This window comes from Antechinus flavipes, chromosome 4 (assembly GCF_016432865.1).
Source record: "Antechinus flavipes isolate AdamAnt ecotype Samford, QLD, Australia chromosome 4, AdamAnt_v2, whole genome shotgun sequence".
Taxonomy (NCBI): Eukaryota; Metazoa; Chordata; class Mammalia; order Dasyuromorphia; family Dasyuridae; genus Antechinus; species Antechinus flavipes.
Genome location: NC_067401.1, coordinates 139866788 through 139988683, shown reverse-complemented (window position 1 = coordinate 139988683; position 121896 = coordinate 139866788). Strand labels below are relative to the sequence as shown.

At 39.6% G+C, this 121896-nt stretch overlaps 4 protein-coding genes and 1 long non-coding RNA gene across 9 annotated transcripts; 3 read left to right on the top strand and 2 right to left on the bottom strand.

The window, feature by feature from the left end:
- Nucleotides 1–3882: 3882 nt before the first annotated feature.
- Nucleotides 3883–13760, top strand: TMEM101 (transmembrane protein 101). 2 transcript variants are annotated; one of them, XM_051994805.1, is made up of 5 exons: nt 3883–8786; nt 9429–9609; nt 10036–10182; nt 12623–12955; nt 13055–13760. In XM_051994805.1, the coding sequence occupies exons 1-4, from the start codon at nt 8401–8403 to the stop codon at nt 12929–12931; spliced, it is 1023 nt and encodes a 340-aa protein (XP_051850765.1). In that variant the 5' UTR covers nt 3883–8400; the 3' UTR covers nt 12932–12955; nt 13055–13760. The 2 variants fall into 2 exon arrangements, with proteins under 2 accessions (XP_051850765.1, XP_051850764.1); XM_051994804.1 differs by having other exon boundaries at nt 3884–8786; nt 12623–13760.
- On the bottom strand, nt 10776–12788 carry LOC127560331 (uncharacterized). Its single transcript, XR_007953313.1, has 2 exons — nt 12694–12788; nt 10776–11621 (listed from the first exon to the last, which is right to left on the bottom strand). It is a non-coding gene; the product is annotated as an uncharacterized LOC127560331 (long non-coding RNA).
- On the bottom strand, nt 13307–20344 carry NAGS (N-acetylglutamate synthase). The gene is made up of 7 exons (XM_051994810.1): nt 19809–20344; nt 18475–18749; nt 17904–18117; nt 17092–17272; nt 16629–16800; nt 16201–16383; nt 13307–15482 (listed from the first exon to the last, which is right to left on the bottom strand). Exons 1-7 carry the CDS (start codon nt 20286–20288, stop codon nt 15329–15331), a joined length of 1659 nt encoding a protein of 552 aa, XP_051850770.1. The 5' UTR covers nt 20289–20344; the 3' UTR covers nt 13307–15328.
- PYY (peptide YY) lies at nt 20259–61548 on the top strand. 4 transcript variants are annotated; one of them, XM_051994809.1, is made up of 6 exons: nt 20272–20345; nt 55262–55454; nt 59154–59279; nt 60130–60317; nt 60658–60743; nt 61332–61548. In XM_051994809.1, the coding sequence occupies exons 4-6, from the start codon at nt 60130–60132 to the stop codon at nt 61370–61372; spliced, it is 315 nt and encodes a 104-aa protein (XP_051850769.1). In that variant the 5' UTR covers nt 20272–20345; nt 55262–55454; nt 59154–59279; the 3' UTR covers nt 61373–61548. The 4 variants fall into 4 exon arrangements, with proteins under 4 accessions (XP_051850767.1, XP_051850766.1, XP_051850769.1 ...); XM_051994807.1 differs by lacking the exon at nt 61332–61548 and having other exon boundaries at nt 20259–20345; nt 59157–59279; nt 60658–61325; XM_051994806.1 differs by lacking the exon at nt 61332–61548 and having other exon boundaries at nt 20259–20345; nt 60658–61325.
- Nucleotides 61549–69218: 7670 nt separating this feature from the next.
- PPY (pancreatic polypeptide) lies at nt 69219–70758 on the top strand. Its single transcript, XM_051992332.1, has 3 exons — nt 69219–69690; nt 70244–70328; nt 70675–70758. The coding sequence occupies exons 1-2, from the start codon at nt 69515–69517 to the stop codon at nt 70302–70304; spliced, it is 237 nt and encodes a 78-aa protein (XP_051848292.1). The 5' UTR covers nt 69219–69514; the 3' UTR covers nt 70305–70328; nt 70675–70758.
- The last annotated feature ends 51138 nt before the right edge of the window (nt 70759–121896 follow it).

Below are 121896 nucleotides of genomic sequence, written 5' to 3'. Positions count from 1 at the left end.
TGTTTCTGTTTTACATGAGTTCCTTCTTCCCAGAATTCTCTGAAGTTACTTTTTTTTTTAAATCATTGCTTACAGCTCAATCATAGTCTTTAATTAATACAAGTTAATTAATGGTTACAAATTAATAGCAACTCTACTTTTGGCATGAAGTTTGTTTTCCTTTCAGGTATTCCCTCTCTGGTCTCATTCTCTTAACTTCTTCCTCATCCCCAATACTCTTTTATCAGTTTTTCTCCCTGTTAAGAAGGACATATTCTGTACCATACTATGTATGCCTGTTTGTTAATTTCAGATGAGAATTAGGTTCAATTAATGTCACCTCCCCTCACTCTTTCCTCCATGTTTATTCTCAAACTTTCTGAGAAATAGCAAGTTCTAGTCCTTTTTCCTCCTCACATCCTTACTTCTTTCTTTAAAATCCTAAGAACAGAATCAGTCCATTCTGAAGTCCTCTTTTTCTTTTTTAATTCCCTCACTGCCCTTTGAAGACATTAAGATTGTGAAAGAACACTTTTTTTTTTTTTTCCCCATTAGAATGTTAGTTTAGCGCTGTGTTATCATCATATAGGTTTTTCTAATTGCTCAACTAAATTTGACTTTCTTGGTTTCTTTCTAACTCTTGTGTTCATATTTTACTTCTGATTTTTTCATCAGAAAGGCTTGAAAGTTGTAGTTTATTAAATATTTATTTCCTCTTCTCCCTCCAATAGGATTGAATTCAGCCATGATGGGTAAATTATTCTTATTTGTGAATCATTGGCCTTTTCAAATAACTGTATTGTTGAATTTCTGATTTTTAGTAGAAACTGCTCGTTTTTTGTAATCTTGACTGATTATTTGGTACTTGAATTGCTTCTTGCTGGGTGACTGCTGTGGTTTTTATTTGACATGGGAGTACTAGATTTTGGTTATGATCCTCCTGGAGCGGATCCATTTTGTTGTTTCCTTCCAAAGGTGCTAAATGAACTTTTCTATATTTACTTCCCTTCTGATTCTAATAAATCTGGACAGTTTTCATTTATGATTTTTTGAAATGTGTCTAAACAAAATTATTGTTTCCAAAAAGTTCGGTGATTCTAAATTCATCTTCTTGCCCTGATTTTCAGATGAAATTTTTTTTTTTTTGATAATCAGGTAACTCATTTTCCCCCTATTTTTCCAATCCTTTGACTTTGTCCTAGTATTTCTTAATGTTTCATGCAGTCATTGATTTTTTTGGTGCATTCTAATTTTATTATTTGTAATTTTGAAGAGTTTGCCACTTTAATCCACATCATTGATAAAAATATAGCACAGGGCAAAGCAAAATATACTGTTAGAGAAGAAAATAGCCTACAGTTGTGGTTGATTCATTAAAGAACACTTTGGATACAATTTATTAAATCATGAGTCCACATGTGTGTCATGTAGTCTTTGGGAATAAGAGTTGGCAAATTGCTTTGCCGGAATCAATGCAATATATCTCTAGCATTCCTGTTTTACCAGTGTGATAGTAACCCTCTCAGAAAAGCAAATAAGATTAGTTTCACGTGACTTGTTCCTAGTAAATCCATGCTGAATCTTAGTATTTCTCTCATCCATTTTTTTGAAAAGGACATTTACCTCTAATTTTCTGACTCCTTTCTGTCTTGCATGGTGCTTGAAAGATCTTGATTTTGCCTTTCTTATCTGCAATTTCTTTTAATATCCTACAATGCATTTGTCGTCAGGGTCTGTACTAATTAAAAGGGGTAAGGTGCACGTTTACTTTTTTTTCCCCTCCAACTTCAGGCTCTCTCAAACTTATAGCATCATAGTATTTGAAATTAGAAGATATTGGAGATCATCTAGTTCAATCCCCTTATTTCACTGTTGGAGCTCAGAGGAAAAAGATTCAGAAGGTAGGTCACATAGTAATTAAGTAGAGTCAGAATTAGAACCAAATCTTCTGACTCTAGATCCTTTATATAATCAGAGATCTCTGCAGATGCTCACTACTCATTAAGATGTTTTTGGGGATTGCTTTACAGCAAGTGTTAATTGTTTCTCTTTTCCTTCCTTAAAGTTCGTTATGTTGAAATCTAAGGCTTCCACACAGGGCAGGGTTTATGTCACAGTAAACTCTCTTGCTTTGCCTTTTTCTTCATCGGTGATGGATGTGTTGTTTGTTACGAATATTAAGTGAGTTGGCAGCTGTGAGAGATTTTTAACTATTTTCAGAAATCTAAGCTGAATAACCATAGTATAGGAAGATAAAGAAACTTAGAAAAGGGGAGATCTAAAAGAGATATAAGAGAAACAAATGGATTTATCTTCCAGGGCAAGACAGAGAAGCTGCCTGATTATAGCTTAAACATTTGGGCCTTCTCCTTTAACAAGGTACTTTGCTCCCATTCAAGGTATAGCTGGTTCCTGAAAAAACAAGGGGACAGAAACATTATTTTATAACTCTTCTTTCTCTTCCTAATACCTATACAAAGATCTAGGGGTTGTAAGTTGACCTGGTGACTTATGGATGGTGATAGATTTCTTTGGTAGATTTTTGGATGTTCGTAGTCAGATGCTTTCATCTTTAAGAAAAAAAAAAGACTTCCTTGAGCAAAGCAATTGGGCTTCCAACTTTCCTGCTTTCCTCCTCAACATAATCCTGTATTTAGTTTTTATTCATTTCACATAAGAAATTTTATTCAGAGACATTTTATGATGTGCTTTGTGTCTCACAGTTAATAAGTGGTGGAGCAGGGATTTGAATCTAGACTTTCCAGTTCCTAATTCAGTGTTTTTTTTATTGTGCTACAATTGCCTTTCATAGAATATGGCATAATAGAAAGGTACATTACCTTTGTGACTTTGGGCAACTATCACCTCTTAGTGCTTCAATTTCCCTCCTTAAAATCAGGGAGAGAACTAGATAATTTCAATTTCCTTCTGGTTCCCTTCTCAATTATTTTTCCTCCACTACAAAGTAGAAAACATTTTTAGTATGTTGGCTTGTCCACATCTTCTTTCTTTGTTGTCTTTATTGAATTCCCTTCTTTGCTTGTGTAGTAAGTTATATCTGCCAGAAGGTGGGGATCTTGCTAAAGTCCAAATAGGCTGATGATAATAAAAGTTACTATTCAACTTTTCTTTTTGAAGTGATTGAGTGTGGGATGTCAGTAAAGAGATGGAGAAGGTGCTGCTTCTAGAACCTGAAACATGTTGCTGAAATAGATAGAGGTTGTGGCACCAGGAATGATTGAGAGGGAATCTCAGCATTAATAAGGGAGGAAGAATCTTTTTACTTTCTCTTTAAACCAAGTGGAGTTAAGGAGAAAATGCTGGCAGTTTCCCCTTTGAAATCTGACTAGCCTCAGATCATTGAGGCCAGAACAAACATAGGATCATTGGTTCCTCTCTTTTTTCTTTTCAATCTGAGCCCTGTAGAAACCAAGCAAACTAGCAGAATCTTCAGAAGATGGCACAAGGAATTTTGATGAAGAAAGTCAATTCCTGGGTCTCTTTATTGTCCTTGCTGCCATGGTTTCCTTTTTCATGGCAAATTTTTCCTAATTTAGACCACACTGATGCAGTAGATAGAGGACTAGGGCTGGGCTTGAAGACCTGAATTCAAGTTAGGCCTCTTATACTTACTGACTAATGTCATGCTGGGTAATATACTTAACCTCTGTTTGCCTCAGTTTCCTCATTTCTGAAATGAAGATAATAATAACACCTATCACCCAGCATTATTGTGAGAATCAGATGAGATAATATTTGTAAAGTGCTTAGCTCACAGTGCTTGGCACATAACAGGTTCTATGTAAATGCTTGCTATTGTCGTTGTCATCATCATCATCGTCATCATTGTCATTATCACTATTATAATAATTATTGTTATATGGGTAATGGAGTTATGAAGAAGAGAGGTGTGGGTAGGGACCTTAGTTCATTACTGATGATAATCTCTCTCTCTCTCTCTTTTTTTGTTGTTGTTCCCTAGTGTCAGCAGACATTTTGAGGGCCAGGGTGGAGATATGAGATGTTCAGTTTCCTCCAAGTCTCAGGCAATATTGATAACCGTCTGGCCAGTGGGGTCCCGATCCTATTTCCCCTTTCTCAGTGGGGCTTGGAGGCTGGTGTTGCCATGGTGATGAATTTTCTTTTGGTGTGGCAGCACCCTGTATTGGGGTGGCTGTCTTACTGAGGGCTATAGTAACAACCTGTCCTGTTTTCTGCTCTTGCCAAGCTCCTAGGACTGTATTCAACAATTGCCGAGGACATAGCTTCCTTGGCCTTCCCCCTGAAGTCACTCTGATGGGCCCTGGCTCTTGGAAGCTGAGCTACAACAACTTTCAACAACCTGATCAGGAGCTCCTTTCAAGGGCTGTGGAGATTTTGGGCACTGCTCCCCACAGTGATCTATAGCCTCCACCCCCAGAGGCCTCTAGCTTAAGCTTGGATCAGCTCCGGAGCTACAACTGGCACATCTATTTCCCACCTGACTTTTCTGAAGTTCTGGGCTCCTTTGAAAGAGCTGAGTCTTGTATACAATTTCCTTAGAGCCCTGAACACTGAGCATTTGTAGAGATCCTGGAACTTCTTGAGCGGAGCCATTAACCAGTTGGTTATATTAAAGCTTGGCAGTTTTTAGGGGTATGGGCTGAAGTCTTGACCTTGCAATAGGTATTTTTATTTCTTTTCCCTGAACTAGTTGAAATATTCCATTTCAAGAAAGAGGTGGACATCTGCCACAGGCATTTGGCTCCAGTTTGCAAACAATCCCTCTTATACAAATTTGACTTTGTAGAAGAGTGTTTGGAATGCAGGCCTGCCATTGTAAATAGAAAATTTTAGGTAACGAGGGGCTTGGATCTCTGGCAAGATCAGTACTGACGTATTGTGCTGAATACTATAAACACAGAAGGATCTTTAAGGTTTGAGGCCAGAGTTAGTATAAATAGAAAGGTATATCAGAGGCATGACCCTCTTTGCCTTCCTCCAGTTTAGTTTTAGTGGTTGTCAGACAATAAACAGTAAACACCTGCTCTATGCCAGGCATTGTGCTAAGTGCTTGGGACAAAGAAAAGCAAGATAATCTCTGCTCCTCTGCTCGGACTGATGAAACAATATGAAAATTGTAGAAATAGAGATAGCATGAATTCAGGATAATTAGTAGAGAGGAGGGATTAGCATTAAGGGAAAGCAGGAAAGGCTAAGAGTGGTAGAGGGAGAGCATTCTGGGCTGCTTCTCCATTTCTGTTTTAAGAGTACTAAACCTTCAATTCCTCCCATATTCTCCACTTCTGACCCAGTATTATGACTAATATAAGATGCCAAAATCCTTCCCAAGACTGGGTTTCCTCTTTGGGGAATGCAGGAAGTGGGCAGAAGAGATGGCATGCAGCAAATGTGGATAAGGTTTCCAAGAAAACCTGTATTAATATTTCCCACTGCAGCCTTGCAAATCTTAGGACTCATGAGACAAAGTTCCTTGGCCTCCATTAAGACCATAGATCTGTATGCCCTATGATTTGGGGGAAAAGAAGGGGTTTAGTCTGAGCTTGTAGATGATGTTCAAAGAAAAGTGCTTATAAGTTCTATTTTGACTTGCAAGTTGATGACTAACTTCTTCATTGATCCATCTGCAGTTCTATCCTCCAAATCTGAATTGGGTTTGGGTTTCAGGAGAAATAAACTTATTGGAGAATGGTTTCTTTTTGTTGTCCCTTTTCTAGTGTGGGGAGTAGAAGGAATCCTGAGTTTGGAAAGTACTTGTTATTTGTTACCACCTACTCATCGGCGCCACCCTCCCATCTTCCCCGTCTGCCTACATTTCCAGTTGTCTTACATAGTCATACCTCAATGTCTCCATACTCAATGCCTCATATGTCCAAACTATGACCTGGTGATTTAGAATAAAAAATTGATTGCTTATTGTCTATCTGATGCACAAGACATTGCTCTAGAAACTGAGGAAGACAGGAAAAAATGGAATCATTGCCCTTATACATCTTGGGAAGATAAAGTCATTTAAACAGATGCACAGCAGGATATAAGTGCCTTGAGAAAGATAGAGGTACAGCAGGGACAAAGGTACAGGAACAGGAAATCTTGGGGACAAGGTTACATGATGGAAGCATGGGACATACGAGGGAAATAAACATAAGAGTGCTACATGTATGTCATATCAAATTGCTGTCTTGGGGGGGGGATTTGTCTTTACATATAACTGGAAAAAATATTAAAATAAAAAGGATGAGTGGTAAACTGACAATGACCTTGAAGATTTTTAAGCAAGGAAGTAATGTGATGGGGACTTTGCTTAGGAATATCCATAAGATCACACTAGAAGAGATATTGGAGGTTATCTAGTTCAACTTTCTCATTTTATGGATAATGAAACCTCTGAAGCTCAGAAAGGTAAAGTTGCCCTAAGGTCATACAGGCAGTAAAAGGTTTGAGGCTCAGGTGTGGGGATTCCAAATATAGCTCATTTCTGCTGCCTCTAATCTGCCTTGCTACTGTCAAGGATTGACTGGAGGCAAGCAGACTAGAGATGTTATTTAGAATAGTCCAGGTGAGATGCTTTGAACTCAAGGGGTGACAGCAGCAGTGTTGACAAAATTGTAGTGAGTCGAAGCTGGATTGTGAGGCGGCTTTAAGGAGAAGGTGCAGTTAATATATGTTACTCTTTTAAAAAAAAAAAAAAAGGGATTTGAATTGATGACATCTTTTATTTTTACAAGGCCTTTATTTTCCCCTAGATCTCGTTCCTTCCCAGAAAGCAATGTCTTGAAAAAAAAAATTTTTTTTAAGAGAAAAAAATTGAAGCAAATCAGTATACAGAAAAAACATGACATGCAATGTTCCACACTGGTGAACTATCTCCTTCCCACATACCTCAAGAAAGTGGAAGTAATAAACTATTATCGACAGCCAGGTGGTGAAATGATTTGAACACTGGGCCTAGAATCTGGAAAACTTGATTTCAGAATCCTGCCTCAGGTACTTTTTAGCACTGTGATCTTGGGCAAGTCACAACTTCTGCATCAGTTTCCACGTCAGTCAGTTGGGGATAATAGCACCCACTCTGTAGGTTAGGACCAAATGAAAGCATATCTGTAAAACAATACAGTGCCTGGAAAATATTAAATGTGATATAAATTCTTATTTTCCTCCGTTCTCCCTTCAGGCTATCATTGAGATATTTTAATTTAGCAAAATAAAGAGAACATCTGAAAATGGTAGAAGGGAAAAGGCTAGCAGAGTTCTGAGAAGCTGATAGGAAAACTATAAAATAGTATATCACCTTCATTTTCCAATATTTCTCCCCCTTCCAGAGAAAAAGAATAAAAAAAAAATTCAAAACTAACCACATCAGCTGAGGACAACAGTATATCATTTTTTATATTCACAGTACTCCACCTCTACAAAAGGAAGGAATTTTTTAGTCATATCCCTTCAAAATCAAGCTTAGGTCCTTGTAATTGTCAGATTTTTTATTTTATTTTTATACTGTATATATTGTACATAGTTGTGCATGTTGCTTATCTAGTTCTGCTTATTTGCATTATGCTTCTCTAGTCTTCATAGCTATCCTTTTTTATGGAGCAGCAAAATTCCATTACATTCATATGTCATGCTTTGTTTACCTGTTCCTCAATTGATGGACACCTAACTTATTTCCACTTATTTATTATTTGTGCAAAAATTTTTTATGTATATTCAAATCTTTGATTCTTTGATCTCTTTGAGATATGTGCCTAGTAGTGGCATATGGATATATCAAAGGGCATACAGTTTGGTCAATTCTTAACATATTTTAAAGTACTTTACTGAATGATTGGGCTAGATCACAGATGCACTAACAATTTAGGCTTCTTTTTCCACAATTAAGAATTATAAGTGATAAAAGAAAGGATCTGAAGGAGGTGGAAGAATCCTGTCCCAACCTTGGGTATGAACAGGGCCCCAAACAGGGGACCAATCTTTTCAGGGCAAACAGGATTAGTTAAGGGAAGATGAATAAAGCAAATAAATGAATGAAAGCTAGTGTAGCTTACCCACAGGGACTTTACTGTTGCCCAGTAGGAATCAGTGTAGGTGGAAGGGACTTTGGAGGTCGCGTTTATTAGACAAGGACTTAAGAGAATTTGCCCATCTGTCTATATGCTTACTAAATTTTCAAAAGTGCTGGAAGAGAAGGAAATTTGAGCCCAGAATCTTGGTAGTTTGACCTTGAAAGGACCATAAGCGGTCCTCTTCTCCCAAACTCCTAATTTTACAGATGGGGAAACTGTGGCTCAGAGAAATGCGAGACATCCCTCCTTCCAATGTGCAGTGCTGAATATATTTGCATTCTCGAATCTGGATTTAAAATGGTCGAAATAAGCAGTAAACAGCTGCTCAAACCAAACACGCGAAAACTGGCAGCGTGGGATGAACCGGACGCCGAGCTGCGCTTTGTCTCCGCAGACGGATATCCCAGACGCACCTCCCCTCGGCAGCCGGAACCACGTGTTGCCCGGTGTAGGTCGGGACTGGGCTCAGTTTCCGGCCGGAAGAGAGAAGCCGGCGGTCCCGGAAGCCTCCGTTCGCATTCCCCCATCACCCTTTCCCGCCCGCCCCCGCTGCTCGATCCGGAGCGAGACCGAGGTCGAGCCTGGGTGCCGTCTGTCCTTCCCCAAGATGGCGGCAGGTCCGGGCCGGCGGCGGCGGCTGCTGCAGCTACTTATGCAGTTCGGTTCGGTGCTGCTGACGCGGTGTCCATTCTGGGGCTGCTTCTGCCAGCTCATGCTGTACGCCGAGCGGGCCGACGCGCGCCGGTGAGCGAGCCGGCTCGGCCACCGTAGGCGGGCGGAGGGAGAGGGGGCGGTGCAGGGAAGTAGGAGGTGGGGCGAGATGGGAAGGAGCGGGACGGTCCGGGAGGAGGCGGGCGGCCCGCTGACTACTGAGAGGAGACACCTACTAGGGCTATGCAGTGGGGTAGTGCGTGGGACTGCAGCAGGTGTCATAGGGAGTCTGTTGCTTTCTGAACTCGGGAAGAGGCAGTCTTGCCCGGGACTGAGTCCATATTGGGTGTCCCGAGGGGAAACGTGGTAGCAGAGGGCCTTTCAGGATGGGAGCAAGCAGTTCGTGGCGTCCTGTATTTAAAGCAGGAAACCTTTGCATTCCCCTGCGCCCCGACTTCAGCACGATGCTGGCGCACTAAAGCGCTTAATAAATACTTGTGGAGTTGACTTGAAAGGCACTTGGGAGTCATCGTACAGTTTGGGAAACTGATTTGTTGGGGGTGGGAAGGTGGAGGGAGGATGAAGGTAGGGGGCAGAGCAGTGGGGTAGTGACTTGCCCAAGGTCGCACCTGTAGTGCCTGACTCCGAATGAGGGGTGCTGCGGATCTTGGCACAGACATTGCGCCTGCTGGGCATCCTACAGGACCCCATTTTGCTGCTCTGCTTATCCTTCAGGAAGCCGGACATCCCGGTGCCCTACCTGTACTTTGACATGGGGGCCGCTGTGCTCTGTGCCAGCTTCATGTCATTTGGGGTGAAACGCCGTTGGTTTGCGCTGGGAGCTGCCCTCCAGCTGGCCGTCAGCACCTATGCAGCCTATATAGGAGGCTATGTCCACTATGGAGATTGGCTGAAGGTGAGTGCTGCCCTTAGGCTGGGCTTGGGGCAGCCTGCCCCGGCAAGGGAAGGGAGAGGGCAAGAGGCTAGAGCTTCTGTGCTAAAGCCAGGCATGAGAGCCAGTGGTGGTCTTCCACTCATGCTGAGGGGCTAGGGTCAGTCCCTGTGGGGGTGGTGCTGGGGCCCCTGAGAATAGAACTGCACAAATTGGGTAGCTGTCATCAGCACCATTAGTGGTGTCACTGCGAGGGAAGACGGCTTTAGGAGTCATGTTGGAAGAACTGGGGAAATGGGGAGGGGAGGGGAGAAGAGGGCATTAAGAAAGGCTTCCTGGGGAGGACAATTCGTGTTGTAAATAGGAAAAACTGGCCATTTTGGAGCTTTGCTCTGGGAGGCCTCTTTGGATGTGAGCGCTTTCTGATAGGGCCTCCTTTCTCATTTCCAGGTTCGAATGTATTCCAGAACCATTGCCATCATTGGTGGTTTTCTGGTGTTGGCTAGTGGAGCCGGCGAACTCTATCGTCAGAAACCACGAAGCCGATCTTTGCAATCTACGGGCCAAGTGTTCTTGGGCATCTACCTCATCTGTGTGGTAGGTGGGGAGGGCCTGAAGGGTTGGGGTGGGTCGTTTCCTCAGTATCTAGCCTTTAGAGAGAGAATGCCAGGTAGCTGAATAGCAGTGGGATTTCCCCACATCCCAGTGGAGCTTTGCCTGGAGATCTGAACGGTAGCTGGCATATTGTCTTTTTCCAGGAAAGAAAGGGGCATCCTAAATCCATGAATTCTCTCTGCTCAGCAGCTTGGCCTTACAAATAGGCGTGTTTCTGGGTGATTCAGGGAAAGAGCTTACTTGCCGGGCTCCCTTTGTTCCTGGGATCAGACTGGCTCTATTTAGGGGTTTCTCTTATATCAGCGCTGACCCCAGGGGAAGGGTTGGAGGTAACCCTATAAATCCCAGTCCTGCCTGAGAAGCCTGGGTTAAAAGGTTGCTTCTTATCCTCATTCCAGCTTGAGCTCAGGTTGTACTATCAAGAACTTTGATTCAGTTCAAGAGCCCACATATGGATTGACTAAAGTGAGTGGTAATTCCAGCCTGAATCTATGCTCTGGGGCAATTATTGCTCATGGAAAATGAGTCAGCTTCAGAATCCCATCCCTTATACTCAGTAAAGCTGAGCTAGTCAGTTCAGGCACTTTAATAAATATTTATTAAGGACTGATATATGGAGTGTCCTACTCTGAACAAGACAAAAAAAGAAACAAAACCTTTATGTCCTGGACCTTATAGCCCAGGAAGGAGGTAACACAGATAATTGTAAGAATGAAAAAGGCATATAATAAAGCTTTTGAGTAGGTGGATCAAGAAAAGTTTAATTGAAGGGCAGGAGCCCTTGAGCTGAGCCTTGAGAAAGGAGTGAGTTCGAGTAGAGTTGGGAGAGGGCTTTCTAGGCTCTCTGGGTTCAGTATAAAGGGCAGCTTATGTATATTGGGAACAGTAAAAACGAAGGCAAAGGAGTAGTGACGGGAAGGTGTAACATGTATTAGAGCCATCCAGGTATGTTGAAATAGTTGTTGGAGGAGTCCAGACCTGTGATTTCACCAGTATCAGGAATTCTTGGTGTGGAGATTCCATCTACCTATGCAGATCACCAGCTCACTTGTAATTTAGTGAATGTCTGGGACACAGAGATAGCTGGTTGGTATCAAAAGTAAGACGATACCAAGTTTTCCTGCTTCTCTGTTCACTTTGCTGTTTTTCTTGGCTGGAATCAAATTTTATATGACATATAGTTCACATTTTTATAGAATGTATAGTTTGATTAGGTGAGAAGGCACAAATACACAATTAGAAGTGCTTCAGGGACATCTAGTTTCACCAGTGACCGGATTGTTGCTTCCTCTGACCTGCAGGAACTCTTCTGTGGCCTTGCAGAAGGTGGCGAGTCTCTGGCAATATGAATCATCCTATCCTTTACAGAACAAATTTCTTCATACTCAGCTAGGCAGGTCTTTGGCCATCCATCCCCAGTCCTGTAAAAGCCCCCTTTCTGAGATATTTCTGTGATTTTCCAAACTTTTGCTTTTTAAATGTATTTTATTTTTTCCCCAATTACTTTTAAAAATAAGATGGATTGAAGGAGATAGACTCTGAAGGTAAAGGTAGCTGTTAAGTATCTGAATCAATAGCTCAACCATATTAAATGCTTGTTGATTGATAGAAGGATTGTATTCTAAAAGGGTGTTAATAGTGATTCAGCATAAGCACTTGGGAGTAAACCCAGCAGTTAGAAAGTCCCCATTAAGGGTGATTGTTAATAAGGCTGTGTTTTAGAGACATTAAGAAGGATGAAGACTTAGATACTATCTAATCTGGCAATTAGAAGATTGTTACTGACCCTAAGCAAACAGTTTTGGAAAGAGCAGGGAAGAAAGAATCCCACTTGCAAGGAGTTGAGTGGGCTGTGGGGAAGTGAAAGCTTTAAATAAGTATAAACCAGTCTTTTTCCAGGTATGTTGATGAAAAGGAGGAGAGATATGAGTTAGCTATTGAAGGGAGTATCTAAGTGAAGTTTGTTAGAAGAGAGAAGACTTCCCCCAGAAAAGCAGGAGTGTGGTGAGAGGGATTGAGTATGCAGAAAGATTAGCTAGATTCATCAGAGTTTGGGGGAGTGAGGAGGTGAGGAAATAGAATTAAAAGACTTTGGAATGAGGATGGCTAGTACACAAAAAATTGCAGAATGAAGTGGGAGCTGAGGAGTTGATGGCATTGGGGATAAAATACTCTTGTTAGAAGTTTATCAGAGGGAGCAAGAATAGAGGTGAGGGGTGTGAGATGGTAACTGGAGGAGTCAGCACAATCTAAGAAAAAAGACAGCTACTGGAAGGCATGAGCTGGGTGAATCGGTGAATCTCTAAAGGGGTGATCATTTAATTAAACGATTGAATTTAGTTGACAGAGAGGGGAATGTAGTCCAGTTAGGGGGTAATACTGTGTCCCAAGTACCACTGACCTCCCCCTGCCCTCGCCCCAGGCTTACTCCCTGCAGCACAGCAAAGAAGACCGGCTGGCATATCTGAACCACATCCCAGGAGGGGAACTCACACTCCAGCTGCTCTTCATCCTTTATGGTATCCTGGCGTTGGCCTTCCTCTCTGGCTACTATGTGGCCCTGGCTGCTCAGATCCTGGCTGTGCTGCTACCTCTTATCATCCTCCTCATTGATGGAAACATCATCTATTGGCACAACACTCGGCGAGTTGAGTTCTGGAATCAGATGAAGCTCATTGGCGAGAATGTGGGCATCTTTGGGGCTGCAGTGATCCTGGCTACTGATGGCTGAATGACACCCATTAGGGATGATGGGGTGAGAAGGGAAGTTTTTTTGGGGGGGAGGGGTGCAGGGGATTTTCTTCCACAGGCTGTTTATTTATGCTTAAAAAAACCCCAAAAACTTCTTTTGTAGTGATTGGCATGAAAAGGGTCTTTACCCTGTTCTCTTAGGAAATGCACTTTAAGAAGAAGCCCTTGCACCTGGCATGGGATATGGATGCTGAACTTCTCCAGGGCTTCTCTGACTTAGGGAGTATTTATTTCAGGAGAGGAACCTCTGGGAAGATCAGGGGAGGATTGTGGCTTTTGATGGGAATTGGGGTGGGTAGAGGGAGAAGATGAATGGACAGAAGCAGACCAGGACATAAGCAAAGACACAGAGGAAGACAAGGACCAAATGTATATATTTCTTCTTGTACAACTTGTAACTAGTACAGTTAAATTCTTGATGGAAGCATTATAATGGTATGTGTGTGAGAGAAGCAGCATGGACCAGACTCAGAAATAGCCAAAGAGACTCACCCAGACCACTTTAACTAGATCTCTGGATTATTGGAGGACAGAAACATAAGTTTGTTCCCATCAACCCCCTTCACCAATCTGCTTAATATTCCTTCTGGACTGGAACTCATGGTAAGGTGATTCAGAGCATGTCTGTTCTCCAACCCACTGTCCCTACTTTGATTGAAGACTTCTCCAGGCTCTGCCACATCTTTGCTCCATGTTTTGAGGTGGGTGGGCATCCTGGGGACAAGAGTACCTCATTCCCTCTCCTTTTCCTTGCTTCTCAATCAGCACATTTCACATTTTCAGAAATAAACACTCTGTATACACCTATAGATTTGCTTTTCTAGTTTCCCTGCAAGTGCCTTTGATATGAATTGGTTTTTTACTCTAGATGATCTCTTCTCTTTTCTTAGATTTTACCCTCTGTTTTGGAGATTTCACTCTCAAATATCCCAGCTTATAACTTTTGATTCTGCTCCATTTTTATTCTTCAGTTTGGGAATTCTTATGTGACATTTTGTTTTTTCCTGTTACAAATCAAATTGATTCCCCATCACACATTCCTTAGCCTTTTTTAATCATTTATGAAAAAATGTTGATACTTGATTTCTTGTGTAATCAAAGAGGGGCTTATTTCTGTCCAAATGTGCAGGAAAGGAAGGATAACAGGGGTTGGGAATGGACTCATGATCCTTTGCTCCCCACCATCTACTCACTGAAGCATGGGACCTGCTCCTGCTTTGGCCTGACCTGTAGATGCTGGCAAATAGTCCCATTCCACCAAACCCAAAATTGAACCTGTCATCTCACCTGAGCTTTTAAAATCAAAATGTGAATGCACCTGCCTTTTCCTTTCTCTTCCAACTGATATCAGCTGTTGATGTTACCTTGGCAGCTTATTGTGCTTATTGGCTTTACAGCAGAGGAGCCAAGGTCCTTCTCAGAGGCCTGTTTTGCCATCTTTTCACTTTGGATCAGGAAGATTTTATTGGGTGGCCATAGGGAGAGGGATGGAGATCTTGGGCTATAGAGAGAGAGTAGAACTTAGGACAGAGGCTGAGGCTGCTACTGGCCTGATTTGGATGGACAGTGACTATTCCATAGTTTGAAGATCATGGGGAACTAGAGAGGGGATCACTTCTGCTCTTCCTCTCCCCCTCCTTTCCCTCTCTCCCCCTCCCCTCCCCCCATACACACACACTATATCTTCTTTTTCTCCCTGTATTCTTATCAAAGGTGGGAGTGGAATCAGTGAGGAGCAAAGTTTTGATCAGCAGAGTCTGGCTTTGAAAATGCTTTTGCTTTTGTCATTTTTCTCCCTCTTTTGTCTTCTTTGTTCTCAGGACTTTGCTGTCCCTCATTGTTAATTTACCTTCCTTCCCTGCTTCCCAATCTGAAAGGTGAAAAGAGTTAACATTTAAATAAACTCAAGAAAAACCTAAGACCTGAAGAAACTAATCTTAAAGGTGAATTTGAAAAGTTGTGAGAGGTGAGGATAATACCTGGGGATAGGACACTTAAATCAAACATGCAGGTGACCATGTATTTCACCCACATATCAGTTGGCCTTTGGTAGGAACCCTGACAGGATTGAGATTCCCAGGGAAGATGAAGAAATAGATACTGGTTGCTTTAGAACAGTTGGCAGACTTCCAGACAGCAGGTACCAGGTACCCCTACTCCATTCAGCTGAGCTAGTCTTTCTGTTTGTGCTACTTCACTGGCTCCCTCCCCTTCCCAGAGTCCAAGGGCCTCAAGGCCTTCCCATCTCCCTTTCCATGCAAGTTTCTCAGCTAGCAAGCCCAGGCCTGCCTCCGAACTTCCCTGGGACACTGCCTCAGCATGATTCTTGGCTGTGCACTCAGTTGGGCTGGGGGTACCAAAGTATTGATGGTTCTTATCAGCTGCCTGGGTCAGAGGAGGGTTTGCAGAAGGAGTCAGGCAGTCCTTTGGCATGGTTAACAAGCTCATAGGAGTCCCGGATGTCAGACAGGCCAAACCAGAAGAAGATCCACTGTTTGTTGGAGAAGCTGCCATCACAGTTCTTAAAGTACCTGAGGTGGGAAAGGAGCAGTGGATGGGCCTATCAGTGCATGGAACCGCCGCCCTCTTCCAGTCCCGGCACTCCCAATTGCTCTAGCTTGGGGAAGGATTCCTGTACAGTTTGAGAAGTTTATGCTGCCCTCTTTCTGGCTAGTGCTATGCTTTGTTATGTTTCCTAGAGTTAACAAGCTTGAATAGAGCTGTTGCTTGGTGAATAGGAAGAGAATGGATATAGCAGCCAGGCCTAAGGTAGGAGTAGGTCCTCACAGGTAGATAAGTCTATTTTTGCATTGTTCCTCACTGTCAGACAAAGAAAGGCAATGGGTAGCTGCTATGATCTCTGGAGAACCCCTGAATCTTGGGGGAATCTCATTTCGTGCACAGAAATGACATTAGGGTTCTTGGAGGTGATAAAGGAAGTCCAGACCACAGAATCAAGGTGATAGATTTGCCACTTCTCTGGCTATAGCATTTGCTGCTTGAATGTTGGACTTGGAGGGAATGTTCTGGGCACAATAGCCCAGGCTTTACTCACATCACATATGATAGAATTATAGGTGTATTGGGCCCAGAGGTAAAAATCTTTGATTTTAATTCCTGATCAGTTACTAACTTGATTTGTTACTATGAGCTTAAGTTTTTGGGATTCTCATTGATCAAATAATGGATCTGGACCAAATGATTATCTAGTGTTTTTCATTTAAGAATTAAAATACACACAATGCCTACCAGGGGTTGATGGGATTGGTGACACGGGATCTCCAGAAAAGTCGATGCAGATCCTGTCGCATGCACTCCCATAGCATCTGGCCTGAGCCCTGGCCTTGCCGGCTAGAGTTCACCACAAACTTGTCCAGGTATGGGGTGCCTCCCAGCACAGGTTCAGTAGTCAGGATGGCTGCAGCATTGTATCTGGAACCAATGTGAGTGAGACAAGGTCAGGGTTTCTAATTTTTGTCATCCCCAACCTCATCATCAGCTCCTAGGCTTGTCAGCATTTCCTAGAGGTTCCTTTACTCTTTACAACAGTTGGGAAAATTTGTCCTCTCTTTCCCATCTCATTCTCTCTTGCCTCAGCCCCTCTTTGACACCTCCAAGAGTGACAGATGCACCTTTGGTATAGGCATTGCTCCTGGACCAGCATTGCCTTGGCTCACCCTTCAGAATAGTAAATGGAGAACAGCCGTGGTCGAAGAGAGGCCAAATAGTCGTCCCGAAGCTTCTTGCCAAAACTTGCATTTACAAGGTCTACCAGTCGCTTCTGATCCAGCTTCTCTAGGCTATCTACTCGAAGCATCCGCTCAGCATTCTTAAAGAGGGTCCCTGACCCTAGAATAGGGAAATAACAGGGTAACTAAACTGCCCACTCCCCACTATCACACCTGTCCTGCCATGGAAAGTTATGTGGGATTCCATTATTTCTCTCTTCCCTCTTCCAATAATCCCAGAACTGTCCCCTTCCCTAGACTTATCTACTCCTTAGTGACCAAAGGGATATTGCTATAAGCCTGCCTGGTGTGTTGCTATACGTCTTGGTTGCCAATATCACATGCCCACTAGACCCTTGCAAGTGTTACTCATACCCAAATTTGGTTCTCTCTTCCCAGTGACCAGGCTTACCCTTGTTGCTGAAGAGTTCTGTAAGCAAGGTATTGGCAGATGTTATAACAGCTGAGGCGTCATGGGATAGTCGGCCCAGCACATCTACAATGAGCCGAATTTGCTGCTTCTCCTTGCTGCTCACCCACTGGGCATTTGTCACTAGGTCCAGGTCAGCTGGCAGCTTTACATTACTCACAACCTAAGGGCAAGGGGGAGAATGATTATCACCAACCCTTTGCTTTGAGCCGAAACCTTTCTCAGGAATTTCCCATACTGATTCTGCCATTGATTGTCTTGCCATCTTATTGATTCCCTTTTCCATGGTAAACCCCCAAATTCAAGGGTGGTCACATGAAATGGCACAATGGAGAGAGGAAAGCCAGAACCATACACAGATTAATATAAGAGTCTTATCCAACTTGAGAGAGACTTGGAGTCTTTGTGGTTTTGGACAAACCATTTCCCTTCATCAGACATGATGATGCTGATTTTGCATGTTACCTTTGTTAAATGGAAGGGTTGGATGGGGATGGATTAAGGGATGTTAAAGGAAATGACTAGCATAAGAACAAAAAGCAATGATTAAACTTAAAAAAAAAAAATCAGAGGCTGGTCTGATTTTAACAGGGTCCCTACATATCAAATTGACCCCTCCTAGAGGGAACAAGTGCAAGGTGAAAGGAGGCAAACAAAAGGGATACACAAAGGACAATCAAATTTATGTGTTCACTTGGGTAAGACTGAGACAGGCATCAAAACTCAAGTTCTTGAGGTTGAAGTGGGATGAAGAGACAGGAGAATGCAGGAGTGGCAAGATGAATATGACCTACCTTCTGATTGGCATCTCGGAGACCCCCGGAGGTATTGAGAAAGATGATCTTGGTGGGCAGCAGAGCCTTGGCCAGAGCAGCAGTGACCTCCAAGGAACTGAGTAGCACAGAGCGTCGGGCACCTGTCTCGCCAATAGGACACAGGATGGGAATGCTATCCGACTCCAGGCACCATTTTAGCAGGTCTGTCTCCACAGAGACAATACCACCATAGCTGCAGGTAAAAGTTGTTGTAGGGGCTCAGCTGTCTGGGGTTCTATAATTCAGGGAGCAGGAGGCATAGATGGGTAAAACACCAACTTACTCTGGTGTGTGGGGAGGTGGCAGGTTTGGAAGTAGATGGGTTTAGGAAGGGAGGGTACAATTAACCTGGTATAGGCTTGTAAAGAAGAGCTAGGAAATAGTACTGTTACGGTTAGGGGATAGATTTGCGTCATCCATGGTACTCGAGAGTGGGTGCTACATACAGCCACAGACTTAATTAGTACAGGGTGGTAGTTAGTAGGTAGTAGGTAATGTGAAGCTTGGGTGTATCTCAGGCGCTGTGAATGTGGAAATAAAAAGTACTTACGTGGCATGGGGGGCAGGTTCAGCAGCACTCAGCACAGACCCTCCTCCAAAAAAGGGCACAGCTGTGGCTGCATTGTGTCGGAGAGAATCCACAAGGACCTTGCAGCTCTGAGCCATTTGGCCTTTGGCCTCCCAGAAGGAAAGGCAGCCAGAAGGTGCAGTGGGTGCTGGGAGTCCAAGAACCACAAGGGGCTTCATATCCATCCGTTGCAAGAAGGCCAGGGCAAAGGCTAGACTTAGGACTGCCTCTTTGCACTTGAACACAGCTTCATCCACCTTCAGAGGAGGAGGTGATGAGAGCATTGGGTACAGCCCAGTCATCCTGGGCCACATCACACCTGTTACTAAGTGTCCATCTTATATGACCCAATGTTTTTACTATTCTTGACATGAACCTTTCACTGTGTAATGTCAGTGTCCTCCATACCCTCCAAGGACCTCATACCTCCATATGGTCCATGTCTCCCATATTCTACCACCATCTGCCAAGGTGTCCAATATCCACTGCATCCTGCCCATTTGTCCTGGATCCAATCCTCAGTTTCTCCCTTCAGCTCTAACTATTCCCCATTCCCTTGTATAAGCCATGGTGGGGCCTTCAGTATGGCCCTAAAACAGCTGGAGGTTCTAGCATCTCTCAGGATCCTTTCCTTTTCTTCCTCCCAAACATAGGCCTGGCCTTCAGGGTCTCTGATTAGTGTGCACTTCATTCCTAAACTGTGGCTCCGCCCTTCCTTCTCCCCACCTCACCATCTAATCCTCTCATGCCTGCCACATTCCCCTCCCCCTGTTTAGAGGTGGCCTTGGACCCCAGGGCTTACATAGGGCAGAGTAGGTGGAGCACTGCTTGTTGGGGGTGGGCCAGAAACAGGCAGGCCTTGGTTTTGTCCTGTTTTTCCTTCCTCAAGTGCCAGTGCTTCTGAATCCAGCCTTTCTTTCCAGCTCCTCTACTCCACTCATCTCTGTTTCTCACATGGTGTCCTGTAGCATTTACTTGTTGCCCAGTTTCCACTTTCCTAGCTTAGTTCCACTCTTACTCTAATCTGGGAAGCATCCCACCCATTTACCCTAATAGGATGGGCCTGTCAGCAGCAGGGATAGTCCCTTTTCAACCTTGCCCTCAACCTGCCCATCTGCAGGACCAAAGTTGATTGCAGGAAGGCCCCATTTCTGTCACCAGGTGGCCTGTTAGGGGCCTTCCTCCAAAATAAGGAGTCCCATTAGTTTTAGCCCTGTCAGTCCCAACTAGTGATAATGGCAGGCTTCTGGTCGAGGTATAAATAAGCCCGAAATCGAGATATGTCAGTGTCGATTTCTTCCCAGGACGCCCCTCACCTCGATGATGGCAAAAGGTTTGTCCGTCGAGTTATAGGTGGTCTGGAACTGGGTAAGCCAGTGCCTCGCCTCCCCGGGGCTGGCCCCACATTCGGTCAGGAACGCCTGGATGTCCCGCTGGACCAGCGAGCGGCTGGAAGGTGGCGCGGGGGCCATGACGGGTGGCGGTGCTGCCGGAGCGACGGCTGGACCCGGGAGCGTGGAGGCTGCGGGTGGTCCCACTCCCGGAGGAGGTCCCTTGTCAACGGCCGCCTCTTCGGAACCTCGTTCGGCCTCCTCTCGCGGCAACTGGGTCCGGACTCGGGCAGTACTAAGGCGGCGACCAGGGCTGATACCCCCAGATCCCCGGCGCCTGGCACTACTGCTGAATCTACGGGCAACTCCCAGGGCCCAGAGCCGCGGACTTGACCCTGTCCCTATTCTTACTCCTGCGGCCGCTGCCTTTCCAGCCAGGGTCCGAGTCACCGGAGCTGTAGCCATGGCAACCCCTCCAGCCCCCCAGCCTGCTACAGTATGGACCTGGCGCCCAGCTCGGAGGTGACTCTTAACCTTCAGGGGGCGGGTCCAGGCCCGGGGTAATTGCAGGGCGGAGCTCCCTGCGGAGTTAGGGTGAGGGAGAGGGCGGAACTGCTCCAAGACCGATGGGGCGAGGTCAGGAGGCGGGGCCCGGAGAGGAGCCATCCAGGTGTTCCATCCCTCCCAGTCTCCAGTTTACAGACAACCAAGCAAGTCCTAAATCATGCGGTCCATGAGATAAGGCGGTGGGAGCAAGGCTACCTTTGATCCGCTGCCAGGGTCGGTTCCAGGAACAGAACAGGAGGGAAGACTTGGCCCAAAAAGCCTGGTGGCAGGGGTGGGACTGAGAAAGGAGAATGACGGTGGGTGGGAGGGGAGCTGGGGGTCTAGGGACTGAGGGAGAATTGCAGAATTAGGGTAGAGATTAAGAGGATATTGGATATAAAAGTTCCCAGACCCTCTTCATTGGCTTCCTCTAGACCAGCGAGAGGGGATAAGTGGAGGGGACAGAGAGCTGGGATAAGGATTGGGACAAGAGTCAAGAATAGGGAGGGGAAGAAGGGACAGGTTTGAGGAAGCAGGGTTTGGGGAGGAGTGAACTGGAGAATTGGGGTGGCGGGGTTCGAAGGTTAATCACTCTAAAGTTTCCTTCCATCTACTCTCCCCTGGAAGTCAGGATTGCCTGGTTATGGAATAACCACCTGGTCCCACAGTTCCTACTCTCAAAGACTGAGTGGGCCAGTGGGATAATGACATAGGTCATTTCCTTCATTCTCCTGCTTTTCCCCATGTAAACATAGGCTCTAGTTTGTTTTCTATCGTTCGCTGTCCTCAGCTGGAGTTTAGAGATGTGGAGATAAAGGGGGAAGAGCAATGTGGCACTTCTAACTAACTGGATTGATTTTTTCTGTTTCCTGCTTGGGAATTCAGAGAGGGAAGCAAGTCGATGAACCAATAACATCAAGGATTTAGCTTCCCTCCCTATTAGTGACCTGCCCCCTATTCTACTGATCCTCTCGTCTAACCTTGCCTTTCCCCTTCTCCCTCTTTACTGGCCCATCTGGGCTAAGCTCTTCTTTGGATCAACTTGCTCCTGACATGGAGACCAGCAGTATTTACAAGTTCCCCCATCCTTAACCCTGATTGCGCTCAGGGACTCTTTCCTCCTTGTTTTAGAGGCAGACCTTCTCCTACCTGACGGACATCACCCAGCCAGCCTGAAAATCTTGTTTTACTCCATCTGAGTTTTGACATTAGACATTCCCCTGGGTCCCCTTTCTACCCCCTTTTCTCTCCCTGAAATAGGATCATCTTTAGGCAGCCATTCTTGAATCCCCAATCCTCCATCCTCCCTCATCCTTCTAACCCTTAATGTGGATTGGCCATCCCTCATGCCTGAAATGCTTTCCCTCTTCATCTCTACCTCTTGGGTACCCTGTCAATCCTTCCAGTCCCAGCTAAAATCCTTCCCGCAACATAAAGCCTTTCTCAATCCTTCTTAATTCTAGGACCTTCTCTTTTATTATTTTCTATTCGTGCTGCATATGATGTTTGCCCATTAGATAGTGGGCCCCTTTGAGGGCATTGTTTTTTGCCTTTTTTGTGTTCTCAGGGCCTGGCACAGAGATGCTTAATAAATTTATTATTTGTCGACTGACTGATGTCAATGAATCAGCAAGCATTTATGAAATGTCTACTATGTGCCAGGCACTGTGCTAAGTCTTGGGCATACAAATCTAAGAACTGAAACAATTTCTACTTTTAAGTAGTTAAAAATTTTAACAACAATACACAAGTATTTATCTGTAGGCAGCTAGGTGGTGCACTGGGATAATATCAGGATGCTGGGCTTGATATCAGGAAGATATCTTCCTGAGTTCAAATGTTTAGACACTAGCTGTGTGACCCTGACCAGGTCATTAGCCCCCATTTGCCTCAATTCCCTTATCTGTAAATGAGCTGAAGAAGGACATGGCAAATCCCTCCAGTATCTATGCCAAGAAAATCCCAAATGTGGTCATGAGGAGTCGGAAACTGAAAAATAACTGAACACACACACAATTATCCACTTATAGCTATATATAAATGTACACTCATTTATATACATATATACACAAGATAAATATAAAAGCAAGCTAGATACGACCACTAGTCAATAGTGGTAATATGTAAGTCCCGAATTCAAATATAGCCTCAGACATTTACTAGTTTTGAGACTCTTGGACAAATCACTTAACCTGTTTGCCTCAGTTTCCTAAATTACAAAATAGAGAGAATAATAGCACTTTATCTCTTGTAAGGTGTTCAGCACAATGTCTGGCAGATATTACATACCATGTAATTGTTAACTATTATTTTTAAATAATGTTTTATTTCTCCCCTCCCCCCCAATCACTCTTATTCAAATAAATGCATATAAGTAGAAGGTTGCTAAATAGGGAAGGCAGGCACTATCATATGGGATCTGGAAAAGCTTTATGTAGAAGGTGGTGCTTGAGCTGCCTCTTTTAAAAAATGTTTCCAATTACAATTTACATATGTAAAGATAATTTTTAGCATTTTTTGGGTAAAATTTTGAGTTCCAAATTCTTTCCCTTTTCTTCTCTCCTCTCTAAGACTGTTAAGTAACTGATAATAGAATATATATGTAATCATATAAAACATATTTCTGCATAAATCATGTTATGAAAGAAGAAACAGTTTGCAAAAGGAAAAAAAAAATGCACAAAAACCCGAAGTGAAAACAGTGTGCTTTGATCTGTATTCAGACTCCATTCTTTCTCTTTTTGTGGATAGCATTTTCTATCTTGAGTCTTTTGGAATTGTTTTGGATCATTGTATTGCTAAGAAGAGATACGTCAATCATAGTTGATCTACACAACGTTGCTATTATTGTGTACAATGTTCTCCTGTTTCTGCTCACTTCAATTTGTATTAGTTTGTACAAGTCTTGGGTTTTTTTGAAATCTTATCTGTAGAACTTCCTCTTAAAGGGAGAGATGTATAATGATGTTGGAAAAATAGATTGGGGTCAGGTTGTGAAGGACTTCAGGTAAACAAAGTAAACAAAGGTAAACAAAGGAATTTATAGTTAATCTGGGAGACAATAGGGAACCTCTGGGATTTATTGAGTAGGGGGAGTGACATAAACAAATCTGTGCTTGAGGAGAATCATTTTTGCAGTTGGGTAGAAAAAGTATTAGTGTAATGAAAGATGAATCAGGAAGACTAATTAAGAGGACAATGCTATATAGTCTAAGTGCGAGGTAATTATAGTTTGAATTTAAGAAGCTGTGTGAGTAAAGAAAAGGGGTTAGCTGTGAGAGTTGTTGCAGAGAGAGAAAGGAAGGAAGGGAACAAGCTTTTGTTAAGTATCTAATGTGCTAAGCACTGTGTTGAGTGCTTTATAAATAATATCCCATTTGATCCTCACAACAAGCCTGAGAAGTAGATTCTATTTTACATTTGAACCAATGGAGATAGACAGAAGTTAAATGACTTGCTCAAAATCACACAGCTGGGAAGTATCTGAGGCCATATTTGATCTTCCTGACCCAATGTAAGAAATCTAGGATTAGGGGATAGCTAGATGGCACAGTGGATAGAACACCAGCCCTAGGGTCAGGAGGACCTGAGTTCAACTCTGATCTTAGCCACCACTAGTTGTGTGTGACCCTGGCAAATCACTTATCCCCAATTGCCTCTCCAAAAAAAAAAAGTCTAGGATTAGACAGCCGTGTCAAAAACGAATACTCCCGGATACTGTGGAACTGAATTAAAGATAATTAAAGATAAATATTTTCCCAAGATAATTGGGAAATATTTAACACAATAAATAAAAATACAATAAAAGTAGCCAAGATGACAGAGCCCTGAGATCTCCCAAATCCCTTTAAATAATTACTCTAAACATATTTTAGAATATCAAAAAGATATGAGAAGCAATTTTCCAGACAAAAATATGATAAAAAAATTGCATTTTAATATTAAGTTACTATGTAGCTGATGGGGATTCTTAAGTATGGATTAGTAGCTCCGTTTCTATTTGAATTTGACATCACTAGGATTAGGAACCTGCAAGACTATAAGAATAGTGGTCCCTTCAATAGAAATAGGAAAATTTGCAAATGGGGGAACTAATAAATTCTGTTTTGGATATATTGTACTTGATATATCTTTGGGATATCTAGATTGAAATGTCCTATAGGCCGTGATTCCAGACTGAAGCTCTGAGGAGTATATGGGACAGGTTATATAGAACTGTTTGTTATTTGCTCTAGACAATATCAAATACCTGGGAGTATGCCTTTCAAAACAAATCCAGGAACTATATGAATGAAATTAATTAATCAAAATTTTTAAATTAAAAAATCAGATTTAAATAATTGGAGAAATATTGTTTATGGATAGACAGAGCCAATATAATAAAAATGACAATTTTACCTTAGGTAATATATATATCCTATGCCATCCCGATTAAATTACAAAATTTTTTTTAACTGAGTTAAAAAAAATAACAAAATTCATCTGAAAGAAGAAAAGATCAGGAATATCAAAGGAACTAATGAAAAAAAGCAAAGGAAAAAGATTTATCCATACCAGATCTTAAACTCTATAATAAGGTAGTAATTATCAAAACTGTGTGGTGCTAGTTAAGAAAGAGAAAAGTAGATTACTTTTCTACTACTGAACATATTAAATATACAATTTATGGCAGAAAATATAATAATCTTGACAAGTGTAAAAACAAATTTTTTAGTATAACAATTATTTAGTAAAAATTTTTGAGAAAGCTAGAAATCAGTCTGTTAGAAATTGGGCACAGACAATATCTTTTTTTCCTGGTTAAGTGACTTGTCCAGGGTTACACAGCTAGAAAATGTTAAATGTCTGAGACCAGATTTGAATTCAGGTCCTCCTGACTTCAGGGCTGGTGCTCTATCCACTGCACCATCTAGCTGTCCCCATGAACAATATCTTACACCATTTCTCAATTTAAAATCAAAATAAATATATGGCTTGGATATAAAGAGACATATAAGAAAATCTGAAGCACATGGAACATATTATCTACCAAACTTTTGGATAGGTAAACAATTTATGAATAAACTAGATAGAGGTGTAAAATGGATAATTTCAATTTACATTAAAAGTTTTTGTACAAATAAAACAAATCTAGCCAAGAACAGAAGGAAAGCAGAAAACTCAAAACAAATTTTATAGCTAAAATTTTCTTACATAAAGGTTTCATATCTCAAATATATAAAGAACCTTGTCAAATTTATTAGAATTTGAGTCATCCCCCAATTGATAAACGGTCAAAGTATATAAAGTCATTTGTATTCTGATGATAAACCCTCATAAGTCACTGAAGAGGGTTACAGATAAAGATTTGGGAGATAACTTCATACCTTTCAGATTGGCTACAATGACAGGAAAAGATAATGATAAATATTGGAAGGGAGGTGGGAAAACTGAGACATTAATATATTGCTGGTGGAGTTGTGAACTGATCTAACCATTCTGGAGAACAATTTGAAACTATGCCCAAAGGCCTATCAAACTGTGCATACCCCTTGATCCAGCAATGTTTCCACTGGGTCTGTACCCCAAAGAGATCATAAAAAAGGGAAAAGAACCCACATGTGCAAAAATGTTTGTGGTAGCCCTTTTTTGTAGTGGCAAGAAACTGGAAACTGAGTGGATGCCCATTACTTGGGCAATGGCTTAAATAAATTATAGAACATGGATATTACAGAATATTATTCTTCTATATAAGAAACAATCAGCAGATTGATTTCAAAAATCCTGGAAAGACTTCCATGAACTGATGCTAAGCGAAGTAAGCAGAACCAAGAGAATAGGATTATGTGATGATCAACTGTGATGGATTTGGCTCTTTTCAAAAATGAGGTGATTCAAAGCAATTCCAATAGACTTGTGATAAAAAGAACTCCACATCCAGAGAGATGACTATGGAGACTGAATGTGTATCACAACATATTTTCACCTTTGTTGTTGTTGTTTATTTGCTTGTTTTTTTCTTTCTAATTTTCCCCCTTTTGATCTGATTTTTCTTATGTAGCATGATAAATATGGAAATATGTTTAGAAGAATTCTACATGTTTAACCTATGGTGGATTACTTGCTATTTAGGGGAAGGGGAAGGGAGGGAGAAAAATTTGGAACACAAGATTTTGCAGGGTAAATGATTTATTTTATTTTATTTTTTTTGATAATTATAACTTTTTATTGACAGAACCCATGCCTGGGTAATTTTTTTTACAACATTATCCCTTGTACTCACTTCTGTTCTGACTTTTCCCCTCCTTCCCTCCATCCCCTCCCCCAGATGGCAAGCAGTTAAATATATCACAGTATATCCTAAATACAATGTATGTATGCAGAACTGAACAGTTCTCTTGGTGCACAGCAAGAATTGGATCCAGAAGGTAAAAATAACCCAGGAAGAAAAACAAAAATGCAAATAGTTTACATTCATTTCAGGGTAAATGTTTAAAACTATTTTTGCCAAAAAACAAAAAAACAAAAAAACCCAAAACAACAAACTACCTTTGCATGTATTGTGAAAAATAAAAAAGCTATTTTTATTTTTAAAAAAGACTCAAGGGATATTCATAGTTAGGGAGTGGGGTAAGGAGCAAATGATTGATCATAGATGTAAAATGCTTGCAAACTCCAAAGCATAATATAATAGCTATTATTATACAGCAAAAGAAATTGAGGAGAAGTGGTTGGAAAAGTAGGAAGAGAATCAGAAGAGAATAATGTCACAAAAACCCAGAGAGGAGAGAGTGTTCAGAAGAGATCAGGCAATATGGTCAAGAATGAAGCAGAAAAGGCAAGAAGGATGACTGTCAGGACTGGAAATTAAGTGAGCAATGATAATTTTGGAGTGATCAGTTTCAGATCAGTGATGAGGGAAGAAGCCAGAATACCAGGGGTTAAGAAGTGATAGAGCAGGAGACAAAATGAAGTCACACATTTATACATGTATTTTTTTTTTTATCAAAGCTTTTTATTTTTCAAAATATATGCATGGACAATTCTTCAACATTAGCCCTTGCAAAACCCTGTGTTCCAATTTTTCCCCCTTTCCTCATGCCCTCCCCTAGATGGCAAGTAGTCCAATATTTGTTAAACATAGTAGAAATATATGCTAAATCCAATATATGTATACATATTTATACAATTATCATATCAAAGAAGGAAAAAAGAGAAGCAAAATAAAATGCAAGCAAACAATCGAGAGAGTGAGAATGCTATGTTGTGGTCCACATTCATTTCCCACAGTCCTCTCTCTGGGTGTAGATGGCTCTTTATCACTGAACAATTGGAACTGGCTTGAATCATATCATTGTTGAAAAGAGCCATGTCTATCAGAATTGATCATTGTATAATCTTGTTATTGCCATTATATATATCTAGAAAAAGATGTATAATGGCCAAAGTTTGCCTGAGAAAGGGAGGGTTGGTTCTTTTTGAACGGTATGGGAGAAACTTGGGTATGTTTGAAGGTAAAAAGGAAGGGACAAGCCCACACCTCTACGGATCTAGACAATGTGTCATTGTCTTTGTAACTGTGTCTGTCCTGAGTGGGAAGCCAGTGTTACCTTTCAGCACCCCTAGGTCAGGGATTGTTTTCACACAACCAGGGTTCAGTAATTGTGCCTTCATCATATCATATTACAGATTCTCTTGAGATCAGGGTTTGTTTCCCTATTGTCAAAATGAAGGGAGAGGTTATTTTTCCCTACCTGAATAAAAGTTCCTTGGGACTGGGGGCTGTCCTTTCCCTCTCAGAGGCTAGAATTTACTGAAGGCAGGAAATAGCTTTGTTTAAGGGACTGACTATTGAACTGGAGTCTCCAAGATGGCAAGAACTGTCTCTCCCATCAGATTGGAAATTCACCAGAACAGAGACTTATCTCACCTCTCAGAATAAGAGCTTCTTGAGGGTAGATGTTACATCTCCATTAAAGCTAGACTGGAAACCACAAGGAGGTTTGATATTTGCTAATCACTTTCCTCACAACTACTTTGTAATGTAGGCAGTATAAGTATTATTACACAGATGATGAAATAGATCTTAGGTCAAGTGACTTGTTTACAATTACATGGCTAAGAGATGTCGAAATGGGCACTTGAGCCTATGTGAATCTTGCTCCAAGATCAGTGGCCTTCTCACTTTTCTTCTTTTTCTTCCTTTAATAAGCTTTTTTTTTTCTTGGTTTAATTGAATACCTTCTTTTGGATCTGTGCACAGTGACTATAGAAGAATTCTGTAGGGAAGAAAATAATCATTAAGGGGCCAACGAAGGACTTCTGGTAATAGCCTTTTTTTCTTATGCTTAACCCCAACGAGGACATGTTGCCTCTATAGCTCCATCTTCCAGAAATGACCCTAAAGCTTCCCTGGTATATTGATCCCTTTCATGACCCTCGTGGGATGGACCACTTGGTATCCCCAGGCATAGTGCCCAAACCTCAGCAGAGAGAGGTTGTGCCTTTGGGCAGCCAATAGGAGGCAGGGATGGTCCCAGAATCAATGATTAACTTGGGAAACTTTCTAACCTCATACACCTAATGCATATTTCCCCCTCACATTCTTTTTTTTTTTTCTTCCCTGTAGAGGGAGAGGAAGATCTGGTTGGCCTTGGGGGGAGGGGTCCTTCTTACTCAATTGGAGAGTAGATAAAGGGGCAATGTTTCTAGTTGCCAAAGAAAACGTGAGTGGGGTCGGTGAACTTTAGTGAGACTTTAACTCCAAAGGCCTGAAAGATTGCTCCCTATGGTTGCATAGTTAGTTTCTCTCTCTGTGTTTTTCTATTTCTGTCTCTGTCTCTCTATCTCTGTCTTTCTCTCTGTTTCTGTCTGTCTGTCTCTCCAGTAAAGCCAGAGAGAAGCTGAGACATGCAGTAGAAGTGCATTAAATATCAGAACTCTGCAGCAAGGGAGAGACAATATGGAACAATGAAAAGAATGTTAGATTGAGAGTCAGAGCATCTGGGTTTAAATCTTGAGTTGGTCACTTCCTACTTGTGTCTCAGTTTCTTATCTGTAAAGGAGTTGAACTAAATGGCTCTCTAAAGTCCCAGCTCTCAATCAATGATCCTTTGACAAAGGAAAAGTGTATCAGAAAGGTTTCTACCAGTGCAAAGGTCAAAGAAGATGAGTACAGAGAAAAAAGTCATTGACTTTGGGAATGATCAGCTCTCTGGTGAATCTAGCAGTGTAGTTTCAGTCCAGGATTGGATATAGGAGCCATTTGACTGGAAGTAGAGGAGAAAGAGCAATGGAAGGGAACAGAAGTGGAAAAAGTGGATTTGGAGGAATTTGTTGTGCAATATAAAGACGAAGACAGGTTGATGATCAAGCCTTACAAAGGGCCAGGAATGATGCTAGGCCAGGCTTTGGGGATACAAAGACAATAAACAGTACCTATTCTTAAGGACCTTTTTTTTTTTTAAAGAAAAACTTTTCGTTATTGAGATGTTTGTTTTCTGTTACCAATGGACTTCTCAGTGCTAGTTCCAATGAATAGTACAGATTCTCTAGCTGAAGGAAGTGTTATTACCCAAAATGACCACATGGTGACAGTGCTAGCCCAGTGTTGGCCAAGCCAGCTTGCCTCTCCAACCGCAGGTTAAGGGAAACATTCATTATTACTTTATTATATTTTTCCAGCATTTGATCCCCAAGATGGGCCTGCAAATTCTGATCTTGTAAATAATTAATAAAATGATCCAAGATTGTTTTATGGAGCCTAGTGCTTCATTTTCTGGTCCCTTTAGTTCTTAGGATTTGCCCAATATTTCCTTATCCCAAATAGGTCTTCACCTTCCCCAGAGCATTTGTACCTTCCTTACCTCATTTCCCATCTTCGTTGCCTAGTCACTGTGATGAGTGAAATCTGAACTAACTGAAGAAACAAAGATTTGAGCTTCTAAGCACATTGATTTGTTAAGCAATACATGCTAATTGCATAACAAATTGGGTCCAGGATTTCTTCATTTTGGCATTGGACTCTGAATACAGATTTTTTTTTTTTTAATGCATTAAAAGAAATCAGTTTACAGAGTATAAACCAGGATATGAGATTAGGTAATCTGCTTTCTAATTGGAGTAAAGATTAGTAATTTCTAAGTTGGGAGGATGATGAGTTAGCTGGGAAGAGATGTTCTCCTCCCCCCTAAATGTATTCAATCAAAGGAACAAAGGAACAGTAACTGATTGACCAGTATGGGGTGAGTTTCCAGACAAGATACATAGTTGCTTAAGATGTGTAACAGTTATAAAGCTCCTAGCATCAATCTTTGGATCTGACTGAATTTCTGGTTAATATAACCCTGGTCCTTAGTTAAGGGTCCCAGAACAACAGATAGAGGTGGTCCAGTTTCCCAGTCATGTAGGGCTGAGTTCAAACAGTGCAATAAAGTTTTGTCATAGTTCCCACAATTAAGAAAAGTTTTCTCATGACAGAAATTGGGCCAGATCTATAGTTGAATAGAAAGAGAACTGAGCTAAATTCGGAATTGAGTTACAAAATGGAATTTCTGTGACTTAATCAGTTACCACAATTCCCACATATCTTCCATTTTCTCACATCTAGTACCAAGATCTGTCCTTCAACCTAACTCCATAGGTGATAGAATTAGAGGGATTCTGAGAATGGGAACACAGTTTTTTATTTTTTATTTTTTTCTTAAAGATTTTTATTTTCAAAACATATGCATGGGTAATTTTTCAACATTGACTCTTGCATAGCCTTGTGTTCCAAATTTTCCTCTCCTTCCCCGTCCCTCCTCCCCAAGATGGCAAGGAATCTAATATGTGTTATACACATTAAAATATATGTCAAATCCAATCTATATAAACATTTATACAATTGTCTTGCTGCATAAGAAAAAGGAAAATGAGTAAAAAAACAAAATGCAAATGAACAACAACAAAAAAGAGCAAGAATGTTATGTTATGATCCACACTCAGTTCCCATAGTCCTTATTCTGGATGTACATGGCTCTCTCCATCACGGGATCATTAGAACTGGCCTCAATCATCTCATTGTTGGAAAAAGTCATGTCCACCAGAATTGATTGTCATATAATATTGCTGTTGCCATGTACAATGACCTCCTAGTTCTGTTCATTTCACTTAGCATCAGTTCATGTAGGTCTCCTCAGGTCTCTCTGAAATCATCCTGCTGGATATTTCTTACAGAACAATGGTATTTCATAGCATTCATATACCATAACTTATTCAGCCATTCTCGCAACTATTGGGCATCCACTCAGTTTCCAGTTTCTTGCCACTACAAAGAGGGCTGTCACAAACATTTTGGCTCATATGGATCCCTTTTTAAGATCTCTCTCCAATAGAAACACTGCTGGATCAAAGGGTATGCACAATCTGATAACTTTTTGAGCATAGGGGAACATAATTTTTAAAAAGACTATTTGTAATATGGGATGTCTTTTAGGGAGTGCAAAATGGAAGGATAGATGGGACTGTATGGTGAATAAGAAATATCAATAAACCTTTAAAAAGAAAAAAAGTGGCACTTTTCTAGTATGAAAAAAAAAAGCTTAATTTTCTTTATGTTGCTGCAAAATTTTCTCAATCGATCTTTAACCCAAAGAACATTCTCTGCTCTTCTAAATACAGCATTTACAGGTTTCATCAACAGATTTCATAAGTGTCCTGTGGCCAAGTTATTTTAAGGACTATACCCCAGGTTGCACTCCACCTAAAGCAGCTTTCTATCAGAGGGTAGAGAATTCAGAAATTGTGTGGTACAATGAGGGGTGCAAGGGAAGCCAGAGGAAAGGATCCACATTATCTTTTCAGAAAGCCTGCTTTTCTTCTTCTTCCTTGTAAGCCCCCACTGAGATATTTAAGTGGGGAAATGCTGGGTTTGGCCTCCATATATAGGAACTTTGCCACTGGGGGCTCACTGTATGAGTTTCACAGACTGTGAAGTTTTCTATCCCAGAAGCTAGGAGTCTATGATAGCAACAATGATGAATAATTAAGTCAACTTACTGTTGGGAAGAAAGGGCCCAATGATTGTTTCATTCCTTGGTGAAATTTTTTCCAGTGCATCCTGAATGTAACTAAGAGATATCCATGGTCATAGATATATATCTGTCTGTCTGTCTATCTATCTAGATATAGATAGAGGGACTCAGGCACAGACATTAGAAGAGGAATGGTTACCTGGCTAGGAACCTAAAGGACCCTTAAGAATTGTCTCATTCTAGGAGGTGGAGCCAAGATGGCAGAGAGGACAGATGCTTCTTTAGGATCTCCTCCCAGGATCATCAACTGATTGCTAAATTTAGCCTCTGAAATAGCTCTGAACTGGCAGAATTCACAAATATTGGAAATGTAGCAAATTACCAGCAGAAAATAATTTCAAAGATATCAGAAAAGGTCTGTTTTGGTTGGGCACAAAAGGAGACCAGGTGCAGAATGCCTTTGCACATTGTGCAGACCTGGGGTGGTGCAGATACTGCAAGGTGGTGCAGACTCTGGGGTGATGCAGGCAGTGGGGAATCTACAAGGAGAACTCTACCACAGTGTTGGCTACTCTGCCCTGGTTGCAAGGCAGTAGATCAGCAGAGAAGTTATAAAACATCCAACACAAACACAAAAAATAGTGAACCCCAAGCACCAGAATCTCATGGGACCTGGCCATGACCACCCAGCACTGGGAGTGAGTCAGCACTGACCCAGCACAGCCTGTAGAGGAAGCTTGGTAAACTTCCCTTGTCCTAAAAGCAGATCCCAATAAAAAAAATGAGTAAAAAGGCAAAGAGGATCTTAACTATAGTTTCTATAGTGAAAGAGAAGAACAGATTTCAAACCCTGAGGAGACTAAAAGCAGATTATTTCCAGATGAAGCCCAAAGAGTGATATAATCTGGTGGTCATCATACAAGGCTCTCCTAGAAGAAGTTAAATGGGATCTCAAAAGAGCTAGAAGGAAAATGGGGAAAGGAAAGGAAAACTTTGCAAGAGGATTTGGAAAAGGTATATAACTCATTAAAAGATAAGATTTGATAAAGTGGAAAAAACAACTCCCTGAAAAACAGAATTTGTGAAATGGAAAAGGAAAATAACTCCTTAAAAAACAGAGTTTGTGAAATGGAAAAAATTCCATAGAGCAAAACAATTCATTTAAAAACTCAATTGGATAAATACAAAAAAAAGTAAATGAAGAAAACAATTCACTAAAAATCAGAAATGAACAAATGGAAATGAATGACTCAATGAGACATCAAGAATCAGTCATGCAAAACCAAAAAAATGAGAAAATAGAAAAAATGTAAACGACCTACTTGGGAAAATAACTGACCTGGAAAATAGATCTAGGAGATTAAATCTAAGGATTATTGAACTCCCTAAAAACCATAATGAAAAAAAGAGCCTAGACATTATTTTTTAGGAAACCATTAAAGAGAATTGCCCTAATGTCATAGAATCAGAAGGTAAAATAGCCATTGAAAAAATTCATTGAACACCTCCTGAAAGAGACCCCAAAATTAAAACTCCAAGGAATATCATGACTAAATTTCAGAACTATCACACCAAAGAAAAAAATATTACAAGCAGCCAGAAAGAAATAATTTAAATACCGAGGGACCAGAATAAGGATCACCCAAGATCTAGCAGCTTCCATCTTAAAGGATTGAAGGGCCTGGAATCTGATATTCTGAAAAGCAAACGAACTTGGAATACAGCCAAGAATAAACTACCCTGCTAAACTGAGCATTTTGTTCCAGGGAAGAAGATGGGCATTCAATGAAACAGATGAATTCCATTTATTTTTGATAAAAAGACTGGAGCTAAAACAAAAAATTTGACCTCCAAATATAGGAGTCAGAAGCATAAAAAGATAAGAACTCTTGAAAACTGTATTTCTGTTATGGGTATACATAGAGAGTGCATATATAATTTGATTTCACTGTTATAAGATAAAAGATAAAAAAGGAATTAGAGGTGGAAAGGGGATTGTACCAGAAAAAGGGAAAAGTGGAGGTAAAATGAGGGAAATTACATCTCACAAAGAGTGAGATTACATTTGAGGGAAAGAAGGGAGGGCGATGAACATTGTGTAAATCTTACACTTTCATCAAATTTGGCTCAAAGAGAAAATATTAGACATATTTGGTTTACAGAGAAACTTCTCTCACCTTATTGAAAAGTGGGAGGGGAAAGGTGAAAAGGAAAGAGGTAGGCAGGGCTGCTGGAGGCAAGTGGTACTCATAAATTAAATACTGCAGAGGAGGGAAAGGGGAAAAGGAAAGAGAAAAGTATAATCTGGGGATAATAAGATGGCAGAAAATACATAATTAGTAGTTTAAACCATAAATGTAAATGGGATGAGCTCTCCCATAAAGCAGAAGCAGATATCAGACTGGATTAAAAGCCAGAATCCTACAATATGTTGTTTACAAGAAACACATTTAAAGCAGAGTGATACATACAGAGAAAAGGTAAAATCTCTTATGCTTCAGGTGAAGTAAAAAAAAGTAGCGGTAGGCATCTTGATCTCAGATCAAGCAAAAACAAAAATTGATCTAATTAAAAGAGATAAGGAAACTATATCTTGCTAAAGGGTACCAAAAATAATGAAGCAATATCAATACTAAATATATATGTGCCAAGTGGTACAACATGGAAATTCCTAAAGGAGAAGTTAAGAGAGCTGCAAGAAGAAATAGATAGCAAAAGTATAATAGTGGGAGATCTCAACCTTGCTCTCTCAGAACTAAATAAATCAAATCACAAAATAAAGAAGTTAGAGAGGTAAATAGAATACTAGGAAAGTTAAGTATGAAAGATCTTTAGAGAAAATTGAATGGAGACAGGAGTATACTTCTCAGCAGTTCATGGAATATATACAAAAATTGACCATATATTAGGACATAAAGACCTCAAAATCAAATGCAGAAAGGCAGAAATAGTAAATGCATTTTTTCAGATTATGATGCAATAAAAATTATATTCAATAAAAACCAGAGAAAAACAGACCAAAAAGTAATTGGAAATTAAACAATCTCATCCTAAAGTATGAATGGATAAAACAGCAAATCATAGACACAATAATTCCATCCAAGAGAATGACAATAATGAGACAACATACCAAAATTTGTGGGGATGCAGTCAAAGCGGTAATAAGGGGAAATTTTATATTTCTAGATGCTTACTTGCATAAAATAAAGAGAAGATCAATGAATTGGGCTTGCAACTAAAAAAGCTAGAGAAAGAGCAATTAAACCCCCCCAATCAAATATCAAACTTCAAATTCTAAAAATAAAAGGAGAAATTAATAAAGTTAAGAGTAAAAAATATTGAATTAATAAAACTAAGAATTGGTTTTATGAAAAAACCAACAAAATAGATAAAACCGTTAGTAAATTTTATTAGAAAAAGGGAAAAAGAAAATCAAATTGTTAGTCTTAAATATGAAAAGGAACAACTTTCCACCAGTGAAGAGGAAATTAGAGCAATAATTAGGAATTACTTTGCCCAACTTTGCCCAACTTTATGCCAATAAATTTGATAGCATAAGTGAAATGGAGGAATACCTACAAAAAATATAGATTGCCCAGATTAACGGAGTAAATTGCTTAAATAATCCTATTTCAAAAAAAGAAATAGAACAAGATTTTAATCAACTCCCTAAGAAAAAATCCCCAAGATCAGATGGATTTATATGTGAATTCTACCAAACATTTAAAGAACAGTAAAAGAAAGTAATTCCAATACTATTTAAATTATTTGAAAAAATAGGGAATGAAGGACTCCTACCAAATTCCTTTTATGACACAGACCTAAACCAGGTAGGATGAAAACAGAGAAAGACAATTAGAGACCAGTCTCCCTGATGAATATTGATGCAAAAATCTTTAATAAAACATTAGCAAAGAGATTACAGAAAATCATCCCCAGGATAATACACCATAACCAAATAGGATTTATACCAAGAATGCAGGGCTGGTTCAATATTAGGAAAACTATTAGTATAATTGACTATATCAATAACCAAATGAACAAAAACCATATAATTATCTCTATAGATGCAGAAGCAGCATTTGATAAAATCCAACACCCATTCTTATTAAAAATATTAGAGAGGATAGGAATAAATGGTCTTTTCCTTAAAATAGTAAGTAGCATCTATTTAAAACCATCAGTAAGCATCATATGTAATGGGAATAAACTGAACCATTCCCAATAAGATCAGGATTGAAACAAGGTTGCCCATGATTACCATTACTATTCAATATTGTATTAGAAATGCTAGCTTTGGCAATAAGAGATGAAAAAGATTAAAGGAATTAGAATAGGTGATGAGGAAACCAAATGATCATTCTTTGCAGATAATATGATGGTATACTTAGAGAACACCAAAGAATCAACAAAAAAGCTATTAGAAATAATTCACAACTTTAGCAAAGTTGCAGGATACAAAATAAATCCACATAAATCAGCAATAGCAACAGCAACAGACACAAAGAGAAATTCCATTTAAAATAACTGTTGATAATATAAAATATTTGGGAATTTATCTGTCAAGGGAAAGTCAGGAACTATATGAGCAAAACTATAAAACACTTTCCACACAAAGATCTAAACAACTGGAAAAATATCAAATGCTCTTGGACAGGTTGAACAAATATAATAAAGATGACAATACTCCCTAATCTATTTATTTAGTGCTATACTAATCAAACTCCCAAGAAACTATTGACCTATAAAAAATAACGAAATTCATCTGGAAGAACAAAAGGTCAAGAATTTCAAGAGAACTAATGAAAAAAAATCAAATGAAGGTGGCCTAGCTGAACCAGATCTAAAACTATATTCTAAAGCAGCGATCATCAAAACCATTTGCTACTGGCTAAGAAAAAGACTAGTTGATCAGTGGAATAGGTTAGGTTCACAGGACAAAATAGTTAATAAATATAGCAATCTAGTGTTTGACAAACCCAAAGATACCAGCTTTTGGGATAAGAACTCACTATTTGATAAAAACTGCTGGGAAAATTGGAAACTAGTATGGCAGAAACTAGGCATTGACCCACACTTAACATTGTATACCAAGATAAGATAAAAATGGATTCATGGTCTATGTATAAAGAATGATATTATAAATAAATTAGAAGAACATAGGATAGTTTACCTCGCAGACCTGTGGAGGAGAAAGGAATTTGCGACCTAAGAAAAATTAGAGATCATTATTAATCATGAAATAGATAATTTTGATTATATTAAGTTAAAAAGTTGTTATACAAACAAAATTAATATAGACAAGATTAGCAGGGAAACAATAAACTGGGAAAACATTTTTACATCCAAAGGATCTGATAAAGGCCTCATTTCCAAAAAATATAATTGATTTATAAAAAATCAAGCCATTCTTCAGTTGATAAATGGTCAAAGGATATGAACAGACAATTTTCAGTTGAAGAAATTGAATCTATCTGTAGCCACATGAAAAGGTGCTCCAAATCACTATTGATCAGAGAAATGCAAATTAAGACAACTCTGACATACCACTACACACCTGTCAGATTGGCTAAGATGACAGAAAAAAATAATGATGAAAGTTGGAGGGGATGTGGGGAAACTGGTACTCTGATACATTGTTGGTGGAATTGTGAACAGATTCAACCATTTTGGAGAGCAATTTGGAAGTATAATCAAAAAGTTATCAAACTGTGCATATCCTTTGATCCAGCAATGTTACTACAGGGTTTATATCCCAAAGAGATCTTAAAGGAGAGAAAGGAACCCATATGAGCAAAAATGTTTGTGGCAGCCCTTTTTATAGTGGCAAGCAACTGAAAATTGAATGGATGCACATCAGTTGGAGAATGGCTGAATAAATTATGGTATATGAATGTTATGGAGTATTATTGTTCTGTAAGACATGACCAGCAGGATGATTTCAGAGAGGCCTAGAGAGACTCAAATGAACTGATGCTAAGTGAAATGAGCAGAACCAGGAGATTATTATATATGGCAACAACAAAACGATATGATGGTCAATTCTGGTGGACATGGTTCTCTTCAACAATGAGATGATTCAAACCAGTTCCACTTGTTCAGTGATGAAGAGAATCATCTACACCCAAAGAAAAGACTGTGGGAACTGAATGTGGTTCACAACATAGCATTTTCATTCTTCATATTGTTTGTTTGCATTTTATTTTGTTTCTCTTTTTTTCTTTTTCTTGTGTGGCATGATAATTGTATAAATAGATATGCATATATTGGAGTTAACATATTTCTACCATGTTTAACATATATTGGACTACTTTCTATCTAGGGGAGCGTGTGGAGAATGAGGGGAAGGTTTTGCAAGGGCTAATGTTGAAGAATTGTCCATGCATATGTTTTGAAAAATGAAAAGCTTTAATTAAAAAAATTTTGCTAAAAAAAATCTTAAAAAAAAAGAATTGTCTCATTCTACCCTCTTATTTTTTGTTGTTTAATTTTTTGAATTGTGTCCAATATTTCATAACCCCATTTGGGGCTTTCTTGACAAAGATATTGGAGTGGTTTACCATTTCCTTTTCCATCTCACTATACAGATGAGGAAACTGAGGCAAATTTGCATTCAGGAAAATGAATCTTCCTAACTCCAAGCATCTGGGACACAAAAGATAGAAATAGACAATCGTCAGATTTGTGGAATTGATATAACCATAGAGATATGGACTCTGGGATATCGAAGTGCTCCCTAGAGACCAAGGATGCTGATTGGTGCTTAACTCAGGAGAATTCATCATCTAGAGAGAGCATAAGAGGGCAAAGAACCCACATGTGCAAAAATGTTTGTAGAGTCTGTTTTTGTAATAGTAAAGAAATGGAAACCAAGCACACGCCTATCAGTTGGGGAATGGCCGAATAAATTATGGTATGTGACTGTAATGGAATATTATTGTTTTATAAAAAATGATCAGTCGGACCAATTCCAATGAACCTGTGATGAGGAAGGCCATTTACACCCAGAGAGAGGACTGTGGGAACTGAGTGTGGATCACAACATAGCATTCCGACTCTTTTTGTTGTTTGCTTGTACTTTACTTTTTCTCATTTTTTTCCTTTTTGATTTGATTTTTCTTGTGCAGCAAGATAATTGTATAAATATGTGTGCATATATTGGATTTAACATATATTTTTACCATGGAGGGGCAATTAGGTGGCACAGTGGGTGCTGCTGAAGTGCTGGTGCCCTGAAGTAGGGAGGACCTGAGTTAAAATCTGGTCACAGTCACTTAACACTACCTAGCTATGTGACCCTGGACAAATCGCTTAATTTCAATTGCCTCAGGAAAAAACAAAAAACAAAAAACGAATATACATTGGATTACTTGCCATCTAGGGAAGTGAGTGGAGGAAAGGTGGGGGGAATTGGAACATGAGGTTTTGCAAGAATTAATGTTGAAAAATTATCCATGCATGTTTTTTGAAAATTAAAAAGCTTTAATAGAAAAATAATTAAAAAGAAGAAATGATCAGCAGGGTGATTTCAGATTTACATGAACTGATGCTGAGCGAAATGAGCAAAACCAAGAGAACATTGTACACAGCAACAAGAAGATTGTGTGATGAACAGCTCTGAAGGATGTGATTCTTTTAAAAAGTGAGGTGATTCAAGGCAATTCCAATAGACTTGTGATAGAAAGTGCCATCCACACCGGAGAGCTGGTAGATCACAGCATAATATTTTTACCTTTTTTGGTTTATTTGCTTGTTTGTTTTTCCTTTCTCATGTTTTTTTCCCTTTTGATAATTTTTTTTGCACAGCATGATGAATATGGAAATATGTTTAGAAGAATTGCACATGATTAACATATCCAACTGCTTGCTATCTTGGAGAGAGGGATGTGGGAGGAGAGAGGGAAACAAATTTGGAACACAAGGTTTTGTGAAGGTGAATGTTGGACACTATCTTTGCACGTATTTGGAAAAAAATACCATTAAAATAAAAGAAAAAGAAGGGACCTTAAAAGTTAGGATGTCAGGATGTCCATTTTATAGATAAGGAAATTGAGGCCCAGAGAGACCAGGTCACTTGTTCAAATTCTCAAGTGGCAGAGCTGGGATTCTAACCTGGGTCCCCTGATTCTAAATCCAGCACTTTTCCCATTATGCCATGTATTCTATTCCATTGTCCTTATATCCTTATCTCCAAAATGAGAGTAGTCGACCAATGCCCATGTTTTGTCAGAAAACCTAATGAAATTAAGCCAGTTCCCTAAAAGAGCAAATAGCTGCCTTAAACCAAAGAATGGTACAGGTAGTTAGGTGGTGCCATAGTACACAGTTTTGGGCCTGGAGTGGGGAATTCTCATTTTCCTGATTTCAAATCTGGCCTCAAGCACTTAACTAGCTGTGTGACCCTGAGCAAATCACTTAACTCTATCTGCCTCAATTTCCTGATCTGTAAGTTGAACTGCAGAAGGAAATGATAAACCAATCCTAGTATCTTTGTCAAGAAAAAAAAATTTGATGTAACTGAAAACTGTTAAAAAAACAAGAGCATTGCTATTGGATTCAGGAAGGTCTGAGTTTAAAATCAGTTTAAGAATTATTAGATATGTGACTTTAGACAAGCCACTTAATTCCCAACTGCCTCAATTTCCTCAGTTGTGAAATTGAGGCACAAATAAGGCACAAGAATAGTACCAACTTCCCAGGGTGATTGTGAGGATCAATATTACTATCTTAACATAATATAAATTATATTTATATATTATTATGTATTTTATTATATTACAACACAAAATTAAATATAAAATTATATCACGTATAAATATATAATATATGTCAGATATTTGTTATAGAATTATATATTATAATTATCATAGCACAACATAAACATTAATATATTTATAAAATGCTTAGCATGTAGTAAGTGCTAAATAAGTATTTATTCCCTTCCCCTTTTTCTGGATATCCAGTTGAAATCTACCTCTCTGCACCTCTTAAACTCACTACTTCTGCTTCTTCTTTCTGGAGACAGGACAAGTTTTATCCCTTTTCTTTATGACATTTCTTTTCACATGGTATGGTCTTAGTGCTTAATCTGGTTACCCATTTCTTTGGACACTTTTCAGCTTTTCTGAATTGGGAATCATAGGAAATGGCCATTCAGAAGCTGAAGAAACATGAATAACCCAGAAAAGAGTCACCCGTGTTTCCATATCTCTTATGTATGTGTGAGAATGGGATCAGCTCTTCAGCTATATATGCTAATACAAAAGAAGAAGAGGGAAAGGAACATACATTTATTAAGTGCCTACTATATATCAGGCATAGTGCTAAACCCTTTATAAATGTTATCTCATTTGATCCTCAAAACAACCTTACTGTGATGTGTATTGTTCAGTTGTTTTAATCAGATCTGACTCTTTGTGATCCCACTTGGGGTTTTCTTGGCAAAGATAATGGAGTGGTTTCTCATTTCCTTCTCCAGCTCATTTTACAGAGGAAGAAACTGAGGCAAAAAGGGTGAAGTGACTTGTCCAGGGTCACACACCTAAAGAGTGTGTCTGAGGCTAGATTTGAAGTCCTGATTAGAGGTCCATGCTCCATTCATTGTATCACTTAGCTGTCTATTATTATTATATCCATTTTGCAGCTGAGGAAACTGAAGCTCCGTTGTTTCATGTGATTTGCTCAGGGTCAAACAGCTAATATCTGAACTTGGGTCTTACTGAATGTTGGCCTGGAGCTCTGTCCACTGCACCACACAGTGCTTGGCAGCATGTTCCAAAATCTGTGTGTATGTGTGTGTGTGTGTGTGTGTGTGTGTGTGTGTGTGTGTGTGAGCAATAGCAGAGCCATGACTAATGAGCAAGAAAACAGACTGATTGAAGTGTTTAGCACCCCGAAGGAGAGACAAGATAGCAGGTCTTATTTGCCAGGTGAGTCAAATCTCCAGTGCTACCACTTCCACTATCCCTTCTATTCATATCCACACACTGAGTCCAAGAGCCCTTGGAATTTGTGTCACCTAGACTAGGGCTTAAACTTCCACTCATGACCCCCTTTTGCCTTTGAGAAATTGTTACATGACCCTGGATATAAAAGTATGTAAAATGGGTATACAAATCATATATTAATGATAATAAACTATAAAAAAGTTTATTTTAAAACAATTCTTTGGGATAATATAATTTTACCATTTATTAAAGATGAAAGCCAATTTGCATAGTAATGAAATGAATATGCTTGTTTATTTTTCCATAAAGAATTAAATCTTGACTAAATATTTGATATTGAAAAGTATTCAGAAACCTTTTACTATTGTCAAATTTATCACAACTCCCCTCCCCATTCAGTTAGGTGATGATCATAATCTACAATTTAAGAAGCTTTGACTTAGACAACCATCCCTATCAACTACCCTTGGGCCTGTTGTGTATAGAGGATGATGCCAGTTTGACTGAAGCACCCTAAGGGAAACATGAGAAGTAATATGTGCAGGAGATTCAAATCACTACCATTTTGACCACCGCCTCCCATCAGATGAAAATATCATAGAACCCTAAGTCCAGGGGCCTAGGGACTAACTCTTCCTTTTCCTTCCACTATTTTTCCTAGCTCAGTCCCAAAAGTGAATATTCCAGGAAATTGCAGCCTAGCAATTGTTCAGGTGCTTTAGACACAGAGCCTGAAGAGCTAGAAAATAAAGTTCTTGCCACTGTCAGATGGTTTAACACTAGAAACTGCTGAGAGAAATGATTATTTCTCTCATATTAATAACTAATTATTGAATCAGGACCAAAGTTCTTCCTCTTTTCTACTTCCTTATCCAGAAATCAACCATTGTGGGAAGTCTTGAGCAAAGACCCAGGTTAAGACCTAATCAGACAGTAAAAGAAATTAAGTATAGGCTAATGGGAGGATTTCTGCTCTTTATAGTTACTCAGATAGATCTGGACTAGAAGTGGATTTCCTCTTTGATTTGTAAGTCTCTTTGACCAGGACGTGTACCCTGAAGAACTTTATTGTGATAATAGCTCTTCTCTTATTGTAATATTCATTCTCCCATTGTTAACCAATCAGAATTGATTGCCATCCTCAGGGACACCCATTCTTCCAAACTTAAGCAGCGAATGGGCTTTGCTTCAGACAAACCTGGGAAAAGACCTTAGCTTAAAAAGACCAAGATCTAGCACTGTATCCAGCTGTCCTGATCCATATCAAGCTGTGGATCCACTGGACCCAGATGGCTGCGGAGGAAAAAGTGAGGAAGGTGATCTTCCACTGCCCTTCCTCCAGCTCACTTGCATGGCATAGTATCACCTCCCTTCTGATATGGTAGTCTTTGAAAATGAAGGACCAGAAGAGCAGATTGTGAGCCCACTACAGCGAGGTATCTTTAGCATCCTAGAATGCCACTGACCTCTTATTATTAACAGTCATCATGCTGACTTTATTAATAGCATGATTAAATTGCCCAGAAACTTTGTGTCTCAAACTTTTTAAACATCAGACTGCTATGGCAGCACTGTGCTAGGTGTTATCAACCACTTTGTTGCCCCATCTTGAGAACTGGGGAACTTTTTCATTTGACTATATATATATATATATATATATTTTTTTTCATTTGACTATATATATGTATATATATATGTATATATACATATATATAGGCAGTCCTTGGGGCAGACGGGTGGTGCAGTGATGGAGTAGGAGGGCCTGAGTTCAAATCTAGTCTTAGATACTTGACACTAGTTGTGTGATCTTGGGCAAGTCTCTTAATCTGGATTACCTCACTAAAAAAAAATGGCATCCTTGAAAGCAGAAAGTATCTTAAATATTTTGTTATTTTCTTTTTTTTTATTTTAATAACTTTTTATTGACAGATAATTTTTACAACATGCCAGGGTAATTTTTTACAGCATTATCCCTTGCACTCACTTCTGTTCTGATTTTTCCTCCCCCTCCCCTCACCCCCTCCCCCAGATGGCAAGCAGTCCTTTACATGTTAAATAGGTTACAGTATATCCTATATATGCACACAATATATGTGTGTAGAACCGAACAGTTCTCTTGTTGCACAGGGAGAATTGGATTCAGAAGATATAAATAACCCGGGAAGAAAAACAAAAATGCAAGCAGTTTATATTCATTTCCCAGTGTTCTTTCTTTGGATGTAGCTGCTTCTGTCCATCATTGATCAATTGAAACTGAGTTAGATCTCTTTGTCGAAGAGATCCACTTCCATCAGAATACATCCTCAAACAGTATCGTTGTTGAGGTATATAATAATGATCTGGTTCTGCTCATTTCACTTAGCATTATTTATGTAAGTCTTGCCAGTCCTCTCTGTATTCATCCTGCTGGTCATTCCTTACAGAACAATAATATTCCATAACGTTCATATGCCACAATTTACTCAACCATTCTCCAATTGATGGGCATCCATTCATTTTCTAGCCACTACAAACAGGGCTACCACAAACATTTTGGCACATACAGGTCCCTTTCCCTTCTTTAGTATCTCTTTGGGGTTTAAGCCCAGTAGTAGCACTGCTGGATCAAAGGGTATGTACAGTTTGATAAGTTTTTGAGCATAATTCCAAATAGCTCTCTAGAATGGCTGGATGTGTTCACAATTCCACCAACAATGTATCAGTGTCCCTGTTTTCCCACATCCCCTCCAACATTCTGCATTGTGTTTCCCTGTCATTCTAGCCAATCTGACAGGTGTGTAGTGGTATCTCAGAGTTGTCTTAATTTGCATTTCTCTGATTAATAATGATTTGGAGCATATTTTCATATGACTATAAATAGTTTTAATTTCTTCATCTGAGAATTGTCTGTTCATATCCTTTGACCATTTATCAATTGGAAAATGGTTTGATTTCTTATAAATTAGAGTCAATTCTCTAAATATTTTAGAAATGAGGCCTTTATCAGAACCTTTGATTGTAAAAATGTTTTCCCAGTTTATTGTTTCCCTTCTAATCTTGTCTGCATTAGTTTTGTTTGTACAAAAACTTTTCAATTTGATATAATCAAAATTTTCTATTTTGTAGTCAATAGTGATCTCTTGTTCTTCTTTGGTCATAAATTCCTTCCTCTTCCACAGGTCTGAGAGGTAAACTATCCTATGCTCTTCTAATTTATTTATAATCTCATTCTTTATGCCTAGGTCATGAACCCATTTTGACCTTATCTTGGTGTACTGTGTTAAGTGTGGGTCAATGCCTAGTTTCTGCCATACTAATTTCCAATTTTCCCAGCAAATTTTGTCAAATAATGCATTTTTATCCCGAAAACTGGGGTCTTTGGGTTTGTCAAACACTAGATTATGAAAGTTATTGGCTGTTTTGTCCTTTGAATCTAACCTACTCCATTGATCAACTAGTCTATTTCTCAGCCAATACTAGATAGTTTTAGTAACCGCTGTTTTATAACATAATTTTAGATCTAGTACAGCTAGGCCACTTTCATTTGATTTTTTTTCATTAATTCCCTTGAAATTCTTGACCTTTTGTTTTTCCATATGAACTTTGTTGTTATTTTTTCTAGGTCAAAATAGTTTTTTGGGAGTCTGATTGGTATAGCGCTAAGTAAATAGATTAGTTTAGAATGTTTTGTTATTTTCAAGGTTTAGCACAGTGCTTGCCACATAGTGCCTAATAAATATATTTTTTCATTTATTTATAATTAACATAGTAAAGCATACTGCTCTCTGCAAGGGCACAATTTCTCCTTTCTTCCCTTTATGCTCAGGTTCTTGGAGGGCCTATAAACCCACATGAGACTAGGGTCAGAGGCCACCTCTCCTGCTTTTGTACCAGGTGAAAATAAGTCTTGGTTACAGCTCTGGTTAGTAATAACAGTAATAACACCTTGATTTACATAGCACTTTAAGGTTTGAAAAGTACTTTACAAATATTTTATTCTCACAACAATCTAGGGAGACAAGTGCTATCTTAATCTCATTTTACAGGTGAAGAAATTGACAGATTTGTGACACTTGACAAAGTGAACACAAGACAGAATTTGATTTTAGATCTTCTTGACTGAAGTTCAGTGCTCTACCCACTGTGCTGTTTTAAGTCTGTCTTAAGTCTTGCCTAATATCTATTCCTGTTTAATAATAACGATAACATTTATATAGTACTAACTATATGCAGGACACTGTACTAAACTTTTTACAATTATCTTATTTGATTCTCACAATAATCCTGGGAAATAAATACTATCATTATTTCCATTTTACAGATGGGAAAACACAGGCAAAACAAAAGTTAAATGACTTGCCTAGAGTCACACAGCTAGCGAGTATCTAAAGCCAAATTTGAATCCAAGTCTCCCTGATTTCCAGTCCAATATCTATCCATTGTATCTATCACCTAGCTGTCTCAGTCATTGGTGTTATAATTAGACTCATCTGTCTTAAATCTTGCCTAGTGTCTGTCCCTGTTTTGTGAACTCATGGGAGTTTCATAATAGTGAGTTGAAGGGGATGGCGAGCTGGTACCGTAGAATATGTGTGTGTGTGATGGGGGTGAGGATGAGGTGGAGTACAGTAACTCTTGAGAATCCTAGAACACAGACCAGCTAGTCCAAATCTCCCATGTTCCAATTTTCATTAAGAAACCGAGGCAAAGGGGCAGCTATGGTGGATAATCACCTGTTCTGAAGTCAGGAGGACCTGAGTTCAAATCTGGTCTCAGACACTCAACACTTCGTGGCTGTGTGACCTGGGTAAGTAACTTTTTTTTTTTAAATTTTTATTTAATAATTACTTTACATTGACAGAATCCATGCCAGGGTAATTTTTTTTACAACATTATCCCTTGCACTCGTTTCTGTTCCGATTTTTCCCCTCCCTCCTTCCACCCCCTCCCCTAGATGACAAGCAGTCCTATATATGTTAGATATGTTGCAGTATATCCTAGATACAATATATGTTTGCAGAACCAAACAGTTCTCTTGTTGCACAGGGAAAATTGGATTCAGAAGGTATAACTAACCCGGGAAGAAAAACAAAAATGCAGATAGTTCACATTCGTTTCCCAGTGTTCTTTCTTTGGGTGTAGCTGCTTCTGTCCGTCATTTATCAATTGAAACTCAGTTAGGTCTCTTTGTCAAAGAAATCCACTTCCATCAGAATACATCCTCATACAGTATCGTTGTCGAAGTGTATAATGATCTCCTGGTTCTGCTCATTTCACTTAGCATCAGTTCATGTAAGTCTCTCCAAGCCTCTCTGTATTCATCCTGCTGGTTATTCCTTACAGAACAATAATATTCCATAACATTCATATACCACAATTTGCCCAGCCATTCTCCAATTGATGGGCATCCATTCATTTTCCAATTTCTAGCCACTACAAACAGGGCTGCTACAAACATTTTGGCACATACAGGTCCCTTTCCCTTCTTTAGTATTTCTTTGGGATATAAGCCCAATAGAAACACTGCTGGATCAAAGGGTATGCACAATTTGGTAACTTTTTGGACATAATTCCAGATTGCTCTCCTGAATGGTTGGATTCGTTCACAACTCCACCAACAATGCATTAGTGTCCCGGTTTTCCCGCATCCCCTCCAACATTCATCATTATTTTTTCCTGTCATCTTAGCCAATCTGACAGGTGTGTAGTGATATCTCAGAGTTGTCTTAATTTGCATTTCTCTGATCAATAATGATTTGGAACACTCTTTCATATGAGTGGTACCTGGGTAAGTAACTTAACCCCAATTGCCTCAGGGGAAAAAAAGAAGAAGAAGAAATTGAGGCATTGAAAATTTGACTGAAATTAAGGAGGGTTGAAGCATGGAATGATGGAATAGAGGAAGGGGTTGACTTTCTGAATGTTCTCAGGCCTCTATTCCTGGAGTGGGCAGACACTAGCTGTCAATCAATAGATCTGTGTTTTAGTCTCAATTCCACTTGTAAGCAGCTGGATGATATTGGTCAAATGATTCCTCTGGTTTCAATTTCTCCTTCTGTTGGATGATATTTTCCTTGGAGTCTGTCACTTTCTCTGACAGGCCCATTTCCCCTCTCCCTCCCAGATTCCCATTTGGGTGATTAAGATCCCCATAGGCAGGGAGTACCAAGGGTGGTGATGATATTTGTCCCACAGTGGGGCCTCTGGGGCACTCTCATCTCCTCCATCCCACCCACCTTGACCATGTAGCCTGTTATCTCTGATGTGGCAGATAAGATAAAGATTTTCCGGACTAGAGCACATTGGGAACCATCCGTGAAACCATTTCCAGGTGTGGGGTGTGGCAAGACGGAAGGTTAGTGGGTGTTTGAGGGAGATAAGGCCAGGACAAGTACATCTCTGGCTCAGCTCTGTACACAGATGCCACTTACATTGACAAACAAACTCTTCTTACCTCAAGAAACTCAGGGGCCCCAGATATTGGCACAAGAGAAGCCCATTTCCTCTTCTCCCACCCTCATCCCCCATCCTGGCCAGAGATGGATATCCTTGATTCATGGGTTCCTAATAGTGATAAATAGCTTGGAAGAGGTCTCAGAGGTCAATGTGTACTCTGGAACATAGGGGTGAGGGTTTTGGGGATGAAACTCTTACAAAGTTACAAAGTGACTGATTACAGTCACTTTGGGGTCTGTAATGTGGATTTTTTCTGTGTGTGTGTGTGTGTGTGTGTGTGTGTGTGTGTGTGTGTATGTGAGAGAGAGAGAGAGAGAGAGAGAGAGAGAGAGAGAGAGAGAATGAGAGAGACAGAGACAGAGACACACACACACAGAGACAGAGAGACACAGAGACAGAGAGACACAGAGAGCGACAGAGACAGAGAGACACAGAGAAAGACAGAGAGAAAGGCACACAGAGAGAGACAGAGACAAAGAGAGAAAGACACAGAGAGAGAGACAGAGAAATAGAGAGACAGAGAGATACAGAGAGCGACAGAGACAGAGAGACACAGAGAGAGAGAGACACAGAGAGAGAGAGAAAGAGAAAGGCACACACAGAGAGAGAGAGAGAGAGAGAGAGAGAGAGAGAAAGACAGAGAAAGAGAGAGAGAGACAGAGACACAGAGAGAGAGACAGAGAGAGAGAGAGAAAGAGAGAGAGAGAGAGACAGAGAGAGAGAGAAAAAGACAGAGAGAGAGAGAGACAGAGAGAGAAAGACAGAGAGAAAGAGAGAGAGAGAGACAGAGAGAGAGACACACAGAGAGAGACAGATAGAGACACAAAGAGAAAGAGAGAGAGAGAGAGACATAGAGAGAGACAGACAGAGACAGAGACAGAGAGAGACAGAGACTGAATGAGTTTAGATTATTTTGTATATAGGAGAATGTGAGAGTGTGCTTAAGCCCATATGCTAGTGTGAGTTTACTTCATTGTATAAAACTACTCAGGAAATGGTGTGTTTGAAAAATTGTAGATGCCTGAAGCCTGGATGCTCCAATTATTTTTTGAGCTACTAGAGTTTGATCTTCTGTTCTCCCAGGGAATATCCAGCAAGGAATCTCTTGGATCCAAGAGGCATTAATTTCCCTCTCTGCAGAGAGGCCTTTCCCATTTTCCACAGAGATGAATCTGCAGCTAAGACTTCTGCACATGAGGGTTGCAAAAGACATGTGGAGGAAACCAGAGAGAAGGAATGGAGGTCCCTGCCTCCCCCCTTCCCCCTCCATTCTTAGTACCTGGAGGCTGAAGCCTCAGTTTTTAAGAGTCAATTGAATTGCCCCCGGAGCATATGATCTGATCTTTTTCTATACCAATCTTTTCCTATTCCCTTGCCAGGAAGCAGGTGAGGATAATGAAGCTGAAAAGGAGAGCTAGGAAGGGGTCCAGGTGTCATGATTTACAACCTGACAAACCTGGAGGCCCCTCTGTTCCCTTCCCAGATGTCACTGCCACATTCATCCAAGGCAGTGGTGCAGATGGAAGGTGATTGTTCATTTATTTCTCCCCCTCCTTCCCTGTTCTCTAATTGCTGATGGGTGACTGATCTGATATAGTCAGAACTAATGATTTTTCCATGGGTTTTAGAACTAATGGAGATGTTAAAGAGGAAAAGAATAAATGACACATAGTGGTTTCAATCCCCTCCTTTCTTCTCCAACACATATTTACATCCTGCCCCAAGATAAGTGGATAGTAAAAAGCATGGAAGACAGCAAAGGGATAGATAGGATAATAGCCTCAGGAGTCTCAGATGGGAAGAGGAGAGGAGAAAGGAAAGCAGAGGGATGGAGATGAAGAACAAAAATAGGAGGAGAGAAAAAACACAGAAAGGATGATTAGGAGAGACTAATTAGGATCAGTGATTTAGAGTCAGAAGGGATGGCTTTATATGTCATCTGATCTGACCCCCTCATCTAACAGATGAGGCAACTAAGGAAAATTGCCAAAGTTCATCTAAGTTATAAGTGGCAGAGCTGAAATTGCAAACTTAGTTTTCTAACTGCTAATTTTGAACTCTTATCTTATGCCACTAATAGATTTCTTCCCAAGATTAGAGAGATCAAGAGATCAAGAGTCTCAGTAGAGACAAAGCGAGAAATAGGAACTTTCCCCCTGGAATTGGAGGAGAGAAGAATCTGGGGGAGGGGAGGAGAGAGAAATAAAGAAAAGGGATAAGAGAAATAAAGGGAGGAGAGAGAAATGAGAAAAGATGGGGAGAGAGATGAGAGAGAAAAATGGAGAGGGAAGAGAAGAAAGCTAAATGGGGGAGAGAGAGAAATGGAGGAGAGAAATAAGAAGAGAAGGGGAGAGAGAAACGGAGGGGAGAAATGAGAGAAATGAGAAGAGATGAGAAAGAGAAATGAGTGAGAGAGAAATGGAGAAGAACGATAAGAGACAAGGAGCAAGAGAGATGGAGAAGAGAGCGATTAAAAAAAGATGAGGTAGAGATGATGAAGAAAGATAAGAAGAGATGAGGGAAAGAGATAAATGAAGGAGAGATAAGAGGAAAGGATGAGGACAGAGATAAATGGGGGTGAGAGATAAGAGAAGGAAGGGAATAAATAGATGAGAGGAGATGGGAAGAGAGATGAGAAGAGATGGGGGAGAGAAAGAAATGGAAGAGAAAGATAAGAGGAGAGAAAAATGGAGAAAAGAGATGAGAAGAGATGGGGAGAGAGAAATGGAGAAGAAAGATAAAAAGAGATAAAGAAGAAAGATAAATGGAGGACAGAGATAAATGGAGGAGAGAAATGAGAGGAGATGAGAGAGAAAAATGGAGAGAAGAGGTAAGAACTGAGAGAAATGGAGAAGAGATAAGGAGAGAGAGAAAAATGAAAGAGAAATATAGAAAGAGATGAGGGAAAGAGAAATGGGGAGAGAGAAATAGAGAAGAGAGAAAAGAAAAGAGAAAAGAGGAGATGAGATGAGGAAAGAGATAAATAGGGAAGAGAAGTAGAAAATAAAGTAAGAAAAGATGAGAAGGATACATGACAGATAAGGGGAGAAGAGAAATAAGAGATAAGAGAGATGAGAGAGAGAGAGGTAAATTGAGGAGAGAGAGATAAGAAAAAATGAGGAGAAAGATGGAGGAGAGATGAGAGATGAGGAAGCGATTTAAATGGAGAAGAGATAAGAAAAGAGATAAATGGAGAAGAGAGATAAGAAGAGAAGGGGAGAAAGATAAGTGATGGGGAAAGAGAAATGGAGGAGAGAGATGAGAAGAGATGGGGAGAGAGAAATGGAGAAGAAAGATATTTTTTAAGGTGAAAAATAAATTGAGGAGAGAAATAAGAGAAGCAGAGAGATAAATGGAAGAGAGATAACGAGATGAGGGTGAAAGATGAGTAATGGGGGAGAGAGAAATGGAGGGGGGAGATGAGATAAAGAGAGAAATGGAGGAGAGAGATAAAAAGAGGAGAGAGATATATGGAAGAGAGAGATGAGAAGAGATGAGGGAGAGAAATGGAGGAAAGAGATAAGAAGACATGAAGAGGTAAATGGAGAGAAGATATAAGAAGAGAAGAGGAGAGAGATAAGAAAACATGAGGGGGAGAGGTAAATGGAGGAAAAAGAGAGAGATGGGGAGACATAGAAAATGAAGAAGAAAGTGAGAAGCGACAGGAAGAGGAATGGAAAAATAGAGAAGTAGAGATAATGAAAGAGAAAAGAGGCAGAGATAAGAAAGAGAGATTAAACAACTCTGATGGATGTGGCTCTCCTCAACAATGAGATGATTCAGGACAGTTCCACTGGTCTTATAATGAAGAGAACCATTTGCACCCTGAGAGAGACCAGTAGGAAGTGAATGTGGACCATGACATTGTATTTTCACTCTTTTTGTTGTTGTTTGCTTGCATTTTGTTTTCTTTTTCATTTTTTCCTGTTTGATTTGATTTTTCTTATGTAACATATTTGTGGAAATATATGTGGAAGAATCACACATGTTTGTAACATATTTCATCACTTGCACTCTAGGAAAGAGAGTAGGGGGGAGGGAGGGAAGATTATTGGTACACAGGGTTTTGTAGGGGTGAATGATGAAAATTGTCCACATAGGAGCAGCTAGACGGCACAGTGGATAGAGCATCAGTCTTGAAGTCAGGAGGATCTGAGTTCAAATCTGATCTCAGACACTTAATACTTCCTACCTGTGTGACCCTGGGCAAGTCACTTAACCCCAATTGCCTAAGGGGGGGGGGAAGAAAATTATCCATGCATTTTGAAAATAAAAAGTTTTAGTTAAAAAATACTATGAAAAAGAAAGATAGATAAAAATCTTGGAGATGAAAATATCTGGGTTCAGATACAAACTAAGTGTATTATTCTTAGCAAATGATTTAATTCTCCAGAGCCTCAGACAACTCTGAGTTGAGTTAACCATTCTACACGGGTAGAGGCTGATGAAATCAAATCTATGGACTATTTTTATTTTTTTCTTTTTACCTTGGTCCTGACTAACTAACCCATCTTCTGCTCTGTCACCATATTTTATAATCTCCCAACCCCATTTCTGCTTTCTAGTCTCTGAAGGAATCAATTTCTTATTAAATCTCTTGTTTCTCTTCTCCAGGTAATTAGCAAAACCTTCTAGAGATGGCCTGTTTTCTGTCTTCAGACTCAAGAATACCTATGTTCTTTTTCTATTCTGTTTCCTCATATCTCTTTTGCTGAACACTATGTCAATTGTTATCTGCACAGTGCCCTCTCATCACCTGCCTGTCCTTTATTTTTACAAAAAGCCCCCAGAAAACTAATAGCTTTTTTCCCCATCTGGTCTAGGTCTTGTTCTTCCCTTCTATCAGCTACTCTAATATAATGTCCCCCACAATACACAACTGTATTTTAAAAGTAAATCCCACTAAGGTCAAATTTAACTTTAAAAAGACTTGAGACCTTCAGCCCATTTGTATGGTGTAGTGTGACTTAGCAGATAAAGTGCTAGACTTGGAATCAAGAAAGCCTCCTTTTGACATTTACTAGCTGTATGACCATAGATGAATCACTGAGTAAGACTTAATTATTAAGTTATTTTTGTCAGTCAATAAACAAGCATTTATGAAGTTCTTTTTAATGTGTCAAGAACTGTGCTGAGTTCCAAGAGAGAAGCAAAAAGCAAAAACAAAAATTCTTCTCTCAGTAACTTAGACACTTTTTTTTAGGGGTGTGAATCAAGATTTAACTTTTTATTGAACTTCTGCTTTACATATTTATTCTCTTTCTATGGGTTTGAGAGTAGATTTTTTTTTTTTTTGTATAGCAGAACATGAACTCATTAATGAGTTGCAGCTACATTTCTTTCCAAAACACAATTAAAACATTCTAATGAATCATATTGGGGTTGACAATATAGAAAAATTAGAATATAAATTCTAAAAGGAAACTTATTTTTCTGCTATTATTTTAAAATTTGTATCTTGTGTTCACTGATCCCTTTTGAGATAGATTGTTGAAACGGGATAGTGCTAGACCTAGATTTAGGAAGTTCCTAGTTAAAATCTGAATTTTCATGTTAACTAGTTGTGAGATCTTGGGTAAGTCCATTTCCTCATCTGGAAAATGGGGATAATAAGAGCACCTACCTTCCAAGGCTGTTGTGAAAATAAAATGAAAATCGAAAATATTTGTAAAATACCTGGCACATGATAGGTATTCATAAAATGATACTGTTATTATTTTATTTATTCTTACAGCTTTTTAAAAAGTTATAGATGAGTACATTGGTAGGAGTGTTTCCAGAATGAAGAAATCATGGAACCTTTTAATATTGATTCAGAGCTTTTCAGTAATGGAGTAGAAACAAGAAAAGAAGTACATTAACATTTTGTTGGGAGGGAAAATTTTCCAGGTCATCTTGGTGGATTTCAGCCAAGCCACATTCCTTCTCTTTCCAGTGCTTGCTTTTCTCTGTTCCATTATGGTTCAGGATCCTTTGCGATTAACCTTAACTAGTGTTTTTAATATTCCTTCCTCATAATCCCTCAAATTGGCATATACAGTCCATATTTAAATCATCTGGTCTTAATTTAGTAACAGTGTTTGTCCTGACGATGTCAGGATAGCTTCCTGCTCCTCCCTTCAGGGAGTTCCCCGAGGACAAGGATTGGATTTCCTTTATCAGATCCCTCCAACTGAGATCCTTTCCCAGAGACGGGAACTAATATGGGCTGTGGAAGGGAGATGTGTTCATTCCATATGATACAACTCACTGATAAAGAATACTTTCCAGAAAATCAGAGTAAGTTGACTTAAAAACAGGTAATTAAAAGGAGCCATAGGATGCTACCCCTGGAAAGCTTTACAAATAGGACCAACAGCTCTCTGTCTTGGATGTTATACTCACAAAACTGCCTAGAGACAAAGGGTTAGAGAATGTAATATTAGTTGCTCCCAAAATTTCTCCCAAGAATATGATTATTTCATGAATTTGATTTTTTTTTACCATTTTATCTTAATGTAATTGATTTCCTTTATAGATCCATGTATTTTATGAATTTTAAACATTCTTCTGAGAAGGGTCCATAAGAAAGCTTCACCAGAATACCAAATGGGGTCCATGACATCACAAAGCTTAAGAACACATTCTCAAGAGGACCTGGGACTCCCCAAAATCTCTTTATTTCCCCATGATGAATTTTGAGATGTCAACAGTTCCATCTAGTCAATCAGGTAGGGAAGGATCAATTCTGCTGATCAATTAAAAGGATGGAAGAATGGATTTCATCTGTCTTTAGATGCTCTGTCCATCAACTCTCCTTAGGTGGACTGTCCTTCCCTTTCATTCTTAGGAACCCTCCTCCTAGCCTATAACCAGTAAATTCTATCTTTACATCTTTGTTCCAGATATGATTCTGTTTCTGTCACTGTTTCTCCATCTCTGTGTGTGCAATACCTAAAGCTTTAGTATGTCTCCTTACTTCTCATCTGTTTCACTGTCTCTTGAGTTCTTTTAATTTTACTTGTGAATTTTATTGAAATCATTATCTCATTCTCCATTTCTCTATTGATTGATATTTGGTTTGTTTTCTTTCTTTCAATCTATTAGTTCTGTTCATTTCACTGTCTCACTCTCATTATCTCTCTCCCTTTCTGTATTTCTTGATTTCTCTCAGCCTATTAGTTCAGGCTCTGTCCCTTTCCACAAGCTAGGATTAGATATGATGTCTCAGCAGAATGGAAAATGAAAAGCAATGAATGATTTTCATGTGATTATTACATAGCTTCTAGGAATCCATTCGCTGCTCTGGTGTCAACCAGAGATAACCTGAGTATCTCCCTATATCACCCACCTTCCCCAAATCTTCTGTGAGTCCAAAGGAGCTGTTGAAGGTGCTGAATCTGACTTCTCCATAGAGGTGGGATGGAGATCAGGTTCTAGACTTCTATTAGTGTGGGGATGTTGGTCTAATGAAGACATGGTCTCCTATACATTCTTGGTGTAATTCTTATTTTCAGACTCCAAAATAAGTTGGGATAGCTTGGGAAGGGAGGTGAGGGACTGGAGGGAGTCATCTCTTATTCTTCATAAGGCTTGGGGGATATCCCAAGTATTTGAGTGCTTGGCTCTCTCTACTGCTGTATTCAAATCTTAGGTAGATAACACACTTCCCTTGAAAAAATCAGTGGTCTTGGTTCACCTCACCATTCCTTAAGAAGATGGTATTGAATGTCTGGTCAGGCAGAATTCTAATGATTGATAACTTCTTTGGCCCCCTTAGCCTGGCTTGTACCTGGCTGGCACCATCTGAGTGCATTTGAGTCATCTGAGATGCAACTGTTTCTGAGAATGAAAGTTTGTAAAGTTTACTACTGCCCAGCATATAAATCCTGGTCTATGTAGAGATAGAGGAGGCTAGGTAGTACAGTAGATAGAACAGTAGACCTGAAGTTTGGGAGACCTAAGTTTAAATCTAGCTTCAAATATTTACTAATTTTATGACCTTGCACAAATCACTTAAGTTATTTCTGCCTCAATTTCCTTTACTGTGAATTGGGGGATAATAGTAGCACTTACTTGCCTCATGAGGATCAAATGAGATACTGTTTGGGAAGCTCCTAGCATAGTGTGTGGTAAGGGCTTAATAAGTACTTGTTTCCTTTTGGAGAGAGGACATACAAAAAGGGCATCCTTTTGATAGGATTCTAATTGTTGGCTCCAACCCCAAGCCTCACAGAAATAACTAGCAAAAAGCAGATCAGCATGCCCTGATGACCACATCATCTAGTTTAGGTATAGTATAGAAATCAGTGAATAAGAGAGTAGCAACAACAGAATACAGAACAGACATTGGACCGCAAACCTTCATAGATCTTTTCCCCAACATGGTGCCTGCACAGTTTCCCTTTTTTTTTTTTTTTTTTTTTTTTGCTGTTCTTGGATGAACCTATGGTTACAATGTCATTATCATACATTAATACCCCTGGCCACCCTCCCACCCCGTTGGGTTTTTCTGTACGCATAACTGCCTGCAGAGTTCCACCAAGGCTTTAGGACCTCACCATGTCAACAAATTCCTCCTACAACCTCATATTTTACATATCTTCTGGTGTAATCAGCACCATTTACTCTATTAAAATCCTTGTCTTGCTTTGCTGGGCTGCTGACTCCTTCAGAGAGCCTGGTTTACCAACTCGGTGTTTAAATGTCATTAAATGCCTTTGCTTAGGTTGGAGACCAAGCCTGATTTTTTTCAGAGACAAAACCATGACACACCCCTGATACCTTAGCATTTCAGACCTTCTACAAGGCACTTCCTCCTTTCCACATGAAGTCCAGGGGCTAAAAAAATTATTCAATCCAATCACCAACCACAATGTCTGAAAAACCTTCCTTTTTTTTTTTTTTTACTACTTCACCTAATACTTCTAACTGCTCCTACCCCCCAGAAGTCTCTCCTTTACCCACCCAAGTGAGCTGAATAAATGTTGGAATGAGACTTTAGAAGCCAACCAGTCAGCTCCCTCCTCCCATGTATTGATCAGATAAAATAAAATGTCTGGATGGACAACTATGGTGAGTGAGGCAGGTTTGGCATGGATTCAAAATAGGGAACTCATCCTATTGATTCTATACCCTCTAGAAATCTATCTTACCCTGCAATAGGAGGGGAATGAGATATGGAAAAGGGAGGAGAGTGATAGATATAAAAGGGAAGGGAGAGGTCAGTTCCAAAACACTTTTGAGGAGAGACAGGGTGAAAGGAGAGAAAATAAATGAAAGGGGGATACAGTTAACAATAGTAATTGTAAAAAGAATTTCAAAGCAAATTTTTCTGATAAGGTCCTATTTCTCAAAGATAGAGGGAACTGAATCAAATTATAAAAAAGAAGAGCCATGCCCCAATTAATAATGATCAAAAGATATGATCTGTGTTCAAAGGGCTATAAATTATCCTTTGACCTAACAACACTACTACTAGGCATGAATACTAAAAGAAATTTTTAAAAAAGGAAAATGACCTATATGTACAAGATATATTCATAGCAGCTCTCTTCTCAGGGCAAAATAATTGGAAATTAAGGAAATGCCCATCAATTGGGGAATGTCTCAATAAACTATTGTATGTGCTTATGATAGAATTATTGTTCTATGGGAAATGATGAGTGGGATACTTTCAGAAAAAAACCAACAACACATTACCTGGAAAGTCCTCTATGAACTCAAGCAAAGTGAAATGTACTATATACAAAGTAATAGCAATGTTCTGGGAGAACTAGTTGTAAATGACTGCTATTCTCAGCAAAGTAATCATCCATGACTACTATGAAGGATTTAGGATGACAAATCCTATCCATACCCAAAGAAGGAACTAACTGTCTGAAAACAGATTGAAGGATTCTCTCTTTCTCTATCTCTCTCTCTTTTTAAACTTAATTTTTCTTGAGGGTTTTTATTTTCATTAGGATGGTAGATCTGTTTTCTTTCACAACTTGACTTTTATAGAAATGTTTTTTCATAATTTCACATGTGATTTCTTACTTGTGGGTGGGGATAAGAAACGGAATCTAGAATTCAAAAATTTAAAAAACATGTAAAAATGTTTTTGAATGCAATGGGGAAAAATATTAAATAAATCAAAAATAGATTCTATATACTCACCACACCTGGTCCTTTTTTTATTCAGCTAAGGGGATGAGAAAGGTGGAGTGGGGATTCCTTTTCAGAGGGACCTTCATCATTATCTCTATCAGTCTAACCCACCTCAGTTCCTAAGGAGGTAGCAACAGCATCCTTATCAATGTTGGTAAAGAAGTCAGATGATCCTATTAGATGGGGAAGGAGGGACCTCCCCCTCTCAATCACCACCTTCTTTTGCCCTCCCCCTCTCCTAATGCCCTCTCCTTTCCCCTCCCTTCCTTCTTCTCTAGCAGTTATAAACAAGCCCCAGGAGGAGAAAACCCCGGAGGGAGTCGGCTGGGCCCAGCAAATAGCTTCAACCCCTACTCTTTCTTTGCTTTATCTGCTTCTTGTTCCTAAGCTCCCAAATTGATACAGTGAGTATTTAAACAAGGTACAATCAAGGGAGGGTTTGGGGACAGGGTAAAGGGTGTCAGAAGGAGACCACCCTCTCCAAGGAATTAAGGGAAACTGAGGAAAATTAAGAGTAAGATAGCAGGGGCTTTAGAGAGGACACTTGGCTGTGAGATGTAGGAGACTAAAAGAGTGAAGGGAGTAACTGGGAGTAAGTGGAGAATCAAGATTGAGACTTTCCCATTAGCCAAATAGAGGCAAGAGTAAGGGAGTCTTTAATAGATAATAGGGTGTTCTGAGGATGGAGGATCTAGATGGTCCTTTGAGAACACCTGAATCTGAGGGTCTTGACCTCTTCGGAGGGAATAAGGAGGATGCTATCAGGGGCTAGCAAGGTTGTGGTAAGAATGGGTGAAGAAGGCCCCAACCAAACTCCTGGCTGGCTTTTCTTTTCCCCCACAGGGTTTCCTCTTTCTGATAACTGGGATTTTGTAGGGAAAGGTCAAGGAATAGACAGGGTAGTGATGGGGAGGTGGGCCAGTTAATTATACCCATATTTCTCAAATATACAAACTGGGTTTGGGAAAACAGTGAATGTGAAGATGTTTGTGAGTGGATTTAGGTGTTTATTCCCAAGTCTGCCTAAATGTTTGTTGGTACCTGTGTATTTCTGGGCAAGTCAGTTCTGTCTCAGCCTCCGTTGCCCCCTGTGTAAAATGAGAGGGTCGATCTCCAAGAAGCCTCCCAGCTCTGAAAGCTAAATGCTTTGAGTGCTGTTGGGAATCTTTGAGAGGGTGAATGGGAAGGGGGTTTGGGAAGGGGAGAAGAGAAACATGATGGGGAGATCGGCTAGCCCTTTCTCTCCTTCTTCAGATGATGACTATTTGGAGGCCAGGGGCGATGTCGGCTGCTCAGCTACTGGCTCTGCTGGCCTGCCTAGGGGCTCTGGTGGAGAGCTACCCCATCAAACCCAAACCCCCGGGTCCAAAGGCCACCCCGGAGGAGATAAATCGCTACTATGACTCACTACGGAATTATCTCAACTTAATCACCAGGCAGCGGTGAGGGGCAAGGCTGTGTACTGGGGAGTGTGTGTGTGTGTGTGTGTGTGTGTGTGTGTGTGTGTGTGTGTTTAACATTCACAAGTGCACTCTGGGTCTTGGCAGGGCTTCTCTCCTGCCCACAGTAGATGAAAGAATACTGGGGAGGAATGGGACTGGGAGAGACATACTTTGAGTCACTTTCTGTATCTTCTCATTCCCCTCAACTCTCTCCTGTCACTCTCGGGCTCTGGGGATATCTCTTCCCCCCAGGGGAGCACCACCAAGCTTCTCAGTGTGAAGATGAAGTGCAGGCCAACCAAGCGCTGACCCCCTCCCCACCTTCTTGCCTTGCCTCCAGGTATGGGAAGAGGGATAGCATGAAAGCAGAAACCCAGCTAGCTGAGATGCTCCCGACAGCAGAGGAAACCAGAACAGCAAGTCTGGGTAAATTCACTCCCTCCTTCCCAAACCCTTTTTCCTTGCATCCCCATCCTCCCAACCACTATCAAGTTCCTAGCAAGTTCCTCAAGGGCAGGGACTTGACCAGGTATCCGTGGCACTTAACACAGGACCTCGCACAAGATAAGAGTTCGGTAGGTTTGTTAAAAATCTGGTGGTTTCTTTCCCTCATTAACCTCTGAAGGGTCCTGTGGTTTTCTTTGATTTATTCCTTCCTTCCTTCCACAAGCAATCAGTAAGTAACTGCAGTGTGGATTGTGTGCTGGGCTAAGCAAAAGAGGAAATAGAAGGCAGGTAAGACTTGGTCCATGTCTTTTAGAAATTAGTGGGGTCAATCCACTGCCTCCCCTCCTTTCTCCATTTCTCCTCTTCCCAGACCAGGATTCTGTATTTCTGCCGTGCTGGCTCTTGTTCCTTCCATATTGTCCAATCTCCCCTGGACACTCTCAGATGGTAATCCATGTTTTCTGATTGGGTCATTCCTCCATCAAGGAATCTTCTCCTCCTCCCCAGGTCCTGCCTACATCCCCTAAATTCTGATTGAGAAGCTTCCTTCTTCTTCCTTCCCTCCAGGTGAGAAGAACTTTATGTTTGGTGATGATTCCAAGTTTTGATGGATCTCATTTACATACCAGATAAAGTCCACCTGGCCAGGACTCCCTGCTCCAATGAATCTGATCCTCCCATTCTTGGGGGAGCACTGAGGGCTAAGTCCTCCATTTCTGCACCTGCAGGAGGGCTATAAGTGACTGTTTCCTGGCTCCTTAATAAAAAGCAAGTTTCATGGAAACACCGTGTCTGTCTCCTTTCTGCGTCTTCCATCAGTCCTTTATTGACCCTTGGCTCTCCATCCTGACAGAGAGAAATGCCAGAGAAACCTGAGCCCAGCAGTGTGAATAAGTTGAGGGAGTGGGAACTCATTTCCAATGTTGAGGTTGCCCTGATCAATTGACCAGGGACATACAGCATCTCCTGGGGCAGAGCTGGCTTTCAAAAGAGAAATGAGGGGAACAAATCTGAATAAAGATAAGATGAAGGTCTTTCCTCTAATAAGAGCAGATACTCTCCCTTTCCCTCCCCACCCCCAGCTCCCAGTCTAATGGGTGCAAACACTAATTCTCCCTTTGAGAACTCTGTCTGATAGTGCACTCACAGACCTTAGGCTCAGTGAGACTCAGAGAAGACCCCTGCCCAGATCTCAGGGAATAAGAGAAAACCACAGACTCAACTCAAAATCAAATTCTGAAAACCAGGGTTTGGGGAATGGGGAGAGGACGGAGGGGAAGCAAAGAGGGGTAAGTATTCATAGAGTCTTCTCTCTATCCAGAAGAGAGCAATCCAGAGTGCCCTAAACATATTGGGAATGAGCTTTTTGAAGGCTTAGGGAGGCAGGAGTATAGAATGCACAGTTAGAGAGGCAACATAGGGAGGAGACACCGAATAAAAGATGGAAGAACTAGGAGAAGGAAGAACGGAATGGCAGCAGATTCCCGAGAGCTGGTGGAGGGAGGTGGGGCCCAAATGAGATTGAGATCCAAGTAGGGGCAGCACAGGGGGTGATCCAGGGTTGTGAAGCTGCTTGAGAAGAAAGTAGATCAAAGGTGGGAGGGAGGCATAGTCTGAGAGAAAAGATCATCTAATGTTTCTTCACTCACAGCTTCCATTCTAGTACAAGTCATTGTTACTCCCTGGATTACTGTTCTACTTCCCTGCTAATTTTATCATGTATTTTTGGTCTTTGAACTTTATATTAAAATTGGATTGTGTTCATCTGGAATAGGGAGGAATCCACTTCTTCGGCTTCAGATTTTTATGCTGCAGTTTTCAGAGTAAGTTTGCAGGAGGTGGGTGGGGGGGAGAAGGGGGGAGAGTTGTGGGGGGAGGGGTCTGCAAGTTCTGCAAGTTTTTGGTGCTTTCCAGGTGGTGTCTAATCCAGGGAGAGGTGTGGTCACTGGTCTCCAGGTCTCCAGTCTGGTCTTTCCCCAGGCAGGGCCACCCACCCCTTGTAATTGCAAACACTAGCCCTCCTCTTGGCCCTAGAACTGTGAGAAGGATCCCCGCTCTCCTGGGACTGACCACATACGCTCTTCTTGTCATGGAAGCACAACCCAGACTGTGTATGTGCAACAGGGTTGCCAATCAGAGCTGGCTACACCCAGAGCCAGCACCAGGTCCCCTGTACTCACTGTCTGACCACTTGTCTGACTCCCTGATCATCTCTGGGCTGAGAGATCCCAAAGCTGCTTCTGCTGTTGCTGCCACTGGGTGTTTGTGCTCTGGACAGGGCTCCACCCTGGAAGTCTTCTTAAGACTTTCTTACTTTTCTCAGGCCAGAAAAATATCCACCCTTATCTTTTGTTGGCCCTGCCAGTCTAAAATCTGATATGAGGCAGAATTCTGGAGTTGTTGAGAGCGGTCAGCTTCGTTGTTGCCTCTAATCTGTCATTTGGGGTCCCAACCTCTTGATCTCACACCGTGTCCCTCTCAGGATTAGCATTTGGTCGCCTACAGTCAGGAAGGAATTCCAAGGCAGAAGAGGCAAGTGGGGTTTGAGATGCCATTTCAAGCTCATGCAGGCCAGCATTGCACTGGCTGCCATGTCTGAGCAGGTTGTCATTCTTGCTGGGTTAGGGGGGATACCCTTCCAAGGAGAAGTTTGAACAGTCCAGAGGAGAATAATAATCACATTATATAATAAAAAGTATAGTAACATTTACTGTATTTACATAGTGCCTGAATTCTGCAAAGCACTTAAAAAATTATCGTGATTTCTCTTCACAACAAGCCTGAGAAATAGATGCTATGGTTATGCCCATTTTACATGTAACTCATTTTACACAGTTGAGGAAATTGAGAAAGACAGAAGGAATTTGCTCATACAGCTATTTACTCAGATAGCATTTGAACTCAGGTCTTTTTTAGTCCAGACCCAATGCCCTAGATATCTATTTTAGTAGATGGCACAGGGGATAGGGAGAATTCTGGGCATGAAGTAATTAAGAATAAGCTCAGATGTAGCCTTGGATACTTAGTAGGTGTGTGTCTGTGGGCAGTTAATCAACCTCTGCTTGTCTCAGTTTCTCTTAATGTGAAATGGGGGATATTAATAACAGCATTGCCTTCCCAGACTTGTTGTAAGGATCAAATGGGATGATATCTGTAAAAAAAACTTAGCACAGTTCCTTGCACAAACTGGGCTTTTGATAAATGCTTATTGCTTTGCCTTTCCCTGCTTTGCCACTTACTGAGCCTAGAGGATTGGGGTCAATTTTTTAAAAACCAGCATCAAACTGCATCAAACCAAGTCCTTCCCATTATATAATGTCCTCCCTTTTGTACTGTATCCCAGACATTTTCTTTTCTTTTCTTTTTAAATAATAGCCTTTTGTTTTTAAGATATATGTAAAGATAGTTTTCAAGATTCATCCTTGCAAAACCTTGTGTTCTAAATTTTTTCTCCCTCCCCCACCCTTCCATTAGACAGCAAGTAATATAAAGTATAATAAAAATGTGCAATTCTTCTATACATATTCCCACAATTATTATATTACACAAGAAAAATCAGATAAAAAATGAGAAAGAAAACAAAAAGCAAGCAAACAACAACAAAAAGTGAAAATGCTATGTTGTCATCCACATTCATTCCCCAAAGCCCTCTTTCTAGATGCAGATGGCTCTCTCCATCACAAAGTCTATTGGAATTGGCCTGAATCACCTCATGTTTGAAAAGAGCTATCTCTATCAGAATTGATCACCACATCCTGTTTGTACTATGTTCGATGTTTTCTTCCTTCTACTCCACTTAGAATCAGTTCCTAAAAGTCTCTCCAGGCCTTTCTGAAATCATCCTGCTGGTCATTTCTTATAGAATAATAATATTCCATAACATTCATATCCCATAACTTATTCAGCCATTCTTCAACTGATGGGCATCCACTCAGTTCCCAGTTCCTTGATACTACAAAAAGGGCTGCTATGAATATTTTTGCATGTGTGGGTTACTGTTTTTTATGATTTCTTTGGGTACAGGCCCAGAGACACTGCTGGATCAAAGGATATGCACAGTTTGATAGCCCTTTGGGTATAGTTCCAAATTGCTCTCTAGAATGGTTGGATCAGTTCCTAATTCCACCAGCAATGTATCAGTGTTCCAGTTTTCCCGCACCCCCTCCAACATTTATCATTATCTTATCCTGTCACCTTAGCCAATCTGAGAGGTGTGTAGTGGTACCTCAGAGTTATCTTTATTTTCATTTCTCTGATCAATAGTGATTTAGAGCATTTTTTTCTTATGAATAGAAATGGTTTTAATTTCTTCATATGAAAATTATCCATTCATATCCTTTGACCATTTATCAATTGGAAAATGTTTGTATTCTTATAAATGTGAATCTATTCTCTCTCTATTTTAGACATGAGGCCTTTAACAGAACCTGTGGATGTAAAATCCCTCCTCCCCAGTTTTCTGCTGCCCTCCTAATCTTGTCTAAATCTGTTTTGTTTGTAGAAGACTTTTTTAATTTAATATAATCAAAATTATCCATTTTGCTATTCCTTCTCCACAGATCTGAAAGAAAGAAAGAAAATTTGTTGCTTGAAGTGATATTTACAGCATCTCTTTTATGTCTAAATCATGAACCCATTTTGACTTTATCTTGGTATAGAGTGTTAGGTGTTGGTCAGTGCCTTGTTTCTCTCATACTATTTTTCAATTTTCCCAGAAATTTTTGTCAAATAGTGAGTTCTTATCCCAGAAACTGGGATCTTGGGGTTTATGAAACATTAAATTATTGTAGCCATTGACTATTGAGACTTGTGAGCCTAATTTATTCTACTGATCATTTACTCTATTTCTTAGCCAGTAGAAATGTTTTTCATGACCGCTGCTTCATAATATACTTTTAGGTCTGGTACAGCTAGGTCAGCTTCATTTGCATTTTTTCATTAATTACCTTGAAAATCTTGATCTTTTGTTCTTCCAGGTGAACTTTGTGATTATTTTTTTTTCTTTGTAAAGTAATTTCTTGGCAGTTTGATTGGTATGGCACTGAATAAGTCTATTAATTTAGGTAGAATTGTCATTTTTATTATATTAGCTCAGCCTACCCATGAGCACTTGAAATTCTTCCAATTGTTTAGATCTGATTTTATGTTTGTGAAAAATGTTTTGTGATTGTATTTATATAGTTCCTGATTTTGTTTTGGCAGGTAGACTCCCAAATATTTTTTATTATCTATAGTTATTTTAAATGGAATTTTTCTTTGTATCTTTTACTGCTGAACTTTGTTGGTAACATATAGAAATGCTGATGATTTAGATGGATTTATTTTGTATCCTGCAAGTTTGCTAAAGTTATTAATTATTGTTTCTAGTAGTTTTTTAGTTAATTCTCTAGAATTTTCTAAGTACAAATCATATCATCTGCAAAGAGTGATAATTTTGTTTCTTCATTGCCTACTCTAATTACTTCATTTCTTTTTCTTCTCTTATTGTTAAAGCTAACATTTCTAATACAATATTGTATAGTAATGGTGATAGTGGGCAACCTTCTTTCACCCCTGATCTTATTAGGAATGCTTCTAATTTATCAGCATTATATATGATGCTTGCTGATGGTTTTAAGTAGTTGTTACTGCTCATTTTAAGGAAAACTCCATTTATTCCCATGCTCTCTGGTGTTTTTAATAGGAATAAGTGCTGAATTTTGTCAAATGCCTTTTCTGGAACAATTGAAATTAATTATATGATTTCTGTTAGTTTGGTTATCAGACATTTTCTAAGAATTAACTGAAAATTTGAATCGATACTTATCCTTTAGTTTTAGGCTTTCTCCCCCTGAACTGGGGCCCTCAATCTTCTTCAGTTTAAAGTTCTCTTACCTGATTGAGTTGTCAGACTGGCTTGGTTTGGGTGTTTAGCATTGAGTTAAAGCTCCTCCTCGTGGTGTATTTTTAATACTGCAAGACTTTGTGTTAGCCTGGATCTGGAAAACGCGGGAATTCAGACATTTTCATTCAGTTCAGTTCCCCAAGAATGTATTAAGTACTTGCACAGTGTTAGTCACTGGGGGTGTCCTCAAGGCATCTGTCTAGGAGTTTCTGCTTTTTCTTCCTCTTCCCCTTTCTCCTCTGGTTCCTTCTCCTCTTCCCTTCTCCGTTCTCAATGCCTTGACCATTGTTCTTTCTTTCTCCTCTCTATTTCATGTTTCTTCTCCCTTTGGGATGAAGGCAATAAAACAATCCAGTGGCTACTTTTGGCAGCTATAGGAGAGCTTATTGCTTTCAGGTGAATCAGTAATGGGATCCTACCTATGTTGGTAACCTCTGGGGTTCCTGAGAGTGATGAGAGAAGGGAAGTCTACAGTTACAGGGAAGAATGAGCAAGCCCTCCTTCCTCTTCTGCCCCAGACCCACAACTCCTGGATCTGAATCCAGTGACCCTGATGAGGAGAGGAGGCTGGGGGATAACAGTGAGCAGGGTTACTGGGTAGAAAAATATAAAAATGTCCTGTTCCCAGCAGAAGATACCTTCTTCAGGAGGTTGGTTAGGGTTAGGCGAACGATGTGGTGTCAGAGAGGAGTTCTCTGATTCAGTTATTGTCCCACAACTGCTTGCCCTTTTCCAGCTGTAGCCCCCCCCTTTGGTGGGGTATTGGAGGAGGTGATGTTAGTGAAAGGAGAGGGATGATGGTGAGGAGGTGGAGTCTTTGAGGAGGTGGAGACTTTGAGGAGGCCGGCGGGGAGGGAAGAATATAAGAGGGACACAATGGCTTGTGGGGAAGACCCCATCTGATCTGAGGCACTAGTAGCTCCTGACCCAGTTCACTTTCTTGGACTCAAGGTAAGTGGGCACAAGGATGAAGATACTGAGGGGTGGTACTTCTGTCCCTTGGCTGTAATAAACCACTTGGGAAGGAAGGCTTTTGAGAGATTACAATTGGGCATTGGAGGCTGGTACTCTTGGAATGATGCAAGTTAGGACCAAAGGAGGTTTATATGTAGGAACTTTGTTATAAAGTACCCCTCTAGAGAAGGAAGGGCTGAGGCTCTGGGACTGGAGGTTTTCCCTTGTGACCTCCAAGGGGCCCAGTTATGACACTAGAAAGGAGACATGTCCCAGGTACTCCTGGGGTGAGTGGCCAGACTTTTGGAGGAAGTTTGCCCAGGTATATTCATATACCCCCGAGTGTGTGTGACTGTGCATATAATGTCCCTCAGGGTGTGTAGCTGTGCGCCTGTGTTGCGTGTAGCACAAGGGAGGCTGTACCAATACCTAGGACAGGGATTCCAAGCATCCTTTCCTTTAAAAGATTCCTACAATTTCCCCTTCTTCAGGAAGGTCTCCTTGAAATGAATCATTTTGGGGGTATGTATTCCTCCCTGTGAATCCACTTTCCTTTGCAGGAATTCTCAGCCTTCGGTTGTCCATGTGTCAGTCAGTCCTTGCTTTAACCAAGTGAGGAGTTGGTCACCCAGAGCCAGAGCCAAACTAGGAAATGCGGAATGGAGGACAGACTCCATAAAGCAAACCCCAGATGGATTTCAGGACCAATTCACTGGGATACAATTGAGAGTCCTGCCCTGTAGAGGAAGGCTGCACAAGGCAGAATGCCAGGACTTTGGGCAGTTACTGGGACTCCTCAAGGCCCTTTCAATAGGGAGGCTGGTGTCTGAAGGCTTGATGAGCAGGGCGGGCTGCCTTGCTGCTCTCTGTTTTAACAAGTTATTCTTGCTCTCTGAGAACTTAGTTCAGTTGTTTCCACTCTGCTTGCTGAAGGGCTGCCAGTAAATGCTGTTGGTGCTCTTTGGATTCAGTGTCCTGGATAAAGACCTAAAGTAGTTAGGGTTCTTCCCCTGAGACAGGGAGTGTGTGTGCACGAGTCTGTTGTCCCTATAATGGAGGCTCTGGTCGTGTGAGAGGTTCTTTGGGGAGTGAGGCTGGGTGGGAGCTGGGGGAGAAGAGGAGTGAGATATCAGAGGAGTCAGGGACTGGCAGTTCTGCTCTTAGTCTCTCCTTGGAATGATCATTGAGTATCCAGTTAGCCAGGTGTTCTCTTGACTCTGAGGCATCTGGGACATTCTTGCATTGCTCCCTCTCTGTCTCTCTCTGGCTTGGTCTGTCTCTTGTTCTTCGTCTCTCTTTCCCCATCTCTGTGTCTGTCTTTCTCTCTGTGTGTCTCTCTGTTTCTATCTCTGTGTCTATTTCTCTCTGTCTCTTTGTTTCTCTCTATCTCTCTATCTCTTGTCTCTCTCTGTTTCTCTCTCTCTCTCTCTGTCTTTCTGTGTCTGTGTCTTTTTCTCTCTGTGTGTCTCTCTGTCTCTATCTCTGTGTCTGTATTTCTCTCTGTCTCTTTGTTTCTCTCTATCTCTCTATCTCTTGTCTCTCTCTGTTTCTCTCTCTCTCTGTCTTTCTGTGTCTGTGTGTCTTTTTCTGTCTGTCTGTGTTTCTCATGTGTCTTTCTCAGTTTCTGTTCTTGACTGTCTGTCTCTTTCCCTGGCTCATCTCTTTCTTTGTCTCTCTGTCTCTCTCCCTTCTCCTTTCCTTGTCCCTCTCTTTCTTGTCCCTCCTTTTACTTTCTTTCCTTTCCTTTTTCTTTTTCTCTTCTGCCTTGCTCTGTTCATTTCTCCCTCACCCTGACATCTCTTTTCTCCTTTCCCTTCTCCTTCCCTCTCTTTTCTTCTTTCTCTCCATTTCTCTTCTGCCTCCTCCCCTGGCCTTTCCTTCTGACTCTTCTCTCTCATCCTTTGTTTCTCAGATGGCTGCCCCTCAATATTGGCTCTCTCTTCTGGTCCTCTCCTGCTGCGTGGCTCTCTTGAGTGCTCAGAGGGCTCCTCAGGAGCCAGTTTACCCTGGAGATGATGCTACCCCGGAGCAGATGGCCCGGTATGCTGCTGAGCTCCGAAGATATATCAATAGGCTCACCCGGCTCAGGTGCGTAAGTGCCTCTGTGGTCAGTACAGACAGAGCTGGGCTCTCTGGTTCTGCAGAAATGTGAGGTAGTGAAGATAGTAAGCTCCTCCTAGACAGGAGGCTGGAAAGGAGGGGCTTTAGGTGGGATGTTGCAAAGGGATGTGCTGGAAGGGTACTCTTGGAGCTCCTTTCCAACTTTGCAAATCTGGGCATATGTAGACTTTGCTCTTGCACGTATGTGAGCAAATGTGAGCATGGACTACTTTTCATGGCAGTGAGACCTTTACATTAATGTGACCACATTTATGCAGACACAGTGGGAAAAAATCCACAAATTCCTACTAATTCTGATCCTGGAAACAAACCACCCACCTGACAACACACTTCTCCACCAAATATACATTTCAAACCTAGCTTTCTCTGCCAGATAGGGCTTAGGCTGGAGGGGATCTCTCTGTGTGTCTATGACTATGTCTCAATTTGTGACATTATATTTTTCTGTGAGCTAGGTCTTTATGGGGTGGGGGGTGTGGACAGCTCTGGCTCTAGATGTATTTCCCACATTACTCTGCAGGTATGGGAAGAGGGCCGTGGACCAGAGATTCTACCAGGATGGTGTGGATATCTTGCAGTAGAGGGTTCTGCTGTAATATTCCCAGGTACCAAGTGCCCCCATCTCTGCACTTCTCCAGATTGGGACAAGGAGGGTATAATGTATGTGTGGGACAAGGAGGGTAAAATGTATGTGTGTGGCAGGGAGGGGGAGTGTGAATGCACACATCTATAGGTTTGTGTGTGTGTACGGGCCCTCCAGAAGTAGGCAATAAAAGGGATGGGAGAAGGAGGGAGGTGTTGCAAGGGCAGCAGAACTCTTAGGGCCAGGATCAGGATCCCTTAGAAAAGAATATGAGCAGAGTCTCTGGAGAAGGGGACAAGAGGTCATAGTAACTGGGAGAGCCTTTGCCTTTGACCTGCCCCCCACTTATCCCTTCTCTTCTCTTACAGGACACCCCATCAGCTGAACTTTCACTGCTCCTGCCTCTCCCTTTATCCAGAGCCCTGCGGGCAGTCCTGGCCCTCACTCCCCTGACTTCCATCATCATTCCTGAAGTAGGCTTAATAAAGCTGAGTCAAAAATCAATCTCTTTGTCTCTCTGGGTTTCTCTTTATAAGGTGATTCCTTCTCATTTACAGAACGATTGCATAACTATTATCTGATTTGTTCATGATGTAGACCGGGCAGGTAGAATTTCCTAATCTGCATATAATTCCACTGAGACTTATCCATGATAAGCTCCTTGCCCATGTTTTTCAATGAAAATATAAGAATTTGGATTTGTGTCTCTGAATCTGCAGATTGTGGGATCCATGAGATGTGGCTTTGGTATAATTGAGGGAATCAAGTGGTATGGGAGGCAGGGGGAGCTGAAGCTTTAGGACTTTAGTAAAGCAGGTGATGCCCATGGTGAGGGTGAGCTATTGTAAAAGCTGTTCTGAATATTCCAAAAACTGGCTCTTGAACTTCTTGGTACCTTTCTCATGTTCAGGGTGACTGCAGAAACAATTGGACAAATCCTGGCCCATGGCCGTAATCAGTTTTATTTTAGTTATTGCAAGAGTCACTGATCCACACGAACAATATAAATGATGAGAAGGAATCAGGAAAGTCATTCTCCATTCCCATCTCCCATCCTATTCCACATACATACACTCTACTGTACTCCAAGGTCAAAAAACCAAAGTATGTCTGAGGTGGAAGAACCTTTGAGTCAATTTAGTCCCCTTCTCATTTTTTGGAGCTCAGTAACTCAGTAAATCCCTAGAAGACTGGATTTGGAGGCAGGAAAGCATAAGTTTAAAGCCCACCTTAGAAACTTACTAGTTCTGTGGATCCAAGGTAAACCATCTAATCATTCTCAACCTCAGTTTTTGGAGCTGTCAAATTGAGATAATAATCATCCCTAGCTCTGAGGTAAAGATGTGAGGATGAAATGAAATAATATTTGTGAAGAGCCTTTCAAAATGTTAAGTGTTATCTATACTATAGCTAGCTGCTATTATTATTTTGCAATGCAAGAAACTGAGTCTTTGAGAGAAGGATGATTTGCCCAAGGTCACAGAGATAGTTACGTGGCAAAGTTGGAATTAAAAATCCGATCTCCTGACTCCTAAGCTGTGTTCTTCCCACTGTTCTGCTTATTTTTGTGCTCTCTCTGTCTCTGTCTCTGTCTCTCTCTCTGTCTCTCTCTGTGTTTCTCTCTCTGTCTCTCTGTGTCTATGTCTCTGTGTCTGTCTCTCTGTCTCTCCTCTTTATCTCCCTCCCTGCCCCAGATGTTAGTTCTATTGTTTTTAGCCTTATCTAACTCTATTCTTGATTGATAAGGAATGATCTTCTTCAGAAGTTGCTCTTCCTTCGTAAGGAAACCTTAAAAATTAAAGGAAAGATGAAAAAAATAGAAAACAGAAATAGCATAAACAATGCTACAAATTATTTTTTGAAAAAAAAAAATACAAAACCAATTAACTGTTAGCTATTTTGATTAAAAAAGAAGGAAACCATGTTACCAGTATCAAATATTAAAAAGGAACATTCACAACATATGAAAGAAATATAGGATATCATTAGAAACTATTTGGTCCCACAATATTTCAATAAAACCAATTTTGATGAAATATAATATTTATATGAAATATCCAAATTATCAGAAGAAGAAACAGAGCTATAAGTAACACAACATCTGAAATGAATGGGAAAAAATGAATAAGGCATAGATGAACTTCCAAAGGGAAAAACAATCTAGGATTAGATATATTCACAACTGAATTCTATCAAAAATTTAAAGAAAACTAATTAGATAAATTGTTTACAAGACTAGAAATGACAGGATCCTACCAAATTCCTTTTTTGACTCAAATATGATCTTGATACATAAAATAGGTACAATCAAATAGTAAAAGAAAACTATAGATCTACATTCCTAATGAACATAAGCATAATCATTTTAAATAAAATATCAAGAAATTGACTATAATAACATGTCAAAAATATTAAACACAATGACCAAGTTGGATTTATAGCTGGATTTAATTATTAGGAAAATTCCAAAATTTATTATTAGATTTGTTATTATTAGGAAAACTATAAACTTAATTAATTATATAAATTAGAAAAAACACCTGTTGCATCCATAGATGCAAAAAAAAAAAAAAAAACGAAAAAAACAACTTGACAAAGCATTTCTGCTAAAAACACTAGGAAAAGAAACCCACTAGAAAATAATGGTATTATGAACACCTATATTTAAAACAATAAATATATATTTAAAACCAAGAGCTACCATTATGTTCAATGTAGATAAACTAAAATCGTTTCCAACAAAAATCAGGAGTGAAACAAAAATTCCATTGTTACCACTTCTGTTTGAAGTGATTTGAAAAAGTGATTGAAAACCATTACTGATGCTGACATTAAACAAGAAAACGAGATTGAAAGAATAAGCAATCTAAAAAAAGAACAAAATTATCACTTTGTGTAGATGATAAATTGGTATATGTAAAGAACCATAAAAATCAAGTGAAATGTTATTGAATCAAAGTCAGCAAATTTGTAGGACAAAAAATGAATCCACAGATTCTTTTTTCTTTGATCATTTAGGGGGTACAGACCTAATAATGGTAATGCTGGGTAAAAGGGTTTGCACAGTTTGATAGCATAGTTCCAAATTGTTCTCCAGAATGCTTAGAATGGCTCAAAACTTTACCAACAGTGTACTATTTTTCCACACTCCCTTCCAGCATTTATCATTTGCCATTTCTATATACCTGATTGGTATGAGGTAGAACTTCAGAGCCATTTTAATTTGTATTTCTCTTCTCTCTCTTTTTTTTCCCTGAGGCAATTGGGGTTAAGTGACTTGCCCAGTGTCACACAGTCTGAGACCACTTTTGAACTCAGGTCCTTCAGACTTCAGGGCTGGTGTTCTATTTACTGCACCACCTAGCTGAACTTTAATTTGTATTTCTCAAGTCGGTAGTCATTCAGAGCACTTTTCCCCATACAATTTCTTCTGAAAACTGCCTGTTTGTATCCTTTATCTATTCATCAATTGAGGAATAGCTCTTATTTTGACACAGTCCTCAATACATTTGAAAATGAGATTTTTTAAAAAATAACTTTTTATTGACAGAACCCATGCCAGGGTAATTTTTTACAACATTATTCCTTGCACTCACTTCTGTTCCAATTTCCTCCTTCCTTCCTCCACCCCCTCCCCCAGATGGCAAGCAGTCCTATAGATGTTAAATATGTCATAGTATATCCTAGATACAATATATGTGTGCAGAACTGAACAGTTCTCTTGTTGTACAGGAAGAATTGGATTCAGAAGGTAAAAATAACCTGAGAAGAAAAACAAAAATGCAAACAGTTTACATTCATTTCCCAGTGTTCTTTCTTTGGGTGTAACTGCTTCTGTCCATCCTTAATCAATTGAAACTGAATTAGCTCTCTTTATCAAAGAGATCCACTTCCATCAGAATACATCCTCATACAGTATTGTTGTTGAGGTTATAATGATTTCCTGGTTCTGCTCATTCACTTAGCATCAGTTCATGTAAGTCTCTCCAGTCCTCTCTATATTCATCCTGCTGATCATTTCTTACAGAACAATAATATTCCATAACATTCATATACCACAATTTACCCAACCGTTCTCCACTTGATGGGTATCCATTCATTTCCAGCTTCTAGCCACTACAAACAGGGCTGCCACAAACATTTTGGCACATACAGGTCCCTTTCCCTTCTTTAGTATCTCTTTGGGGTATAAGCCCAGTAGTTGCACTGCTGGATCAAAAGGTATGCACAATTTGATAACTTTTTGGACATAATTCCAGATTGCTCTCCAGAATAGCTGGATGTGTTCACAACTCCACCAACAATGCATCAGTGTCCCAGTTTTCCCGTATTCCCGCCAACATTCATCATTATTTTTTCCTGTCATCTTAGCCAATCTGACAGGTGTATAGTGATATCTCAGAGTTGTCTTAATTTGCATTTCTCTGATCAATAGTGATTTGGAGAATCTTTTCATATGGTTAGAAATAGTTTCAATTTCTTCATCTGAAAATTGTCTGTTCATATCCTTTGACCATTCATCAATTGGAGAATGGCTTGATTTCTTATAAATTTGAGTCAATTCTCCATATATTTTGGAAATGAGGCCTTTATCAGAACCTTTAACTGTGAAGATGTTTTCCCAGTTTGTTGCTTCCCTTCTAATCTTGTTTGCATTAGTTTTGTTTGTACAAAGGCTTTTTAATTTGATATAATCAAAATTTACTATTTTGTGATCAGTAATGATCTCTAGTTCATCTTTGGTCACAAATTTCTTCCTCCTTCACAAGTCTGAGAAGTAAACTATCCTATGTTCCTTTAATTTATTTATAATCTCGTTCTTTATGCTTAAATCATGGATCCATTTTGATCTTATCTTGGTATATAGTATTAAGTGTGGGTCCATGCCTAATTTCTGCCATACTAATTTCCAGTTTTCCCAGCAGTTTTTGTCAAATAATGAGTTCTTATCCCAAAAGTTGGGGTCTTTGGGTTTGTCAAACACTAGGTTGCTATAATTGACTATTTTGTCTTGTGAACCTAACCTTTTCCACTGATCAACTAATCAATTTCTTAGCCAATACCAGATGGTTTTTAGTGACTCCTGCTTTATAATATAGTTTTAGATCAGGTACAACTAAGTCACCTTCATTTGATTTTTTTTCCCATTAATTCCCTTGAGATTCTCGACCTTTTGTTCTTCCATATGAATTTTGTTGTTATTTTTTCTAGATCATTAAAATATTTTCTTGGAAGTCTGATTGGTATAGCACTAAATAAATAGATTAGTTTAGGGAGAATTGTCATCTTTATTATATTTGCTTGGCCTATCCAAGAGCACTTAATATTTTTCCAATTATTTAAATCTGACTTTATTTGGGATTCTAATGCCAATAGAAACACTGCTGGATCAAATGGTATGCACAGTTTGATAACTTTTTGAGCATAGTTCCAAATTGCTCTCCAGAATGGCTGTATCTATTCACAATTCCACTAACAATGTATCAGTGTCCCACTTTTCCCACATCCCCTCCAACATTCAGCATTATCTTTTCCTGTCATCTTAGCCAATCTGACAGGAGTGTAGTGATATCTTAGAGTTGACTTGATTGCATTTCTCTGATAAATAGTGATTTGGAGCATCTTTTCATATGGCTACAAATAGTTTCAATTTCTTCATCTGAAAATTGTTCATATCCTTTGACCATTTATCAATGGGAGAATGGCTTGAACTATTAAAAATTTGGAACTCAGGTTTTTTTTAGTCCAGGCCCAGTGATTTATTTATCCACTATAGCTAGATGGCACTGTGGATAGGGAGAGGTTTGGCTTTGGAGTAAGAAATACTAAGCTTAATTATAGCCTTTATTATATTTTTAATTTATTAGTTTTCAACATTTGCTTTTATAATATTTTGATTTCCAGTTTTCTCTCTCTCTCCTTCTACATCCCCTTCCCCAAAAGGACAATCTGAAATAGATCATACATATATAATTATATTAAACATATTTCCTCATTAGTCATATTATGAAAGAAGAAATGGACTCATGCTCTTATCCAATTATAGAATATAATTATAGAATTATAAATCAAATAGTTGCTCTTTCATTTGGTTTCAGAATCCCCAGCCAGGAAGGTCCTGATAGTTTCCTACAGAGATATTATGTTCTATTTCTCATCATCTCTTTCTTTGTAACATTTGGCCCTTGCTCTTTTCTCTTATATCCCTTTCCACTAAAGAAAAACTCACAAATCTACTCTTGTTGACCAGCTTTGATCTTATTCTGGTTTTCAATCTGAAGTGAACAGAAACATAAACATTCTGTAGAACAGGTAGGTTTTATGTTTTCCTGGAAAAGGAGAGAAGAGAAGCAGGGGCAGGCAAATCAGTTTCTTTTTAGTTCTCCCAAATGGAAATCTCAACTAGGTCTGTGTAGCCATGGGTATTGGCTTGGTTTCAGGCTGTTCCCCTCCAAGTATTAGATAGAGGTTGTGACAGTTGAAGCCAAATCCCAGAGTCTATTCAAATATTAGCAGTTCCACTATGGCTCCAGTGACTCTTGAAAGCCAAAAGGGGTGTCTGGGTGGCTCACCTCCTGCATAGTACATCTCATCCCTCAAAAGACTTTTTTTGGACAAAGTCTTTACCTTTAACACTATTTCTTAAAGGCATGACCCTTAAGTTTTAGACAGCAGGAACAAACAAATGAACGATTTCTATCTTCTGGCCAGAATCTCTGAGGGCCTTCCTCTCTGAGACTGAATTTTTTTTTGTGTGTGTAGACAAACTAGGGAGTCTTTTGCCTGAATTCATACCTAGCTATTAATCACAGAATGGGCATTGTCTCATCCCAACTGAGACCTGAGAAAGACCTGAGCTTAAAAAGGTCAAGGCCTCCCAGTGTACGCTGGGCCATCACCAGTGATCTTGACCTATGTCTTGGCATTGGACTTCAATGTCTGGAGGAGAGAGTGAGGCTGATGACCTTGCTCAGTGCTCCCTCTGTTAAATTTAATTCACTTGCAAGTCAAGACATGGCCCTCCTGATGCCATTGATCCTCTGAGAAAGAAGAACAAACAATAAAAACAGTTTTCTACCCAACCAGCTTTATCAACAAGCTCCTTAGAGCCATTCCAAATCCTTTTTACAGGAGGTGCTTCATTTTAAATGCCTTGTCCTTTCTCATCTCTGAATTTTTGCTTATATTGTCACATATGCCTAATTCTTGGGGAAATTCTTGGGAGAAGTCACCTCTGTGTGGTCTCATGTTCCCCATCTCTACAAGGAGGGAGTTGATATTTCAGTTATCATGCCTTATTAAGCATCTTCTTCAGTGAAAGTAATTGAATTTCAGTGTGAAGACCAGAAGCTGAATCTGTGGATTATATAATTACTGCTAGAAATTGCTCTTGGACATACAGTGGCTCTAAATATCTGACCCTAAGCTACATAAGATTCACAGAGAAACAGCAGATGCCACACAAGCTCCTGACTTTCCTCCCAGAGGTACAGCAGCCAGGGCTACGTACTTCACCACCAGGGAGGAAAGTAGTGGGAGATCCCCCATGAGCTCAGTGAACTACTTGCAGCCTTTCTGTCTACTTGAAATTTCCCCTAAAGGCAGAACTACAGTAGAATTAAAGGCAGAGAAGAAATGGCTTAAATGTCTACTGGATAGAATGCCTAAAGATGCTCTCAAGTCACACTCTCAGCTGATCTTCCTCTTATACTTGTTATTCTGTTAGGTGAAGTCCAGTTGATGAGCATTTATTGTTCAGTCATTTTTCAATCACATCTGACTCTTTGTAACCCCTTTTGGAGTTTCTTGAGAAAAATACTGGAGTGGTTTGCCCTTTCTTTCTCCAACTCATTTTGCAGATGAGGAGACTGGAGCAAACAGGCTTAATTAAATCACCCAGAGTCCTTTAGGGAATGTTTGAGGCCAGATTTGAATCCAGGGAAGGGTTTTCCTAACTCCAGGCCCAGCACTCTATCCACTGGGTCACCTGGGTCCCCTAGAATGAATTAGGTACTTGTTATATGGTACGCATTGTGCTAGATATTAGGGACACAAAGAAAGTCAGACAATGCCCTCAAGGAGCTCCCATTTTAATGAGGGAGATAATGTGTAAATAACCAGACATATACAGTATGACTTACAGGGTACTGGAAGCAGTCTCCCAATTCTCACAGGCCCAGATGGGTTTCTTCTTCAGAGTTTACCTTACAATTCCAAAGGATAGACCTGGGGGTTGCAATCCTATTTACTCCCATTTGGTTTTCATCCCTGTTTCCCCAATAGAATTTAATGGACTAATATCTTCGTAATATCATCTAACTGGTTACCAAAAACCCAATACCAATTAATCATTTGACATCAATAACACTTTGCAGAGGGATATTTATTGGGTAATTATCGCAAGAACTGAAGTGCAAAAACATTTTATTTACTGCCTCTCTCTTCAGAGAGTTTACTGAAGACAAGGACTGAATTTCCTTCATCAAACTGGGAATTTCCTATAATTAGAATCCTTTTTCAGAGCCCAGGATCTACTACTGGGCTATTCAAGAGAAATGTGTTCAATTCACACGATGCAACTCCCTGATTAAAGAACAACTTCCAGAGTATCAGAGTGATTTGACTCAAAAAGTGGTACTTCAAAGGAGCCATAGGATTGCCATTCCTGAAAAACTTCACAAACAGAATTAATAGCCATCTATTTTGGATTTTGTACACAAACTTGTGTAGAGCCAGAGGCCTGGAGAATGCAATCCTAATTGCTTCTAATGTTTCTCTCTTGTGGATGATTATTTAATGAATTTGGCTGAAAAAATTTTTTTATCCACTTCATTTCAATGTAATTGGTTTCCTTTATAGATTCATGTATTTTATGTATTTAAAAACATTATTCTGAGAAGGGTTTATAAACTTTGCTGGAATACCAGAAAGATGCATGACACTAAAAAGCTTATGTACTTAATCCCTAAAGGAACTTAGAACTCCCCAAAACTTTTTTTCTCCAGCATGGGGGATGAGATGTCAACAGTTACATCTTATCAGTCATGTTAAGAGTAAGTTCTTATATAACATGTATGGGAGCATGTGCTATCTAAGGCAGGGGATGGAGGGAAGGAGGGAAGAAGTTGGAACAGAAGTTTTTGCAAGGGTCAGTGTTGAAAAATTACCCATGCATATGTGTTATGGGCCAGAACTCTGAAACAAGGATTCTCACAAGGTGTTAAGTCAGTAGAATTGAAAAGACAATGGTTATCTAGTTTAACATGGTGCTTTAGTTCAGTACATGTACTTAGTATTTAATATAGTTTTACAAGATTCACACCTATGATAAGATAAGCATATAAACTCAGCTAGATTCAGAGAGGCAGAGAAGACAAAGGACTAGGAGCAGGAGTTCAAGCTCTCAGAACCAAGGAGAGAGATTCATTCGATCTTTGGTCAGGCTCCTGGTGGTTGGCTCTCCTCCTGCATTTCTCCATTGAGACCAAGGCTCTGGAAGGCCTCTAAGAAAGCTGCCCAGCTCCAGGCAAGGAGACAATAAAGGATTTGGACTTTAATCCCTGGCTATTCTTGTGGTGATTATTCTGACGAAAACGAAGGTTGCTTCCAGAGACCCCAAGAAGCAGAACCAGAGAACATTACACATATGTTTCAATAAAAAGCTATTTAAAAAAAAGAGAATGTTCTGAGTGAAAAGGAAAGAACCGATTCTGTTTCTCAGTCAAAGGTTTGGAAGTAAGTGTGTTCTTCTCTGTCTCTAGATGCTTTGTCCATCAACCTCCTTAGGTAGACTGTCCTTCCCTTTCACTCTTGTGAACCCTCCTCTCATATCATAACAGGTAAAATCTATCTTTAGATCTTTGTTTCAGATATGATTTTCTATCCTGATTATTGTTTCTCCTTCTGTATGTTCAATATATCCTCAGTATGTCTCCTTGCTTCTGATTGGTTTCACTATCCCTTGATTTCTTTTAATTCTTTTTGACTGTGAATTCTATTGAAAACCTTTTCCCCATTGATTGATACTTGGTTTCTGCTCTCTTTCTCTAAGTCTATTAGTTCTGATCATTTTATCCATCTCCCTGTCTCTGTCTTTGCATTTCTCTCTTCCTGTCTTGATCTTGATCTCTCTCAGGATCAGCACTCTAGTGCTGTCCCTTACCGTATGCTAGGACTTTGGCTCTGTACACAAGATGTCCCAAAAGTATGGAAAATGGAAAACAATGAATGTTTTTTAAATGTAATTATATATCTTATAGGAATCCACTAGTTGTTTTAAGTCAAGTAGATACATTATGATAATGATAATATGTTCTGTATCATCCACCTCCAAGTCTTCCAGTCTAAAGGAGCTATTGAAGGGGTTGAATTTGCTATCTGGTTTCTCCATATAGGTAGAATGGTCTGTCTTAGAAAAAAGGAGTTCGGGTTTCAGGCTTCTTTTAGTGTGATGCCATTGGTTTAATGATGCATGATCACCTGTACATGCCTGGAATAATTTTTGTTTTCAGACCCCAAAGTAAGTTAGGTTGCATTGGGAAAGGGGGCTAGAGAAAGTCATCTCTTACATTTGATAAGAGTCTGGGGAGATTTTCCCCTTTAGTTCTCATTTTTCTATCACAATATGGCTATTATGGAAATCTGTTTAAAATTATTGGACATGTATTACTTATAGCAATCTGATAAAAAAATTTTTTTTTATCTGGAGGGAGTGTGAAGGAAAGGAAGACATTTTAAATTCAAAATATTGCAAAAACGAATGTTGATAGACATAAAGAGTGATACTATGGCCAAATTAGAAGAACAAAGGATAGTCTACCTCTCAGATCTGTGGAGAAGGAAGGAATTTATAACCAAAGAAGAACTAGAGTTAATTGTGAAATGCAAAGTGGATAATTTTAATTTTATTAACTTAAAAAGTTTTTTATAAAACCAAAACCAATACAGACAAGATTAGAAGGGAAGCAGAAAACTGAGAAAAAAAATTACATCCAAGGGTTCTGATGAAAACCTCATTTCTAAAATATATAGAGAATTGACTCAAATTTATAAGAGTAAAAGTCATTCTCCAATTGATAAATAGTCACAAGATATGAATGGACAATTTTCAAATGAAGAAATTAAAACCATTTCTAGTTACAAGAAAAAAATGTTCTAAATCCCTATTGATCAGAGAAATGAAAATTAAGACAACTCTGAGATACCATTATACACCTTTCAGATTGGATAAGCTGATAGAAAAAAGATAATGATAAATATTGGAGAGGATGTAAGAAAATGGGGACACTAATACATTGTTGGTAGAGTTGTGAAATGATCCAACTATTCTGGAGAGCAATTTGGAACTATGTCCAAAGAGCTATCAAACTGTGCATACCCCTTGATCCAGCAGTCTCTCTACTGGGCCTGTATCCCAAAGAGATAATAAAAAAGGAAAAGGACCCATATGTGCAAAAATGTTTGTAGCAGCCCTGTTTGTAGTGGCAAGAAACTGGAAACTGAGTGGATGCTCATCAGTTGGAGAATGGCTGAATAAGTTATGGTGTATATGAATGTTATGGAATATTATTTTCTATAAAAAATGATCAACAAGATGATTTTAGAAAGACCTGGAAAGACTTACATGATCTGAAGCTAAGTGAAATGAATAGACCCAAGAGAACATTGCACACAACAAAACGAGATTATATGATAATCAATTCTGATCTACCTGGCTCTCTTCAATAGTAAAGTTATTCAGGCCAATTCTAATAGACTTGTGATGAAGAGAGCCATCTTCAACCAGAAAGAGGATTTTGGAAACTGAATGTGGATTGCAACCTAGTATTTTCACTTTTTTCTTGTTGTTTGCTTGCTTTTTGTTTCTTTTTTTCTCATTATTTTTCCTTTTTGATCTGATTTTCTTATACAGCATGATAAATGTGGAAATATGTATACAAGAACTGTACATGTTTAACATATATTGGATTACTTGCTGTCTAGAAGAAGGGGTGGAGAAAGAAGGGAGAAAAATTTAGAACACAAGGTTTTTGCAAGGGTGATTGTTGAAAATCATTTAAAAATATCATTGTTGAATATCATTAAAAATAAAAGTAAAGTACAGAAATGTAGTATTTTTAGAGCAGTTAAAGAACAGAGGCCATTTGGTATGAATAAATTCTACTGGAATGATCTCAAAAAAAAATGAAGGAATGAGAAAAAGGGATTCACTGGGAAAAGGAGACAGGGAGAAGTACAATTGGGAAATTTTTCTTACTTAAAAAAATCCTTCAATGAAGAGCTTTTACAGCAAAGACAATAATGTGGGGAGAATCAGAGGCAATGCTGGAACCATACTTTCATCAGAAGATGTTCAAATAAAGAACAATATATACATATACTATATATTCTTCTCCCTGCGTCTGTCTTATGGTAGAGCTCATCCTATTCACATTAACAGGCTATAATTACTGTGTATTTCCCTCCATCCCATTTTCTTCTATGAATTCTTCTCTCTTTCTTTTTATCCTCAATCTCTTCAAAAACTGTTTTGCTTCCTACCCTCCCTCCCTTAACCTACCCCCTCATTTATCATTTCTCTCTCCACTTTTTGTAGTTCCCTTTCCTTACTATTTCCCTATTGCATAAGTTAAATTCCTATACATATAAAGAAAGAATAGACTGGAAACAAGAATTCAACAGTATGTTGTTACGAGAAACATACTTAAAACCTAAAGATACATACAAAGTAAAATAAAGAGTTAGAGCAGAATCTATTATATTTCAGCAAAAATAAAAGGGATACTTATCATGATCTCAGACAAAGCAAAATAAAAATAGACCTACTTGAAAGAGAGAATAAAAGAAACTGCATTTTGTTCAAGGGTAGCAGAGAAAATGAAATAATATCAAACACTTTTATACTAAGTTTCTTTCTAAGAGCCTCATTCTCAAATGGATTGGGGATTCTATCAAAATAAGAGCCATTCCTCAATTGATAAATGGTCAAAGGATATAAACAGGCAATTTTCAGAAAAGGAATTGAAAGCTATCTTTAATCATATGGGACAAAAATGTTCTAAATTGCTACTGACTTGAGAAATGCAAATTAAAACAACTTTGAGGTACTACCTCACTCCAATCAGTCAGTTCAACCATAGAAATGGAAAAATAATAAATGCTGGAAGGGATATGGAAAGATAGTACAACCCACTGCTGGCAGAGTTGTGAACTGCTCCATTCTGGAGAAAAATTTGGAATTATGCCCAGAGCTATCAAACTGGGTCACATGGCCCAGGACTGATGAAAGGCATAGAAAGGAGACACACATTTTTTTTTTTTCCAACTGTGAGGGATGTAGAAGACCCTTACCCAAAATGACTCTCAGAGATCACACAAATAAAAAGCAGAAAGGTTGTTTATTAATAAATTTTCATGAGAATGAGCAATTTCACCACGAGGAGGGAAAGATAGAAAGCTTGCCGTAAGAAGGATTAAAGAATTAGTAAAGATATACAGCTTTTATAGGTTTTGTTACAAAGGATTACATCATAAATTGAGAAATAGGTGCCTTCTCCCCTAATTGAATATTAAACATTGGTGCCAAAGGCAGATTAAAACAGAATGCTTTGTTTCCCTGGTTCCTAGAGGAATCAGACCTTCAAACTTCAGATTACTGAGCTGACATCATTTAAACTAATAATCTAAATATTGATAATATTGAACAAGAATAAATGTCATCATTTCTGGTTAAGTAAATATATCTAAAGTTTTAAGTAAATATTGGCTTGCACAGTAGGTGTGGGTATAGAGGTGTAGGATTTGAGCTCACTGAACTGGAAGCTCTCAGGTGCTCCCCCAAGAGTGGGAGGGTCAGGATCAGCAAAGCAGGGAGTCCTGGTCAGGTGGGACCTTCTCTGGTGTGCAAATGAGATCCATCAAAAGTTGGAACCATCAGCAAATGTAAAGCTCTTCTTACCTGGAAGAGAGAAAGGAGAAGGATGCTTCTCAGTCATGATTTAGGGGATGTAAGTAGGAACTGGGGAGGAGGGGGAGACTTTTTATTTTATTGAGTCTCTTTATTGACCTGATCACAGATGAACATCTGAGACTGTCCAGAGAAGATTGGAAAATATGGGAGGAACAAGAGCCAGCACGGCAGAAATACAGAATCCTGGTCTTGGGAAGAGAAGAAATGGAGAAAGGAGGGAAGGGTCATAAGGTGGAGGCAGTGGATTAATCCCATCTAATTCTTAGAAGACATGGACCATGTCTTACCTGCCTTCTATCTCCTCTTCCTCTCTCTATCTTCCACATTGCTTGTGGAAGGAATGAAGGAATGAATCAAGAGTCTAGAAACCATAGCATTCCTTACAAGTAAATGAGGGAAAGGAAGCACCAGTCTTTGAACAATCCTACCTAACTCTTATCTTGTGCAAGGTCCTGTGCTAAGTGCCAAGGATACCCAGTCTAGTCCCTGCCCTCGAGAAACTTACCAGGAACTTAACAGACAATGGTTAGAGTGGGGAAGGCAAGGAAAGAGGGCCTGAAAAGGAGGGGGTAAATTTACCAAGACGTGCTGCTCGGGTTTCCTTTGCTGTTCGGAGACTCTCAGTTAGCTCGGCTTCTACTTCTGTGGCATCCCTCTTCCCACACCTGGAGACAAAGGCAAGAAGGTAGGGAGGGGGTCAGTGCTAGGCTGGTCTATGCTTCTATCTTCACACTGAGAAGCTTGATGATGTTCCCCTGGGTAGAGAAGCTCTTGGGACATGATGGTTGCCCCAGAGCCAGAGAGTGATAGGGAAGAGTTGAGGGGAATGAGGACATACGGGAGGTGCCCTCAAAGTATGTCTTTCCCCTTCTCATCTGCCCAGTATTCTTTTATTTGCTGTAGGTAGGAGAGAAAATCCACACAGACATGGAGTGCACCCATATGTATGCAAAACACACACGGAGAGACACTCCCCAGTATACAGTCTCTAAGTCTCACCTTGGCCTGGTAAGTAAATTGATATAAGTCTTAAAGTCCTCCTCGTAGCGCCTGATCTCCTCAGGGGTGGCATTTGGACCTGGGGATTTGGGCTTCTCGGGGTAATTATGCTGAGCACCTGTACAGACCAGGAGAGCCAGTAGTGTGACTGCCAACATCATTCCCGGCCTCAGAATAGCCATCATCTGTAAAAAAGGGAGAGATGGCTAACCTGTCTCCCTACCATATCTCTTCCCTCTCCTTCCCAACTCCCCTACCCATTCACCCTCTCAAAGGCCCCCAGCAGCCCCTAAAGCATTTGAGGATTCAGAGCTGGAGAGGGATCTTGGAATTTAACCCTCTCATATTATACAGGAAGCAACTGAGGCTCAAACAGAACTGATTGCTCAGGGTCACACAAGTAAGATGGCAGACTTGGGAACAACACCTAAATACACTCACAAACTCCCCCACATTTGCTGTGTTGCCAAGCCCAGCTAGTATACCTGAGTGGTGTGACTACTGATAGACTGGACAACTCCACTACTTTGGCTCTTCCTTACCCTCTCTCTATAGAATTCTGGTTAACAGAAGAAAGGAAGGAACCATGTGAAAAAAGAGCCAGCCAAAGGCTTGGTTGGGGCCTTCTTCATCCTTACCACAATCTTGCCAGCTCTTGATAGTATCTTCCTTATTCCTTCTTCAGAGGTCAGAACTCTCAGATTCAGGGCCTCTCAAAGGACCATCAAGATTCTCCTCTATTTCCAGAATACCCTATTCTCTATTAAAGATTCCCCTCTCCTTGCTGTCTAACTAACGGGGAGTGTTTATCCTGGGTTCTTCCAAAGTCCCAGCTACTCCCATCTCCTAACTCTCACAGCCAAATGTCTTCTCTAAGCCCCTTGTCATCTCACTCTTAGATTTCTTCAGTTTCTCTCACTTCCTTGGAGAGGGTGATCTCATTCTGACATCCCTTATCCTGCCCCCAAATCCTCCCTTGCTTGTACCCTATTTAAATACTCACTTTATCAATAGGAGACACTGAAAGCAAGAAGCAGATAAAGCAGTGTGGGGGTTTGAATTGTATGCTGGACCCAGTGATTCTCTCCTCAGTTCTTGCAACCTAGGGCTTATTTATAACCGCCAGGGAAGAAGGGGGAGAGGGGAAAGAAGAAGTCAATTAGGAGAGGGGGAGGGCAAAAGAGGGAGTGATCAAGAGAGAGGAGGTTCCTCCCTCCAGATCTAATAGCATCCCCTGACTTCTTCATCAACTTTGAGAAAGATGCTGTTGCTATCTCCTAGGAATTGGTAGAGTCTGATAGAAACAATGATAAGGGTTCCTCTGGAGAAGAACCCACCACCCCACCCTTCTCTTCCCCTCAGCTGAACAAAGAAAGGACTAGATGTGGTGAGGGTTTAGAATCTAAAGAGTGAGTGCACTACTTTTTTTTTTTTTAATTATAGTTTTTTATTTATAAGATATATGCATAGGTAATTTTTCAGCATTGACAGTTGCAAATCCTTTTGTTCCAACTTTTTCTCTCCTTCCCCCCACCCCTTCCTCCAGATGCTAGCTCTTGATAGCTATATGTTATCAATATGTCAATATCAATATGATCAATACATGTTAAATATGTTAAAGTATAAGTTAAATACAATATATGTATATATGTCCAAACAGTTAATTTGCTGTATAAAAAGAGTCAGACTTTGAAGTAGTGTACAATTAGCCTATGAAGGAAATCAAAAATGCAGGTGGACAAAAATAGAAGGATTGAGATAGAATTCTCAATCCTTCTATTTTTGTCCACCTGCATTTGTAGTGGTTCATACTCGTCTCCCAGAGTTCTTTCCCCAGGTGTAGCTGGTTCAGTTCATTACTGCTCTATTGGAACTGATTTGGTTCATCTCATTGTTGAAGAGGGCCAGGTCCATCAGAATTGATTCTCATGTAGTATTGTTGTTGAAGTATATAATGATCTACTGGTCCTGCTCATTTCACTCAGCATCAGTTCGTGTAAGTCTCTCCAGGCCTCTCTGACATCATCCTACTGGTCATTTCTTACAGAACAATAATATTCCATAATATTCATATGCCACAATTTATTCAGCCATTCTCCAATTGATGAGCATCCTTTCAATTTCCAGTTTCTAGCCACTACAAACAGGGCTGCCACAAACATTTTTGTACATACAGGTCCCTTTCCCTTCTTTAAAATCTCTTTGGGATATAAGCCCAGTACTAACACTGCTGGGTCAAAGGGTATACTTTGATAGCTTTTTGAGCATAGTTCCAAATGAGTTCACTACTTTGAATCCATGACAAACCTGTGTCATACCCCATAGTGGTCCATCTAGACATTTCTTTACTCTGATCAGTAATAACTCCCTTCCCAGAAAAATCTCAAGCCTCTCAGAGCGGGAGAAGGGAACAGATGGCTTCAAAGGTCTAATTCCAACATTTATTCAGCACACTTGAGGGGGAAAGAGGGGAAAAGAGAAAGATCAGAGACTATCAACTGAATCATGGAAAAAGGAGTCATTGTGGTAGGGATTGTAATGAATAACTTTTTGGCCCCTGAACTTCATGTGGAAAGGAGGAAATACCACATTTCAGATCTAAAGTGTTGAGACATCAAGTAAATGTCATGGTATTGTCTCTGAAAGAATTCAGGCTTACTTGTCAATTCCAACAAAGACATTTAATGATATTTAAACACTCAGTGGGTGGGTCAAGCTCCCTAAAGGACTCAGCAGCTTATCTAAGCAACAAAAGGATTTTTGAGTAAATGGTGTTGATTGCATGAGAAGATATATAAATTCTGAGGTTATAGGAGGAATTTGGGGAGGTCCTAAAGCCTTGATGGAAGTAGACATGGGGTTATATAGAATGCAAACAAAAAAATCTGCTCAAGCGGGTATTCGTGTATGATTATGATGTTGTAACTAGCATGGTTCACCTAATGAAAGCAAAGAAAGGGAACTGGGCAAGCATTATGTCAGGGGAAAGATTTATTGAGATAGGCATTTCAGTGTCCTCTTCTACATCCTGTTGTTGCTACTTTCTTATTGATTGATTTCTATGGTATATTTAAACTAGATGGTATGGTCACCAGGACAGGCTGACCTGTTTTTTTATTTCCTGTGATTTCTCTAGGATTTAATGATGGGGACATCAATTATAATTACCCTCATTCATGTTCTCTTCCAAAAGGAAACCAGTATTTATGAAGCCCATATCAAACACTGTGCTAAGTACTTCACAAATAGTATCACATTTGTTCCTCATGAGGGAAGTTAGTGTTCTTGTTATCTCCATTTTACAGTAAAGGAAACTGAGGCAGAAAGAGTTTAAGTGACTTACCCATGGTCACACAGTAAATGTCTGAGGCTATATTTGAACTTAGATCTCCCTGACTCCAGGTCTATTGTTCTATCTTTACTTTGCTACCTAGCCTCTTCTACGTCTACTTAGATTAGGATAGATATGCTGAGCAGGAATCAACTTTACAAATTTCCACTCCCAGATATAGTTACCTCTCACTTGATGCTGGTGCCAGTCAGGTATAAGTCAGGCAAAGGGGGCCAAAGAGGCTGTCTTTGGAATCCTGCCTGATCAGCCACCTGCTTAAGAAATGGTGAGCCCAACCTTCAACAGCTCCTTTAGTGTATCTGCTTGACTCTAAAGCGGGTAGGAGATTTCTAGAACATATATGACTACATAAAAAAATTTTTTTTTGTTTTCCATTTTCTATTTTGCTGAGACATCCTGTGAACAGAACCAGAGCCCTAGAATATTGCCAAACTTAATAAACTGAGAATGATCAAGATAAAGACAGAGAGATGCAAAGACAGAGATAGTGAGACAGATAAAATGAATTAAACTAATAGATTGAGAGAGAGAGAGCAGAAACCAAGTATCAATCAATGGGAAAATAGAGAACGAGATAAGATTTTTGATAGAATTCACAAACAAAAGAAATAGTGAAATAGATCAGAAGCAAAGAGATATACTGAGGATAGGTATTGCACATACAAAGAAGGAGAATCAGTAACCAAAACAGAGAATCATATCTTTTTTTTTTCAGGATTAAGTTATTATTTTTTTAAAATAATTTTTTATTGATAGAACGCATGCCAGGGTAATTTTTTACAGCATTATCCCTTGCATTCATTTCTGTTCCGATTTTTCCCCTCTCTCCCTCCACCCCTTCCTCCAGATGGCAAGAGTCCTTTACATGTTGAATGGGTTGCAGTATATCCTAGATACAATATATGTGTGCAGAACCAAACATTTTTCTTGTTGCACAGGGAGAATTGAATTCAGAAGGTATAAATAACCCGGGAGGAAAAACATAAATGCAAGCAGTTTATATTCATTTTCAGTGTTCTTTCTCTGGGTGTAGCTGCTTCTGTCCATCTTTGATCAATTAAGGCTCTCTTTATCAAAGAGGTCCACTTCCATCAGAATACATCCTCAAACAGTATCATTGTTGAGGTATATAATGATCTCCTGGTTCTGCTCATTTCACTCAGCATCAGTTCATGTAAGTCTCGCCAGTCCTCTCTGTATTCATCCTGCTGGTCGTTCCTTACAGAACAATAATATTCCATAACGTTCATATACCACAATTTACTCAACCATTCTCCAATTGATGGACATCATTTCATTTTCCAGCTTCTAGCCACTACAAACAGGGCTGCCACAAACATTTTGGCACATACAGGTCCCTTTCCCTTCTTTAGTATCTCTTTGGGGTATAAGCCCAGTAGAAACACTGCTGGATCAAAGGGTATGCACAGCTTGATAACTTTTTGAGCATAGTTCCAAATTGCTCTCCAGAATGGCTGGATGTGTTCACAGTTCCACCAACAATGTATCAGTGTCCCTGTTTTCCCACATCCCCTCCAACATTCCCCATTATCTTTCCCTGTCATTCTAGCCAATCTGACAGGTGTGTAGTGGTATCTCAGAGTTGTCTTAATTTGCATTTCTCTGATTAATAATGATTTGGAGCATATTTTCATATGTCTATAAATAGTTTCAATTTTTTCATCTGAGAATTGTCTGTTCATATCCTTTGACCATTTATCAATTGGAGAAATCTTTTTTTTTTTAATAACTTTTTATTGATAGAACACATGCCAGGGTAATTTTTTACAGTATTATCCCTTACATTCACTTCTGTTCCGATTTTTCCCCTCCCTCCTTCCACCCCCCCCCCCAGATGGCAAGCAGTCCTTTACATGTTGAATAGGTTACAGTATATCCTAGATACAATATATGTGTGCAGAACCGAACAGTTTTCTTGTTGCACAGGGAGAATTGAATTCAGAAGGTAGAAATAACCCGAGAAGAAAAACAGAAATGCAAGCAGTTTATATTCATTTCCCAACATTCTTTCTTTGGGTGTAGCTGCTTCTGTCCATCTTTGATCAATTAAAGCTCTCTTTATCGAAGAGATCCACTTCCATCAGAATACATTCTCAAACAGTATTGTTATTGAGGTATATAATGATCTCTTGCTTCTACTCGTTTCACTTAGCATCAGTTCATGTAAGTCTTGCCAGTCCTCTCTGTATTCATCCTGCTGGTCATTCCTTACAGAACAATAATATTCCATAACATTCATATACCACAATTTACTCAACCATTCTCCAATTGATGGGCATCCATTCATTTTCCAGCTTCTAGCCACTACAAACAGGGCTGCCACAAACATTTTGGCACATACAGGTCCCTTTCCTTTCTTTAGTATCTCAGAGAATCATATCTTAAACAAAGACCTAAAGATAGATTTTACTTGTCATTGGATGAGAGGAGTGTTCACAAGAGTGAAAAGGAAGGATAGTCTACCTAGGGAGGGCTGATGGGCATAGCATCTGAAGACAAAAAAAGAACAAACTTCAACAACTTATTGGTTGAGAAACAGAGTTGGTTCTTTTCTTTTCACTCAGGACAAACTCTGGATGTTTGAATGGATGAAAGATGTTGAGAGCTCATTTACCATCCTGGAGAAAGAAGAAAATTTTAGGGAATTCTCAATTTCTCTACGAGGAGCTTTTTTTAGTGTCACTGACTGCTCTAGTATTCTAACAACGTGTATCATATGGACCCTTCTCAGAATAATGTTTTTAAATAAATAAGATATATGGTTCCATAAAGAAAATCAATTACATTGAAATGAAGTGAATAAAATTTTTTTCAATAAAATTCATTAAACAATCATTCCCTAGAGAGAAATATTGGCAGCAATTGGGATTACATTCCCCCGACCTTTGTATCTAGACAGGTTTGTGAGTATGAAATCCAAGATAAATGGCTATTGGTTCTATTTGTAAAGCTTTCCAGGGATGGCAATCCTATGATTCCTTTGAAGGACCACTTTCTGAATCAAATCACTCTGATACTCTGGAAGTTGATCAGTGAGTTGTGTAATGTGAATTAAACACATCTGAGCAGAAAGGATTCCAATTGTAGGGAGTTCCCAATCTGATAAAGGAAATACAGTCCTTGTCCTCATCAAACTTTCTGAAAGGGAGAGGCAGGAAACAAAATGTTTTTTGTACTTTGGTTTTTGCTATAATTACCCAGTAAATATCCCTCTGCAAAATCTTATTGATGTCAAATGATTAATTGGTATTGGGTTGATGGTAACCAATTAGATGAAATTACAAAATATTAGTTGATCAAATTCTATGGGGGGATGGAAGCCAAATGGGAGCAAATAGGAGCCCAACACCCAGTGTCATCCCCTACAACTTTGAGGCAAATTCTGAGGACCAAACCCATATGGTTATTTACACACTGTCTCCCTCATTAGAATGGATGCTCTTTGAGGAAAAAGACTGTGTGCTTTTCTTTGTGTCCCTAATACTTAGGGTGTATAACATATAGGAGCCTGGAATATAATAAGCACCTAATTCATGCTGGGGGACCTAAGTGGTCCAGTAGATAGAATGCTGGGCCTGGAGTTAGGAAGACTCCCTTCTCTGAATTTAAGTCTGGCTTCAGAAACTACCTAAGGGACTCTGGGTAAATTGGTTAACCTGGTTTGCCCCAGTCTCCTCATCTACAAAATAAGTTGGAGAAAGAAAGGGCAAACCACTCCAGTATTTTTCTCAAGAAACTCCAAAAGGGGTTACAAAGAGTCAGATGTGATTGAAAATGACTGAACTATAAATGCTCCTCAACTGGGCTTCACCTAGCAGAATAACAAGTATAGGGGAAGATCAGCTGAGAGGGTGACTGGAGATCATCTTTGGGCATTCTATTGAGATCCAGTAGGCATTTAAACCAGTTCTTCTCTGCCTTTAATTCTGCTGTATTTCTGCCGTTAGGGGAGATTTCAAGTAGACAGAAAGGCTGCAAGTAGTTCACTGAGCTCATGGGGGATCTCCCACTACTTTCCTCCCTGGTGGTGAAGTACGTAGCCCTGGCTGCTGTACCTCTGGGAGGAAAGTCAGGAGCTTGTGTGGCATCTGCTGTTTCTCTGTGAATCTTATGTAGCTTAGGGTCAGATATTTAGAGCCACTGTATGTCCAAGAGCAATTTCTAGCAGTAATTATATAATCCACAGATTCAGCTTCTGGTCTTCATACTGAAATTCAATTACTTTCACTGAAGAAGATGCTTAATAAGGCATGATAACTGAAATATCAACTCCCTCCTTGTAGAGATGGGGAACATGAGACCACACAGAGGTGACTTCTCCCAAGAATTTCCCCAAGAATTAGGCATATGTGACAATATAAGCAAAAATTCAGAGATGAGAAAGGACAAGGCATTTAAAGTGAAGCACCCCCTGTACAAAAGGATTTGGAATGGCTCTAAGGAGCTTGTTGATAAAGCTGGTTGGGTAGAAATCTGTTTTTGTTGTTTGTTCTTCTTTCTCAGAGGATCAATGGCATCAGGAGGGCCATGTCTTGACTTGTAAGTGAATTAGATTTAACAGAGGAAGCACTGAGCAAGGTCAGCCTCACTCTCTCCTCCAGACATTGAAGTTCAATGCCAAGACATAGGTCAAGATCACTGGTGATGGCCCAGCATACACTGGGAAGCCTTGACCTTTTTAAGCTCAGGTCTTTCTCAGGTCTCAGTTGGAATGAGACAATGCCCATTCTGTGATTAATAGCTAGGTATGAATTCAGGCAAAAGACTCCCTAGTTTGTCTTTACAAAAAAAAAAAATTCAGTCTCAGAGAGGAAGGCCCTCAGAGATTCTGGCCAGAAGATAGAAATCTTTCATTTGTTTGTTTCTGCTGTCTAAAAATTAAGGGTCATGCCTTTAAGAAATAGCGTTAAAGGTAAAGACTTAGTCCAGAAAATCCTGAGGGGTGAAATGTACTATGCAGGAGGTGAGCCAGCCAGATACCTGTCTTGGCTTTCAAGAGTCACTGGAGCCATAGTGGAACTGCTGATATTTGAATTTGGCTGCAGCTGCCACTATCTCCACCTGATACTTGGAGGGGAGCAGCCTGAGACCAAGACAAGAGCCATGTCCTGGTTGAAATTTCCATTTGGGAGAACTGAATTTGCCTGCCCCTGCTTCTCTTCTCTCCTTGCCCAGAAAAACATGGTAAACACAAAACTTAACATTTCCTCAGAGTATGTTAACACCTCCTACCTGAATCAACAGAATATTTTCTCTCTTGTCCATCAGCCCCACATATTCCATGGGGAGAGAGAAACAAGGAGAAAAGAAAAACAAGTTACTTCTAACAGTTATGTACAGCCAAGTAAAACAAATTCCCTCCTTGATTATATAAAAAACAACAACTATGTTTCATTTTGCACACTAAATCTGTCACTTCTCTGTCAGGAGGTGGATACTTTGCTTCATTGTTATCCTCCGGAACAACTAGATCAGCAATGTTTTTGTAATGATCAGAGTTCTTACTGTTTTTAGAGTTTCTTGTCTTTACAATGCTCTTATTAATTGTACATATTTTTCCCCCTAATTTGCTCATTTTCTTCTTTATCAGCTTATATAATTCTTCAGAATGATTAATTTATAAGATATTGATGATGTAGTATAAATTGCTTTGGTCCCGCCCATTTCAATCTGCATCCATTTATATAATTCTTTACATATCTCTTCAAAATCATATATTTCTTCATTTCTTATAGCACATTCATCTACTGCAACTTATTCAGTGATTCCTTTTTGGGAATTGATGGATATCCTTTTAGTTTCTGGGATTTCTTTTTTAGGTGGATAGAGGTGTCATCACACACAAAAAAAGTCTGCTCTAAGTATTTTTTTTCCGTGAGACAATTGGGGTTAAATGACTTGCCCAGGGTCACACAGCTAGGAAGTGTTAAGTGCTGAGACTAAATTTAAATTCAGGTCCTCCTGACTTAGCTGGTGCTCTATCCACTGCATCACTTAGTTGCCCCATGCTCTAAGTATTTTTGTAAACATGGTCCCTTTTGCTATTATTTTCATCTCTAAGCTATAGAACTACTAATGATGTAACTGAATCAAAGAATGTGTACTCTTTAGTAACTTTTTTGTGTATAATTCCAAATTGCTTTGCAGAGTTTGGACTTACTCATAAATTTATATGTATATAAAAATATGTCTTTCCCCATAGTTCCTTCAACATCTAGCATTTTCCTATTGTTTTTTGCTAATTTTGTCAGTATCTAGATGTAAAGTGGAATTTCATAATTACTTACGGATTTCTATTAGGAGTGATTAGTGCTCTACTTGGAACATTTTTTCATATGATTGTAGATAGCTTTCCCTTGAGAACTGTGTACTTTTACCATTACACCTCTTATAATTTGAGAACTGGCTCTTATTCTTATAAATTTAAATCAGTTACTTAAATGTTATGGAAATTAGATCTTTGTCAGAAAAAGCTGTTGTAAAGATTTTTTCCCCAGTTAACAGTTTCCCTTTTATTCTTAGCTTTATGGAATTCACTTATGTAAAAACTCAATTTTTGACTTCTGGGATCCTCTTTCCCTTGTTTGATTACAAACTTTCCCCCTATCCATAGATTTATATGTAACATTTACCTCCATTTTTTACTAATTTGCTTATTATGTGACTTTTTTTCTAGGTCAATAATCTTTTGGAGCTTATCTCTGTATTACGTAAGGGATGTTGGACTAAATTTAATTTCTTTCATCCTGCTGTCCAATCTTCCCTATTGTTCTTGTTCAATGTTGTTCAAGTGCGTCTGATTTCATGACTCCATTTGGGATTTTCTTATCAAAAGTACTGAGGTAGTTTGCTATTTCCTTCTTCAGTTCATTTTATAGATGAGGAACTGATGTAAGCTGAGTTGAGTGACTTGTCCAGGATAACACAGCTATTAAATGTTTGAGGCCACATTTGAACTCAGGAAGATGAGTCTTTTTGATTCCAAGACCAGTGCTCTATCTACTCTGCCACCTAGCAGCCCATTCTTAGCTTCTATATATATTCCATATCAAAATCAGAAAAAAAAAAGAGAAATAAAAAGACATGGAAAACAGATATCATGTAATAGGCAGAACAACTAGTACCACTATAGAGAGTTCCCTATTGTAATACAGTAAGAAAGCAGTTTCTAATATTTCTTGTTATGTTCACATCAACAGGAAAAAATTATGCTAATGTTCATTTCATACTTATGCAATTTATTTTTGCAATGCTAACAACACATAGGATACTATAAAGATTGACCATTTCTACCTAAATATCATTACATGAATTATCTTTGCTTATACTGCTTATACTGAAGGAATGCACAATTGCAGAGCATAGTAGATAAAGAAACAACTCCAGAGTCAGGAAAACCTGAGTATAGATTTCCGTATTGCCCCAGGAAACTATCTCTAAGACTGTAAGTTACAGAAAATTTTCTTCTGTTGACCCCTTTACTATTTGTGGGATGAAAGATCCAGAAGGCTCTGCTGCCACTGTTGATTCAGTGTTCCCAAGGCCTTTTCCTGGTTTATTGGGGCTGTGGATGTGCTGGAGCCATCTACATGAGACTGTTCTCCACTCTAACCAAGGTGGGACAAAACTTTCCTGTTGAACTATGTTGTAAATTAAGGGTTCCTTACTGGTAGAACCGATAAAAGAAGATTTTATCCATCTCCAGAAAAAGAAATGTGTGTAGCATGAATATGCATGTATGTGTATGAAATGGTGTTTTTCTCATCAAAACCATTTGGTACTGGCTAAGAAATAGACTAGTTGATCAGTGGAATAGGTTAGGTTCACAGGACAAAGTAGTGAATAACTATAGCAATCTAGTGTTTGACAAACCCAAAGACCCCAGCTTTTGGGATAAGAATTCACTATTTGACAAAAATTGCTGGGAAAATTGGAAACTAGTATGTCAGAAACTAGGCATTGACCCACACTTAACACCATACACCAAGATAAGATCAAAATGGGTTCATGATTTAGGCATAAAGAATGGGATTATAAATAAATTAGAAGAACCTATAGGATAGATTACCCCTCAGATCTGTGGAGGAGAAAGGAATTTGCGACCAAAGAAGAACTAGAGATCATTATTAATCACAAAATAGATAATTTTGATTATATTAATCTAAAAAGCTTTTGTACAAACAAAACTAATGCAAACAAGATTAGAAGGGAAGCAATAAACTGGGAAAATATTTTTACAGTTAAAGATTCTGATAAAGGCATCATTTCCAAAATATATAGATAATTGACACTAATTTATAAGAAATCAAGCCATTTTCCAATTGATAAATGGTCAAAAGATATGAACAGACAATTTTCAGATGAAGAAATTGAAACTATTTCTACTCATATGAAAAGGTGCTCCAAATCATTATTGTTGCAAATTAAGACAACTCTGAGATACCACTACATACCTGTCAGATTGGCTAAGATGACAGGAAAGATAATGAATGTTGGCTACTTTCATCAATGAGAGGATCCAATTCAGTTCCAATTGATCAGTGATGAACAGAACCAGATACACCCAGTGAAAGAACACTGGGAAATGAGTGTGAGCTGCTTACATTTTTGTTTTTCTTCCCAGGTTATTTTTATCTTTCTAAATCCATTTTTCTTATGCAACAAGAGAACTGTATAAAAATGTACACATATATTGTATTTAAGATATACTTTAATATGTTTAACATAAATGAGACTGCCTGTCATCTAGGGGAGGAGGTGGAGGGAGGGAAGGGAAAAGTTGGAACAGAAGTGAGTGCAAGGGACAATGTTGAAAAATTACCCATGCATGTGTTCTGTCAATAAAAAGCTATAATAAAAAAAAGAAATGGTGCTTTTTTTTAGTGAGGGTTGGGGGAGGAAGGCAGGGAGAAAAGAGTTATTCTTTCCACATCACCACTTTCCCCACTGTGTTTTTTTTTTAATTTTTATTTAATGATTACTTTATATTGACAACATTATCCCTTGCACTCGTTTCTTTTCCGATTTTTTTCCCCTCCCTCCCTCCATCCCCTCCCCTAGATGGCAAGCAGTCCTTTATATGTTGGATATGTTGCAGTATATCCTAGATACAATATATGTTTGCAGAACCGAACAGTTCTCTTGTTGCATAGGGAGAATTGGATTCAGAAGGTATAAATAACCCGGGAAGAAAAACAAAAATGCAGATAGTTCACATTCGTTTCCCAGTGTTCTTTCTTTGGGTGTAGCTGCTTTTGTCCGTCATTTATCAATTGAAACTCAGTTAGGTCTCTTTGTCAAAGAAATCCACTTCCATCAAAATATGTCCTCATACAATATCGTTGTCGAAGTGTATAATGATCTCCTGGTTCTGCTCATTTCACTTAGCATCAGTTCATGTAAGTCTCGCCAGTCCTCTCTGTATTCATCCTGCTGGTCATTTCTTACAGAACAATAATATTCCATAACATTCATATACCACAATTTACCCAGCCATTCTCCAATTGATGGACATCCATTCATTTTCCAGTTTCTAGCCACTACAAATAGGGCTGCTACAAACATTTTGGCACATACAGGTCCCTTATCCTTCTTTAGTATTTCTTTGGGATATAAGCCCAATAGAAACACTGCTGGATCAAAGGGTATGCACAATTTGATATTTTTTTGGGCATAATTCCAGATTGCTCTCCAGAATGGTTGGATTCATTCACAACTCCACCAACCATGCATTAGTGTCCCAGTTTTCCCCCTTCCCCTCCAACATTCATCATTATTTTTTCCTGTCATCTTAGCCAATCTGACAGGTGTGTAGTGGTATCTCAGAGTTTTCTTAATTTGCATTTTTCTGATCAATAATGATTTGGAACACTCTTTTATATGAGTGGTAATAGTTTCATTTTCATCCTCTGAAAATTGTCTGTTCATATCCTTTGACCATTTATCAATTGGAGAATGGCTTGATTTCTTATAAATTTGAGTCAGTTCTCTATATATTTTAGAAATGAGGCCTTTATCAGAACCTTTAACTGTGAAGATGTTTTCCCAGTTTGTTGCTTCCCTTCTAATCTTGTTTGCATTAGTTTTATTTGTACAAAGGCTTTTTAATTTGATGTAATCAAAATTTTCTATTTTGTGATCAGTAATGGTCTCTAGTTCATCTTTGGTCACAAATTTCTTTCTCCTCCACAAGTCTGAGAGATAAACTATTCTATGTTCCTCTAATTTATTTATAATCTCATTCTTTATGCCTAGGTCATGGACCCATTTTGATCTTATCTTGGTATATGGTGTTAAGTATGGGTCCATGCCTAATTTCTGCCATACTAATTTCCAATTATCCCAGCAGTTTTTATCAAATAATGAATTCTTTTCCCAGAAGTTAGGGGCTTTGGGTTTGTCAACACTAGATTGCTATAGTTGACTATTCTGTCTTGTGAACCTAACCTTTTCCACTGATCCACGAATCTATTTCTTAGCCAATACCAAATGGTTTTGGTGACTGCTGCTTTATAATATAATTTTAGATCAGGTACAGCTACGCCACCTTCATTTGATTTTTTTTTTTCATTAATTCCCTTGAGATTCTCGACTTTTTATTGTTCCATATGAATTTTGTTGTTATTTTTTCTAGATCATTAAAATATTTTCTTGGAAGTCTGATTGGTATAGCACTAAATAAATAGATTAGTTTAGGGAGTATTGTCATCTTTATTATGTTCGCTCGGCCGATCCAAGAGCACTTAATATTTTTCCAATTATTTAAGTCTGACTTTATTTGTGTGGAGACTTTTTTATAATTTTACTCATATAATTCCTGACTTTCCTTTGGTAGATAGATTCCCAAATATTTTATGGTATCAACAGTTATTCTGAATGGAATTTCTCTTTGTATCTCTTGCTGTTGGATTTTGTTGGAGATGTATAAAAATGCTGAGGATTTATGGGGATTTATTTTGTAGCCAGCTACTTTGCTAAAATTATGAATTATTTCTAATAGCTTTTTAGTAGAATCTCTGGGTTCTCTAGGTATACCATCATATCATCTGCAAAGAGTGATAGTTTGGTTTCTTCATTGCCTACTCTAATTCCTTTAATATCTTTCTCGACTCTTATTGCCGAGGCTAGTGTTTCTAATATGATATTAAATAATAATGGTGATAGAGGGCAACCTTGCTTCACTCCAGATCTTACTGGGAAAGGTTCCAGTTTTTCCCCATTGCATATGATGCTTACTGATGGTTTTAAATATATGCTCCTGACTATTTTAAGGAAAAGTCCATTTATTCCTATGCTCTCAAGTGTTTTTATTAGGAATGGATGTTGGATTTTATCAAATGCTTTTTCTGCATCTATTGAGATGATCATATGGTTTTTGTTTGTTTGGTTATTGATATAGTCAATTATGCTAATAGTTTTCCTAATATTGAACCAGCCCTGCATTCCTGGTATAAATCCTACTTGGTCATAGTGTATTATCCTGGTGACGATTTTCTGTAATCTTTTTGCTAATATTTTATTTAAGATTTTAGCATCAATATTCATTAGGGAGATTGGTCTATAATTTTCTTTCTCTGTTTTCAGCCTACCTGGTTTAGGTATCAGTACCATGTCTGTGTCATAAAAGGAGTTTGGTAGGACTCCTTCAATCCCTATTTTTTCAAATAGTTTATTTAGCATTGGAGTTAATTTTTCTTTAAATGTTTGGTAGAATGCACATGTAAATCCATCTGGTCCTGGGGATTTTTTCTTAGGGAGTTGATTGATAGTTTGTTCTATTTCTTTTTCTGAGATGGGACTGTTTAGGATATTTACTTCTTCCACTGTTAGTTTGGGCAAGCTATATTTTTGGAGGTATTTTTCTATTTCATTTAAGTTGTCGAATTTATTGGCATAAAGTTGGGCAAAGTAACTCCTAATTATTGCTCTAATTTCCTCTTTGTTACTGGCGAGTTCTCCCTTTTCATTTTTAAGACTAACAATTTGATTTTCCTCTTTCCTTTTTTTAATCAGATTTACTAAGGGTTTGTCTATTTTGTTGGTTTTTTCATAGAACCAACTCTTATTTTTATTAATCAATTCAATAGTTTTTTTACTTTCAATTTTATTGATCTCTCCTTTTATTTTTAGAATTTCAAGTTTAGTGTTTGACTGGGGGGTTTTAATTTGTTCCTTTTCTAGCATTTTTAGTTGCAAACCCAATTCATTGACCTTCTCTTTCTCTATTTTATACAAATAGGCCTCTAGAGATATGAAATTTCCCCTTATTACCATTTTGGCTGCATCCCATACATTTTGGTATGATGTCTCATTATTATCGTTTTCTTGGGTGAAGTTATTAATTATGTCTATGATTTGCTGTTTCACCCAATCATTCTTTAGTATGAGATTGTTTAGTTTCCAATTATTTTTTGGTCTACTTCCCCCTGTTTTTTTGTTGAATGTAATTTTCATTGCATCGTGGTCTGAAAAGGATGCATTTACTATTTCTGCCTTACTGCATTTGAATTTGAGGTTTTTATGTCCTAATATATGGTCAATTTTTGTATAGGTTCCATGAACTGCTGAAAAGAAAGTGTATTCCTTTCTGTCTCCATTACATTTTCTCCAGATATCTATCATATCTGACTTTTCTAGTATTCTATTTACCTCTTTGACTTCTTTCTTATTTATTTTGTGGTTTGATTTATCTAATTCTGAGAGTGCAAGGTTAAGATCTTCCACTATTATAGTTTTACTGTCTATTTCTTCTTGCAGCTCTCTTAATTTCTCTTTTAAGAATTTAGATGCTACACCACTTGGTGCATATATGTTTAATATAGATAGTGCTTCATTATCCATGCTACCCTTTAGCAAGATATAGTGCCCTTCCTTATCTCTTTTAATTAGATCAATTTTTGCTTTAGCTTGGTCTGAGATCAGGATGGCTACCCCTGCTTTTTTTACTTCACCTGAAGCATAGTAGATTTTGCTCCAACCTTTTACCTTTAACCTGCATGTATCTCCCCGCTTCAGGTGTGTCTCCTGTAAACAACATATTGTAGGATTCTGGCTTTTAATCCATTCTGCTAACCGCTCCCTCTTTATGGGGGAGTTTACCCCGTTCACATTTATGGTTAGAATGACCAATTCTGTATTACTTGCCATCTTGTTAACCCCAGTTTATGCTTTTCTCCCTTCTTTCCCCTTTCCCCCCCTTCCCAGTATTAAGCTTGTGAGCACTACTTGCTTCTCACAGCCTTCCCTTTTTAGTATCCCTCCCCCCGCCTTAGAGTTCCTCCTCCTATCTTACCCCCTTCCCTCCCAGTTTCCGTATTCCCTTCCTCTTAGCTTATTCCTTCCCTTTTCACTTTTCCCTTCTCACTTTTCAATGAGGTGGGAGAAGTTTCACTATAGACTGAATATGTCTTAAGATTTTTCACTTAAAGCCAATTCTGAAGGCAGTAAGATACCCACTATATTCATCCCCCTTCATTCTTTCTCTCAGATATAATAGGTTTCCTATGCCTCTTCATGAGATGTACTACCCCCACTTTACCCTTTTTATGGTACAATGTCCTTTCCACATCAATTTCTAGAACAAGGTATACATGTATTCTTTATACATCTATATAGTCGAAATATAATTCCCAAGATTAATCTTTACCTTTTTAGATTTCTCTTGAGTTCTATATTTGTAGATCAAACTTTTTGTTAAGTTCTGGCTTTTTCATCAGAAATAGATGAAATTCGCTTACTTCGTTGAATGTCCATCTTCTTCCCTGGAAAAAGATGCTCATTCTCACTGGGTAAATTATTTTTGGTTGCATACCAAGTTCCTTAGCCTTTTGGAATATCATATTCCAGGCCCTTCGATCTTTTAATGTGGATGCTGCCAGATCCTGGGTGATCCTTATTGTGGCTCCTTGATACTTGAATTGGGTTTTTCTAGCCACTTGCAATATTTTTTCCTTCATCTGAGGGTTCTGGCATTTGGCCACTATATTCCTTGGTGTTTTGATTTTAGGATCCCTTTCAGTGGGTGATCGAGGAATCCTTTCAATGTTTATTTTTTCCTCTATTCCTATGACTTCTGGGCAGTTCTCTTTGCTAATTTCCTGGAAAATAGTGTCCAGGCTCTTTTTTTCATCATTCTTTTCTGGGAGTCCAATGATTCTCAGATTGTCATTCCTGGATCTGTTTTCCAGGTCTGTTGTCTTCCCCAGAAGGTATTTCACATTCTTTTCCATTGTTTGATTTTTTTTGGATTTGCTTGACTGATTCTTCTTGTCTCCTTGAGTCATTCAATTCCAATTGTTCAATTCTGATTTTCAGTGAAGTATTTTCTTCACTCACTTTTTAAAAATCTTTTTCTAATTGTCCCATTGAGTTCTTTTGTTCTGTGGAATTTTTTTCCATTTCGCCAATTTTGTTTTCCAGTTCACCAATTCTATTTTTCAAGGATTTTACTTCTTTATCCACTCTCTCTTTAACTGACTTCTCCAGGCTCTTTTGCCAAGCCTCCCTCTCCTTTTCCCAAGCTTTCCTCTCCTTTTGCCTCACTCTGCTTTTCCCATTTTTCTTCTAGCTCCCTTGTGAGAGCCTTTTTAATTACTTCTATGAGGTTCATCTGTGCTGAGGAACAGATGATCTCCTCCTTTGGGGATTCACCTGGAGACAGTCTGTTTTTAGTCTCCTCAGGATTTAGAGTCTGCTCTCTTTCTGTATAGAAGCTGTCAAGGGTTAAAGTCCTCTTCAGTTTCTTGCTCATTCTGTCTAATAATCAAAGACAAAGTAGCAAAGAAAAACAGAAAAAAACTGGAGTCTTTCTTTGGGGGAGGGGCTGGGTGTGTTACCGAGCTTCCTCTACAGACTGCGGGGGGGGGGGGGGGGCAAGCAGTGAGGCACTAACCCGACTGTGCTGCGCTTGCGCTCTGAGAATCCCAGAGCGTGCTGAGTCACTGTGGGGGGGGGGGGGGGAGAGGGGGCGGCCAGGTCCCGAGAGACTCCAGCTGTTTGGGGTTGTATTCTCACCCCAGTGTTTTTAGCTTCTCTGCTGGGCTGCTGACTTGCTGCCGGAGCAAAGTATCTAATCCCGTAGCGAAGCTCTCCCTGCAGAGACGGCTGCGATCACTCCCCACCCCCTCTCCAGTCTGCTCCCGTGCTCTCCCTGCCGCTGCCCGCCGCCTGTGCCTGATCTAAAACCGTCCCAGCCCTCCAGTAAAGACAGACCTTTCTTGGCGAATCTCAAAGATGGCTTCTCTTGGTAACTATTTGTGGGTTTTTTTTCAGTCAAGCATTAATTCAGAGGCTTGCAATGAAATGGATAGTGAGAGAAAGCATGGAGCCTACACAGCTGTGTGCCTCCTCTCCGCCATCTTAACCGGAAGACCCCCCCCACTGTGTTTTTGATGTATCAATGTAGTGTATGGAGGGAAGGGGTGTGCCATAAAAAATTAAGTGGGAATTTTGGAGGAGTTTGTGGCAATGATAGAGGTCACACAAAGGTTAGCAGATGACACAGAGCCTATCACCAAACACTTAACTCAAACTTTATTGTACTGTAAACAGTCCTAAAAGAAAAAAAAATCAGACTTCTCTGGTACAAAGGAATGGCCAAAAATTTTACTGGGTCTTTTCGTATTAGTGGGCCCTTCCCTCCTAACTCCTGAAATGTGGAAAGGATAACTGTATTTTGAAGCTTAAGACACAGACATAGAGAGACAGAGACAGAAACACAGAGAGATAGATAGAGAGAGAGAGAAAGAGAGAGAGAGAGAGAGAGAGAGCACAAAAATAAGCAGAACAGTGGGAAGAACACAGCTTAGGAGTCAGGAGATTGGATTTTTAATTCCAACTTTGCCACGTAACTATCTCTGTGACCTTGGGCAAATCATCCTTCTCTCAAAGACTCAGTTTCTTGCATTGCAAAATAATAATAGCAGCTAACTATAGTATAGATAACACTTAACATTTTGAAAGGCTCTTCACAAATATTATTTCATTTCATCCTCATATCCTTACCTCAGAGCTAGGGAATATTATTATCTTAATCTGACAGCTCCAAAAACTGAGGTTGAGAATGATTAGATGGTTTACCTTGGATCCACAGAACTAATAAGTTTCTAAGGTGGGCTTTAAACTTATGCTTTTCTGCCTTCAAATCCCTAGGGATTTACTGAGTTACTGAGCTCCAAAAAATGAGAAGGGGACTAAATTAACTCAAAGGTTCTTCCACCTCAGACATACTTTGGTTTTTTGACCTTGGAGTACAGTAGAGTGTATGTATGTGGAATAGGATGGGAGATGGGAATAGAGAATGACTTTCCTGATTCCTTCTCATCATTTATATTTATATTTATCCACACGAATGTGGATCAGTGACTCTTGCAATAACTAAAATAAAACTGATTACGGCCATGAGCCAGGATTTGTCCAATTGTTTCTGCAGTCATCCTGAACATGAGAAAGGTACCAAGAAGTTCAAGAGCCAGTTTTTGGAATATTCAGAACAGCTTTTACAATAGCTCACCCTCACCATGGGCATCACCTGCTTTACTAAAGTCCTAAAGCTTCAGCTCCCCCTGCCTCCCATACCACTTGATTCCCTCAATTATACCAAAGCCACATCTCATGGATCCCACAATCCGCAGATTCAGAGACACAAATTCTTATATTTTCATTGAAAAACATGGACAAGGAGCTTATGGATAAGTCTCAGTGGAATTATATACAGAATAGGAAATTCTACCTGCCCGGTCTACATCATGAACAAATCAGACAATAGCTATGCAATTGTTCTGTAAATGAGAAAGAATCACTTTATAAAGAGAAACCCAGAGAGACAAAGAGACTGATTTTTGACTCAGCTTTATTAAGCCTAGTTCAGGAATGATGATGGAAGTCAGGGGAGTGAGGGCCAGGACTGCCCGCATTGGCTCTGGATAAAGGGAGAGGCAGGAGCAGTGAAAGTTCAGCTGATGGGGTGTCCTGTAAGAGAAGAGAAGGGATAAGTGGGGGGCAGGTCAAAGGCAAAGGCTCTCCCAGTTACTATGACCCCTTGTCCCCTTCTCCAGAGATTCTGCTCATATTCTTTTCTAAGGGATCCTGATCCTGGCCCTAAGAGTTCTGCTGCCCTTGCAACACCTCCCTCCTTCTCCCATCCCTTTTATTGCCTACTTCTGGAGGGCCCGTACACACACAAAAACCTACAGATGTGTGCATTCACACTCCCCCTCCCCGCCACACACATACATTTTACCCTCCTTGTCCCACACATACATTATACCCTCCTTGTCCCAATCTGGAGAAGTGCAGAGATGGGGGCACTTGGTACCTGGGAATATTACAGCAGAACCCTCTACTGCAAGATATCCACACCATCCTGGTAGAATCTCTGGTCCACGGCCCTCTTCCCATACCTGCAGAGTAATGTGGGAAATACATCTAGAGTCAGAGCTGTCCACACCCCCCACCCCATAAAGACCTAGCTCACAGAAAAATATAATGTCACAAATTGAGACATAGTCATAGACACATAGAGAGATCCCCTCCAGCCTAAGCCCTATCTGGCAGAGAAAGCTAGGTTTGAAATGTATATTTGGTGGAGAAGTGTGTTGTCAGGTGGGTGGTTTGTTTCCAGGATCAGAATTAGTAGGAATTTGTGGATTTTTTCCCACTGTGTCTGCATAAATGTGGTCACATTAATGTAAAGGTCTCACTGCCATGAAAAGTAGTCCATGCTCACATTTGCTCACATACGTGCAAGAGCAAAGTCTACATATGCCCAGAATTGCAAAGTTGGAAAGGAGCTCCAAGAGTACCCTTCCAGCACATCCCTTTGCAACATCCCACCTAAAGCCCCTCCTTTCCAGCCTCCTGTCCAGGAGGAGCTTACAATCTTCACTACCTCACATTTCTGCAGAACCAGAGGGCCCAGCTCTGTCTGTACTGACCACGGAGGCACTTATGCACCTGAGCCTATCGATATATCTTCGGAGCTCAGCAGCATACCGGGCCATCTGCTCGGGGGTAGCATCATCTCCAGGGTAAACTGGCTCCTGAGGAGCCCTCTGAGCACTCAAGAGAGCCACGCAGCAGGAGAGGACCAGAAGAGAGAGCCAATATTGAGGGGCAGCCATCTGAGGAACAAAGGATGAGAGAGAAGAGTCAGAAGAAAAGGCCAGGGGAGGAGGCAGAAGAGAAATGGAGAGAAAGAAGAAAGGAGAGGGAAGGAGAAGGGAAAGGAGAAAAGAGATGTCAGGGTCAGGGAGAAATGAACAGAGCAAGGCAGAAGAGAAAGAGAAAAAGGAAAGGAAAGAAACAGGTAAAAGGAGGGACAAGAAAGAGAGGGACAAGGAAAAGAGAAGGGAGAGAGACAGAGAGACAAAGAAAGAGATGAGCCAGGGAAAGAGACAGACAGTCAAGAACAGAAACTGAGAAAGACACATGAGAAACACAGACAGACAGAAAAAGACACACAGACACAGAAAGACAGAGAGAGAGAGAGAAACAGAGAGAGACAAGAGATAGAGAGAAACAAAGAGACAGAGAGAAATACAGACACAGAGATAGAGACAGAGAGACACACAGAGAGAAAGACAGATACAGAGATAGAAACAGAGAGAGACAGAGAGACACACAGAGAGAAAGACAGATACAGAGATAGAAACAGAGAGAGACAAGAGATAGAGAGAAACAAAGACAGAGAGAAATACAGATACAGAGATAGAAACAGAGAGACACACAGAGAGAAAGACAGATACAGAGATGGGAAAAGAGAGATGAAGAACAAGAGACAGACCAAGCCAGAGAGAGACAGAGAGGGAGCAATGCAAGAATGTCCCAGATGCCTCAGAGTCAAGAGAACACCTGGCTAACTGGATACTCAATGATCATTCCAAGGAGAGACTAAGAGCAGAACTGCCAGTCCTTGACTCCTCTGATATCTCACTCCTCTTCTCCCCCAGCTCCCACCCAGCCTCACTTCCCAAAGAACCTCTCACAGGACCAGGGCCTCCATTATAGGGACAACAGACTCATGCACATATACTCCCTGTCCCAGGGGAAGAACCCTAACTACTTTAGGTCTTTATCCAGGACACTGAATCCAAAGAGCACCAACAGCATTTACTGGCAGCCCTTCAGCAAGCAGAGTGGAAACAACTGAACTAAGTTGTCAGAGAGCAAGAATAACTTGTTAAAACACAGAGCAGCAAGGCAGCTCACTTTCAAAGATAATATGCCCCACAGGGCCCTGCTCATCAAGCCCTCAGACACCAATCTCCCTATTGAAATGGCCATGAGGAGTCCCAGCAACTCTGCCAAAGTCCTGGCATTCTGCCTTGTGATCCTTCCTCAACAGGGCAGTACTCTCAATTGTATCCCAGTGAATTGGTCCTGAAATCCATCTGGGGTATGCTTTATGGAGTCTGTCCTCCATTCCGCATTTCCTAGTTTGGCTCTGGCTCTGGGTGACCAACCCCTCACTTGGTCAAAGTAAGGACTGATTGACCATGGACAACCGAAGGCTGAGAATTCCTGCAAAGGAAAGTGGATTCACATGACAACCAGAAAGGGCAGAATCAGGGTCGGGAGGAGGAATACATACCCCCAAAATGATTCATTTCAGGGAGACCTTCCTGAAGAAGAGGAAATTGTAGGAACCTTTTAAAGGAAAGGATGTTTGGAATCCCTGTCCTAGGTATTGGTACAACCTTCCTTGTGCTACATGCAATGTCCATCAGCCTCTGACTCTTTCCTCTGTACCAGCCTCCAATGCCCAATTGTAATCTCTCAAAAGCCTTCCTTCCCATGTGGTCTATTACACTGAAGGGACAGAAGTACCACCCCTCAGTGTCTTCATCCTTGTGCCCATTTACTTGAAGTCCAAGATAGTGAGCCAGTCTCCTGAGTCAGGAGCTACTAGTGCCTCAGATCAGATGGGGTCTTCCCCACAAGCCACTGTGTCCCTCTTACATTCTTCCCTCCCTACCCGCCTCCTCAAAGTCTCCACCTCCTTAAGGTCTCTACCTCCTCACCATTATCCCTCTCCTTTCACTAACATCACCTCCTCCAATACCCCACCAAAGGTGGGGCTACAGCTGGAAAAGGGCAAGCAGTTGTGGGTCAATAACTGAATCAGAGAATTCCTCTCTGGCACCACATCGCTCGCCTAACCCTAACCAACCTCCTGAAGAAGGTATCTTCTGCTGGGAACAGGACATTTTTATATTTTTCTACCCAGTAACCCTGCTCACTGTTATCACCCAGCCTCCTCTCCTCATCAAGGTTACTGGATTCAGATCCAGGAGTTGTGGGTCTGGGGCAGAAGAGGAAGGAGGGCTTGCTCATTCTTCCCTGTGACTGTAGACTTCCCTTCTCTCATCACTCTCAGGAACTCCATAGGTTACCAACATAGGTAGGATCCCATTACTGATTCACCTTAAAGCAATAAGCTCTCCTATGGCTGCCAAAAGTAGCCACTGGATTGTTTTATTGCCTTCATCCCAAAGGGAGAAGAAACATGAAATAGAGAGGAGAAAGAAAGAACAATGGTTAAGGCATTGAGAACGGAGAAGGGAAGAGGAGAAGGAACCAGAGGAGAAAGGGGAAGAGAAAGAAAAAGCAGAAACTCCTAGACAGATGCCTTTAGGACACCCCCAGTGACTAACACTGTGCAAGTACTTAATACATTCTTGGGGAACTGAACTGAATGAAAATGTCTGAATTCCCGCGTTTTCCAGATCCAGGCTAACACAAAGTCCTGCAGTATTAAAAATACACCACGAGGAGGAGCCTTAATTCAGTGCTAAACGCCCAAACCAAGCCAGTCTGACAACTCAATCAGGTAAGAGAACTTTAAACTGAAGAAGACTGAGGGCCCCAGTTCAGGGGGAGAAAGCCTAAAACTAAACTATAAGTATCAATTCAAATTTTCAGTTAATTCTTTGAAAATGTCTGATAACCAAACTAACAGAAATCATATAATTAATCTCAATTGTTCCAAAAAAGGCATTTGACAAAATTCAGCACTTATTCCTATTAAAAACACCAGAGAGCATGGGAATAAATGGAGTTTTCCTTAAAATGAGCAGTAACAGCTACTTAAAACCATCAGCAAGCATCATATATAATGCTGATAAATTAGAAGCATTCCTAATAAGATCAGGGGTGAAACAAGGTTGCCCTCTATCACCGTTATTATACAATATTGTATTACAAATGTTATCTTTAACAATAAGAGAAGAAAAAGAAACAAAGTAATTAGAATAGGTAATGAAGAAACAAAATTATCACTCTTTGCTGATGATATGATGTGTACTTAGAGAATCCTAGAGAATCAACTAAAAAACTACTAGAAACAATAATTAATAACTTTAGCATACTTGCAGGATGCAAATAAATCCATCTAAATCATCAGCATTTCTATATGTTACCAACAAAGCTCAGCAGTGAAAGATACAAAGAAAAATTCCATTCAAAATAATGTAGATAATAAAAAATATTTGGGAGTCTACCTGCCAAAACAAAATCAGGAACTATATAAACACAATCACAAAACATTTTTCACAAACATAAAATCAGATCTAAACAATTGGAAGAATTTTAAATGCTCATGGGTAGGCTGAGCTAATATAATAAAAATGACAATTCTACCTAAATTAATAGACTTATTCAGTGCCATACCAATCAAACTGCCAAGAAATTACTTTACAGAGCAAGAAAAAATAATCACAAAGTTTACCTGGAAGAACAAAAGATCAGGATTTTCAAGGTAATTAATGAAAAATGCAAATGAAGCTGATCTAACTGTACGAGACCTAAAAGTATATTATGAAGCAGCGGTCATGAAAAACATTTCTGCTGGCTAAGAAATAGAGTAATTGATCAGTAGAATAAGTTAGGCCCACAAGACTCAATAGTCAATGGCTATAATAATCTAATGTTTCATAAACCCCAAGACCCCAGTTTCTGGAATAAGAACTCACTATTTGACAAAAATTTCTGGGAAAATTGAAAAATAGTATGAGAGAAACAAGGCACTGACCAACACCTAACACTCTATACCAAGATAAAGTCAAAATGGGTTCATGATTTAGACATAAAAAAGATGCTGTAAATATCACTTCAAGCAACAAATTTTCTTTCTTTCTTTCAGATCTGTGGAGAAGAAATTGCAAAATGAATAATTTTGATGATATTAAATTAAAAAGGTTTTGTACAAACAAAACAGATTTAGACAAGATTAGAAGGGAAGCAGAAAACTGGGGGGGATTTTACATCCACAGGTTCTATTAAAGTCCTCTTGTCTAAAATAGAGAGAATAGACTCACATTTATAAGAATACAAGCATTCTCCAATTGATAAATGGTCAAAGGATATGAATGGACAATTTTCAGATGAAGAAATTAAAACCATTTCTTATGAATATAAGAAAAAATGTTCTAAATCACTATTGATCAGAGAAATGCAAATTAAGATAACTCTGAGGTGCAACTACACACCTCTCAGATTGGCTAAAGTGATAGGATAAGATAATAATAAATGTTGGAGGGGATGTGGAAAAATTGGGGACAGTGATACATTGTTGGTGGAATTGGGAACTGACCCAACCATTCTAGAGAAAGAGCTATCAAACTGTAATATCCTTTGATCCAGCAGTGTCTCTGGGCCTGTACCCAAAGAAATCATAAAAAACAGTAATCCACACATGCAAAAATATTTGTAGCAGCCCTTTTTGTAGTGTCAACTGGGAACTGAGTGGATGCCATCAGTTGGAGAATGGCTGAATAAGTTATGGGATATGAATGTTATGTAATATTATTATTCTATAAGAAATGACCAGCAGGATGATTTCAGAAAAGCCTGGAGAGACTTACAGGAACTGATTCTAAGTGGAGTAGAATGAAAAAAACACTGAACACAATACCAACAGGATTATGTGGTGATCAATTCTGATAGAGACAGCTCTTTTCGACCATGAGGTGATTCAGGCCAATTCCAATAGACTTAGTGATGGAGAGAGCCATACGCATCCAGAAAGAGGGCTTTGGGGAATGAATGTGGATGACAACATAGCATTTTCACTTTTTGTTGTTGTTATTTGCTTGCTTTTTGTTTTCTTTCTCATTTTTTATCTGATTTTTCTTGTGTAATATAATAATTGTGGGAATATGTATAGAAGAATTGCACATTTTTATTATAGTTTATATTACTTGCTGTCTAGTGGAAGGGTGGGGGAGGGAGAAAAAATTTAGAACACAAGGTTTTGCAAGGATGAATCTTGAAAATTATCTTTAGATATATTTTAAAAACAAAAAGCTATTATTTAAAAAGAAAAGAAAAGAAAAGAAAATATCTGGGATACAGTACAAAAGGGAGGACATTATATAATGGGAAGGGCTTGGTTTGATGCAGTTTGATGCTGGTTTTTAAGAAATTGACCCCAGTCCTCTAGGCTCAGTAAGTGGCAAAGTAGGGAAAGGCAAAGCAATAAGCATTTATCAAAAGCCCAGTTTGTGCAAGGAACTGTGCTAAGTTTTTTTTACAGATATCATCCCATTTGATCCTTACAAGTCTGTGAAGGCAATACTGTTATTAATATCCCCCATTTCACATTAAGAGAAACTGAGACAAGCAGAGGTTGATTAACTGCCCACAGACACACACCTACTAAGTATCCAAGGCTATATCTGAGCTTATTCTTAATTACTTCAGGCCCAGAATTCTCCCTATCCCCTGTGCCATCTACTAAAATAGATATCTAGGGCATTGGGTCTGGACTAAAAAAGACCTGAGTTCAAATGCTATCTGAGTAAATAGCTGTATGAGCAAATTCCTTCTGTCTTTCTCAATTTCCTCAACTGTGTAAAATGAGTTACATGTAAAATGGGCATAACCATAGCATCTATTTCTCAGGCTTGTTGTGAAGAGAAATCACGATAATTTTTTAAGTGCTTTGCAGAATTCAGGCACTATGTAAATACAGTAAATGTTACTATACTTTTTATTATATAATGTGATTATTATTCTCCTCTGGACTCTTCAAACTTCTCCTTGGAAGGGTATCCCCCCTAACCCAGCAAGAATGACAACCTGCTCAGACATGGCAGCCAGTGCAAATGCTGGCTTGCATGAGTTTGAAATGGCATCTCAAACCCCACTTGCCTCTTTTGCCTTGGAATTCCTTCCTGACTGTAGGCAACCAAATGCTAATCCTGAGAGGGACACGGTGTGAGATCAAGAGGTTGGGACCCCAAATGACAGATTAGAGGCAGCAACGAAGCTGACCGCTCTCAACAACTCCAGAATTCTGCCTCATCTCAGATTTTAGACTGGCAGGGCCAACAAAAGATAAGGGTGGATATTTTTCTGGCCTGAGAAAAGTAAGAAAGTCTTAAGAAGACTTCCAGGGTGGAGCCCTGTCCAGAGCACAAACACCCAGTGGCAGCAACAGCAGAAGCAGCTTTGGGATCTCTCAGCCCAGAGATGATCAGGGAGTTAGACAAGTGGTCAGACGGTGATTACAAGGGACCTGGTGCTGGCTCTGGGTGTAGCCAGCTCTGATTGGCAACCCTGTTGCACATACACAGTCTGGGTTGTGCTTCCATGACAAGAAGAGTGTATGTGGTCAGTTCCAGGAGTGCAGGGATCCTTCTCACAGTTCTAGGGCCAAAAGGAGGGCTAGTGTTTGCAATTACAAGGGGTGGGTGGCCCTGCCTGGGGAAAGACCAGAATAGAGACCTGAAGACCAGTGACCACACCTCTCCCTGGATTAGACACCACCTCGAAAGCACCAAAAACTTGTAGTTCTCCTCACTCCCAGCCAAAACTATTCTGAAAAGAACAGCATAAAAAAAGCCTGAAGCTGCAAAAGTGGGTTCCTTCCTGCTCCTAGATGATCACAGTCTAACTTTAATATAAAATTCATAGTCCAAAAATATATAAGAAAATTATCAACAAACAAACATAACTTAACAAGGAAAACAGGAACATCATGTGGAAGATGACACTTGACATGAAAATTTGTATAACCAAAGCCTCAAAAAAAAAATTTAAGATGGACACAAACTCAAGAACAATTTCTGAAAGAGTAAAAGAAAAGATAAGAGTGGTTGAGGAAAAATTAGGAAAAGAAATAATGATGTAAAAATTTAGAAAAGAGAATCAATGCCTTGGGAAAAGCTGCATAAAAATATTGAAGAAAATAATAATTAAAAAGAAGAACAGGCTTGGCTCAAAGGCAAAAGAGGCACAAAAATTCACTAAAGAATCTAGCTCATTAAAAAGCTGACTTGGACATGGAGGAAAAGAGGTTCAAAAATTCATTGAGGAAAATAATTCCTTAAAAATTTAAACTGGGCAAGATAAAGTAAAAAATTCCATGAAATGACAAGGAACAAAATCAAAGCATGAAAAAATTAGAGGAAAATGTGAAATATCTCCTCATAAAAGTAACTACCTTGGAAAAGAGTTTGAGGAGAGATCATTTCAAAAAAATTATTGAGCTACCACAAAGCCATGATTAAAAAAAAAGGCTTGGCATCATATTCAAGAAATGATCAAGGAAAACTATCCTGATATCTTGGATCCAGAGGTTAAAATAGTAATTGAAAGACTCTACCAATCAATTCCAGAAAGAGATCACAAGCCAAAACCTCTCAATAAAATTAGATAAATTCCACAACTCTAGAGTTAAAGCAAAAATATTACAAGCATCCAGAGAGAAACAATTCAGACATCACAGAACCACAGTCAAGTTCATACAAGATTTAGCAATTTTCTGGTTAAAGGAACAGAGTGTTTACAATATGATACTCCACAAGGCAAAGAAGTTAGAATTACAATAAAAAATAACCTACCCAACAAAATTGAATATAATCCATCATGGGGGAGAATGGATATTTAATGAAATAGAGAAAATTCAAACATTTCTCATGACAAGATCAAAGTTCAAAAGGACATTTGACATTCAAACATAAGAGTCAAGGGATGCATCAAAAGGTAAATGTGAAAGAGAAACCATAAGAGATTTATAAAGGTTAAAGTGTTCAGATTCCTATGTGAAAAGATGATTCATGTAATTCCTAAGGAATGTATCATTTTTAGAGTAGTTAAAGAACAGAGACCACGGGAATGAGTCAATTATATTGGAATGATTTAAAAAATTAAGGAATGAGAAAAGGAGATTCACTGGGAGAAGGGGACAGGGAGAAGTGTAATGGGGAAGTTTTTCTTACATAAAAAAGGCATTCAAAGAAGCACTTCTTTCTGTGGAGAGGATAATGTGGGGGAGAATCATGGGCAATGCTGGAACTACACTTTCATCAGAACTTCTTCAAATAAAGAAAGATACACACACATATTCAGTTATTCAGAAAAGCTTACAAATTGGGAAATAATAAGGAAAGGAAATAAGAAAATGGGGAAAAATGATAAAAGGGAGGATAGGTGAAGGGATGGAAGGTAGGAAGGAAAATAGACTTTTGAGGAGGTTCAGGATCAAAAGAAAGAGGAAGACTTGACAACAGAAAATGAAATAGAAGAAAATACAGAGTAATTGTAACTTCAATGTGAATGGGATGAGCTCTATCATGAAACAGAAGCAGAGAGCAGAATGGACTAGAAAACAAAATCTAACAATATGTTGTTAGATGAAACATACTTGAAACTGAAAGACACATAGAAATTTACATAAAGGAGTGAAGCAGAATCAATTGTATTTCAGCAAAAGTAAAAAAGGTAGGGATAGTAATCATGATCTCAGAGAAATCAAAAACAAAAATAAACCTAATTGGAAGAGATATTCAAAGAAATTACATTTTGGTAAAAGCTAGCATAGAAAATAGATTTCACACTAAGTTTCTTTGTTAAGAATCTTAACCTCTGTTAAGAATCTCATTTTCAAAAGTATTGAGGAATGTGTCAAAATAAGAGCTATTCCCCAATTGATAAATAGACAAAGGATACAAATAGGCAGTTTTCAGAAGAAATTATATGGGGAAAAGTACTCTAAATGACTTCAGAAATACAAATTAAAGTGCAGCTAGGTGTTGCAGTGAATAGAACACCAGCCCTGAAGTCAGAAGGACCTGAGTTCAAAACTAGTCTCAGACTGTGTGACACCGGGCAAGTCACTTAACCCCAATTGCCTCAGAAAAAAAAAAAAAAAGAGAAGGGAAATACAAATTAAAACAGCTCTGAGGTTCTACCTCATACCAATCAGGTCAACTCACATCATAGAAATGGTAAATGATAAATTCTGGAAAGGGGTGTGGAAAAATAGTACACTGTTGGTAAAGTTTTGAACCATTCTAAGCATTCTGGAGAACAATTTGGAACTATGCTATCAAACTGTGCAAACCCTTTTACCCAGCATTACCATTATTAGGTCTGTACCCCCCAAATGATCAAAGAGAAAAGAATCTATATTTCCAAAAATAATCTATATCAGTTCTTTTGGTGGTGGTAAAGAATTGGACGTTGAGGGAATGTCCATCGAATGGAGAATGGTTGAACACATTGTGGCATGAAGGAATTTTTTGTGCCATAAGAAATTATGAGGGTTATGGTTTCAGAAAAACATCATAAGACCCATATGAGCTGAGACAAAGTGAAGTGAGAAGTGGAAGATCATTGTCCATAGTAGCAACAATGTTGTAATGATCCACCGCCAGACACTTGGTTACTCTGATCATCCAGTGATTCAAAACTATTCCAAGGGACTCATAATGAAAAATGGTGTCCAGCTCCAGACAGAGAATTGAATGATCAGGTCCTCTGACTAATGCAGAATGCTTTTGACCCCGTGTGGGGGAAACACACAATGTGCTAGAGTGGAAAGAACATTAATAAGAATCTGAAGATCTGGACTTTATTTGATGCTAATTTGCTGAGTCACTTTAGACAAGGCACTTTCCCTCTCTGGGATTCTTTTTCTTTTCTAAAATAAAGGCATTGGATTGTTTAGATCGACAACGTGCTTTCTCTAGCATACATTCTCATCTGATCCTCTCATCAAATCCATGAGATGAGTGCTGCAGGTATTCCTAGCCTTATTTTCCAGAGAAGGTGAAATGATTTGTCCATGGTCATATGTCTAGTAGTAAGAGCTGACACTTATCTAGCAATTTGAGCTCCACAATGGATGACTCAAAGATAGTATCATCTCCTTGTATTTTCACATCAAACCAGTGAAGTAAGTGCTTTCAACATCCCCATTCTATAGATGGGGAATCTCAGATTGAGAGAGATGAAGGAAGTGACCCTAGAGTCATACATTGAATGTCTTATACAGCATTCAAACTCATGTTTTTGGAACTCTAAGACTAGAACTTTATCCATTACTACCCCACTTTTAACTTAGATGGGTATTAAGGATCTTCCAGCATCTAGTCTCTGCTAAACTCTGTGATATACTGATGGCCACACCAGAGTCCTTATTATCCATGCCTAAGAATGTATCCCATAGGCTCTCAGAGTTTGAAACTCATAATGTGCTTAAATGAATGTTAACTTTTTTACATGCAATTGGGAAATATTTAATGAAATAAAATATACTCTATAAAGAAAGTCAACATTATACAAGAGCTGAAAAGAAGAGATGCAAGAATATATTCTTCTTTTTTTTTTATTATAACTTTTTATTGATAGTAGAAATGCCTGGGTAATTTTTTACAACATTATCCCTTGAACTCACTTCTGTTCCAACTTTTCCCTTCCCTCCCTCCACCCTCTCCCCCACATGGCAAGCAGTCTTATACATGTTAAACATGTTATAGTATATCCTAGATACAATGATTGTGTGCAAAACCAAATAGTTCTCTTTTTGCACAGGAAGAATTGGATTCAGGAGTTAAAAATAACCTGAGAAGAAAAACAAGAATGCAAACAGTTCACACTCATTTCCCAGTGCTCCTTTTCTGGGTGTAGCTGATTCTGTCCATTATTGATCAATTGGACCTGAGTTAGATCTTCTGTTTGTCAAAGAGATCCACTTCCATCAGAATATATCCTCATACAATATCGTTGTTGAAGTATATAATGATCTCCTGGTTCTGCTCATTTCACTTAGCATCAGTTCATGTAAGTGTCTCCAAGCCTCTCTGTATTCATCCTACTGGTCATTTCTTACAGAACAATAATATTCCATAACATTCATATACCACAATTTACCCAACCATTCTCCATTGATGGGCATCCATTCATTTTCCAGTTTCTAGCCACTACAAACAGGGCTGCCACAAACATTTTGGCACATACAGGTCCCTTTCCCTTCTTTAGTATCTCTTTGGAATATAAGCCCAGAAGTAACACTGCTGGATCAAAGGGTATGCACAGTTTGATAACTATTTGGGCTTAATTCCAGATTGCTCTCCAGAATGGTTGGATTCGTTCACAACTCCACCAACAATGCATCAGTGTCCCAGTTTTCCTGTATTCCCTCCAACATTCATCATTATTTTTTCCTGTCATCTTAGCCAATCTGACAGGTGTATAGTGGTATCTTAAGAGTTGTTTTAATTTGCATTTCTCTGATCAATAGTGATTTGGAACACTCTTTCATATGAGTGGAAATAGTTTCAATTTCATCATCTGAAAATTGTCGGTTCATATCCTTTGACCATTTATCAAGTGGAGAATGGACAAGAAGATATTCTTATTCCCTCTTCTAGTCTCCCTTTTGCAGAGGGGAGAGCCCCACAAAAGGTGTACACTGCATGTAGTTTGAGGCTTTTTTGATATATTGATCAGTCACTCTAATATTGTCTAATTTTTACTCCTTTTTTTTCTCTTTAAAAAAGTACCCCTTGTTAAATGGCATGGTTCTCTTGGAGATGAAAAAGAAAAGATAATGAAGGAAATTGTGGTAAAAAGAAAATGAATACAGAAATATATTTTTTAACATCTATGTTTTATTTTCTAAGGTTCTTTCCAGCTCCCAACATTCTAGAGTTCTTGAATTACAAGTCTCATTCATTGATGTAGCTGAAAGATTCCTGAACCTGAAATCGGGAGATCTGATTTGAGAGCTCTGTCCCAAAGAGAAGAATGGAAGAAGAATGATGCTAACATTGTTGCATCTGGACTCCTCTGTTTGGCTTTTCAAGGCTCTCTCCACACTCCAGCCCCTGCCTATCTACCTTAAGCAATCTCCTTTGCCTCCCTTTCTTGTATCTCTTTCTGTACTGTAGGCTGCTTCTTCACTGCATATCTCAGGTACACTCACTCAGTTCCACCTCTATGTCTTTGTCCCTCTTTTCAGTCTAATCCAAATTCTGTTGATCCTTCAAGACCAAGTGAAGTCCTATTTCTACTATGAACTTTTTCCTGATCACTAAAATCCTAGTGTCCTCTCTCCCATATTACCTTGTATTTAAGTTTAGTAATTATTTCTAATTCTCTTTGTATTTATTTGGTCTATATAAGCATAGGTGCATTGCCTCCCCCTTTAGAGTGCCAGTTTCTTCCTTGTCAAGAAGGAATTGTTTGATTCATTGAATTTTGATCCTCAGTGCCTAGCACAGTGTTCACTGAGGACAAGTCACTATCGGACTGCGAGCTCTCAGAAGGAAGAAATAGTGTCTGTGCTCATTAGACTGGGATCTGGGAGTGGGGTGGGAAAGGGAGAGTATCTGCCATGATCAGAGAAGAACTTCATCTTATCTTTATTCAGATTTTCCCCCTCCTTCCCCTTTTGAAAGCCAGCTCTGCCCCAGGGGATGCTGTATGTCCATGGTCAATTGACTGAATGAGGATAACCTCAACATTTTCTCATTGGAACTGAGTCCCCAGTACCTCAATTAGTTTCACACTCATTCAGCATGGGCCCTAAAAAACCAATAAAGAAGGACTGATGGAAACCTCAGAAAGGAGTTAGACATGTTTTTTCCATGTTTTTATTAAGGAGTCAGGAAGCAGTCACTTATAGCCCCCTTGAAGATGCAGAAATGGAGGTCTTGGAGCTCACTCAACTGGAAGCCCTCAGGTACTCCCCCAAGAGTGAGAGGATCAGGTTCATTGGAGCAAAAAATCCTGGCCAGGTGGGACTTTCACTGGTATGCAAATGAAATCCATCAAAAGTTGGAACCATCATCAAACATAAAGCTCTTCTTACCTGGAGGGGAGGAGGGAAAAGAAAGCTGTTACTCAGTCATGATTTAGGGGATGTAGGTAGGAGGTGGGGAGAGGGAAACAATTCTTTATTGAGGAATGACCTGATTAGAGAGGAACATGGATTGCCATCTGAGACTGTGCAGGGGAGATTGGGAAATATGGAAGGCAGAAATACAGAATCCTGGTCTTGGAAAGAGGAGAAATGGAAAAGGGGGGGGGAGTTTCATAAGGTGGAACCAGTGGATTGATCCCATCTAATTCCTAGGACACAGGATCAAATCTTACCTACCTTCTATTTCCTCTTTTGCTTAGCCCAGCACACAATCCACACTGCAGTTACTTAATGATTGCTTATGGAAGGAAGAAAGAATCTAGAAAACTTGCAGGACTCATTCAGTGGTGAAGTGGGAAAAGAAGACACTAGTCTTTCAACAACTCTACATAAAATCTATCTTTTGTAAGGTCCTGTGCTAAGTGCCAAAGATTCCAGTCCCTGTCCTCAAGGAATTTACCATCTAATGTACCACTGTGAGAGGAGTTAGGAGGAGCAAAGAAAGAGAAGGGGATGAATTTACCCAGACTTCTGCTTCTGCTTCTGGTTCTTCCTGCTGTCTCCACCCTATCAGCTGCTGGGGCTTCTGCATCCATAATGTCTCTCCTTTGAAGCTGGTACCTGAAGCAAAAAGGGCCGGGTGAGGGGAGGAGGTCAGAGCGGGGCTGGCCCCTCACTCCTGTCTTCACATTGGGAGGCTTGCTTGTGCTCCCCTGGGTGGAGGAGATCTTGGGCACAATGGTTGCCAAGTCACAGAGTGACAGATGAGAATAGAGGGGCATGAGGAGAAACAGGAGGTAACCTCAAAGTATGTCCTGCCTAATCCCGTCAGCTCAGATTTTCCTCATCTGCTGTGGGCAGGAGAGAAGCCCTGCAAAGACATGGAGTGTACCCATGGATGTCCAACACCCACACCACACATACACACACACTCCCGAGTACACAGTCTTAAAGCCTCACTGCTGCCTTAGTGCCATTCTATAAAGTTGAAGGAAGTAATCTCTGAGTGCGTCTGGAGAGGCATTGTAACTCGGGTATCTGGGCAGGGTGACATGATCTTTCCCACAAGTCTCTTGATAGGACAGCAGAGCCAGTAGTACGACTGCCAATATCACCCACGGCCTCAGAATACTCATCATCTGCAAAAGGGGAGAGATGGCTAAGCTGTCTTCCCACCACATCTTTCCCTTCTTTCCAAACCCCCTTCCCATTCACTCTCTCAAAGGCCTCAGCAGTACCCAAAGCAGTTTAGGATTCAGTGATGGAAGGGATCTTGGGGGGTCCAACCCTCTCATTTTACACAGGTGACAACTGAGGCTCAGACAGGACTGATTTACCCAGGGTCACATAGGCAAGAACAAACATTTAGGCAGACTTGGGAACAAACACCTAAATCCACTCACAAACATCTACACATTAACTGTTTTCCCAAGCCCAGTTTGACATTTGAGAGGTGTGGGTCCTGCTGACTGGCCCATATTCCCAACACTACTCTGGGTAGTGTTGCCCTCTCCCTACAGAATCCTGGTTATCAGAAGAAAGGAGAAAACCTGTGAAAAAGGAGCCAGCCAGAGATTTGATTGGGACCTTCTTCATCCATTCTCACTACAACCTTGCTAGCTCCTGGTAGCATCCTCTTTATTCCCTCCTCAGAGGTCAAGACTCTCAGACTTAGGGGCTCTCAAAAAACCATCTAGATCCTCTATCCCCAGAACACCCTGTTCTCTATTAAAGACTCCTTTCCTCCTGCCTCTGTCTGCCTAATGGGGGAGTCTCAATCCTGGGGTCTTCCTAAGTCCCACCTACTCCCATCACTCTTCTGGTTTCTTACTTCTCACAGCCAAGTGTCTAATCTAAGCCCCCTAAGTCCTACTCTTGGTCTTCCTCAGTTTCCCTCACTTTCTTGGAGAGAGTAGTCTCCTTTTGCCATTCCTTCCCCCTGCCCCAAATCATGCCTTGCTTGTACCTTGCTGAACTAGTCCCTTTATCAAAAGCAGAGGTTGGGAGCAAGAGGCAGATAAGGCAAGGAAGAAGTTGGTGTAGGGATTTGAGTTGTTTGCTGGCCCCAGCTGACTCTCTCCTGGGTTCTCGTCTGCTGGGGC

What these genes read in the sequence shown, in the direction of transcription:
- TMEM101 (XM_051994805.1), top strand. Translation starts at nt 8,401, where the DNA reads ATGAACCGGACGCCGAGCTGCGCTTTGTCTCCGCAGACGGATATCCCA. An exon ending in GAGCGGGCCGACGCGCGCCG is followed by an intron (nt 8,787 to 9,428) that starts GTGAGCGAGCCG and finishes CTTATCCTTCAG; the next exon opens with GAAGCCGGACATCCCGGTGC. An exon ending in GCATCTACCTCATCTGTGTG is followed by an intron (nt 10,183 to 12,622) that starts GTAGGTGGGGAG and finishes CCCTCGCCCCAG; the next exon opens with GCTTACTCCCTGCAGCACAG.
- NAGS (XM_051994810.1), bottom strand. Translation starts at nt 20,288, where the DNA reads ATGGCTACAGCTCCGGTGACTCGGACCCTGGCTGGAAAGGCAGCGGCC. An exon ending in AACCTTTTGCCATCATCGAG is followed by an intron (nt 18,750 to 19,808) that starts GTGAGGGGCGTC and finishes CCTCCTCTGAAG; the next exon opens with GTGGATGAAGCTGTGTTCAA. An exon ending in ACCAATCCCATCAACCCCTG is followed by an intron (nt 15,483 to 16,200) that starts GTAGGCATTGTG and finishes TTCCCACCTCAG; the next exon opens with GTACTTTAAGAACTGTGATG.
- PYY (XM_051994807.1), top strand. Translation starts at nt 60,130, where the DNA reads ATGATGACTATTTGGAGGCCAGGGGCGATGTCGGCTGCTCAGCTACTG. An exon ending in AACTTAATCACCAGGCAGCG is followed by an intron (nt 60,318 to 60,657) that starts GTGAGGGGCAAG and finishes CCTTGCCTCCAG; the next exon opens with GTATGGGAAGAGGGATAGCA.
- PPY (XM_051992332.1), top strand. Translation starts at nt 69,515, where the DNA reads ATGGCTGCCCCTCAATATTGGCTCTCTCTTCTGGTCCTCTCCTGCTGC. An exon ending in AATAGGCTCACCCGGCTCAG is followed by an intron (nt 69,691 to 70,243) that starts GTGCGTAAGTGC and finishes ATTACTCTGCAG; the next exon opens with GTATGGGAAGAGGGCCGTGG.